Below are 132,917 nucleotides of genomic sequence, written 5' to 3'. Positions count from 1 at the left end.
CAGCAGCAAAGTTCAGGCAGAGATCAAAAATTCCAGAGGAATCCAAAAACGAGAATTGGGAAACAGGCAGAATCTATATTCAGACAAACAGAGTTTGGATACAAATACTGGAAAGGCTCAGGAAAACTCACTGGCTCAATCTGGCAACAAACAAGTGAAAACACAGGACTAAAATACACTGAGCAATAAACAGAAAGGCAAATGATAGGTGGAGCACAATGAGACACAAATGGCAGCAAAACAGGTAATAATGAGAAACAGGTGAGAGATATAGGGGCTGGAGTGGAGTGGGAGTGGGGACAGTAATACAGGGGCTGGAGTGGAGCGGGAGTGGGGAAAGGAACACATGGGGTATGAAAACAAACAAGAGGACATGGAAATACAAAACCACAGACTTACGGCTAGGGGTAAACACACAAAAAGACAGTTCAACTGGAGGTACTGACACTTTCTTGTCATACCATGGGTTCTTAACTTGGTAAGCAGCTTCACATATGGCACCTTGTCAAATGCCTTCTGGAAGTTCAAATATACAACATCCACTGTATTCCATTTATCGATCCTACTTGTAATCTCCTCAAAGAATTCCAACAGTTTCATCAGGCAGGATTTTCCCTGAAGGAAACCATGCTGACTCTGTACTATCTTGTCCTGGGTCACAAGTACTCCATCACCCCATCCTTAACAATTAACTCTAACATCTTCCCAACCACTGTGGTCAGGCCAACTGGTCTATAATTTCCTCTTTGCTGCCTTCCTCCTTTCGCAAAGAGTGGAGTATTGTTTGCAATTTTCCAGTCCTCTGGCACCATGCTAGGGTCCAATGATTTTTGAAAGATCAATTTCTAATGCCACCATAATCCCTAACGATACCTATTTTAGAACCCTAGGGTGCAGGTAATCTAGTCCGGGTGACTTCAGGTCTTTCAGCTTTTTGAGCACCTTCTGTCTTGTAATAGTAACTGCACCCACTTCTCTTCCTTCACACACTACAACATCAGGCATACTGCTAGTGTCTTCCACAGTGAAGACTGATGCAAAATACTCATTTAGTTCAGCAGCTTTCTTTACGATTTCTCCTGCCTCAATTTCTAGTGGTTCTATATCCACTCTCATTTCTCTTTTATTTTTAACATACTTGAAAAACTTAAACCATCCACTTTGATATTATTTGTTAGCTTGCTTTCATATTTCATCTTTTCCTTTCTAATGATTTTTTATTTGCTCTCTGTAGGTTTTTAAAAACTTCCCAATCCTCTATCTTCCCACTATTTTTTGTTCTGTTCTATGCCCTTTCTTTTGCTTTTACAATAGGTTTGACTTCCCTTGCCAGCCACAGTTGTACTGTTTTGCTATTTGAGTATTCTTCATTTTTGGAGTACACATGTCCTAAACCTTCCTCATTTCCCCAGAAACGCACACCATTGCTGCTCTGCTGACATCCCTGCCAGAAGCTCCTTCCAATTTACTTTGACCAACTCCTCACACATACAACTGTAATTTCCTTTACTGTACTGAAATACTGCTACATCAGACTTTACTTTCTCCCTATCAAATTTCAAGTTGAACACAATCATATTGTGATCACTGGTTCCTAAGGGTTGTTTTACCTTAAGCTCCCTAATTGCCTCCAGTTCATTACATAACACCCAATCCAGTATAGCTGATCCCCTAGTAGGCTCAATGACAAACTGCCCCAAAAAGCAACCTCTTAGGCATTCAGCAACCTCATTCTCTTGAGATCCATTACCAGTCTGATTTTCCCAATCAACCTGCATGTTAAAATCTTGAGTGGCTTTGTACCATACCAAATCTCTTGAAACTCCTAATGAAGCCATTGTCTTGCCTTCTTTATAACTGAATTAATATGTTCGGACCAGGTTAGGTCCTCAGAGATCTTAACACCCAGGAACTGAAATTGCTCACTCTCTCCACTTCTGATCCCTCTGTGAGGATTGGTATATGTTCTTTTGTTGTACCCTTCCTGAAGTCCACAATCAGCTTTTTCGTCTTACTGAAGTTGAATGTCAGGTTGTTGCTGCAGCACCACTCCAGTAGTTGGCATACCTCACTCCTGTACGCCCTGTTGTCCTCACCACCTGAGATTCTACCAACAGTGGTTGTATCGTCAGCAAATTTATGGATGGTATTGAGCTATGCCTAGCCACACAGTCATATGTATATAGAGAGTAGAGCAGTGGGCTAAGCACACACCCCTGAGGTGCATCAGTGTTGATTGTCAGCGAGGAGGAGATGTTATCACCATTCCGCACAGATTGTGGTCTTCCAGTTAGGAAGTCAAGGATCCAATTGCAGAGGGAGGTACAGAGGCCCAAGTTCTGCAACTTTTCAATCAGGATTGTGGAAATGATGGTATTAAATATTGAGCTATAGTCAATGAACAGCATCCTGACATAGGTGTTTGTGTTGTCTAGGTAGTCTAAAGCTGCGTGGAGAGCCATTGAGATTGCATCTGCTGTTGACCTATTGTGGTGACAGGCAAACTGCAATGGGTCCAGGTCCTTGTTGAGGCAGAAGTTCAGTCTAGTCAGTAGTACAGTATCCTCATTTGAAGAGAGGTTTGGGTGTGAGACCACACCCAACCCAATAAAAGGATACAACCAAGAGCTGTCAACACCTGTGAAATAAATTGAAGGAATGTCGTCAACATTTGTAAAGCTTGTCAGGTGACCTCCTCCCCATGTGCTGAAGATCATTGTGCTTTTCAGTACTTAGCATTTGTTTCACTCTGGGCATTTTTACCAGCTTCTCATTGGACATTGAGTGATATATATTACATCAGTAAGCTATCAGAGAGGCAGAAGCAGACAACTAATTGAGAGAAAAGAAAAAACAGGAAAATGTAGACTACCTAATTTTATATAATTTATGTTGAAACTACAACATGAATGGCATGGTAGTGTAGTGGTTAGCACAACACTTTACAGAATAGGTGACTTGGATTCAATTCCTGTTGCTGCCTGCAAACAGTTTGTATGTTCTCCCCATGACTGTGTGGGTTTCCTCCAGGTGCTTTGGTTCCTCCCACAGTCCAAAGATGTACCGGTACGTAGGTTGATCAGTCATTGTAAATTGTCTCATGATTAGGTTAGGGCTGAATTGGGGATTGTTGAGTGGTACAGCTTGAAGGGCCAGAAGGGGCTATTCCACAGTGACTGAGCAATTGGGCAACTTAGAGGAGGCTGTGGATTTCTGAAGTGCACATTATGTCTGACTCTACTTAATAGAATAAATTTGGACAGTTCACAACATTTCACACTAACCTGTTCGTGCATAGGGTATGTTCAGCAGCTTTCATCTGAAATAACAAGGTTCTTATTTGCTTTGGCCTTTGGTTGAAGAAGCTCTTCATTGCTTTAGCCCAATCATATCCATTTCATGGATAAACAAACTCCAAAATATCAAATATTGCATGTACTGGAAGGATAGACTGCGCCATTCGTATATGCTAACTGCAAGAGAACATATGGGAAGATACTTATCTCTGGTTAATTTACTTCATTTAGGGACTCACATGGTATACATGACCACTTTTTTGATCCACCAGTACTCCACTCAGGAGATACTGAATGTAGCAAATAATTAACATATTGACGACTACACTTTGACCAACTTATCTCTGACATCCCCCCCCATGTACCTACATCCAAGCACCTTAAAACTATGCCCCCTCATGTTAGCCATTTCAACCCTGGGAAAAAGTCTCTGGCTATCCACACGATCAATGTCCCTCATCATCTTATACAACTCTATCAGGTCACCTTTCATCCTCTGTTGCTCCAAGGAGAAAAGGCCAAGTTCTCTCAACAAAGTAGGTACAGTGGAGATATCAGGGGTAAGTTTTTTACACAGAGAGTGGTGAATGCGTGGAGTGGCTGCCGGCAACGGTGGTGGAGGCGGATACCATAGGGTCTTTTAAGAGACTCCTGGACAGGTATATGAAGCTCAGAAAAATAGAGGGCTAAGGGTAACCCTAGGTAATTTCTCAGGTAAGGACATGTTCGGCGCAGCTTTGTGGGCCAAGGGACCTGTATTGTGCTGTAGGTTTTCTGTGTTTCTATTCTCATAAGGCATCCTCTCCAATCCAGGCAACATCCTTATAAACCTCCTCTGCACTCTCTCTATAGTATCCATAGCCTTCCTGTACTGAGATAACCAGAACTGAACACAATACTCCAAGTGGGGTCTAAGTTCTTAAATAGCTGTAGCATTACCTGATGGCTCTTGAACTTATTCCCACAGTTGATGAATGCTAACACACCATACGCCTTCTTAACAACACTGTCAACCTGCGCAACAGCTTTGAGTGCCCAATGGACATGGACCCCAAATCTCACTGATTCTCCACACTGCTAAGAGTCTTACCATTATTATAATATTTGATCTACCAAAATGAACTGCCTCACACTTATCTGGGTTGAACTCCATCTGCCACTTCTCAGTCCAGTTCTGCATCCTATTGATGTTGTGCTGTAACCTCTTACTGTCTACAACATTCCCCAACTTTTGTGACATCAGCAAACTTACTAACTGACCCTTCTACTTCGTTATCCAGGTCATTTATAAAAATCACAAAGAAGAGGGGTCCCAGAATAGAGCCCTGTGGAACACCATTTGTCACCGTTCTCCATTCAGAATATGAACCACCTACAACCATACTTTGCCTTCCTGGATCCACAAAGCAAGGTCTCCTTGGATCCCATGTCACATTACTTTCTGAATGAGCCTCAGATGGGGAACCTTATCAAATGCCTTACTGAAATCCATATACACTAAATGTTAAAAGAGCATCACTGGCCACAACTGTTATCCTTCTTATCTGTTGTAGCAACTATCCCTCTATTTTGGTCATCAGCCTCTCTGACCTCTTTCTTCTCAAGGCCTAAAGCCCTGATGTCCAGAGAGTTGCTATCTCCTCTTTTAAGTCTCTATCTCTTCCTAATATGTAGACTTTAGTTTCTCCTTTGCTCGGGCCAGTATTCCCATCTCTCCTGAAATTTTGGGTAATGTTGTTGTTACATATCTGCAGGTACATTGCCGAATAGATGGAGAGACAAAGAAAAACATATTCATAGATTCTTAGATAGGTGTATGAAATTGATACACAGATCATTTGGTAGATTGATCAATCAGTCTTATTAGATAATAGAATAGAAACAGGCCTTTTCTCCAACCCAGTCTATGCTACTATTTCAAGCTCCACTCAAGCCTTTCCTCATCTAAATCTATTTATGTAAGCCTCTATTCTTTTCTCTTGCCCAATCTCCCTTCAAATACGGTTGGTTATATGGATACGGATGGTAATTTGCCTCCCAGGTGCCAGGTCCAGGATCTTTCTGATCACCTGAAGTTTCTGATATACTGAAGAGGGAAGGTGAACAGACAATGGTCATGGTACATATTGGCACTAACGACATAGGTAGGAAAAGGGAGGAGGTCCTGAAAACAGACTACAGGCAGTTGGGAAGGAAGTTGAGAAGCAAGACCTCAAAGGTAGTAATCTCAGGGTTACTGCCTGTGCCACGTGATATGAGTATAGGAATAGAATGAGGTGGAGGATATATGTATGGCTAAGGGATTGGAGCAGGGGGCAGGGATTCAGATTTCTGGATCATTGGGACCTCTTTTGGGGCAGGCGTGACCGGTACAAAAAGGGTGGGTTGCACTTGAATCCAAGGGGGACCAATATCCTGGCAGGGACGTTTGCTAAGGTAGAGTTTAAACTAGAAATTCTGGGGGGTGGGAACCGAACTGAAGAGACAGAGGAAGGGGCTGTTGGCTCACAAATAGAGAAAGCTTGCAGACAGCGTGAGAGGGAGGATAGGCAGGTGACAGAGCAGGGTCAGACCGATTGTTTAAGATGTCTATTTCAATGCAAGAAGCATCAGGAACAAAGCGGATGAACTTAGAGTGTGGATCAGTACTTGGAGCTATGATGTTGTGGCCATTACAAAGACTTGGATGGCTCAGGGGCAGGAATGGTTACATAGAGTATCAGGCTTTAGATATTTCAGAAAGGACAGGGAGGGAGGCAAAAGAGGAGGGGGCATGGCATTGCTTATCAGGGATGGTGTCATGGCTGCACAAAAGGAGGATTGTCTACTGAGTCTCTGTGGGTGGAAGTTAGAAACAGGAAGGGTCAATAACTCTACTGTGTGTTTTTTATAGACCACCCTATAGTAACAGGGACACTGAGGAGCAGATAGGGAGACAGATTCTGGAAAGGTGTAATAATAACAGTGTTGTCGTGGTGGGGGATATTAATTTCCCAAATATTGATTGGCAAGGGGTTTAGATGGGGTTCAGGAAGGTTTCCTGACACAATATGTAGAGAAACCTACAAGAGGAGAGACTGTACTTGATCTGGTATTGGGAAAATGAACCTGGTCAGGTGTCAGGTCTCTCAGTGGGAGAGCATTTTGGAAATAGTGATCGCAATTCTATCTCCTTTACCATAGCATTGGAGAGGGATAGGAACAGGCAAGTTAGGAAAGCGTTTAATTGGAGTAAGGGGAAATATGAAGCTATCAGACAGGAACTTGGAAGCATTAATTGGGAACAGATTTCTCAGGGAAATGTACGGCAGAAATGTGGCAAATGTTCAGGGGATATTTGTGTGGCGTTCTGCATAGGTACACTCTAGTGAGACAGGGAAAAGATGGTAGAGTACTGGAACCGTGGTGTGCAAAGGCTGTTGAAAATCTAGTCAAGAAGAAAAGAAAAGCTTACAAAAGGTTCACGAAACTAGGTAAGGCAGGAGGAGAAGATGGCGGTGTGCCTGCGCGTGCGCAGCCCTCCGGTGAAAATGATATCGTATCTGTTAAATAGGGGCCGTGGACATTTCCGATTTGATGGAGAATGGGCGTGAAAGCACAGAGGAACATCTGGAGAAATTTCTGAAACGCTCATTCGCTGCTGTCGTTACTGCGTGGTCGGGAATCTTTCAGAGGGTAGGCCTCAAAATCCCCGGCCTTGCCTGCATTTGGCAACCGAGAAGGAGGTCGAATCGTTCGGACAGAGATGGCACTCAGTTCTCAGAGTCGGAGAGCTGATCAGAGTTCGAAGTTTTCGGATGACTCAGAGTCGGATTGTAGGCGGCATGGCAGGGAGAGTTTTTCTTCCTTCTCCAGTCTGCGTGAGATGTGGGACATTTGAGAGACTTTGAACTATACTGTGCTCATGGACTTCTTCATCAAGTTATGGTATTGTTGCACTGTTGTAACTATATGTTATAATTACGTGGTTTTGTCAGTTTTTTCAGTCTTGGTCTGTCCTGTGTTTTGTGATATCACACCGGAGGAAATATTGTATCATTTCTTAATACATGCATTACTAAATGACAATAAAAGAGGACTTCATAATCTAATGATAGAGATCTAGAAGATTGTAAGGTGAGCAGGAAGGAGCCTAAGAATGAAATTAGGAGAGACAGAAGGGGCCATGAGAAGGCCTTGGTGAGCAGGATTATAGAAAACCCCAAGGCATTCTACAAGTATGTGAAAAGCAAGAGAATAAGACATGAGAGAACAGGACCAACCAAGTGTGACAGTGGAAAAGTGTGTATGGAACTGGAGGAGATAGCAGAGGTACTTAATGAATACTTTGCTTCAGTATTCACTACGGGAAAGGATCTTGCTGATTGTAGGGATGACTCACAACGGATTGAAAAGCTTGAGCATATAGACATTAAGAAAGTGGATGTGCTGGAACTTTTGGAAAGCATCAAGTTGGATAAGTCTCCGGGACTGGATGAGATGTACCCCAGGCTACTGTGGGAGGCGAGGGAGGAGATTGCTGAGCCTCTAGCAATGAGCTTTGCATCATCAATGGGGATGGGAGAGGTTCCGGAGGATTGGAGGGTTGCAGGTGTCGTTCCCTTATTCAAGAAAGGGAGTAGAAATAGCCCATGAAATTATAGACCAGTGAGTCTTACTTCAGTGGTTGGTAAGTTGATGGAAAAGATCCTGAGATGCAGGATTTATGAACATTTGGAGAAGCATAATATTATTAGGAATAGTCAACATGGCTTTGTCCAAAGCAGGTCGTGCCTTATGAGCCTGATTGAATTTTTTGAGGATGTGACTAAACACATTGATGAAAGTGGAGCAGTAGATGCAGTGTATATGGTTTTCAGCAAGGCATTTGATAAGGTACCCCATGCAAGGCTTATTGAAAAAGTAAGGAGGCATGGGATCCAAGGGAACCTTGCTTTGTGGATCCAGAATTGGCTTGCTCACAGAAGGCAAAGAGTGGTTGTAGACAGGTCATATTCTGCATGGAGGTCAATGACCAGTGGTCTGCCTTAGGGATCTGTTCTGGGACCCCTACTCCATTATTTTTATGAATGACCTGGATGAGGCAGTGGAGGGATTGGTTAGTAAATTTGCTGATTACACAAAGGTTGGGGGTGTTGTGGATAGTTGTGGAGGGCAGCCAGACATCAATAGGATGCAAATCTGGGCTGAGAAGTGGCAGATGCAGTTCAACCCAGATAAGTGTGAGGTGGATCATTTTTGTAGGTCAAATATTATGTCAGAATATAGTATTAATGGTAAGAGTCTGGACAGCGTAGAGGATCAGAGGGATCCTGGGGTCAGAGTCTATATGACACTCAAAGCTGCAGCGCAGGTTGACTCTGTGGTTAAAAAGGCATATGGTGCATTGGCCTTCATCAATTGCAGGATTGAGTTTAAGAGCCAAGAATTAATGTTACAGCCCTACAGGACCCTGGTCAGACCCCACTTGGAGTACTGTGCTCAGTTCTGGTCACCTCACTACAGGAAGGATGTGGAAACTATAGAAAAGGTGCAGAGGAGATTTACAAGGATGTCGCCTGGATTGGCGAAACTGCCTTATGAAAATAGGTTGAGTGAACTTGGCCTTTTCTCCTTGGAGTGGCTGTGATGAGAGGTGACCTGACTGAAGTGTATAAAATGATGAGAGGCATTGATGAGAGGACAGTCAGAGGCTTTTTCTCCAGGGCTGAAATGGCTAACACAAGAGGGCACAGTTTTAAGGTGCTTGGAAGTAGGTACAGAGGAGATGTTAGGGGTAAATTTTTCTATGCTGAGAATGGTGAGTGCGTGGAATGGTCTGCCGGTAACGGTGGCGGAGGCAGATACGATAAGGTTTTTTAAGAGACTCCTGGATAGGTAACCATATAACCATATAACAACCACAGCACAGAAACAGGCCATCTCGGCCCTTCTAGTCCATGCCGAACTCTTACTCTCACCTAGTCCCACCGACCTGCACTCAGCCCATAACCCTCCATTCCTTTTCTGTCCATATAGCTATCCAAATTGACTTTAAATGACAACATCATACCTGCCTCAACTACTTCTGCTGGAAGCTCGCTCCACATAGCCACCACTCTCTAAGTAAAGAAGTTACCCTTAAACTTTTGCCCTTTAACTCTCAACTCATGTCCTCTTGTTTGAATCTCCCCTACTCTCAATGGAAAAAGCCTATCCACGTCAACCCTACCTATCCCCCTCATAATTTTAAATACCTCTATCAAGTCCCCCTTCAACCTTCTACGCTCCAAAGAATGAAGACCCAACTTGTTCAACCTTTCTCTGTAACTTAGGTGATGAAACCCAGGTAACATTCTAGTAAATCTTCTCTGTACTCTCTCTATTTTGTTGGCATCTTTCCTATAATTGGGTGACCAGAACTGTACACAATACTCCAAATTTGGCCTCACCAATGCCTTGTACAATTTCAACATTACATCCCAACTCCTATACTCAATGCTCTGATTTATAAAGGCCAGCATACCAAAAGCTTTCTTCACCACCCTATCCACATGAGATTCCACCTTCAGGGAACTATGCACCATTATTCCTAGATCCCTCTGTTCTACTACATTCCTCAATTTTACCATGTATGTCCTCTTTTGATTAGTCCTACCAAAATGTAGCACCTCACATTTATCAGCATCAAACTCCACCTCCCATCTTTCAGCCCACTCTTCTAACTCAGGGGTCACCAACCTTTTTTGCACTGCGGACCGGTTTAATATTGACAATAGTCTTGCGGACCGGCTGACCCGGGGGTGGGGGGCGGGGTAGGGTTGACAACGGACAAGAGTAGCAGTCAAATACGTTGGGTTTACCCCAATAGACTACAATAACCATGAAGCCTTGCGCGGGCACCAGTGCGCATGCATGCACCTGCCTATTCTTTTCCACAAATCATTTTTGGCAATTCTGTTTGGGGTGGGGTTAATCTCGACCGGAATATAGGTGAAAAGTGGTTAATACACTCAATTTCATTTCTAAAAGGGTTTCTAACGAATTTAATATTAAATAATTTAATAATAAACACACAGCGCATATTTTCCTCGCATGAATATAGTGATAAGTCAATTATCAGGGGAGGACAGGGGAGCTTGAAGTAAGTGTTGAACGAACTTCCAGTAGAAGTGGTATAAGTAGGTTCGATATTATCATTTAAAGTTAAATTGAATAGGTATATGGACAGGAAAGGAATGGACGGTTATGGGCTGAGTGCAGGTCGGTGGGACGAGGTGAGAGTAGCGTTTGGCACGGACTAGGAGGGCAGAGATGGCCTGTTTCCGTGCTGTAATTGTTATATGGTTATATAAGTCAATAGCATCATAACATTTTAAGTAACGTTTGGATATTAAACACACAGCATATATTTTCCCAAATGAACATATAAAATTATTGCAACACACCAATATCGTTGAATCAGTGGAAGCCCTGGGCTTGTTTTCCTGCAACAACACGGTCCTATCGAGGGGTGATGGGAGACAGTGATACTCGAAGGGGGTTCCTTATGTCCACTCTATTCCGCATTTTATTTTCCGTTGCATTCATTGCAGAGATATGTTGGAAATGGAAGCAACGTTTTCAGTGATTTCGTGGCTATCTCAGGATATTTAGCCTTGACTTTGATCCAGAATGCCGGCAGAGATGTTATGTCAAACATACTTTTCAGCCCACTGTTATTTGCAAGCTCGAGGAGTTGACCTCCTTCCCGCTCTGACATGGATGACGCGCGGGTAATGACCTCCCGTGCGTTGAAGCTCAACAGTGTGTGACAGGAAATGAGGAAAGATACAGCTGACTCATATCGCCCAATCATATAGTTTCCTCGCGGCCCGGTAGCTCATGCTTTGCGGCCCGGTAGCTCATGCTTTGCGGCCCGGTACCGGTCCGCGGCCCAGTGGTTGGGGACCGCTGTTCTAACTGGCCTAAATCTCTCTGCAAGCTTTGAAAACCTACTTCATTATCCACAACTCCACCTATCTTAGTATCATCTGCATACTTACTGATCCAATTTTCCACCCCATCATCCAGATCATTAAGATATATGACAAACAACATTGGACCCAGTACAGATCCCTGAGGCACACCACTAGTCACCAGCTTCCAATCTGACAAACGGATATCCGTCACTACTCTCTGGCGTCTCCCATCCAGCCACTGCTGAATGGAGGTACATGGAGCTTACAAAAATAGAGGGCTATGGGTAATCCTAGGTAATTTTTAAAGTAAGTACATGTTCAGTACAGCATTGTGGGCCAAAGGTTCTGTATTGTGCTGTAGGTTTTTTTATATTTCTATGTTTCTATATCAAGAACACCCATTTCAACCATTTGTGGTAATGAGTTCTATATTATCATTGGTAATTGGGTAAAGAAGTTTCACCTGAATTCCCTTGTTGCGTTTCTTGCTAACTTTCTTATCTTTTGTATCGTCTGTCTCCCAAAGAGGAAACACTCTTTGTGTTTTTTCTATTGGAGACTTTATCTGCTTTGAAGGTCTCTATCATGTCAATTCTCAGTTTTCTTTCCACAAGAGGAAAGAGACCCCATCCAAATATGCTTTCCTGATGCATAAACTTCTACCTCTCTGTCATCATTGTTGTAAGTCTTCCCTGCATCCTCTGTCGTGTTTCCCTTTCAAAGTTGAAAGGGAATTTATTATCGAAGTACGTATATATCACCACATTCTACCTTGAAATTCATTTTCTTACAGACATTTACAGGAAAACAAAGAAATACAATAGAATTTATGAAGAAGTATAAATAATAAAGACTGACTGACCAATGTGCAAAAGAAAATGGTGCAAAAAATAAAAAAGTAAATAAGTAATGCTGAGTTGTGGAGTGCTTGAAGTGAGTCAACAGATTGTGAAATCAGTTCAGCATAGAGGTGAACGAAACTATCCAAGCTGGTTCAGAAGCCTGATGGTTTTAGGATGCTAACTGTTCCTGAACCTGTGGTATGGGCGCCAACGTTCGGTAAAAAGAGAGCATGGGCTGGACATTGAGAGCCCTTAATGTTGGAGGCTGCTTTCTTGTGGCAGCTGGTTAGGTATACAAATAAATGGATATGCAAAATTATGAGTGTAATGTCTTAGTAATGATACTGTAGAACTACTGTTACTGTATGACCCAGAAACAGATTCACACCCTGATATTCAGTCTCCCAAATTATCACTAGCTAACTTTAATGACGGAACAAATGGGAACTATACCCCATTAAGAGAGCACTGACTTGGGATTTCTCACATTGCCTGTGGATAGTCATATCTGAGCCTTTCAATGATCTGTTTAATATACAAGATGTTGCAATCAGAACACTGAGTCATTGGTCCCATTGGGAATTTTAAATGGACAAAATTATGTTTCACTTTGAAAACATTGTGTAGTTTGATTTTGTGTTAAATACCAAGTGTTAAGTAATTGTTATTTAACTTCCACAGCAGAGTGACGATGTTAGGAAAAGCATTACTATGTGTGTGGAAACATTGCATAAATGGCACTGAATGAATATTAGCAAACAATGAGTGCTTTGTAGGATATATCCACTATTAGCAAACAATGAGCCCTTTGAATATTACATCCACTTTATATTACACAAGTACCAAACTTAAAAGCTATTGACTGGTCTACTTATGATTGTCTTGCAATTGTGTTCATTCTTCATGGGTTGGAGGATAGTTAATTATTCTGATTTTATTTAATATCTACTCAGAAAAACAGGAGATGGGAAAGTGTTGAAAATAAGGCAATTATTTTCTTGCAAATTTTATAAGTCATTTGATTTTCTTTTTTTAAATTGCCATGTGCAATTCACCCCATTCCTCATGAGAAGTGGTACCATCCAATGAGATTATATGATTAGTGTAAAGCTCCCTAGTTTAACCTTAGCCATAGGGAAAAACATGGCTTCACCGATCATTTCTGCAGTCTACCATATCACATCTTTTGTATGGTATCTTCTTCTCATTTACTTGCTTCTTGACACTCAGTATGACCGTGCACCTGCAGGAGTGTTCGTATATGCTGGCCAGTGGAAGTACCTTACATTCCTAAATTTAGTAAGTGATTCTTTGGCTTTACATAGTTGTATTAAGCAAATGTTCATGAAATAAGTGGGGAAAGAATGTGGTGGTTTACAAGTTCTAAGTGTTGTGGATAAACATTCTAAAAAGCTTCATTCTGGCATGTGAATTTTTGCCTGCTAAAGCCTCCTGTTGAGAATTCAAGCATAGAAACCTGGGAGTTTATGGCTATTAAGTTTGTCATACTGAACTATGTTTTCGTAAATAATGTTTAAACTAGTTAATATTAAGATTTGGAAAGGTCAAATGCAACAGGAATGTATACAGGACCCTTGGGATAAACCAAGGGAGTTTGGGGTGAAGCTGCACAGCTTCTTGAAATTAACAACACAAGTGGATAGAGTATAAAGGCAGCAGAAAGATTGTATCTCTTCATTAGTCAAGGCATCAAGTGCAAATATCGGAAAGTTATTTTGCAGCTATATAAAAATTTTGTTCAGCCACATTGGAGTACTGTTTGCAGTAATGGTTGCCATGCCGTAGGAAGGATGTGGACACTTGCAGAAGAGGTTCAGAGCAATGTTGCTTGGATTCACATGTATTATCTATAAGAAGAGATTGAATACATTTGGATCGCTTTCTCCAAATCCAGAGGATTGACTACATTCAGATTGCTTCTCCAAATCCAGAGGATTGACTAGATTTGGATTGCTTTCTTCAGAGTATTGGAGGCTAAGGGCTGATCTGATAGAAGTATATAAAATTATGAGAGTAATAGACAAAATGGATAGTCAGAGTCTTTTCCCTAGTGTGCAAATGACAAATACAAGGGGACACAGGTCTAAGGTGAGATGGGAAAAGTTTTAAAGAGATTTGTAAAGCATAATTTTAATACAGAGGATGGTAGATGCCTAGAATATGCTGGCCAGCAAGATGTTAGAAGCATTTAGACAGGCAACTAACCATGTAGGGAATAAAGGGATACAGACCATGTGCAGGCAGTTGGGATTAGTTTAATTTGGTATCATGGGCAGGGCAGACACTGAGGGGCCAAAGGGCATGTTCTGTTCTGTACTGTTCCACGGTCTACACTTTACAAACAATGGATATCATTTATTGGAGAAACCGTATGCAGTAAATAGGTAATGACCAATATAAAATTCCAAAAATAAAACAATCTTTTGAAAATTGTGTAATATTGTTGGATCTTTTTTAACAGTAGCTCTTCACCCTCTCAGCTGGTATATTTTTGGAGATGAGTTCTGCTCTTAAAATTTGAACATAATGACTTGGGTTTTGCAGTCACCAGAGAGAAAAAAAAAATATTTACACAAGAGATTCTGCAATGTTTTCTTTAACAATATTTGCTATTTTTAATACTGGCTACTGTACATGAGTTCTTTTTCACTTCTGAGTAGAAGGCGGCCCTATTTTAAGATGGTGATTTCTTCAAGGCATTTGTGGTTTCTGTGAGACATGGCAAAGCTTCTCAACCGGTCATATTAAAGATTTCTCACTGTGTGACACACAAACTAGATGTATAAGGCAGAAATTATAAGCTACATTTAAATCATGAATGAACTGCAAATTAAAGGTAATAAAACACTAATAAGATTAAGGGTCAGAGATGATATTCAGAAAAAATACTTTTTCCCCCAGTCCCCCAAATGAAGTAACCTCCATAATTCAAATATAAATTTTCAAGGCCAAAGTCATTGTATGACTGTGATCGTCATAAATCACACACTAAAGAATGCACTTACATCTGAATACACTGGTCCTAACTTTTTCTCTGGCATCTTTAGTGAGACACAATGGGCAAAAAGAGTAACTTCATACCATTGCATTGATTTGATTGCCAAGGCTGTTAGTAAAGAATGTTGCAAAGAACATTGTGCAGAAGTATTTGGTCACTTTAGATTTTCATGTTTAACTGTACATGTACAGTTAAATGGCTTGTAGCCAGATCAGTTCATAATAATATTGAAGGTTCTCAACTGTGACATCATTTTTTTTATCACTAATTGGACAGAGACAACAGTGCAGTCCTTAATGAGTGTGGTGTTGTCTGAGAAGCTGTTTCTCTGATGAGACTTTTGATGGAGTCCTTTCAAAATGTTATGAAAACACTTTACTAGAAATTAATTCCATGTTAATGGAATTAATAGATGGAAATCGGAAGTTCCGTAGGTGCAAGTGTAAGGGTGCTATTGTAGTGTAGCAATTAGTGCCACTCTATTACAGCTTGCGGCATTGAAGTTCAGGGATCAGTTACAGTGCCCTCTGTAAGAAGTTTGTACCTCCTTCTCATGTCAGTTTGCTCTGAGCTCCGGTTTCTTCCCACAGTCCAAAGGCATACGGGTTAGTAGTTTAATTAATCATTATAAATCGTCCTGTGATTAGGCTCGGGTTAAATAATTGGATCATTGGGCTGGAGGGCTGGAAGGACCTGTTCTGCACTGTATCTCTAAATACGTTTGTAAATAAATCTGAAAAAAAGAATTGGAAATATTAGAATCACTCAGCAGATCAGGTAGCATTTAAGGGGAAGAAAAACACAGATAATGCTTCAGGCTCTGTAACCTTACAAATCACTGTGGTGGGGGATTTGTCAGGAATCAGGTAAAAAGAGACAGGAGGAAAATTGTGGGTTTATTTTCAAGAAAGCAACATAACCTTGTTTGCTGAATGCTTTATCGTGAAATATTTTACCCAAATACTGTAATGGCAGGAACAACAATGTTAAGTGTAAATTGTGAATACCTTTGGAATCATCATCTGATGTCTTGCAGTTACCCTTGTTTTTAATAATCACTTATAATATAAATAATTTCTATTGACTTAAAGAACCAGTAGAGATTATTATAGGATCTAATCAACAAACAAATCAGCTACTGCCACACATACTGCTCTGCTCATCAAACTTTTTATTCAGTCTGATTTCCTATCTTACAGCTCACTCATTTGGAGCAGAGGGAATTTGTAACATGGTGGTCATCCTAGTGGATTAGCAGTCAGTAGCCTGATCCAATTACTTGAAGTACATAAGATTGTTACAATAAAAATAAAACATCTGGTTCTACATTCTACAGAGAAGAACAGCTGCTATCCATACACGTTAGTTTATATGTCACTCCAGACCTGCTAATGTGTTGACTCTTAACTGTCTTCTCAGTCCAGAGACATATTAGTAGTGGATGGTAAGTGCTGGCATTGCCAGAAGTATTTGCATCCCATAAATAAATACATTTCAAACTAGTATGCATCAAGTAATTAGGTGAACTTCTCACTTCAGTTTACTGATGTCAGGATAGTCAGAAGGTCAGGAGTTTCCAGGAATGGCAAGAATAATGACTGCCTAATTCTGCTCATATATTTTATGGCCTTAACTAAAACAGAAATGAAACCACTGCATCCACAGTTAAGATGTGTATGGCTGCACTACTGTCATGAAGATTGAATAATTAATATTGAATAGTCCACAGGAACTGATTACTAAACTCTTGATCATAACATGCTAAATTGCGTGTCATGTGTTTTCCATTGCAAGGCATTGAAGGCTGTGACGGTTAATAACTTGTGAGGGTTCATAGATTTAAAGAACCGCATTTAAGATACCTGGGGTGTATGTTCTTATGTATGAACCAATTTTTGTGAATGTTTATTTAGACTTTATTGATATTAAATCAACAAACAGTTAACATAGTTGGAAATTTATTTTATTGCCCACCTCTTCACCTGAGTCATTCCAGACTGCTTCAAAGAGCCTTTAAGAACTAAGCACGCTAGGAGATCTAGAATCCTATTTTGACAAGATCAAATAAGGATGGCAGATTACAGACTTTAAGCAGTCTCAAGATAAAAGGGACAGGTTGTCTGACAAGGAAAGGTTAGGTAGATTGGACTTGTACTGTTGGAGTTTAGAAGAGTGAGAGAGATTTGATTGAAACATATATGATATTATGATATTGGGGGGGTCTTTACAGGGTGGATAAGAAGAGGAACTCCTGGCACTCATCCTTGCAAGCGGAACAAGTGCTACAATTGCTCCTACACTTCCTCCTCACTACCATTTAGCCCCAAACAGTCTTTCAAAATGAGGTGACACTTCAACTTTGTGTCTATTGGGGTCATATACTGTATCCGGTGTTCCCTGTGTGACCACCTGTATATCAGTGAGACCCAACATAGGCTGGGAGACCCCTTCACCAAGCATCTATACTCTGTCCGCCAGAAAAAGCGGGATCTCCCAGTGGCCATTTTAATTCAACTTCCCATTCCAGTTCCGATATGTCAATCTATGGCCTCCTCTACTGTCATGATGAGGCCACATTCAAGTTAAGGAACAACACCTTATATTCTGTCTGGGTAGCCTCCAACCTGATGGTGTGAACATAGCTTTTTGAACTTCTGGTAATGCCCACCCCCACCGCCGCCCCTCCCCTTCACCTGTCCCCATCCCCTTTTCCCTCTCTCATCTTATCTCCTTGCCTGCCCTTCCTCTGGTGCTCCTCCCTTCCCTCTTCTTTCCTCCATGGCCTTCTGTCCTCTCCTATTAGATTTCTCCCTTCTGCAGCCCTGTATCTCTTTCACAAATCAACTTCACCCCTCCCCCTGCCAGTTTCACCTATTACTTTGTTTCTCCCTCCCCTTCCCCCACTTTCTTACTCTGACCTCATCTTTTTTTCTCCTGTCCTGATGAACGGTTTCGGCCTGAAACATCGACTGTACTCTTTTCCATAAATGCTGCGTGGCCTGCTGAGTTCCTCCAGCATTCTGTATGTGTTGCTTGGATTTCCAGCATTTGCAGATTTTCTCTTGTTTGTGCAAGGAACCTAGGACCTACTGAGTGGAAAGGGAATGCAGGACCATGGTCCCAGAAGGTGGAAAGGGAGCATCGTAAACATGCTTACACAGGACTTACACAGTGGATATAGTGCAACAGGACTGGGGAATCTGGGAATACAGATCAATCATTCCTTGAAATTGGTGTCACAGGTAAATAAGGTATGAAGGAGAACTTTGGACTTCATAAATCAAAGTATTGAGTAAAGATATTGGTATGTTATGTTGAAGTTGTATAAGACATTCGTGAGGCCTAATTAGAACTATTGTGTGCAGTTCTAGTTACTCATCTACAGTAAAGATATCAATAAGATTAGAAGAGTACAGAGAAAATTTACAAGGATGTTGATGTATTTGCAGATCTGAGTTATAGGAAAAAGTTGAATAGACGAGAATTTTATTCCATGGAGCATAGTAGAATAAGGGGAGATTTGATAGAAGTACTCAAAATTATGAAGAGTATGGATAGGATAGCAGGCTTTTTCCACTGAGGTTGGATGAGAATAGAACTATATGTTATGGGTTAAGGGTGAAAGGTGAAATATTTACAGGGCACCTCAAAGGGAACTTTTTCACTCAGAAGGTGGTGTGAAATGAGCTGCCAGTGCAAGTAGAGATTTGATTTCAACATTTAATAGAAGTTTGGACAAGTACATGGATGGTAGGGATATGGAAGACTATGGTCCAGGTGCAGGTCATTGGGATTAGGCGGAATAATATTTTGGATGGGCTGAAGGGTCTATTTCTGTGCTGAAGTGCTCTATGACTCTGTGATTACTTGTTGAGAAGGATGACAAACCAGCAGAATTTCTGACGGCAGATGGTGAAGAGTTTTCTGTAGATATGGATACAGAGAGATCTTATTCTTATTCAGAGACAGCTAATCTTATTAAATGTCATAAACTTCAGGGGCCAAGTAACCTTTTCCTCTCTCTGAAATCTATTTTAAATGACTAGCAGCAGAAAGAAGGAAATGGAGTATCCTCCAATATTAACACTAGCAGTGTTCCTTGTTTGTAAAAAGTTTGTAAAACAAACTTTTAAATGGCAGCCACTACTTATTTAATTTAACTTAAAAAAAATATATATACACTTGTGCTCCTGTGGAATACAAGAGCAAGGATGTGATGCTGAGGCTTTAAGAGGCACTGGTGAGACCTCACCTTGAGTATTGTATACAGTTTTGGGGCCCTTATCTTAGAAAAGATGTGCTGGCATTGGAGAGAGTCCAGAGGAGGTTCACAAGGATGATTCCAGGAATGAAAAGGTTATCATGTGAGGAATGTTTGATGGCTCTGGGTTTGTTCTCGCTGGCATTCAGAAGGATGCGGGGGGATCTCATTGAAACCTTTCGAATGTTGATAGGTCTAGACAGAGTAGATGTGGAAAGGACGTTTCCCATGGTGGGAGAGTCTAGGACAAGAGGGCATAGCCTTAGGATAGAGGAGTGCCCTTTCAAAACAGAGATGTGGAGAAATTTCTTTAGCCAAAGGTGGTGAATTTGTGGAATTTGTCGCCACATGCAGCTGTGGAGGCATTAAAGGTTACAGGGAGAAGGCCGGGTACTGGGGTTGAGGAGGAGATAAAAAAGGATCAGCCATGATTGAATGGTAGAGTAGTCTCAATAGGCCAGAAGGCCTAATTCTGCTCCTACGTCTTATGGTCTTATGATCTTATACACTTCTTACTGTAATTCACAGTTTTTATTATTATCTATTGCAACGTACTGCTGCCGAATAACAACAGGAAACAAAACCAGTAAAATAAAAGTCATAAAGGAGTTCCCAGGAGATACAAACAATAATCTCAGAACTTGTTGTCTGAATCATTCAGTTTACGGAGTGACTAACCATCATATGTCTCTGCTGATTCAAGCAGGTTTATTTCTTCACATGATGCCTTCAGGTAACAATCATACACACTGTGATAGTACACACCAGTCAGTTGTTTTCCAAATATAGATAGTAATATCCAGGCTATCTTTATTGAGGGATCTGTGCAAAAACAGGAAACTTTTATGGGTGTGTAAGGAAAATTAAAGTAGGTTACAGTATTTATAGAAAGTCATATAAGGGGCATGTAAAAACTATTGGATGGCATTATTATGCATAAATTGTATCAGATGGAGATTCTTTGGTTACAGATTGACATTGGAATGGAGGTGGTGGAAATTGTTAAAGTTAATTGGCTTAAGGGCAGGAATTACAGTTCTATAATTTAGATAAGGCACTCCTAAGCATATAAATGGATACCAGTTTCTTTGTGAACATGATTTTTTGGGTGAAAAGTGGGCATTTATTGGGTGCGAAATCATTCAAAAGCATCAGATGAGCATAAGAACACTGAATTTAGAACAACTTTGGAAGCAAGTCAAGCCAACTGGAATATGTGTCATTGTTTAGTAGAGATGGTAGAGTGGTGGGTATTGTAGAAAGCATCATTCTTGGCATCAAGTAATGAAGCAGTGATTACTGGTTTAATTGCTGGCTGGATATTGAAAGGTGGACAGAATTCCTTCAGGAATTCAGTTTCCACCTTTGTGTGTTGGGTAAGTTCTACATATTGTTTAAATCTTCTAATATAGACAACCATTACAGAATGGATCAAGTTTAATCATGACCTCATATGTTGTGAAGGTAAAACATAACATATTTAAAATAAGATCTGTGCAGATTTCATTGCAATGGCTCAGTATTATCATGGTTTATTATGACAATTTATAAACCCTTTGAATTGAGTAATCTCATAGAACTATACTGCGTGGGAGCAAGGCAAAAAGAGAAATATGACACGGTAATGTAGCGGTCAGCATAACACTTTTACAATGCCATTTCTTCCACTGTCTGTACAGAGTTTGTATTTTCACCCTGTGATCATGTGTGTTTCCTCTGGATGCTCTAGTTTTCCCCCATGTTCTAAAGATTTATGGGTCATTAGGTTAATTGGCCACGTTGGTGTAATTGGCCACACATGGGTGGTGTGGGCTCGTTAAGCCGGATGAGCCTGATACTGTGCTGCATTTATCAGTAAAATAAAGAGGATCCTCATGTCCATGCCAGATTCCAGCAGAACAACCCCATCAGTCCACTCCCCACTATCCATATTCCCATGTTTCTCTGCACCTTGTACTCTCACATGTCCATCAGCTCCATTTTCATTCCTACTTCATTCCTGAGCACATAATCCATATCGGTATGAAATGAGACCTGCTGTTGGAGGAGGTAAACAGCAGCTAGGCCATTAAACCAAACGTCCTTCCAAATGGATACTAATAGTCCGATAGAATTCAAAAAGGGCAAATGACCTGGACCATGTTTATGGCTCAACTAGCGTCTAAATCTGTACTTTTGTTTCATTACTGTTTCTGGGACCTTGCCATGGTCAACTTAGTACTGTGATCCCTATATTACATTACAGCCATGATTTCAAATCAAAATGTCCACATTTGTTGTGAAATGCTGTTCAGAAGTTATAAAGGGTATTACATTAATGTAATATTTTCTCTGAATTTAGTCTTCCAGAAAAGGGTGAAATTTAACAGACTAGGGCATAAGTTACAGAATTCTGTAAATTCTGAAATGGGAAATGGGAGGAAGGAAGACATGGATCCAAGCTGGTATTTCCTTCTTTTTTTTTTCCAGGAGTTTCAATGGAAAATAATGAATAATGAGATATAGTATCACCTTCACATTCTCCATTCAGTGTAGCTGGAACTATATCAGAGTGAGTTCTAGTGGTTCCTTTTTATAGGCATTGTATGTAACTAGCTCCTTTATACTCTCCCAAACATCTCTGAAATCCAACCTCACTTCCAGTAAGCACTGGAGCACATAATCTGTATTGTTACTGCAAAATTAATTCTGTTTTCTCAGTTCAATTAACTGTTTGTCCTTGTCCAACCACTTCAAGCTTAACACAGAATCCGAGACACCTGCTTGCTGATTTCTCTTTTTATCCAAGATGGGAGATTTGGGGCGGGGGAGGATAAGTTTATATTTGGATAGGCTTATGCTGACCTCACTCTTACTAAACCAATCACCATCTAATTGCCATGCTGATCTTCATTCAAAATAAAAATGATTAGAGTACATACATGTCACCACATACAACCCTGAGATCCTTTTATCTGTGTGCATTCTTAACAAATGTATAGAACAGTAACTGTAAACAGGATCAATGAACAACAAACCTTGTAAATGCAGCTGTAAATAAATAGCAATAAATAATGAGAGCATGAAATAACAAAATAAAGAGTCCTAAAGGTGAGACCATCAGAAATAGAATGAGTGTAGTTAGCCTCTTTTGTTCCAGAGCATGATGATTGAGGTGTAGTAACTGTTCATGAACCTGGTGGTGCAAGTCCTGAGGCACTTGCACCTGATGGTGGCGATGAGAAAAACCTGGGTGGTGAGGATCTTTGATAATGGATATCATTATAAAATACTTCTTTTCCTCAGATTATATTGTTCTGAAAATTGCTATTACCATATTCTCCTTGAAAAGTACAGTCCTTAATTCCACAAATTACTAGCCCGTCTGAAAATTACATTTCCTATCCAGAGTGTATGAACAAGTTACTGCCTCCCAAATCGATGCCCTGTTTTACCACAACTTCATGTTCTATTTGCACCAATCAGGTTTCCAACCACAGATCACATCTTCCTCCTCATCTTCCTCCTTACATTCTTTGATATTGTATATTGAATCATATAAAGCCATTTTCCTACTGGTTACCTCAAGACTTGAGACTGTCCTTTCATCTTGACTATTGAATTATAGCCAGACTATATCCACCAGTAGTTTCTGTTTTTCTGGGATCCCCGAGGGATAATCCAGTCCTCTTCTCTTCTCCATCTAGATTAGGAGTTCCCAACCATTTTTATGCCATGGACCAAAACCATTAAGCAAGGAGTCCATGGACCTCAGTTTGGGAATCCCGGATCTAGACCCTGCCCATACAAACATATAGGACCAGTATATGTCATGTAAGACTTTCTTCACAATCCCACAATGCTGAAATGCCTAACAGAAGTTGGGCGACCTTGGTACTGGGGTCATCATAGGTATAAGGGCAAATTGGCAGAGGAGGACCAACTACCTAGCAGACCTAAATTTCTCCCACAGTCCCAGTCCAAATGTCACGTGCAGGCATTGCCCTGCCAGACACAAGACCTTGGCCTGACCTGGAGCAGTTGAAATGACCTGATAACTGGAGAGAATTATGATTTTGACAGGTAGCCACAAAAGACGAAGCAGAATGTCACCTTCAACATGCCTCCTGAAGACATCCCTCTATGTCTGTGCACCAGCTTTGTCCAAGTCTCACAGCTCATTTCACAGTTTGCACACCCTGTCAGCTATTCAACACCAACTCAACGTGCATTACACATTAATACACTTATCTCTTTCACATATAGAGGAAGGGGGATGTTACGGTAAGTGCCAGCCTCTGGAGTATAGACGCTCTGATTCTCTGGGGTATAGAATAGCAGGTGCATTCCTTTTAAAGATTCTGGCCCGCACTGCTGATTGGTGGCCATGTTTTGGTGCCAAGATTTGGATATTTAAGGAGCACCTGCGCTCAAGATCGGGCCTCACCTGTGAGCCCAACTCTGGTTTAGTCGACGATTGCATTTAGGATTTCTGCCTTGTTTGGATTCTCATCAATCATCCAATTTCAAACCCTATTCTCACCTCCCTGATTTATTTAATGTGTACAGTGAAACAATATCACAAAAAATAAGAGACATCTTGGGAATCAAAGTTGGCGGTGAAAACATCAATAATTTCAGATATGCAGATGACACTGTGTTAATTGCAAGTGCGGAGGAAGAACTACAAAACTTATTTGATATAATTGTTGAAGAAAGTGCAAAAATAGGTCTATCTATCAATTGCAAAAAGACAGAATGTATGGTGCTATCCAAAAAGAAGCAGAATCCTATCTGCAGGCTGAGAATAAACGGGGAAGACATAAAACAAGTAAAGAACTTTTGCTACTTAGGAAGCTGGATGACATCAGATGGCAGGTGCAACTTGGACGTCAAAAGAAGAATAGGGATGGCAAAAGACATCTTTACGAGAATAAAGAGAATACTGGCCAATACTAAACTCGGCATGACAACCCGCCTCAGAGTACTGTAAATGTTACGTTTATCCAGTTATATTATATGGCTCAGAATTTTGGACAATATACATAGAACATAGAACATAGAATAGTACAGCACAGTACAGGCCCTTCGGCCCACAATGTTGTGCCGACCCTCAAACCCTGCCTCCCATATAAGCCCCCACCTTAGATTCCTCCATATACCTGTCTAGTAGTCTCTTAAACTTCACTAGTGTATCTGCCTCCACCACTGACTCAGGCAGTGCATTCCACGCACCAACCACTCTCTGAGTAAAAAATCTTCCTCTAATACCCCCCTTGAACTTCCCACCCCTTACCTTAAAGCCATGTCCTCTTGTACTGAGCAGTGGTGCCCTGGGGAAGAGGCGCTGGCTATCCACTCTATCTATTCCTCTTATTATCTTGTACACCTCTATCATGTCTCCTCTCATCCTCCTTCTCTCCAAAGAGTAAAACCCTAGATCCCTTAATCTCTGATCATAATGCATACTTTCTAAACCAGGCAGCATCCTGGTAAATCTCCTTTGTACCCTTTCCAATGCTTCCACACCCTTCCTATAGTGAGGTGACCAGAACTGGACACAGTACTCCAAGTGTGTCCTAACCAGAGTTTTATAGAGCTGCATCATTATATCGCGACTCTTAAACTCTATCCCTCGACTTATGAAAGCTAACACCCCATGAGCCTTCTTATTACGCTATCCACCTGTGAGGCAAATTTCAGGGATCTATGGACATGTACCCCGAGATCCCTCTGCTCCTCCACACTACCAAGTATCCTGCCATTTACTTTGTACTCTGCTTTGGAGTTTGTCCTTCCAAAGTGTACCACCTCACACTTCTCCGGGTTGACCTCTATCTGCCACTTCTCAGCCCACTTCTGCATCCTATCAATGTCGCTCTGCAATCTTTGACAATCCTCTACACTATCTACAACACCACCAACCTTTGTGTCGTCTGCAAACTTGCCAACCCACCCTTCTACCCCCACATCCAGGTCGTTCATAAAAATCATGAAAAGTAGAGGTCCCAGAACAGATCCTTGTGGGACACCACTAGTCACAATCCTCCAATCTGAATGTACTCCCTCCACCACCACCCTCTGCCTTCTGCAGGCAAGCCAATTCTGAATCCACCTCGCCAAACTTCCCTGGATCCCATGCCTTCTAACTTTCTGAATAAGCCCACCGTGTGGAACCTTGTCAAATGCCTTACTAAAATCCATATAGATCACATCCACTGCACTACCCTCATCTATATGCCTGGTCACCTCCTCAAAGAACTCTATCAGGCTTGTTAGACATATCTGCCCTTCACAAAGCCATGCTGACTGTCCCTGATCAGACCATGATTCTCTAAATGTCTATAGATCCTATCTCTAAGAATCTTCTCCAACAGCTTTCCCACCACAGACATAAGGCTCACTGGTCTATAATTACCCGGACTATCCCTACTACCTTTTTTGAACAAGGGGACAACATTCGCCTCCCTCCAATCCTCCGGTACCATTCCCGCGGACAACGAGGACATAAAGATCCTAGCCAGAGGCTCAGCAATCTCTTCTCTCGCCTCGTGGAGCAGCCTGGGGAATATTCCGTCAGGTCCCGGGGACTTATCTGTCTTAATGTATTTTAACAACTCCAACACCTCCTCTCCCTTAATATCAACATACTCCAAAACATCAACCTCACTCATATATTCCTCACCATCATCAAGTTCCCTCTCATTGGTGAATACCGAAGAGAAGTATTCATTGAGGACCTCACTCACATTAAGATCTATATGGATTTTAGTAAGGCATTTGACAAAGTTCCACACAGTAGGCTTATTCAGAAAGTTAGAAGGCATGGGATCCAGGGAACTTTGGCTAGGTGGATTCAGAATTGGCTTGCCTGCAGATGGCAGAGGGTGGTGGTGGAGGGAGTACATTCAGATTGGAGGATTGTGACTAGTGGTGTCCCATAAGGATCTGTTCTGGGACCTCTACTTTTCGTGATTCTTATTAATGACATGGATGTGGGGATAGAAGGGTAGGTTGGCAACTTTGCAGATGACACAAAGGTTGGTGGTGTTGTGGATAGTGTAGAGCATTGTTGAAAATTGCAGAGAGACAGTGATAGGATTCAGAAGTGGGCTGAGAAGTGGCAGAAGGATTTCAACCCGGAGAAGTGTGAGGTGGTACACTTTGGAAGGACAAACTCCAAGGCAGAGTACCAAGTAAATGGCAGGATACTTGGTAGTGTGGAGGAGCAGAGGGATCTCGGGGTACATGTCCACAGATCCCTGAAAGTTGCCTCACAGGTAGATAGAGTAGTTAAGAAAGCTGATGGGGTGTTAGCTTTCATAAGTCGAGGGATAGAGTTTAAGAGTCGCGATGTAATGATGCAGCTCTATAAAACTCTGGTTAGGCCACACTTGGAGTACTGTGTCCAGTTCTGGTCACCTCACTATAGGAAGGACGTGAAATCATTGGAAAGGGTACAGAGGAGATTTACCAGGATGCTGCCTGGTTTAGAAAGTATGCATTATGATCAGTGATTAAGGGAGCTAGGGTTTTACTCTTTGGAGAGAAGGAGGATGAGAGGAGACATGATAGAGGTGTACAAGATAATAAGAGGAATAGATAGAGTGGATAGCCAGCGCCTCTTCCCCAGGGCACCACTGCTCAATACAACAGGACATGGCTTTAAGGTAAGGGGTGGGAAGTTCAAGGGGGATATTAGAGGAAGATTTTTTTACTCAGAGAGTGGTTGGTGCGTGGAATGCACTGCCTGAGTCAGTGGTGGAGGCAGATACACTAGTGAAGTTTAAGAGACTACCAGATAGGTATATGGAGGAATTTAAGGTGGGGGCTTATATGGGAGGCAGGTTTTGAGCATCAGCACAACATTGTGGGCCGAAGGGCCTGTACTGCGCTGTACTATTCTATGTACTATGTTCTATATACTTTCTACCATTGAAAAACATCAAAATTGTGAAATATTGCACCCAATTGTAAAAAAAAAGTTAAGCATTATTAGGGCTGATCTTATTAAATTGTCACTTTATTTGTCCAGATGCAAGTCTCAACCTGAAATATCGGCACCCATTTCTCTCCACAGATGTTGCATTCTCTTTCCACTTCAGATTCCATGTCTCTTGTGTCTTTAAATTGTCATTTTCTTACACAAGCCCAATGTCCCTTATTTAACCTCAATATCCAAAAATACAACAATTGTTGTCTCAAGTGCACTCTGCAACTGGGTCTCTGACCAAAGAATTTCAAAGATTTCCAATGTTCCAAGTGAAGAAATCTCATCCCTCTCCTGAATGAGCCACCCTTTGGACTATGACCTTTGGTTCCAGATATCTCAGTCAATTGAAACATTTAACCTGTCAAGTCCTATGAGGATTTTTAATTCTTTAATCATATTACTTCTCATTCTCATAAATAGGAGTATGATCTCCTTAATCATACTGTATCTGAAAAACCTCACATTTCAGAAAATTACTGTAAATATAACCTTAGGTCGAAAAAAATAGTCCAATACACTATGGTCTCAATAGGGCTGAACAAGATTACAGTAAGCTATTTTTACTCATATTATAAATCCTGTTGCAATAAAGGACAATACTCTATTCATGTTCCAAATTACTGTACCTGCCTGTTACCCTCCAGTGGTCCACTTACAAGGATACACAAACCCTCTGAACACAAACAAGTTCCAATCTTGCATCACTTAAAATACTTTATTTTTCTATGTTTTTCAACAAATGCATGTTCTTATATTTTCCTGCATAATGTTCCATCTGCTTTCCTATTTACATGAATCCCCTCTGAATTCTCTGCTCAATCACACAGGAAGCCAGTCTTGTACCATCAAGCCAACTCAGATGTTTGGGTATAATGAGCCACTCACTACTGGTTACCATTCCTCTGACCTGCTCTAATAACTGCATTTATGTGGTGGTCCATTTGAGTTTCTGCTCAGTGGTGATCCCAGGATGTTGATGGTGAGGGATTTTGTGATGGTAATATTGAATGTCAAGGCTAGATGCTTATTCTGTCTTGTTGGACATGACATATTTGTGGTGCAAACATTACCTGTCACTGCAAGTGTGCAGTATTTCTTTTACTGAGAAGTCGTGAATAGAATTGAACACTGTATCCAACAGCCATTTTTGAATATATAGTGGAAGGAGTACAAATGATAAAACATCTGAAGATGTTTAGATCTTGGATTAACCCTGGGGGACCTGCTGCAGTGATGTCCTGAGACTGGGAAGATTGATTTCTGACAAGCATATCCTTCCTTTGTCTGATTCTAATCACAAGACTGTTTTCTCCTTGGTTTCAATTGTACTAAGGCACTCTCATGCTGGCTCAGTAAAATGCTGTTTCGATGCCAAGAGCAGTAATTCTCACCTTTGGAATTAAACTTCCTGGCACCTGAAATTACAACCAATATTTCTTAGTTCTTGTCAGCATACGGTTATTCCAGTAATCATGCTGCAGAATTACTGATAATCCAGTCAGTTCACTGGTGATAATTTTAATATCTGGCCACAGTATAAAAAGTCAACTTTGCATTTACTGTCCATATAAAAACCTGGAAGCATGTACAAGTAGGCTCAGGGACAGCTTCTATCCCACTTTTGTAAGACTACTCAATGGACTTCTTGTACAGTAAGATGGACTCTTGACCTCCCAATCTACTTTTTTATGGCCTTGCACCTTGTGTGCCTTCACTGTTGTTCTCCGTAGTTATAACATGCTTTTCTACATTCTGTTATTGCTTTTCCCTTGTACTACCTCAATGAACAGATCTGATGAAATAACCTGTATAGATGACATGCAAAGCAAAGTTTTTCACTGTACTTCAGTACATTTATTTATTATCGCGGAACAGGCTCTTCAGGCTCTTCAAGTCACGCCACCCAGCAATCCCCGATGTAATCCTATCTTAATCACAGAACAATGACTAATAACCAATTAATCTACCAACCAGTATATCTTTGGACTGTGGGAGGAAATTGGAGCACTCACAGGAAACCCATGTGATCACAAGGAATACATACAAACTTCTTATAGGCATAAGCTGGAATTCAACCCGGGTTGCCTGTACTGTAAACTGTTGTGCTACCACTAATCTACCGTGCTGATTTTTTGCCAATTTGTACAGACCTCCTTGTCTTACTTATCATTGAGTTCACATAAATGAGCACTAGACAACCAATGATATATTTCCCATTTTATAAACACGAGAAATCCTGAAGATGCTGGAAATCCAAAAAAGCACACACAAAATGCTGGAGAACTCAACAGGTCATGCAGCATCATGGAAATAAATAAACAGTCTACTTTTCATAGCTGCCAGAATAAAAAGGTGGAAAGAGGGGAAGAAGGATAGTTAGAGGGTGATAGGTGAAGGCAGGTAGGTAGGAAAGGTAAAGGGCTGGAGAAGAAGGAATCAAATAGGAGAGTGGATCACAGGAGACAAGGGAGGAAGAGAGAAACTGGGGGGAATTGATAGGCAGGTGGGAAGAGGTAAGAGGCAAGAGTGGGAGATAGAAGAGGAGGGGAGGGGGTGGGAAAATTTATTCTACTGGTATTCATGCCATCAGGTTGGAAACTACCCAGACAGAATATAAGGTGTTGCTCCCCACCCTGAGGATGGCCTCATCGTGACATGTGGAACGGGAATGGAAATGGGAATTAAAGTGTCTGGCCTTTGAGAAGCTCTGCTTTTGGTCAATGAAGCAGTCTGCCAATTTACGACAGGTCTTAGCAATGTAGAGGAGGCTGCATCAGGAGCACTGAACACAATAGACAGCCCCAGCAGGTTCACAAGTGAAGTGTTGCTTCACCTGGAAGGACTGTTTGGACCCCCCAAATGGAGGTGAGGGAAGAAGTATATGGACAGGTGTAGCACTTTGGCTGCTTGCAGGGATAAGAGCTGGGAGGGAGATTAATGGGGAGGGTTGAATGGACAGGGAATCATGGAGATCCCTGCAGAAAGCGGAGAGAAGCAAAGAGGTAAAGATTTACTTTGCCAAATGTCAACACTATTCAAAATGAAGATCTTTGAGAAGCAATAAACTTGTAAGGTGTAATTGTATTGTCCAGATGACCAGAAGGAGGCACTCAAACTAGACAGCAACTAACTGATCTTCTAAGTATGAAGCAGCAGTCAGGTTTGTGCTAGAATATTCTCCATTTGTTCAAGAGCTCTACACTACCCAGGACAAACAAAAACTGTTTGATCTGCTTTCTGCATATCACCTTGTGTTCATTCATTCCCTATCTCACACTATATCTGCATGTATTCAATGGAGAATAAAATACAGCAATTGCCAATGTATTCATTAACTGCACCTCACAAATTTATAGTTCCTGTTACCTGGAGGGATAAGAAGAACAAATTCATGAATGTGGATGGTACACTTGAGTTTTTGTTTGTGATTTGGGATCACATATTTCTATAGATGTACCATGGAGAACATTCTAATGGTTACATCACCCTCTGTATGGAAGGGGGTGTGGGGGCGGCCACTACACAGGATTGAAAGAAGCTGCAGAGATTTGTAAACTCAGTCAACTCCATCATGGGCACTAGCCTCCATAGTATCTAGGACATCTTCAAGGATTAATGCCTCAAAAAGGTAGCGTGCATCATTAAGTCATCCATCACCAAGGACATGCCTTGTTATCATTGCTACCATTAGGAATGAGATACAGAAGCCTGAAGGCACACACTCACTGATTCAGGAACAGCTTCTTCCCCTCTGACATCCAATTTCTGAATGAACATGAATCACTACTTTTTTAAATTTTGATTTTTGCACTACTTATTTAATTACTTTGAGTAAAGGACAACATCAGATATTCATTCCAAAATATCTGCCGTCAAATTGTCTTCTTGTTCAAAATCAACTTGTACTCCTTGACTTTATACTTTATACTTTATACTTTATTGTCCCCAAACAATTGATGCTAGAACGTATAATCATCACAGCGATATTTGATTCTGCGCTTCTCGCTCCCTGGATTATAAATCGATAGTAAATATTAAAAATTTAAATTATAAATCATAAATAGAAAATATAAAAATGGAAAGTAAGGTAGTGCAGAAAAAAAAGAGAGGCAGGTCCGGATATTTGGAGGGTACGGCCCAGATCCGGGTCAGGATCCGTGCAGCAGTCTTATCACAGTTGGAAAGAAGCTGTTCCCAAATCTGGCCGTACGAGTCTTCAAGCTCCTGAGCCTTCTCCTGGAGGGAAGAGGGACGAAAAGTGTGTTGGCTGGGTGGGTCGTGTCCTTGATTATCCTGGCAGCACTGCTTCGACATCGTGCGGTGTAAAGTGAGTCCAAGGACGGAAGATTGGTTTGTGTGATGTGCTGCGCCGTCTTCATGATCTTCTGCAGCTTCTTTCGATCTTGGACAGGACAACTTCCATACCAGGTTGTGATGCACCCTAGAAGAATGCTTTCTACGGTGCATCTATAAAAATTAGTGAGGGTTTTAGGGGACAGGCCAAATTTCTTTAGTTTTCTCAGGAAGTAAAAGCGCTGGTGGGCCTTCTTGGCAGTGAACTCTGCTTGATTGGACCAAGTCAGGTCATTTGTGATATTGACCCCGAAGAACTTAAAGCTTAAAACTTAGAACTTAAAGAGAACTTAAACCTGTTCCACTTGCGCACCACCAATGTAAATTGGGTCGTGCGGTCCGCTACTCCTTCTGAAGTCAACAACCAATTCCTTCGTCTTGCTGACGTTGAGGGATAGGTTATTGTATTTGCACCATGCCACCAGGTTCTTAATTTCCTCTCTGTACTCAAACTCATCATTACCTGAGATACGGCCTACAATTGTTGTGTCATCAGCAAACTTATGAATTGAGTTTGATGGAAACTTGGCTACACAATCATGGGTGTACAATGATTACAGCAAGGGGCTGAGTACACAGCCTTATGGGGCACCAGTGCTCAGAGTGATTGTAGAGGAGAGCTTGTCCCCTATTTTACAGCCTGGGTCCTGTCTGTGAGGAAGTTGAAGATCCAGCTGCAGATCTGAGTGCTAAGGCCCAGGTTCTGGAGCTTAGGAATCTGTTTATTTGGAATGATGGTATTACTTTGGCACAGTTTAGTCAAATGAGCTATTGACAGTGAGGTAAAGATCTAAACATATGTTGATTCTTAATGCCGGTTGATCTTGGAGAATGGGTGTTGATTCTTATGTAAGTGGACAAGGACCTGGCAGATAGAGAACAATGTTGATAAATTCAAGGTAATCCATTTTGGAAGGAAAAATAGAAGATCAGATTATTATATAAATTGTTTGCAGTATGCTGTTGTGCAGAGGGCCTTAGGAGTGCATGTGCATGAATCGCAAAATGTTGGTTTGCTGGTGTAACAGGTTATCAAGAAGACAACTGGAATATTGGTCTTCATTGCTAGAGGGATTGAATGTCCTCCCGGCTCCTTCATTTTATACCTGGAGTAGGTGTAAATGAAGGAGCAGGGAGGTTCTGCTGCATCTGTACAGGATACTGGTGACACCAAACAGGATTACTGAGTGTAGTTCTCGACTTACCTGAGGAGAGATATACTGGCTTTGGAGTTGGTGCAGAGGAGGCTTACCAGGTTGATTCCGGAGATGAGAATGTTAGCCTTTGAGGAGAAAATGAGTCACTTGGGACTATGCTCACTGGAATTAGAAGAATGAGAAAGGATCTTCTAGAAACATAAAATTATGAAAGGGGTAGATGAGATAGAAGCAGGAAAGTTGTTTTCACTGCTGAGTGAGACTAGAACTAGGGACACAGCCTCAAGGAATATATTTAGGATAGATTTGAGGAGAAATTGCTTTTCCCAGAGAATTCTCTGCCCAGTGAAGTAGTGGAGGCAACCTCATAAAATATATGTACAACACAGATTTTGCATAGAAGGGGAATTAAGGGTTTTGGAGAAGAGGCAGATAGGTGGAGTATATTGTTGAGGGTTTCAGCAGCAATTGAGTTAGGGTGGAAATGGCTGAATGTGTAGAGACTGATATGTGACCTGAAACTCTTCTTAAGGTCAACTAGGACACAAAGATTGTGAACAAAAACAACAGGAATTCTGCAGATGCTGGAAATTCAAGCAACACACATCAAAGTTGCTGGTGAACACAGCAGGCCAGGCAGTATCTGTAGGAAGAGGTGCAGTCGACGTTTCAGGCCGAGACCCTTCGTCAGGACTAACTGAAGGAAGAGTGAGTAAGGGATTTGAAAAGTTTCAGTTAGTCCTGACGAAGGGTCTCGGCCTGAAACGTCAACTGCACCTCGTCCTACAGATGCTGCCTGGCCTGCTGCGTTCACCAGCAACTTTGAAGATTGTGAACAATTTTGTTTAGCCTCAAATGGAATGGAATTGATATAGAAGATTTGAGTTTGTTGTGGGCTTCAACCTTTGCCATGTAAAATTACGAGAATTTCCATCTATACAATGTTGGGTGTATGTCAACCAGTATCACAACATAGAGTTGAGAGAAGCATGGTGAGGATGAAACTGAGACTTGCTTATATTGGCAGCACAGTGGTGCGACTAGCAGAGCGACTGGCTCGCAGTGCTACAGACATGGTTCAATCCTGCATTCAGATTCTGTTTTGAGTTTTTATAAGTTAATTGACTGCTACAAATTGCTCTTAATGTGTCGGGTGAGCGGTAGGTCTGGGATGGAGGGTGGAAAGAAGTCTTAAAGAAATGGAGAAAACAAAATTTGGATTAATGTAAGAATAACATAAAATGAGTGGTTGATGGTTGGTGTGGAGTCAGTGAGCCAATGGGCCTGTTTCTAAAGTGTATCTCTCTATAATTCTGCAACTTTATAGACCATAAGGCATAGGAGCAAAATTAGGTCATTCAGCCAATTGAATTTGCTCCACAGAGTGTGGAAACTGATTCATTTTGTTTTGTGATAACAACAAAGATAACCTTGCACAAAACTGAGAAGGAGGAGGGAGACAAGGAGTGATATTTGCTGATTTAACAAGGTTTGAGCATTTTCTTTGAGCAGTGGGTAATGATGGTAGATTTGATGGAAGTTGCTCAGTAACTGAGAATGGACTGTTAGTCCGTTTGCTGCCTTTCACTATACTTACTCAAACATCAAAACGTATTTTCTGATGAAGCAGTGACTAAAACTATATGTTGTATACCAAGCTTCAGCTTTCATTTCTTCATAAGCTTCAGCATTTGTTATTGAAGGTCTGTTAATTGTTGCTGCCAGTCATACAGAGGTAATGGAAAACCAAAAATGTTGTCGCATCGGAATTGAAACTGCACACATATTAGGAAAATTCTGAAACCATTCTATTTTTTCACTGAAATGCTTACTGCCATATTTCAGTGCTGGCTTTGTTTGGCTGATGAGAAAGGATTAATATAAACAGATTGATACTCATCTTTGAAACTCTCAGAAATTTCTGTTTGCTGAAATGAATTTCTGTAATATAATTGTCTCAATATTGCATTGACAATCAAATAGACGAGGATGATTCAACTTATCAACAATGCCAAAACCTGAATTGAACACCATGAATACTTGTCATCTGTATTCTGCAGTTTGAAAAGTTGTAAAATCACATGATAAATCCATCTTTCCTAACGGTCCGAATGAAAGCACAAACAGAAAGATTGTTACCTTTCTAGAAATCTAAAGGAATTTCTGCACCATAATTGAAGAAAAATGTATCCTCCGTGTGTAGTGACAAAGCACAAGCTAATTTTTCAGTAGATTACCTCAGTCTTGAGGACTGAAGTCACTACAAAAAAGACCAGGTGTGTGTCTAGGATTTTAAACTTATCAGCGCTGGAAGGTATGTATACCTGTCCCTAAATTTATGGTACAAGAAATGTACATAACCTTATACCTTTGCGTTGCTCTTGGATAATTATATTTGCAAGGTGGAAGGACCTATGTCTCTCACCCTCTTGTTCCCATGTTATGCAGATCATTTCCCTTCAATCTTCTCTGCTTTTTATGCCTTTGTCCAAGTTTGGCACATATTATTACCTTGTCTTTCTGAAGTTCATATCTTCCTTCATCGCTATCCACTAAGGTGACAACATTATAAATATTTACAGCATGTACCTTCTACACCTGAATCTAGATAATTTTTGAAAACTAAAAGATGCATGAAATTGGGAAATCTCCCAGTCTGAAGACATCCATTCACAAATGTCAGCTGATGTATGTGAGGTTCTTAATGTAACCGGGTGACCATTGGGTCTTATTCAGTATCGTTAAAAGTGTACTTAGGCAGCCATCCGGATAATGCTAGAATAATTACCTGTGCCTTTAAGGGAGACGGTGATGTCATTACGCACGCGCGGGATAGTGGGGAGACCATTTTGCTTTCTGCTGAAGATGCTGGTGGGACATTGGAATCTGGTCTCTCCCAGAGTGTGCTGGGCATGGTGAGGAAATGTAAGCATTAATTGACAATATCCATGTGAATTTGTTTATGCTTGCTGTCGAATTGAGAATATCGGTAGTTTGATATGTTTTGCATGTGGATGCTTTAGATTTTCTCGAGTGAATGACTCAACACTGGATCGCGTGGCTTGGGCAAAGTTCCTCACCATCCAAGTAGGTCAGTCTTCCTGTAATTTAACTACCAGGCAATACCTTGTAAAAGTTGTGCCAAAGTGTACCTTTTGTCTAACTTTATTGTATCAGGACTGATTGTGCATGTAACCACGGAATAGAAACATAGAAACATAGAAACATAGAAAATAGGTGCAGGAGTAGGCCATTCGGCCCTTCGAGCCTGCACCGCCATTTATTATGATCATGGCTGATCATCCAACTCAGAACCCCACCCCAGCCTTCCCTCCATACCCCCTGACCCCTGTAGCCACAAGGGTCATATCTAACTCCCTCTTAAACATAGCCAATGAACTGGCCTCAACAGTTTGCTGTGGCAGAGAATTCCACAGATTCACCACTCTCTGTGTGAAGAAGTTTTTCCTAATCTCGGTCCTAAAAGGCTTCCCCTCTATCCTCAAACTGTGACCCCTCGTTCTGGACCTCCCCAACATCGGGAACAATCTTCCCGCATCTAGCCTGTCCAATCCCTTTAGGATCTTATACGTTTCAATCAGATCCCCCCTCAATCTTCTAAATTCCAATGAATACAAGCCCAGTTCATCCAGTCTTTCTTCATATGAAAGACCTGCCATCCCAGGAATCAATCTGGTACTCCCTCTATGGCAAAGATGTCTTTCCTCAGATTAGGGGACCAAAACTGCACACAATACTCCAGGTGTGGTCTCACCAAGGCCTTGTACAACTGCAGTAGTACCTCCCTGCTCCTGTACTTGAATCCTCTCGCTATAAATGCCAGCATACCGTTTGCCTTTTTCACCGCCTGCTATACCTGCATGCCCACTTTCAATGACTGGTGTATAATGACACCCAGGTCTCGTTGCACCTCCCCTTTTCCTAATCGGCCACCATTCAGATAATAATCTGTTTTCCTATTTTTGCCACTAGAGTGGATAACTTCACATTTATCCACATTAAATTGCATCTGCCATGAGTTTGCCCACTCACCCAACCTATCCAAGCCACCCTGCATCCTCTTAGCATCCTCCTCACTGCTAACACTGCCACCCAGCTTCGTGTCATCCGCAAACTTGGAGATGCTGCATTTAATTCCCTCATCCAAGTCATTAATATATATTGTAAACAACTGGGGTCCCAGCACTGAGCCTTGCGGTACCCCACTAGTCACCGCCTGCCATTCTGAAAAGGTCCCGTTTATTCCCACTCTTTGCTTCCTGTCTGCTAACCAATTCTCCACCCACACCAATACCTTACCCCCAATACCGTGTGCTTTAAGTTTGCACACTAATCTCCTGTGTGGGACCTTGTCAAAAGCCTTTTGAAAATCCAAATATACCACATCCACTGGTTCTCCCCTATCCACTCTACTAGTTACATCCTCAAAAAATTCTATGAGATTCGTCAGACATGATTTTCCTTTCACAAATCCATGCTGACTTTGTCCGATCATTTCACCACTTTCCAAATGTGCTGTTATCACATCCTTGATAACTGACTCCAGCAGTTTCCCCAACACCGACGTTAGGCTAACCGGTCTATAATTCCCCGGTTTCTCTCTCCCTCCTTTTTTAAAAAGTGGGGTTACATTAGCCACCCTCCAATCCTCAGGAACTAGTCCAGAATCTAACGAGTTTTGAAAAATTATCACTAATGCATCCACTATTTCTTGGGCTACCTCCTTAAGCACTCTAGGATGCAGACCATCTGGCCCTGGGGATTTATCTGCCTTCAATCCCTTCAATTTACCTAACACCACTTCCCTACTAACATGTATTTCGCTCAGTTCCTCCATCTCACTGGACCCTCTGTCCCTTACTATTTCTGGCAGATTATTTATGTCCTCCTTAGTGAAGACAGAACCAAAGTAATTATTCAATTGGTCTGCCATGTCCTTGCTCCCCATAATCAATTCACCTGTTTCTGTCTGCAGGGGACCTACATTTGTCTTTATCAGTCTTTTCCTTTTTACATATCTATAAAAGCTTTTACAGTCCGTTTTTATGTTCTCTGCCAGTTTTCTCTCATAATCTTTTTTCCCCTTCCTAATTAAGCCCTTTGTCCTCCTCTGCTGAACTCTGAATTTCTCCCAGTCCTCAGGTGAGCCACTTTCTCTGGCTAATTTGTATCCTACTTCTTTGGAATTGATACTATCCCTAATTTCTCTTGTCAGCCACGGGTGCACTACCTTCCTTGATTTATTCTTTTGCCAAACTGGGATGAACAATTGTTGTAGTTCATCCATGCAACCTTTAAATGCTTGCCATTGCATATCCACCGTCAATCCTTTAAGTGTCATTTGCCAGTCTATCTTAGCTAATTCACGTCTCATACCTTCAAAGTTACCCCTCTTTAAGTTCAGAACCTTTGTTTCTGAATTAACTATGTCACTCTCCATGCTAATGAAGAATTCCACCATATTATGGTCACTCTTACCCAAGGGGCCTCTCACGACAAGATCGCTAATTAACCCTTCCTCATTGCTCAAAACCCAGTCCAGAATAGCCTGCTCTCTAGTTGGTTCCTCGACATGTTGGTTCAAAAAACCATCCCGCATACATTCCAAGAAATCCTCTTCCTCAGCACCTGAATGTTGGAATGTGAATGTTTAGTCTCTGATTGGAAGTTCAGCACGTGTGTACATCTTAGATGAGATGTATTCGCTTACATTTTTCGCTGTTATGTATAAAATGCAGGGTGGGTGGGATTCTAATGTTGTTTGTATTGTGTTCCTTCAGGATTGCCACTAGCGTATTTGTACCAGATTAGTTCTGTTATTTTTATACTGCATACGCAATTCTGCCCATATACAAGGGTGTGAATCGGAAGTTAAACTGAGATTGTAACGGCAAGATCTGCTTGTAAATTTGTTCGTTTTGTTTCGCGACCCTCTACTGGCACTTAAGCATCGAAAACCGATAAAGGAATTAAAACCCGAAAAAGTCTTTGTTGTCCTGAGTGTGTACTTTTCCCCAGGCTACATTAATAAGTACTTTACATCAGTATTTACCAAGGAGGAGGAGATGATAGGGTGATCAGTACCAATTGTATTAATATGCAGAAGTCAGAATCAGAATCGGGTTTATTATCACCGGCTTGTGTCGTGAAATTTGTTAACTTAGCAGCAGTAGTTCAATGCAATACATAATATAGAAGAAAAAAACAAAATAAAATAATAATAAAAAAAATAAATAAATTACAGTGTATGTGTATTGAATAGATTAAAAATCATGCAAAGAACAGAAATAATATATTAAAAAATTGAGGTAATGTCCAAGGGTTCAATGTCCATTTAGGAATCGGATGGCAGAGGGGAAGAAGCTGTTCCTGAATCACTGAGTGTGTGCCTTCAGGCTTCAGTACCTCCTACCTGATGGTAACAGTGAAAAAAGGGCATGCCCTGGGTGCTGGATGTCCTTAATGATCAACTCCTTCTTTCTGAGTCATCACTCCTGGGTACTTTGTAGGCTAGTACCCAAGATGGAGCCGACTAAATATACAACTCTCTGCAACTCTTTTCGGTCCAGTGCAATAGCCGCCACCCACACCCCATACCAGACAGTGATGCAGTCTGTCAGAATGCTCTTCACAGTACACTATAGAAGTTTTTGAGTGTTTTTGTTAACATACCAAATCTCTTCAAACTCCTAATGAAGTATAGTTGCTGTCTTGACTTCTTTATAACTGCATTGATATGTCAGGACCAGGTTAGATCCTTAGAGATCTTGACACCCAGGAACTTGAAACTGCTCACTGTCTCCACTTCTGATCCCTCTATGAGGTTTTGTATGTGTTCCTTTGTCTTACCCTTCCTGAAGTTGAGTGCCAGGTTTGTTGCTGCGGCACCACTCCACTAGTTGGCATCTCTCACTCTTGTATCTCTTCACCACCTGAGATTCTACCAACAATGGTTGTATCATCAGCAAATTTATAGATGGTATTTGAGCTATGCCTAGCCACACAGTCATGTATATATAGAGAGTACAGCAGTGGGCTAAGCACACACCCCTGAGGTGCACCAGTGTTGATCATTAGCAAGGAGGATATGCTATCACTAATCCACATAGATTGTGGTCTTCTGGTTAGGAAGTTAAGGATCCAATTATAGAGGGAGGTACAGAGGCCCAGGTTCTGCAACTTTTCAATCAGGATTGTGGGAATGAATGTTTTAAATGCTGGGCTATAGTCGATAAACAGTATCCTGACATAGGTGGTTGTGTTGTCCAGGTAGTCGAAAGCCATGTGAGAGCCACTGAGATTGCATCTGCCGTTGACCTATTGTGGCGATAGGCAAATTGCAATGGGTCCAGGTCCTTGCTGAGGCAGGAGTTCAGTCTAGTCATGACCAACCTCTGAATGCATTTCATCACTGTAGATGTGAGTGCTACTGGGTGATAGTCATTAAGGCAGCTCACATTATTCCTCTTAGGCACTGGTGTTGATGTTAGTGTTGTCCAGGTGGTCTAAAGCCATGTGAAGAGGCATTTCAAAGGAAAGAAGGAGTTAATATTGGGTCTCTTAAAGAGCATTAAGGTGGATAAATCCCCAGGGCTTGATAGGATATAACAAAGGTTTTTGAGAGAGGCAAGAGACTGATAGGGCCTTGACCAATATCTTTGTGTTCTCTCCAGCCAGTCCTGGAAGACAGGTGATTAGCTAATGTTGTTTCATTATTCCATATGGGAACCAGCGATGGTCCTGGAAACGATAGATATGGTGGTCTCACTTCTGTGGTAGGGAAATTAGTGTAGAGAACTGGAGTGGTGGGTGCCTGAATTGTGCTGTCTGGGGTTGTAATGAAGGCAGATACATTAGGGACTTTTAAGAGAAGTTTCGATAGGCACAAATATAAAACTCACAGTGAAAAAATGATCTATGTTCATAGAATATAAAACATAGAACAGCACAGGAACAGGCCCTTTAGCCCACAGTGTTGTGCCAATTCAATTAAATTAATAATCAAGTGGCCAACTAAACTAACCTCTTCTTTCTACACAACATAGAAAGAAGAGATTAGTTTAGTTGGCCACTTGATTATTAATTTAATTGAATTGGCACAACACTGTGGGCTAAAGGGCCTGTTCCTGTGCTGTTCTATGTTTTATATTCTATGAACATAGATCATTTTTTCACTGTGAGTTTATATATTCACACTAACACTTTTCCTTTAAAGTATTCAATCCTCTTAATAAGCCTACCACACAGTATAGTTTAAATTTTCTTCCAAAAGCTAATAAGCACATTCTTTTCACCAAAGCAATTAATTAAATTGGTTCGACCTGATTAGTGTTTAACAAATTCATATTATTTGCAGATTTATATTATTTTCTCCATGATAACTGTTTCATAACTGCTGACATTTGGCTGACCAGCGTTTTGCTTCTTGGTTCATTCCTTTCCTTTTCCTTGAACGTCCTATCAATGGAGAAACCCTTTGGCATTCTCTCTGTCCAATACTTCTGCAATATTTACCTCAGCCCTTCAGATTATTACTGCTCTTTCCATGAGGAATAGCTGATTTGTAACTTCAGTAGTACTTCCCAGCAGTAAGCATTTTAACTCCGATTCCCATTCTTGTTCCAACTTGCCGATCCAGGGCCTTCTGTTGTGCCAAGATGAGGCCACCCTCAGGGTGGAGGAGCAACACCTCATATTCCACCTGGATATCCTCCAATCTGATGGCTTGAATATCGATTTCTCCTTCTGCTGAACTATTTCCACCCCCACCCCATCCTCTATTTCCTACTCTGACCTCTCACTTCTTCTCACATGCATATTATTTCTCCTATGGTCCCCTTCTCTTTCCCTTTCTCCTATAGTCCACTCTTCTCCCCTATCAGATTCCTTTTTCTTCAGTCTTTGACCTTTCCCACCCACCTGGCTTCACCTATCACCTTACAGCTAGCCTCTTCCCCTCCCCCCATCTTTTTAGGCAGGCATCTTCCGCCTTCATTTCCAGTCCTGAAGTAGGGTCTCAGCCCAAAACGTTGATTTTTCCATAAATGCTGCTGCCTGACTTGTTGAAATCCTCCAGCATTTTGTATGTGTTGCTTTGGATTTCCAGCATCTGCAGTCCTTCTTATATTGGAGTAGTATTGATCTTTTAAGTACACTGTCTTTATCAAGTAATGTTCACTACATAATTTTCTTCTCTTTTAGTACAGTCAGCGTATCATTTCCTTTCTTTATAATATCATTTGTTTATCATTCTTATCCTCTACTCCTCCCTGCTGTAACTATTCCCCAGCCTTTATCTTTCCTTCCTTCTTATTCCCTGATGCCACCTTACTTTTTGCTGCTCCCTTCACTTGTCCTCCTCTTAGTACTCAATTCCTCCTCTGAAATACCATCACTGCCTCTCTTCACTTTTTCCTTGCCATCATTCCACCTGAATTAGGTTTTAGCACCTTGAATGACACCTAAGAGCTTTGACTAAATTGGTCTTACAACCATCTTTTAAATGGTTGCAACGGTGCTGCTTATACATGGAAATTACAATATTCCTCTAATTATTTTAGTTTCTGCAGATGATCTTCAATGGGTTCTGCATCCTTGCAGACATACAGAAACGAGCAGCCTGGATCCTGTCACTAAGAGACCTTTTCTTCTCAGTCCTGGTTTTCCCTGTTAGTACTGTAAGTATAAACTATTTTCATTGTTCTAGAAATTGCCATGATCTACAAAACACTTGGAACAAGGGTTTTTATTTCTACATATTTGGAAAGAGTGTATCTGAATTAATTGTCCTGTCTCCACATTCTCTAACTCCACATGTATTTTCTTCCATTCATTAATTCTACATGTAAGTTTCCAAATCTAGTCTAGTTAATTTCTGATGTGGAATCAAAGTCATATTATTTTGGGAGTTCAAATAAATTGAGCTGACAGTTTAATCATTATTTTAGAATTCACTTTAAATTCTTCCTTTTATTTTTAGATCATCTTGTTATGCCAAAAAAAAGTCTACACATGTAGCCATGTTACTGTATACATTACCTGTCATTATCCATGAGATTTTTACTGATACATCCTGCAGGACTTTTAGGGCCAGAAAAGAGAGGAATCTTTCAGCTCTTACATCTCTAAGTTGTTGCACACTGGGGAAATAACCAACCACAGAAAACTAGACCATGTTATTCTTCTAACTGTAGACCTAGAGGCTCAATGTTCTAACTTGAAAGCTCAATTTTAATTTGGAAAGTGCACACCAGAAAATGGGTTAATGTTCTAACTCACTTTGTTATTTAGTCTGTTTCCTTGATATTTCAGATAAGTGGTGTCATATACAAAACCAAAGTTGTTTTTCTTTCACTTTCATCATTGATTTTTCTTCTCTATTATAAATGTTTTGTTTATGAGGATATACATGGAAGAATGCTCTCATTGCACTACCTCAGGTTTTGCAGTTTTATCATTGTGTAGTGTCACGATTTTGTGCTTTTTTTGCAGGTTGTTTGGAAGGTTGGCTGATTTTAGTTATTCTGCTTGATTTAGTAAGATATGAACTTGTTGCTGTATTCTCCAAGCCCTGTTAACAGTAGTTGAGTTATCTCATTCACATTTTATTGATTCAATAATGACTCAATAACCATCTCCCCTCAGATTTCTCCTTTGTGACCTTTACAATACAGCATGACAGAAATTATGAGGGCTAAAAGAACATATGAGGTTTCTCTGACAGACAAGGGATAGGAAAATCCCAAAGGTTTCTACAGATATATTAAGAGCAAAAGGATAGCAAGGGACAACATTCGTCCACTTAAACAGTGTGGTTGTCTATGCATAGAGTTGAAAGAAATGGAGGAGACCTTAAATGGATTTTTTACATCTCTATTTATTTGGGAGATGGACACAGAGTCCAAAGAATTGAGGCCAGACAGTAAAGACCATATTCAAATTACAGAAGAGGAGAAGCTTACTTTCCAAGGCAAATTAGGATGGATTAAATCCCCAGGGATTTAATGTTGTCCCCTCACACTCTGTGGGAGGCTAGTGCAGAAACTTCAGGGGCCCTGGCAGAAGTATTTAAAATGTCCATTATCAGCGAGTGAAGTGCTGGAAGACTGTCGTTTCGTTCATCAAAAAGGCTCTAGGAATAAACAGAGATTATAGGTAAGTGAGCCTAAGGTCATTAGGGGGCAAATTATTGGCAAGTATTCTAGGGGACAGGTTATATAAGTATTTGGATAGATAGAAGATGATTGGGGATAATCAATATAGCTTTGCATGGGGTAGGTCATGTCTAACCAACCTTACAGAATTTTTCAAGGAGGTTACCAGGAATGTTGATGAAGGAAAGGCAGTGGATATTGTGTACATAGACTTTAGCAAGGCCTTTGACAAATTCCTTCAAGGAAGTCTGGTCCAGAAGGTTCCGTTGCTTGGCATTCAGGATGAATTAGTATACTTGATTCAACATTGGCTTAGTGGGAAAACCCACAGAGTGGTAGCTTCTCTGACTGGAGACTAGTGATGTGCTGTAGAGATTGGTGCTGGGTCTGCTTTTGGATGATAATGTAAACTGGATTAGCAAATTTTCAGATGACAGCAAGATCAGTGGCTTAGTGAACAGGAAGGAAGGCTATCTAAGCCTGCAGTGGTATTTGGACCAGTTGGATAAATGGGCTGAAAGTTGGCCAATAGATTTCATGCAGGTAAGTGTGAGGTGTTGCACTTGGAGGACAAACCAGGGTACAACTTGCAAATTGAATGCTAGGGCAGTGAGATGCTTGGTAGAACAAAGAGATCTAGCATAATTCCTTCAAAGTGCACCACAGGTAGATAAGGTTGTAAAGAGAACTATTGGGACATTGGCTATCATACAGTGCCTTGTAAAATATTCAGCTCCCAGCCCTTTCTGCACATAAATGAGTTTACAACCAGGGATTTTGATTAATTTAACTGAGAATTTTTATTTGTGAATCGTGTACCCACTGTAGAACTGCAAAATCAAGGAAAACTGTAAAGCATAAAAACCTAAAAATTCTGAAATGTCAGCAGTTCAAAAGTATTCTCCCACCTTGTTCAGTACTTAGTTGATTCACCTCTCACAGCTATTACAGCCAGTAGTCTTTTTGAATAAGCCCCTATTAGCTTTGCACAACGTGATGGAGCGAGATTTGCCCATTCCTCCTTGCAAAATTGCTCAATCTGTGCCAGGTTAGTTGGGGAGGAGTGGTAACAGCAATCTTGAGGTCTTGCAGGAGTTGTTTGATCAGATTAAAGTCAGGACTCTGACTAGGCCACTCAAGGACATCAATTTTCTTTATTTGAAGCCACTCCATGGTTGCTCTGGCAGTGTTTTGGGCCATTGTCCTGCCGAAAGATAAAGTTTCTCCCCAGTTTATGCTTTCTGGCAGAGGCTAGCAGGTTTTTGTCCAGGATCTCTCTGTATTCATCTTCCCATCAATCCTGATCAGATTTCCTGCCCCTGCTGCTGAAAAGCATCCTCACAGCATGATGCTACCTCTACCTTACTTTACAGAAGGGATGGTATTACCTGGCTGATGCACAGTGTTAGATTTATACCACATGTACTGCTTAGTGTTGAGGCCAAAAAGTTCTACTTTAGTCTCATCTGACCACAAAATCTTCATCAGTATCTTTACACTATCTTCTAAGCGAAGCTTTGCAAAGTCTTAATGGGCAAGGATATGCTGTTTTTTTTTATATAGCCAAGGTTTTTTCCGAGCCACTCCTGCATAAATACTCTTTTTCTGCATGGCCTTAGAGGTTGTGGAGCCATGACCTTCATCTCTAGTTGCAGTCATTGACTTTTGTAGCTCACTCAGTGTCACGGTCCAGTCCGTTGACGCCTTATTTCAGTTCATTTCCTTTTCCCCGTGTTCTACCTGGCTCCTTGATTAGGGCACCTGATCCTCAACCGAACCAGCAGCATAAAAACTCCGGCTTACATCTACTCATGGCTGGACCATCACACCGCAGCCTGCGTGGCAATGCATGTTCCAGGGCCGCCGAGAATGGACTCCTCAGCCAGTGAGGCAATGCATGTTTCTGGCCACTGAGAATGGTGGATTCTAAGTGGCTCCAGTGCCTGAGGTTGCTTTGGGAATTCTGTCTCTTCGTGTTCAGCTAAGTGATTGCCAGCCATTTGCCGCTTCATGTGCTACCCCGTGTCAAGATATGAATTGTTTGTTGTTATTTGGTTTTGTTGTTCTGTGTCCAAGTCTGAGTCCAGGCTCTGAGTCCAAGTCGAGTCCAAGTCAAGTCCAGGTCCAGGCTCCGTGTCCAAGTCAAGTCTGAGTCCAGGCTCCGTGTCCAAATCCAAGTCAGGTTCCATGTCCAAGTCCAAGTCCAGGCTCCGTGTCCGAGTTCAAATTCAAGTCCAGGCTCTGTGTCAGTGTCCGAGTCCGAGTCCGAGTCCGAGTCCAAGTCCAGGCTCCATGTCAGTGTCCGAGCCCGAGTCCAAGTCCAGGCTCCGTGTCAGTGTCCGAGTCCTAGTCCAAGTCCAGGCTCCGTGTCCGAGTCCGAGTCCAAGTCCAGGCTCCGTGTCCGAGTCCGAGTCCAAGTCCAGGCTCCGTGTCAGTGTCCGAGTCCGAGTCCAAGTCCAGGCTCCATGTCAGTGTCCGAGCCCGAGTCCAAGTCCAGGCTCCGTGTCAGTGTCCGAGTCCTAGTCCAAGTCTAGGCTCCGTGTACGAGTCCAAGTCCAAGTCCAAGTCCAAGTCCAGGCTCCATGTCCGAGTCCAAGTCCAAGTTCAGGCCCCGAGACTGAGTCCAAGTCCAAGTCCAGGCTCTGTGTCTGTGCCTGAGTCCAAGTCTAGGTTCTGCGTCCAAGTCCAAGCCCAGGCTCCTCTGGTTCATTGTCCAACGTTCATGTCCAAGTAAGCACCTAATCCTCGCTCTCTGGCCTCCCTGGCAACTATTAATAAACACACTTCTGTTAATGCTACCTCCATGTCTGTGTCCTGCACTTGGATCTGCTTCCAACGCCCCATTGTAACACTCAGAGTGACTTTTGGCACCACAGTAACCTCTCTTACAAGCGCCATTCTACTCTGGCAAGTACGTTTAGAGGGGCTGCTTGATCTAGGCAGTGTGGCTGTGATTTCATATGGGGTAGCCTGATCTCGGTAGTATCACTGTGATTTCATATTTTTTCCACTTTTTCACTATCTGCTCCAAGGTATGTTCAATGCCTTTGACATGGCTTTTTACCATTCTCCAGATTTGTGTCTCTCTATTGTCATTTCACTGACTTGTTTTGAAAGCACTTTTGCCTTCGTTTTGGTTTGATCTGTGAAAATCATTACAGAGCAAAGGAGTATTTATTCTTATGAATTCATTGAAAACAGGTGATCCTCCAACTTTCTACATTTACAAATTAGATGAGCTGGTCAGGCAAAGTACAGTATTACACCTGAGGAAAGTTAGCATAGTACGTGACTACAAAGGGAATGAATGCCTTTCAAACTCACAATTTTGGATTTTAATTTTTAGTAAATTTTTGACAAGTTTTGGAATTTTTCTTTAGTTTTGACTTGATCCACAATGTTTTGCAGAACAAATCCTACTTCAATATATTTCAAAATTAGAAAGTGAGACAGTAAAATGTGAAAATAGTTGTGGGAGCTGAGTATTTTTTGAAGGCAATGGAACTCAAATCATTGAGTGCAGGAGTTTGGATGTTATATAAGACGTTGATGAGGCCAAGTTTGGAATATTACCTGCAGTTCTGGTCAGCTACCTACAAGAAAGATATCAATAAGATTGAAAGAATACAGAGAAAATTCCATTTCTCTTCCATTTCACGCACGTCTGCTCTTACCCCATCCTCCTGCCTTGCCAGGGATAAGGTTCCTCTTGTCCTTACCTACCACCCCACCAGCCTCCACATCCAGCACATAATTCTATGAAACTTCCGTCACCTCCAACCACCAAACACATCATTCCCTTGCCCCCCACTTTCTGCTACATGACTTCTTTGTCCATTCATCCCTCCCCACTGATCTCCTTTCTGGCACTTATCCTTGCAAATGGAACAAGTGCTACATTTCCTCCTTCACTACCATTCAGGGCCACAAACAGTCCTTCCAGGTAAGGCAATACCTCACCTGTGAGTCTTTTGGGGTCATATACTGTGTTCGGTACCCCTGGTGTGGCCTTTTTTTGTTTTTTAGATTATGAGGACACGCAGTCCTCTCTCATTGTCATTTAGTAATGCATGCATTAAGAAATGATACAATGTTCCTCCAGAATGATATCACAGAAACACAAGACAAACCAAGACTGAAAAACTACAAAAACAACATAACTATAACATATACAATAGGAATTCTGCAGATGCTGGAAATTCAAGCAACACACATCAAAGTTGCTGGTGAACGCAGCAGGCCAGGCAGCATCTCTAGGAAGAGGTACAGTCGATGTTTCAGGCCGAGACCCTTCATCAGTCCTGACGAAGGGTCTCGGCCTGAACCGTCACTGTACCTCTTCCTAGAGATGCTGCCTGGCCTGCTGCGTTCACCAACAACTTTGATGTGTGTAACTATAACATATAGTTACAACAGTGCAAAGCAATACCGTAATTTGATAGAGAACAGACCATGGGCATGGTTAAAAAAAAGTCTCAAAGTCTCTCGAAAGTCCCATCATCTTACGCAGATGGTAGAAGGAAGAAAAACTCTTCCTGCCATGAGCTTCCAGTGCCGCAAACTTGCCGATGCAGCACCCTGGAGGCACCCAACCACAGCTGACTCTTGAGTCCATCCAAAAACTTCGAGCCTCTGACCAGCCCTCCAACACCGAGCACCGAGCACCATTTCTGCCAAACGCTTTGACCCCGGCCCCGGCAACAAGCAATATGCAAAGCCAAGGATTTGGGGCCTTCCTCGCTGCAGATTCTCGATCACACAGTAGCAGTGGCAGCGAAGCAGGCATTTCAGAAGTTTCTCCAGATGTTCCTCTGTGCTTCTCACGTCTGTCTCCATCAAATCAGGATTGTGCACGATACCTACTTACAAAAACGATATCATTTCGGAGCGGTATATCGGTGAGACCCGACATAGATTGGGAGACTGCTTCGCTGAGCATCTATGTTCTGTCCGCAGAACAAGAGGGATCTCCCAGTGGCCGCCCATTTTAATTCCACTTCCCATTCCCATTCCAATCTGTCCATCCATGCCCTCCTCTACTATTGGGATAAGGCCACACTTAAGCTGGAGGAATAAAACCTTATATTCCATTTGGGTAGCCTTCAACCTGATGGTATGAACATCGATTTCTCAAACTTCCAGTAATGCCTTCTCCCACTTCACCATTTCCCATCCCTTTGTCCCTATCTCATGTTATCTCCATCACCTTCTCTGGTGCTCCTCCCACCCCTTTTTTTCTTTCTTCTTGGCCTTCTGTCTCTTTCACCAATCAACTTCCCAGCTCTTTGCTTCATCCCTCCCCCTCTAAGTTTCACCTGTTGTCTGGTATTTCTCTCTCCCCTCCCCCCACCTTTCAAATCTACTCCTCAGCTTTTTTTTCTTCGGCAGGAAGGGTTTTGGCCCAAAACGTTGACTCTACTTTTTTCCATAGATGTTGCCTGTCCTGCTAAGTTCCTCAAGCATTTTGTGTGTGTTGCTAGGATTTCCAGCATTTGCAGATTTTCTTTTGTCAGAGAAAATTTACAAGGATGTTGCTGGTACTTGAGGACCTAAGTTATAGGGAAAAGTTGAATAGATCAGAACTTTACTCCCTTGAGCATAGGAGAATGAGGGGTGGTTTGATAAATGCAAGCAGGCTTTTGTCACTAAGGTTGGGTCAAGACTCAAGGTCATATGTTAAGGGAGAAAGGTGAAATACTTAAGGGGAATGTGAGGAAGATTTCCATCACTCAGGGTGGCGCAAGTGTGGAATGAGTTGCCAGTGGAAGTGGTGGATGTGGGTTTGATTGCAACACTTAGGAAGAGTTTGGATAAGTATTTGGATGGGACAGGTATGGAGGGCTATGGTCCAGGGGCAGGTTGATAAAACTAAGTAGAATAACAATTTGGCATGGACTAGATATAGGGCTGTTTCTGTGCTGCTGTGCTCTTTGACTACACTGTAACCTTAATGTTTATTACAAAAAACAACAGCAGAGTTCATTTTAATATTTACCCTGGTCTTGCTTCAACATGTTTTTTTCTTCTTTTCTAATATTTAATTTATAGGCTAAAATGTCTGTGAACATTGAGTGACAAGGTTTAAATAAATGGTTTACTATTTCAAGGGGTGGCAAGGTGGAGATAGGTTTCTACCAAAGGAGGTGTAAGGTGCTCCTACACGCCGCTAGCTTACAGATCACTCTGGGGCAAGGTGTAGCACCTGCTTAGCCACCCCCCTTCCATCCGCCCCCCGCCCCCGATCAGAGTCATGCCTTGGGAGTAGGTCATATGAGAAAAAGGTGCATATCACAAGTTCTAGATATGCAACCTCTGATGCCAGGCAGACATTCTCTGAAGAATATTGACAGTGGTTGGGGTCACCTGTCTTGTAAAGACACTGCCTAGAAGAAGGCAATGGCAAATCACTTCTGTAGAAAAATTTGCCAAGATCAATCATGGTCATAAGATCACCTACGTCATACAACACAGCATATAATGATGATGATGACTATATCAAACCAATGCAATCTATCTGAATTATATCAGAAGTCTTTACAAATTCCACCCTGATATCTTAATGTTATCTTTTTCAGTTCGTTGTCACTGCCTTTTGGCTTTTATTCACATTTGACAGAGCATTGGTATATCCTGAAGACCTTGATAAGTTCATTCCTTTATGGGTAAATCATGCTGTGGTAAGTGTGAACAATCAAACATGTGATAATATCAGTAAAAATGAAAGTAAGTGCCTTAGTTACAGATCAACACTTTTAAGAAATATATTTGCAAAGTCAATGGAAGACAAAAACATTTTCAATTGCTTTCATAAAGTAAATGATGAAATGTTTGTATTTTAGGTACTTTCCTGAAGCTTCAGTTATATATATAAAACTGACAAATAAGCCATGGCACAAAATAATAGAGGGCATTTGTGGTTGGCGAATGCCCAACTCTATACGTCAAGAAGGCGATGTGTCATTTATTTTGCAGTTGTAATTAGTGTCTATAGGGTGCAGATGTGGCTATTACTGCTCCTACAATGAAATTGTATTTACATCAAGTGTGATGGATGTGGGCAGTTTGAGGATTGAGTGGAAGGGCTCTAACATGTCATGGGAAGCTCAGAAGAAAATTCAGTGCATCTGTCAAGAGCCTTTTGAATTGGATTGACATACATTGAATAGTAGTGAATCTATAAAAGGCTTACATGATGCCATTTAAACTCTTGTATTGAAAGGGCACATTCTTATTGATGCAAAATCCAAGGAGTATTTGCAATCATTGGAACCCAAAAGTGCCAAATTCTGATCGAGCTTGATCTCATTCTGAGGTATCCACCCTGAGAGAAACCAGACTTCAGCTCATTTGATTTGCCACATGTAATATCACAGTATAGCTCGCAGTGCAGGATACAGCAGAAGCTGAAGGAGCCTTAGAACAACCTACCTGTAATGTCAAAGACTTGCGCTTCCTTTGTTAAGCTATTCTAGTGTAGTCATAGAATTGGAATTTATCTAAAAATGTGGAACTCCACAAAAAGCATAAAAAGAACAATTGATTTATTACGGCTTCAGTGCTCTTTTCTCAATTATCAACAAATTGCTAAAGATTGACATTGACATTGCCTTTAATTGTCATTCATTTTTAATAACCCAATGCTTAGCTTAAGTTCAACTTTGACAATATGGCTCACGGTTTCTTGGTCCAAGAGCAGAATTCCAGAGTTGAAGATAGGTTCAATAGGAACATTTAATCTCAGAGAAATGTATAAAATATACATCCTGAAATTCTTTTTTTTTTGGAAAACATCCATGAAATCAGAGGAGTGCCCCAAAGAATGAATGACAGTTAAATGTTAGAACCCCAAAGCTTCCCCCAACTCCCCATCCCACGCATAAGCAGCAGCAAAGCAATGACCCCCCTCTCCCACCAGCAAAAATCCCTGCCCCCATCAAGCACTCATGCATGCAGTAAAGCATCAATAAATACACAGACCCCAAAGACTACTCGTTCACCTGGTAATTCGACATACCACAGGCTCCCTCTTTCCCTAATAAGGGAAAAAGAGGTGTCCCCATTTCACAGCAAAAGGTGAGACACAACAAAACAACTCACTGATTTATGGTGTTAAAAGTCTGTTGTGTTGCTTTTACCAAGCTCTGTGCCCAAGGAACTCAGGTCTCTGGACACACAGCCGGCAGTCAGCTCTCTGCTTTTGATCTTCTGTGCCTTGAATCTGTCCGCCTCCAGAGCCACAACAATCTGGCACCCTGAAGGCTCACTAGTCTCCCAGGCCGCATCCTTGGCATATCGAAAAGCAGCTGGTCATAAGGCCTTGACAGGGGTTCCATTTCCACAAAGAACTGAGGTCAGCGAAGTCAGATAGATTAACTGATTGAGATAGTGTTTGACTAGTGAGGCATCTAGAATCCCATTAAGATTGATGTTAATAGAAATTAAGAGGCATTTCAAAATTTCTTTCCAGCATTTATAATATTATTGCAGTTCCGGCTTAAGATGATGCAGGTGAAGCACAACCTCAACTTTCTGAGAGGAAAAACTACTATTAGTTTACTAATCACACCTTTTCATGAAAACTATCACTGCAATCAATAGCCGATAACTTCCTTTTAGGAGCTGAGCTTTTGAACCACCTATACAACATGGCATTTTTGCGGTGTGAAATGTAATCTTGAAGTTGCAGGATGTTTGTGGCGTGGCGTGTATGGGCCGAATCCAGGCAGCAGGGACCAGGCCCGAGAGCAGGAATTGAGCCAATATTAAGCTGCTGGAGCTGATTCGAAGCAGCAGGACAGAGGCTAGGCAGAGTCGAGGTGGTGGGGCCTGGGCTCAAGAGCAAGGAACAAGTGCAAGTTAGACCGATTTAAGCGCTGGTCTGAGTACATTGGGTACAGGCTGAATCGAGGCAGTAGGTCCTGGGCTTGAGAGCATCTCAAAGCGGCAGGGCCTTGCTCCAAGACCAAGGAATGACTTTCTATTCAGCTGATTTAAGTGCTGGGCAAGATTGAAAAGGTTAATGTGTTGACACTAGAGGCAAGGGATGGACCAGAGATCAGCTCGCTGCTCCACGAGGTTTACTTGTCTCTGCACTAAACTGAGGTTGTGCCCTGCAACTAACAGGACCCTGGACCAGCTACAGCGATGACTGGTTTTATGGCTGTGGACTCACCTTCGTGAATTTCAGTTCTGAATGTTATTTGCTTACTTCTATTATTTGCACAAATTGTTTTTTTCTGCACATTGGGTGTTTGATAGTCTTTTTTCAATGGGTTCTGTTGGATTTCTTTGTTTAACGGCTGCCTGTAAGACAGATCTCAAGGTTGTGTATTATTTACTTACTTCGATAAAAATGCACTTTGAATATTAGTGGCATTCCACAAGTACTGGTGCTCAGCCCAAGCTGTTCACAATCTACATCAATGAGGGAACAAACTTTCTGAAGGTATAAGTTGGGTAGCTGTGTCGGTTTTGAGGACAACAGGAATTCTGCAGATGCTGGAAATTCAAGCAACACACATCAAAGTTGCTGGTGAACGCAGCAGGCCAGGCAGCATCTATAGGAAGAGGCGCAGTCGACGTTTCAGGCTGAGACCCTTCGTCAGGACTAACTGAAGGAAGAGTGAGTAAGGGATTTGAAAGCTGGAGGGAGAGGGGGAGATGCAAAATGATAGGAGAAGACAGGAGGGGGAGGGATAGAGCCGAGAGCTGGACAGGTGATAGGCAAAAGGGGATACGAGAGGATCATGGGACAGGAGGTCCGGGAAGAAAGAAGGGGGGGTGGGGGTGACCCAGAGGATGGGCAAGAGGTATATTCAGAGGGACAGAGGGAGAAAAAGGAGAGTGAGAGAAAGAATGTGTGCATAAAAATGAGTAACAGCTGGGGTACGAGGGGGAGGTGGGGCCTAGCGGAAGTTAGAGAAGTCAATGTTCATGCCATCAGGTTGGAGGCTACCCAGACGGAATATAAGGTGTTGTTCCTCCAACCTGAGTGTGGCTTCATCTTGTGATATACTGCGTCCGGTGCTCCCGATGTGGCCTTTTATATATTGGTGAGACCCGACGCAGACTGGGAGACCGCTTTGCTGAACATCTACGCTCTGTCCACCAGAGAAAGCAGGATCTCCCAGTGGCCACACATTTTAATTCCACATCCCATTCCCATTCTGACATGTCTATCCACGGCCTCCTCTACTGTAAAGATGAAGCCACACTCAGGTTGGAGGAACAACACCTTATATTCCGTCTGGGTAGCCTCCAACCTGATGGCATGAACATTGACTTCTCTAACTTCCGCTAGGCCCCACCTCCCCCTCGTACCCCAGCTGTTACTCATTTTTATGCACACATTCTTTCTCTCACTCTCCTTTTTCTCCCTCTGTCCCTCTGAATATACCTCTTGCCCATCCTCTGGGTCACCCCCCCCCGTCTTTCTTCCCGGACCTCCTGTCCCATGATCCTCTCGTATCCCCTTTTGCCTATCACCTGTCCAGCTCTCAGCTCTATCCCTCCCCCTCCTGTCTTCTCCTATCATTTTGCATCTCCCCCTCCCCCTCCAGCTTTCAAATCCCTTACTCACTCTTCCTTCAGTTAGTCCTGACGAAGGGTCTCGGCCTGAAACGTCGACTGCGCCTCTTCCTATAGATGCTGCCTGGCCTGCTGCGTTCACCAGCAACTTTGATGTGTGTTGCTTGGTTTTGAGGAGTTTGCCAAGAGGCTTCAGGGGGATATGGACAGGTTTAATGAAGGGGCAAGGATATTGGCAAGGGAGAAAAATAGTTTAATTGAATATATGGGGACAGGGCAGAGAGAAAAGAAGTTGAGAAAAATCGTAACTGTTGAAAAAATATAAAAATGTAGTTTATTTTATAAATGGTGAGAAATGTAAGAGGTTAGTGTTCTAAGGGAAATATAGCAAGCAACTGGAAATGCAGAAGGATCTGAGTACAGGAATCATCCTGCTGTAAATATTTAGCACCCTCATGGGACCAAACCTGGAATATTGTCTATAGGTCTGGTCTTCCCAGCTAACAATGTCATGTGGTGGGTTGGTTTATTTGCCGGCCGAAAACTGTTTTCACAGTGTCGGTCATTGATTGGTCCATTTAAAAGTTGCAGTCGTTCTTTTCCATCAGTTGGGTTGTACACTATGGCACCGGTTTCCAGTTCCGGGTGCCTTGGAAGTGTAAGAATAGCACCTGCGGGAGGCTTGGCCTCTCTTTCCTTTGACCCCAGGCCCACTTCAGGCTGAAGTTGCGACCTGTGCCGAAGTACCACTTGGAAAGAGCGTTGGAGACACAGATGTCTCCCCTCTTCCCACCCCGCTTTTGCTTAGTTAAGTATTCATTTGTAGCATGCTTAGTTCTTCAGTCTTATAATTGAGGGAGGTTTAATGGAGTACCCATTCAATTGAAGGTAACTGAATGTCCAGTGTTGTGGTTTTGTGTAGTTTAGATTAACACTTGTTTAGCTAGATGCCCAGTTTAGTGTTTCACTGTTCATTTTAAAATAAATAGTTAATATACCCTTTTTAAATTTATGCCTTCTGTTTCACTTATTGGATCCTCCACAATACAAAGAGAGGATATACTTGTAATAGAGGGAGTATGGCAAAATTTCACCAGCTTGATTGCTGGGATGATACACTTATTTTATGAGCAAAAGTTTAGAAGGTTAGAGAGAAGATTTCATTGAAATATGTAGAATTCTTACTGGGCTTGGCAGAGTAGATTCAGGGGGAATATTTTTTGCCTGGCCAGCATGCCTGGAAGTCTCAAAATAATGGGTTTGTCATTTAGAACAGAGTTGAGAAACAACTCTTCACTGTATTTAGTCAGGAGACAGAAACAGAGTCTATAGAATTGAAGCAAACAAGTGGCAAAGTCATGGACTATATGCGAATTACAGAAGAGGAGGTACTTGCTATTCTGAGGCAAATTTGTCCCCAGACCCAGACAAAGTGTCCTCTTGCACCTTGCAGGGGCCCTGGCAGAGCTACTCAAAACATTCTTAGCCACAAGTGAGATGCCAGAGGACTAAAGGATAGCTAATGTTCTGTTGTTCAAAAGGTGTCAACCCTGTTTCAAATTGTTGGCATTATAAGTGGAGAATATTTCATCATGTCTCTAGTATGTGTGTTGTAGTTGGTGACGTTGAGTGCCAGCAACAACCTGGTGCTCAACCTCAATAAGATGAAAGAGTTGAATGTAGACCTCAAGAAGGGTAAATCGAAGGAACACATACCAACCCTCACAGAGGAATCAGAAGTGGAGAGGGTGAGCAGCTTCAAGGTCCTGGGTGTCAAGATCTCTGAGGATCTAACCTGGTCCCAACATATTGATGTAGTCATAAAGAAGGCAAGACAGCGGTTATACTTTATTAGGAGTTTGAAGTGATTTGGCATGTCAACAAATACGCTCAAGAACTTCTATAGTTGTACCATGGAGAGCATTCTGACAGGTTGCATCACTGTCTGGTATGGAGGAGCTACTGCACAGGATCGAAAGAAGCTGCAGAGGGTTGTAAATGTAGTCAGCTCCATCTTGGGCACTAGCCTACAAGGTACCCAGGACATCTTTTGGAAGTGGTATCTCAGAAAAGCAGCGTCAATTATTAAAGACCTCCAGCACCCAGGGCATGCACTTTTTTCACTGTTACCATCAGGTAAGAGATACAGAAGCTTGAAGGCACACACTCAGCAATTCAGGAACGGGTTCTTCCCCTCTGCCATCTGATTCCTAAATGGACTTTGAAGCTTTGGACACTACCTCACTTTTTTAGTATATAGTATTTCTGTTTTTGCACATTTTTGAAATAATCTATTCAATATACGTAATTGATTTACTGGTTTATTTATTATTATGTTTTATTTTATTTATTTATTTTTTCTCTCTCTGCTAGATTATGTATTGCATTGAATTGCTGCTGCTAAGTTAACAAATTTCACGTCACATGCCAGTGATAATAAACCTGATTCTGATTCTGATTCTAAAAAACCTTGTGGTATGAGTAGGTGCATTGCTGGTTATGGTATACTAGACTTTCACCTGCTCTTACAATCATTTATGTAGCCAGTTCAAGTGAGTTTCTGGTCACTGATCTTGTTGGAGGAGGCAACGATAAGACCATTGAATGTCAGGGCGTAACTGATTATACTCTCACATTCTTACCTGCATCCTTGACCCAAATGTTGTCTAAATTTGCTGCATACAAGGCATCGCCTGCTTCATTTGCTGAGAAGTAGTGAATGGAAATGAGCAATGTACAATCATCAACACACATCCCATTTCTGACCTTCTGATGGAAGAAATGTCATTAAAGAAAAAGCTGCCCGAGAGAACAGCAACCACTTTATTTCATAAAAGAATGACCCCAGTCATTGGAATGTTTTTTCCTTTGTCTGTTTTTTCACTCTAACCCTGGATGCCTTGATGCCACACCTGGCAAAGGCTTGTACTGTAAAGGACAGACAGTGTCACATTATGGTTAAAATTCAGCAGTTTAATGCGTGGGCCAATGCTGTAATGAAGGCTAGTGTTCAAATGTGAATAGATTATTGTGAGTAAGGGCCACTTGATAGCATTATTGATGAAACTTTCCATTAGTATACTGGGAGTACACGGAATAGGCAGTAAATAGCCCAATTTGACTTGCCCTACTTTTGGTGCTTAGAAAGAACATGGATAATTTGAAATAAGTATTTGAATATCCCAGATGTTTGAAAGAGAAGGTGTAAAAAGATATGCATTGCACTTTCTGCATTTCCAGTCAAGAACATCAAGGCCAAGGTAGAGAGAGAACCAATGTTCAGTTCATTACTTCATGTCAGCCAGGATCCCCCATTGAGCCCATTCTGTCGGCCTGCATTTCACCCATCTCCCTGCTGCCATTGGGCAGGTTGTGCAGAAGTCCTGGGTCCACACCACCAGGTTTGAGAGCAGTTGTTGCCTTGTAGGCAATGAGCTCCCTGATGAGCTCTCTTCAATGCTGACTGGCTCTGTGGCCATAAATTCACTTTCAGGGATTCAGGGACTCTGCAGTTCATGTTCTGTGTATTACTTGTTTATGTTTTTATTGTACGCATGAATTACTCTTCTTTCACACATTGGATGTATGACAGTCTTTGTTGTGTGGGGTTTTTTGTGGTTTCTATTGTGTTTCTTTGTTTTGTGGCTTTCTGCAAGATGAATCTCAAGGTTGTCCATGGTATACATACTTTGATAAGAATGTACTTTGAATTTTGAACTTGGAGAACCCCTGGGATTAAATACTTAGAATTGAACCCAGTTGTTGCAGAGAAAGAAGTTCCTTAAGAATGTTGAAAGAGAAGGGGAAAGTGCTTGGGGGCTTCATCATGAAAGGATAGAGGTTGAACCATTAAATATGGAAGCTGGAGATAAAGAAAATAGAATCCAGTCACTGTCCTGAGAGAGTGAGGAAGGGAAAAGAGCAGATATGGTTGAGGATCCTGGCCACACCAGTGGAGGGTACTGTAGTGAGACTGCTAGCAAGGAGAGGCAAAATTGCAGTCAATAGGATGAGTTGCAATGTAAAAGGTGGACAAAATCAAAAAGGGTGTATACAGGAATGAAGGTGTTATATTTGAATGTGTCCTGTATATGGAATAAGGTAGATGAACTTTTAGCACAGTTACAGATTGGCATGTATAATGTAGGCATCACTGAATCATGGTTAAAAGAAGATTATAATTGGGAGCTCAATATCCAAGAATATACATTATATCGAAAGGACAGGCAGGAAGGCAGAGGGAGTGGTGTTGCTCTGTTGGTAAAAAAAATGAAATCAAATCATAAGGTCAGAATGCATTGAATCATTGTGGACAGAGCTAAGGAATTGAAAGGGTAAATAGATCCTGATGGGAATTATATACAGATCCCCAAATGGTAGTAAGGATGTGGTCTACAAATTACAATGGGAGATTCAGAATGGATGCCAAAAAGGCAGTGATACAATAGTCATGGGGGATTTCAATATACAAGTAGAATGGGAAAATCAGGGTGTTTCTGGATTTCTAAAAGGGGAATTTCTACAATGCCTATGAAATGGCTTTTTAGAACAGCTTCTGGTAGAGCCCACTATATATAACCATATAAAAATTACAGCACGGAAACAGGCCATCTTGGCCCTTCTAGTCCGTGCCGAACCCTTACTCTCACCTGGTCCCACTGACCTGCACTCAACCCATAACCCTCCATTCCTTTCCTGTCCATATAGCTATCCAATTTAACTTTAAATGACAACATCGAACCTGCCTCAACCACTTCTGCTGGAAGCTCGTTCCACACAGCTACCGCTCTCTGAGTAAAGAAGTTCCCCCTCATGTTACCCCTAAACTTTTGCCCTTTAACTCTCAACTCATGTCCTCTTGTTTGAATCTCCCCTACTCTCAATGGAAAAAGTCTATCCATGTCAACTCTATCTATTCCCCCTCATAATTTTAAATACCACTATCAAGTCCCCCCTCAACCTTCTACACTCCAAAGAATAAAGACCCAACTTGTTCAACATTTCTCTGTAATTTAGGTGCTGAAACACAGGTAACATTCTAGTAGATCTTCTCCGTACTCTCAATTTTGTTGAGATCTTTCCTATAATTCGGTGACCAGAACTGTACACAATACTCCAAATTTGGCCTTACCAATGCCTTGTACAATTTCAACAATATATGATGATTATGAGGATGCACAGTCCCCTTTCATTGTGATTTATTAATGCATGCAATAAGAAATGATAAAAATGTTTTTCCAGAATGTTATCACGAAAACACATGACAAACGGACTTAAAGACGAACAAAAACCACATAATTATAACATATAGTTACAACAGTGCAAAGCAATACCATAATTTGATAAGAACAGATCACGGCACAGTAAAGAATCTAGAAACAACAGGAATTCTGCAGATACTGGAAATTCAAGCAACACACATCAAAGTTGCTGGTGAACGCAGCAGGCCAGGCAGCATCTATAGGAAGAGGTACAGTCGACGTTTCAGGCCAAGACCCTTCGTCAGGACTAACTGAAGGAAAACTTAGTAAGAGATTTGAAAGTGGGAGGGGGAGGGGGACTGAAAGAATCCGGAGCAGCAGGTAGTGCAGAGCACCCCTGTAGCCATTCCCCTGAATAATAAGTTTAACGTCCTGGATACTGTTGGCGGGGACGACCGACCAGCTGTGAGCCACGGTGGCAGGGCCTCCGGCACTGAGTCTGACCCGGTGATGCAGAAGGGTGGGACGGAGAAGAGGAGAGCTGTCGCCATTGGAGACTCTATAGTCAGGGGAGCAGACAGGAGATTTTGTGGATGTGAGAAGGATACCTGCATGGTTTGTTGCCTCCCGGGTGCCAGGGTCTGGGATGTCTCTGACCGGGTGCACGACATCCTGGTACAAGAGGGAAAGCAACCAGAAGTCCTGATACACATTGGTACCAATGACATAGGCAGGAAGAGGGATGAGGTCCTGAAGTGTGAATTTCAGGAACTGGGCAGAAGGCTGAAGAACAGGACCTTAAGGGTGGCGTTCTCAGGATTGCAGCCAGTGCTACGAGACAGTGATTGTAAGAATTGGAGGAGATGGCAGTTGAATGCGTGGCTGAGGAGTTGGTGCAGGGGGCAGGGTTTTAGATTTTTGGACCATTGGGATCTCTTCTGGGGAAGGTGGGACCTGTACAGATTGGATGGGTTGCACCTGAACTCGAGGGGGAGCAATATCCTTGCAGGTAGGTTTGCTAGCATGGTTCAGGAGGGTTTAAACCAATTTGCAAGGGGGGATGGGACCCAGAGCGATAGAGCAGTGAAAGAAGTGCACGGAGTAAAGCCGGATCTAACACATAGAGAGGCTTTGAGGAATGAGAAGCAGAATAAACGGTGTAAAGGTAGTAAGGTAGAAGGGCTGAAGTGTGTGTACCTCAATGCGAGAAGCATCAGGAACAAAGGTGATGCTTGGATACATACATGGAATTATGATGTAGTGGCCATTACAGAGACTTGGCTGGCACCAGGGCAGGAATGGATTCTCAATATTCCTGGATTTCTGTGCTTTAAAAGGGATAGAGAGGGGGGAAAAAAGGGGAGAACGGGTGGCATTACTGGTCAGGGATACTATTACAGCTACAGAAAGGGTGGGTAATGTAGCAGGATCCTCTTTTGAGTCAGTATGGGTGGAAGTCAGGAACAGGAAGGGAGCAGTTGCTCTATTGGGGGTATTCTATAGGCCCCCTGGTAGCAGCAGAGATACAGAGGAGCAGATTGGGAGGCAGATTTTGGAAAGGTGCAAAAATAACAGGGTTGTTATCATGGGTGACTTTAAATTCTCTAATATTAATTGGCACCTGATTAGTTCCAAGGGTTTAGATGGGGCAGAGTTTGTTAAGTGTGTCCAGGATGGATTCCTGGCACAGTATGTGGACAGGCCGACTAGGAGGGATGCCATACTAGATCTAGTACTAGGTAATGAACCGGATCAGGTCACAGATCTCTCAGTGGGTGAGCATCTGGGGGACAGTGACCACCGCTCCCTGGCCTTTCGCATTATCATGGAAAAGGATAGAATCAGAGAGGACAGGAAAATTTTTAATTGGGGAAGGGCAAATTATGGGGCTATAAGGCTGGAACTTGCGGGTGTGAATTGGGAAGATGTTTTTGCAGGGAAATGTACTATGGACATGTAGTCGATGTTTGGAGATCTCTTGCAGGATGTTAGGGATAAATTTGTCCCGGTGAGGAAGATAAAGAATGGTAGGGTGAAGGAACCATGGGTGACAAGTGAGGTGGAAAATCTAGTCAGGTGGAAGAAGGCAGCATACATGAGGTTTAGGAAGCAAGGATCAGATGGGTCTATTGAGGAATATAGGGAAGCAAGAAAGGAGCATAAGAGGGGGTAAGAAGAGCAAGAAGGGGGCATGAGAAGGCCTTGGTGAGTAGGGTAATGGAAAACCCCAAGGCATTCTTCAATTATGTGAAGAAAAAAAGGATGACAGGAGTGAAGGTAGGACCGATTAGAGATAAAGGTGGGAAGATGTGCCTGGAGGCTGTGGAAGTGAGAGAGGCCCTCAATGAATACTTCTCTTCTGTATTCACCAATGAGAGGCATTTGACAAGGTTCCACATGGTAGGCTTATTCAGAAAGTCAGAATGCATGGGATCCAGGGAAGTTTGGCCAGGTGGATTCAGAATTGGCTTGCCTGCAGAAGGCAGAGGGTGGTGGTGGAGGGAGTACATTCAGATTGGAGGATTGTGACTAGTGGTGTCCCACAAGGATCGGTTCTGTGACCTCTACTTTTCATGATTTTTATTAACGACCTGGATGTGGGGCTAGAAGGGTGGGTTGGCAAGTTTGCAGACGACACAAAGGTTGGTGGTGTTGTAGATAGTGTAGAGGATTGTCGAAGACTGCAGAGAGACATTGCTAGGTTGCAGAAGTGGGCTGAGAAGTGGCATATAGAGTTCAAAGCGGGGAAGTGTGAGGTGGTACACTTTGCAAGGACAAATTCCAAGGCAGAGTACAAAGTAAGTGGCAGGATACTTGGTAGTGTGGAGGAGCAGAGGGATCTGGGGGTACATGTCCACAGATCCCTGAAAGTTGCCTCACAGGTACATAGGGTAGTTAAGAAAGCTTACGGGGTGTTAGCTTTCATAAGTCGAGGGATAGAGTTTAAGAGTCGTGATGTAATGATGCAGCTCTATAAAACTCTGGTTAGGCCACACTTGGAGTACTGTGTCCAGTTCTGGTCACCTCACTATAGGAAGGATGTGGAAGCATTGGAAAGGGTACAGAGGAGATTTACCAGGGTGCTGCCTGGTTTAGAGAGTATGCATTATGATCAGAGATTAAGGGAGCTAGGGCTGTACTCTTTGGAGAGAAGGAGGATGAGAGGAGACATGATAGAGGTGTACAAGATAATAAGAGGAATAGATAGAGTGGATAGCCAGTGCCTCTTCCCCAGGGCACCACTGCTCAATACAAGAGGACATGGCTTTAAGGTAAGGGGTGGAAAGTTCAAGGGGGATATTAGAGGAAGGTATTTTACTCAAAGTGGTTGGTGCGTGGAATGCACTGCCTGAATCAGTGGTGGAGGCAGATACACTAGTGAAGTTTAAGAGATTACTAGACAGATATATGGAGGAACTTAAGGTGGGGGGTTATATGGGAGGCAGGGTCTGAGGGTCGGCGCAACATTGTGGACTGAAGGGCCTGTACTGTGCTGTACTATTCTATATGTTCTATAAAAGTCTGAGTCTCTCGAAAGTCCCATCATCTCATGCAGACGGTAAATCTCCAGCGCCGCCAATTTGCCGATGCAGCATCCCGGAAGCATCCGACCACAGACCGACTCCCAGTCCATCCAAAAAACTCCGAGCCTCCGACCACCTATTCAACATCGAGCACCAAGCACCATCTCTGCTGAGCGTTTCGACCCCAGCCCCAGCAACAGGCAATACACAAAGCCGAGGATTTGGGGCCTTCGTCTCTGGAGATTCTGAATCGCACAGTAGCAGCGGCAGCGAAGCAGGCATTTCAGAAGTTTCTCCAGATGTTCACCTGTGCTTCACGGCTGTCCCCATCAAATCCGGATTGTGCACAGCACCCCTGGTTACACATACCGATATTCATTCGAAATGGCCGCGCGCACTGCGTCGTGCCGCCATTTTCTCCTCCCTCCTTTACATTACATCCCAACTCCTATACTCTATGCTCTGATTTATAAATGCTAGCAGACCAAAAGCTTTCTTGACCAACCTATCCACATGAGATTCCACCTTTGGGGAACTATGCACCATTATTCCTGGATCCCTCTGTTCTACTGCATTCTTCAATGCTCTACCATTTACCATGTATGTCCTATTTTGATTAGTCCTCCCAAAATGTAGCTCCTCACATTTATCAACATTAAACTCTATCTGCCATCTTTCAGCCCACTCTTCTAACTGGCCTAAATCTCTCTGCAAGCTTTGAAACCGTTCTTCATTATCCACAAATCCACCTAACTTAGTATCATCTGCATACTTACTAATCTAATTTACCACCGCATCATCCAGATCATTAATATATATAACAAACAACATTGGACCCAGTACAGATCCCTGAGGCTCACCACTAGTCACCGCCCTCCAATCTGACAAACATTTATCCACCACTACTCTCTGGCATCTCCCATCCAGCCACTGCTAAATCCATTTTACTACTTCAATATTAATACCTAATGATTGAACCTTCCTAACTAAACTTCCATGTGGAACCTTGTCAAAGGCCTTACTGAAGTCCATATAGACAACATCCACTGCTTTACCCTCGTCAACTTTTCTAGTAACCTCTTCAAAAAATTCAATAAGATTTGTCAAACATGACCTTCCATGCACAAATCCATGCTGACTGTTCCTAATCAGACCCTGTCTATCCAGATAATTATATATACCATCTCTAAGAATACTTTCCATCAATTTACCCACCACTGACGTCAAACTCACAGGCTGATAATTACTAGGTTTACTCTTAGAACTCTTCTAAAACAATGGAACAACATGAGCAATATGCCAATCCTCTGGCACCATCCCCGTTTCTAGTGACATTTGAAATATTTCTGTCAGAGCCCCTGCTATTTCCACAATAACTTCTCTCAAGGTTCTAGGGAATATCCTGTCAGGACCCGGAGACTTATCCATTTTTATATTCCTTACGAGTGCCAGTACTTCCTCTTCTTTAATCATCATGTTTTCCATAACTTCCCTACCTGTTTCCCTTACCTTACACAATTCAATATCCTTCTCCTGAGTGAATACCGAAGAAAAGAAATTGTTCAGAATCTCCCCCATCTCTTTTGGCTCCACACATAGCTGTCCACTCTGATTCTCTAAGGGACCAATTTTATCCCTCACTATCCTTTAGCTATTAATATAACTGTAGAAACCCTTCGGATTTATTTTTATCTTACTTGCCAAAGCAACCTCATATCTTCTTTTAGCTTTTCTAATTTCTTTCTTAAGATTCTTTTTACATTCTTTATATTCCTTGAGCACCTCATTTACTCCATGCTGCCTATATTTATTGTAGATATCTCTCTTTTTCCGAACCAAGTTTCCAATATCCCTTGAAAACCATGGCTGTCGCAAATTTTTAACCTTTCCTTTCAACCTAACAGGAGCATAAAGATTCTGTACCCTCAAAATTTCACCTTTAAATGACCTCTATTTCTCCATTACATCCTTCCTACAAAACAAATTGTCCCAATCCACTCCTTCTAAATCCTTTTGCATCATTTCTCCAATCAAAAATCTCAACCCTGGGTCCAGACCTATCCTGCTCCATAATTATATTGAAACTAATGGCATTGTGATCACTGGACCCGAAGTGCTCCCCAATACAAATCTCCGACACCTGACCTATCTCATTCCCTAACAGGAGATCCAACACTGCCCCTTCTCTAGTTGGTACCTCTATGTATTGCTGCAAAAAATATCCTGCACACATTTTACAAACTCCAAACCATCCAGCCCTTTTACAGTATGGGCTTCCCAGTCTATGTGTGGAAAATTACAATCTCCCACAATCACAACCTTGTGCTTACTGCAAATATCTGCTATCTCCTTACAAATTTGCTCCTCCAATTCTCGCTCCCCATTTGGTGGTCTATAATACACCACTACAAGTGTTACTACACCCTCCCCATTCCTCCCTTGATGAGCCCTCTAATCTATCCTGCCAGAGCACCACTGTAGTGTTTTCTCTGACAAGCAATGCAACACCTCCCCCTCTTGTCCCACCAATCCTATCACGCCTGAAGCAATGAAATCCAGGAATATTTAGTTGCCAATCACACCCCTCCTGTAATCATGTTTCACTAATAGCTACCACATCATACTTCCAGGTATCAATCCATGCTTTAAGCTCATCCACCTTTCTTATAATGCTCCTAGCATTAAAATAAATGCATTTAAGAAATTTTCCATCTCTTTCTCTGTTTATCACTAATGGCGCAAACAACTTTACTATTTTCTTTTTCTTCCTTCTCCCCTACATCGGTTCCTGCACTCTGGTTCCCCTTCCCCCTTGTATCTAGTTTAAATCCACTGGTACCTCTCTAGCAAACCTACCTGGAAGAATATTTGTCCCCCTCCAGTTCAGATGTAAACCATTCCACCAGAACAGGTCCCACCTTCCTTAGAAAACTTCCCAATAAATCTGAAGCCCTCCCTCCTGCACCATGTCTTCAGCCATATGTTGATCTGCGCTATCTTACTATTTCTAAACCCACCTGCACGTGGCACTGGTAGCAATCCTGAGATCTTGGAGGTCCTGTCCTTTAACTTGGCGCCTAACTCCCCAAACTCACCTTTCAGGACCTCTTCACTCTTCCTACCCACATCATTGGTCCCTACATGGACCACGACATGCAGCTGCTCACCCTCCCTCGAGAATACTGAGAACTCGATACTTACTAGGGGATCAATTATTCTGGGTTGGGTGTTGTACAATAAACCGGAATAGATTAGAAAGCTTAAATTTAAAGAACCCTCAGGGGAAAGCAATCATAATACGATTGAATTCATCCTGAAATTTGAGAAGGCGATGCTGAAGTAAGATGTGGCAGTATTACAGTGGAGTAAAGGGAATTACAGAGCCATGAGAGACAAGTTGGCCAGAATTGATTGGAAAAGTACACTGGCAGGGATGATAGCAGAGCAGCAATGGCTGGAATTTTTGGAAGCAATTCAGAAGACACAGGATATATACATCCCAAAGAGGAAGAAGTATTCTAAAGGCAACCTAACACAACTGTGACTAACAAGAGAAGTCAAAGCCAACATAAAAACCAAGGGGAGGGCATATAATAGAGCAAAATTAGTGGGAAGTTAGATGATTGGGAAACTTTCAAATACCAACAGAAGTAACAAAAACATTATTAAGAAGATAAAGATAGAATACAAAAGTAAGTTAGCAAATAATATTAAAGAAAATACCAAATATTTCTTCAGATACATAAAGTGTGAAAGAGAGGCAAGAGTGGATATCAGATCACTGGAAAAGGATGGTGGAGATGGTAGATGAACTAAACAAGTATTTTGCATGTCTTCACTGTGGAAGATGTTAGCAGTAGGATGAGAGTTCCAGTTATCTGGGGTCATGAAGTGTGTGAAGTTACCATTACTAGGGAGAAGGTTCTTGGGAAACTGAAAGATCTGAAGGTAGATGTCACCTGGACCAGATGGTATACAGCCTAGGGTTCTCAAAGAAGTGGCTGAGGAGATTGTGGAGGTATTAGTAATGATCTTTCAAGAATCACTAGATTCTGGAATGGTTCCAGAAGACTGGAAAATTGCAAATGTCACTCCACTCTTCAAGAAGGGAGAGGGGTAGAAGAAAGGAAATTATGGGCCAGTTAGTCAATCTCAGTGGTTGGGACAATGTTGGAGTCGATTGTTAAGGATATGGTTTCGGGGTATTTGGAGGCACATGATAAAATATGCCATAGTCAGCATGGTTTCCTCAAAAGAAAATCTTGCTTAACAAATCTATTGGAATTCTTTGAAGAAATATAGGCAAGATAGACAATGGAGAATCAGTTGAAGTTGAGTATCTGGATATGCAGAAGGCCTTTTTTCAAAAGGGCTCACAGAATAAGCTGGAAAATTATAGGTCGGTGAGCCTGATGTCAGTAGTGGGTAAGTTATTGGAAAGCACTGTATTCTAAGGGACAGAATATATAAGTATTTAGATTGACAGGATCTGATTAGGGATAGTCATCATGGCCTTGTGCATGATAGGTCATGCACAAAGGGGGCGAGGGAGGAGATTGGGGCTGAGAGGAAAAATGGATCAGCCAAGATGAAATGGCAGAGCAGATGTGATGGGCTAAATGGCCTAATTCTGCTCCAATGTCTTATGGTACTACACAGCTGAAGAAAGGAAGGGACATTGGTTTGAAAAGCATCAAATTTCAAAGTAAAGTTATTATCAAAGTACATATATGTCACCATATACAATCTGGACATTTATTTCCTTGTGGGCATTCCCAGTAAATATAAGAAACACAATAGAATCAATGAAAGACTGCACCCAACAGGATGGATTAACAACCAATGTACAAAAGACAATAAACTGCAAATACAAAAAGAAAGGATAATAAACAAATATTAATGATAATAAATAACTAAGCAATAAGTATCATGAATATGCGATGGAGTGTCCTCATAAGTGAGTTCATAGGTTGTGAAAACAGTTCAGTAATGGGACAAATGGGATTGAGTGATTACCTTCTCTAGTTCATGATCCTGTAGTTGAGGGGTAATAACTGTTTCTAAATCTGGTGGTGTGAGTCCTGAGGCTTCTGTACCACCTTCCTGACAGCAGCAGTGAAAAGAGAGCATGGCCTGTGGTGGAAGTCCTTTTTAATAGATGCTGCTTTCCTGTGACAGTACTCTGTGTGGATGTGCTTAATAGTGGGGAGGGCTTTACCTGTGATAGGCTGGGCAGAACCCACTACTTTAGTAGGCATTTCCATTCTAGGGTATTCGTGCTTCTATATCAGGCCATGATACAACCAATCAATATACTCTCCACCTCATATCTGTAGAAGTTTGTCAAACTTTAAATGACATGCTCAATCTTCACAAACTTCTATGAAAGTAGAGATGCTGCTGTGGTTTTTTTCATAAAGGCACTTGTGTGCTGGACCCAGGACAACTCCTCTGAAATGACAGCACTGAGGAATTTAAAGGTGCTGAACTTCTCCATCTCTGATCCCCCAATGAAGACGCACTCATGGGCCTCCTGTTTCCTCATCCTGAGATCAATAATCAGCTCCTAGATCTTTCTGACACTGCGTGAGAAGTTGTTGTTGTGACACCACTCAGCCAGATTTTCAATTCACCTCCTATATGCTGATTCATCACCACTGTCATGAGAGCCGTTGCAACAGAAGCAGCGAAACAATGTTGATGAGTTAGAGCCAGCAAGGGAGGTGAGCTGCCAATGGAGTTGTATTATTTTAGCTGAGCAAGTCAATGGACACTGTGTCTATGCACAAAAAATGGAGGTGTTTAAAAACATGAAGGGAAAATTCAAAGCTCAATCACATAAAGGTGAGAGAAGACTAACAACTGGAAACAAAGCTGGTACAATTTTTTTCACTTTGGTGTGATGGTGGGAATTCTAGAATTTTCTTTATTACTATTTAAAACTACTATAAATAATTGATAAGTAAATAACCAAATCATATAAAAGAGGGATAGTTCATGGGTTTATGGACTGTTCAGAAATCTGATGGTAGAGGGGAAGCAACTGTTCCTAAAATATTGAGTGTGGTCCTTCAGACTCTTGTATCTCCTCCTTGATGACTGTAATGATGAGAGGACATGTCCTGAATGGTGAGGGTCCTTAATAATGGAACCTGTCTTCTCAGTTGCGGGGAGGGTTGTGCCCCTGCTGAACTGGATGAGTTAACAACCATCTGAAGCCTCTTTATATCCTGCTCATTGGTGCCTCCAGCGTAGATGATAATGCAACCTGTCAGAAAGTTATCCACCATACATTGTCGAAATTTACTAGAATCTCTGGTAACAGCAAATTTCCTCAAATTCCGAATGGAGTATTGCTGCTGTCATGACTTCATCATCATGGCATTAATATAGTGGCCTAGGATAGATCCTCTGAGATTTTGACACCCAAGATCTTAAAACGTCTCATCCTTTTCACTGCTGACCTCTCAATGAGGACTAATGTGTGTTCTTCCCTGAATGAAGTCCAAAATCAGTTCTTTGAAATTGGGGACATTGAGTGTAAGGCTGTTATTGCGACACCACTTGACCAGCCTATCTATTTCACTGTTGTATGCCTTGTTGTTGCCATCAAGATTCTACTAATAACATTGTTGTCATTGATGAATTTATAGATGGTGTTTGACCTTTGCCTAGCCATATAGTCATGAGAGTAGAGCAGCGGGCTAAGCGCATGTGTTGATTTTCAGTGAGAAGGGAATGTTATCACTCATCCATACAGTGGTCTCCCAATGAGGCAGTCAAGAATCCAACTGCAAGGGAGCCCAGGTTTTGAAGCTTGTTGATGCTTTCCTGAGCAGAGGTAGCTAACTGTCCATGTGCACTTGTCCAGTCACTCTCTCTTCACTCTCAAGTTGTACATAACTCACAAAATGATCCCACCAGCTGCCCTTGCAGTAATCCACCTCTTACAAAGAGGAGCAGACTAGCTTAAAACAGAAAAGGCTGGAAGCACCCAATAGGTCAGGCAGCATCTGTGGAAAGAAATTGAATCAATCAAATTGAAATTGATCTGAGATCCTACATCTTAAATAGGAAAGAGAAATAAGCAAAATTTTATGCTGCAGTGAAACTGGGGTGAAGAATGGATAAGGCACAGGGAATGTCTGTGTCTATTTTGTCTGATAAAATAGATTAATTGGGACAGTTAGAGGTTCATCATGCTTCTCTATTTGTTTAGGTGTTTCATAGTGCCAGTCATGACTAGCAAATCCAACTCAGAAACATAGATGGATGACTTATTGGAGAAATAGATAATGCTGACAGAAGAGCAAGTTATATAATGCTGGAGTTTTCAATAGAGTCTGGAAAGCTGCAATGAGCCCTTACAAAAGATGAGGAGGTTTTCCTCAAGGTTGCATAGGGCCTCATTGCAGCATAGAGATTAGATTGAAGGTGGGATGGGGAAGTAAAATAGAGTTAACAGGAAGCTCAGAATCACTCCTATGGACTGAACAGATGTTGTTTCACCAGTAGAGAGACCATATTGTGAACTTGGAATGTGGTGTTCTAAACTGGGAGAAGTGCAAGTGAATTGCTGTTTAACTGGATAGACTGAATGGGTGCCTGGATGGTGAGAAGGGAAGAGGTGAAAAACTGTTGCATTTCCTACAATTCCATGGGAAAGTGCAATAGACAGGGAGTAGCTGATGGGGTCAGAAAAGTGGACCGAGAGTCATGAAGTGAGCCATTTCCTCAAAATGCTAATAGAGGAGACAAGGATATGATGAAATCTTGTTGGAACCAGCAGGAATCTCAAAAGATGATCTATTGAAGGCAAGAGGCTGGTGAGGACCAGAGAAGCTCTGTTCTTGCTTGATCCAAGGAAAGACAGGGTGAAGGTAATTGTATCAAAATAGATGAGATGGAGGCACAATCTTTGTCCTCTATTGTCCAGGGGAAGCCATTGTGCTGAAAGAAGGAAACCACTTCAGAGACACCTGTATGGAAAGTCTCATCACCAGAGCAAGTGGAATGGAGGTAGAGGAAATGATACAATGGAATAATGTACAGTCACAGATACCCATGAGAATCCATGAGGTTTTAATGGATGATTTTGGTGAGCCTATTCTCTGAATTAAGAGAGACCGATCTAGAAAGGAGGATGAAGAGTCAGAGGTGGGCATGTGAAATTTAGAGGAAATTAGCAGGAAAAAAGTGAAATGTTTGAGTTCTGTATGGAGGCACGAAGCAGCAATAAAAACACTCATCAATGGACCCAAGTAGGACTGTTCCATGCCTTTTGTTTTCTGCAGGGCGCATCCCATAGCCCTGTAATTAATAACACATGCCACATTCACTGGAACATAAATACTTGTAATTGCCCTTTTAACCCATTTGACCTAGTCCGGTCGGTGAAGTCCATATTCTGGTTCACGGTCCGGTCCATCGACCCTTGCTCCAGGTTTTCCTGGCTACCCTGTTTCTGGCTTGTTGAGCTCTAATTGAGTCAGCTGATGCTCGTAGGGGCTGGCTGCATAAATACCTTCAGAGACCAGGGTATGGTTGCTGTTCACAAAGGTACCAGTGGATATAGGTAGGTCACTGTTTGCGGATGATGGGACCTTGTGGAAAAGAGGCAGGAACATGGACCATATAATCAGGAAACTACAAGAAGCAATTGATGAAGTGGTGGAGTGGGGTTATGATTGGGGATGTAGATTTTCAGTAGATAAAACTCAGACTGTATTTTTTACCAGGAAAAGAGCTGAGGTAGGGAAGAAGTTAAGGATGTATGGGGTTGAATTAGAATGGGTTGCATCATTTAAATTTCTGGGTGTTATATTTGATTCACGATTAACATGGGCAGACCATATCAGGAAAGTTGAGGAGAAATGTAAAAAAGTAATAAATGTGATGAGATGTTTGATTGGTAGGGAATGGGGAGCAAGTTGTTCAGCTTTGAAGAGAATGTATGTGGCTTTAGTGAGATCTGTGTTGGACTATGGAAATATAGCATATGGATCAGCAGCTAGGTCTCTTATAAGGAAACCGGATGTGATTCAGGCTCAGGCCTTGAGAGTGTGCAGTGGGGCTTTTAAAACGTCACCAGTGTCAGCCCTACAGGTAGAAATGGGAATAATGCCTTCGGAGCTAAGAAGGATGCAACTGATGGCAAACTACTGGGCTAACTTGCAGGGGCACAATGATTCTCACCCTGCTAAAGGAGTGTTGCAGGAGTGCTGGGAAAATGGGAGGTTTCAGAGGGATACCTTTAGTCGGGTAGGGAAATGATATTGTGAAAGAATGTGGAGTGTTTGATCGGAGGATAAGTCCTACAGTAGTTTATCCGGTTGTAGCTCCATGGAAGCTTGTATAGCCTGACATAGACCGGCATTTGTTAGAGGTAAAAAGGAAAGGAAGATATAAAACAGATTTGATAAATGCATTTAACTGTCATGTGATGGAAAACTATAGTGATTATACTCACATTTATATGGATGGTGTGAAGGAACCTGAAACAGGAGTGACAAGGTTTGGGGTGGCTATATCAGCAAAAGAAATTGGAATCAGCAGAAGAACATCTAATAAATTAGGGGTGTTTACAGTGGAGATGCTGGCAGTGTTGGTTGCGTTGCAATGGGTGCAGAAAGCCAGACAAGTCAAAGCATTGATATGTTCAGATTCATCCTCAGTTCTAGCAAGTTTAAGGTCTTTTCACACAAACAGCCAGCAAGATGTACTTTATTTATGTCCTTCAGTTAGTTACAAGAATTGCAAATCAGAGAGGTCAGGTAAAATTTCTATGGGTTCCAGCACATGTAGGGGTGAAGGGGAATGAGAGGGTGGATGAGTTGGCAAAGAGGGCGTTAAAGAAAGAAAATGTGGAAATGCACATTAGTATCAGTAAAGCAGAGGTTAAGTGTGTAATCTGGGAAAAAGTCAACCAGATGTGGCAAGAAAGATGGGACAGGGAGGGGAAAGGGAGGCATTTATATCAAATACAAAAGAGTGTTGCAGGTACTAGGGTAGGTAATGGAAACAGAAGAGAGGGAATTATGTGGACTAGGTTAAGGCTGGGGCATTGTGCATTAAACAAAACATTGAAAATGATAGGGAAACACCAGACAGGATTGTGTGAGGAATGTCAGGAAGAGGAGTCAGTAGAACATGTAGTTTTGTGTTGCGGGAAGTATGGGATACAGAAAGAGATGATGAGAATTAAATTAAGGGAGTTGGGGGTGCAGGAATTCACATTAAAAGGGTTGCTGGGCATGGGTGAGAGAGCACGTCTGGGTATTTTTAGAGTTTTTAAGGGGTACAGGGGTTTTTTATAGAATATGATGGATAAACAGGAATAGGGTACCAGGATGGTCAAAGATGGGAGGGTAAAGTGTAGGTTTGTGTGTGTGTGTGCGCGCGATTGGGTGAAGGGATTTGGAATGTATGTCTAGTGCACATTCCGGAGCAGAGGGTGGCGGTAATGCACCATTAAGCTGGATGCCGACCGCTGTAAAACAAGATACAGACAGACAGTATGGTTGCTGGATTGTTCTTGTCCTTGTATCCCTTCCTCTGCCTTCTGTTTCCTCGCCTGAAGCCCTGCCTTGTCGGTAACTCTCGCCTCGCCTGAAGTTCTCGTCTCGCCTTGCTTTGCCAGAAGCCAAGCCTTGCCTTGTCTTGCCGGTAACTCGCGCCTCACCTGAAGTTCTCATCTCACTTTGCATTGCCTGAAGCCTTGCCTTGTCTTGCTGGTAACTCTCGCCTGCAGTCTTGTCCTGGAGCCACCTTGTACCTAGCTCCCTTCTTGTCCTTTGCCTCCGCCCAGGTAAGCCAGGCTGTCTTGCCGTTACCTGGGGTTGGTTCTGTCCCTTGCCTCCGCCCAGGTAGGCCAGGCCGTCTTGCAGTTACCTGCGGTTGGTTCTGTCCCTTCCTGTTCCATGACTCCGTGATCCGCGCCCTGCCCAGGAGGACCCTGCCTAGCCTCTAGCCTGGAGACTCCGGCCTCCTGCCTAGCCTCTAGCCTGGAGACTCCGGCCTCCTGCCTAGCCTCTAGCCTGGAGACTCCGGCCTCCTGCCTAGCCTCTAGCCTGGAGACTCCGGCCTCCTGCCTAGCCTCTAGCCTGGAGACTCCGGCCTCCTGCCCAGCCTCGCCTCTAGTCTCTAGTCTCCTGCCTCCTGCCTCCTGCCAAGCCTCGCCTCTAGTCTCTGGCCTCCGGCCTCCTGCTTCCTGCCAAGCCTCGCCTCTAGTCTCTGGCCTCCGGCCTCCTGCCTCCTGCCAAGCCTCGCCTCTAGTCTCTAAGGCTCCAGTCCCGTCCTGCCTGCCAGCCAAGCCTCGTCCTTGCCTAGCTCGGGGGTTCGAGCCACAGGTAAGACGCAGGTACTGGGTCCTTGCCCAGTCTCTGGCTCGGAGTCCAAGCCCAGGCTCCTAGCTCTCTTGTCCAGTCCTGTTCCAGGTTCCTGGTTTTCCTGTCCATGTCCTTGCCATCGCCCTGTATCCTAGTCCTGTCCCTAGTACTTCAGTGTCTGTGTCTTGCACTTGGGTCCATTCCCAGCCACGTCCTTATGACATATTTATTATCAAAGTATATATTAATTATACAGTCTAGCAATTTGTCTCCTTACAGGCAGCCACGGGGGGTGGGAGGGGGTGCGGATAGATAGAGATAGAGAGATAGAGAGAAAAAGAAAAAAATAAAAACACAAATCATGCAAACAATAAAAGCAAGCCACAGAATTCCAAACTAAATTCACTCCATTGGCCCGGAGCAGCCAGAGTAGGCCCATAGCCCCAGTCTCAGTTCATCACACAGCATGGCAAATCGCTGCAAAATTCACAGACATGAAGCACAGAGCAGCCAGAGCAGTGTCACAGTCTCAGCACCATAGAGAGAGGAGTAAGCATCGTGGAAGAATTTTTCCTGTTTAGAAAAGTCTATGCTTTTATTCCATCAAAGTGCATGATCATACACTTCCCTCCACTCTATTCTAGCTGCCATACATATACATATACTCCTTTGATATTTGCCTTCCATTTAGCTTCTACTGACTAAGAGGAATTGCTGAAAATGATATGACATCCTTTGTATGAGTCAAAGATCACTCAAGAATAGTGATAGCAGATGGAGATGCAGTTTGTAATGCTATGGGAGCTGCAGAGCACCAGAGCAGAAGTCCTTACAAAGGACTGTGAGGATGGCCAAAAGGATCATAGAGGTCCCCCTACCATGCTTCAGGGACAGTTATCTGGAGTGCTTCACTCAGAGCCTTTAGAACAGGGTTCCCCAACCACCGGGCTGCGGACCGGTACCAGGCTGCAGAGCATGTGCTACCGGGCCACGAGGAAACGATATGAGTCAGCTGCACCTTTCCTCATTCCCTGTCACGCACTGTTGAACTTGGACATAGGGTTGCCAACTGTCCTGTATTTGCTGGGACATCCCATATATTGGGCTAAACTGGTTTGTCCCATACAGGACCGCCCTTGTCCCATATTTCCCCTGCTAAGGTAGAGTGTTCCTATGAAACCTTTCATGCCAAAATGGCGTAAAGCGAAAAAGCAATCACCATTAATATAAATGGGAAAAATTTTTGAGCATTCTCAGACCCAAAAAATAACCTACCAAATCATACCAAATAACACAAAACCTAAAATAACACGAACATATAGTAAAAGCAGGAATGACATGATAAATACACAGCCTATATAAAGTAGAAATAATGTATGTACAGTATAGTCCAGAAGATGAAGGCAAAACCAATCTGTTGGGAAAAAAATCAGCACGTACACACATGCGCACGTCACGCATGCGCACACAGGTGCCCATGCAAGGCTTCATGGTCATGGTAGTCTTTCCTGGTGTAAACACAAGTGTCCGGGGATTTGACTGCTACTTTTGTCCCTTATTTGGGAGTGAGAAAGTTGGCGACCCTAACTGTAAAAGACAGCTTAACCCTACTTGAACACCACCCCCCGCCCCTGGGTTGGCTGGTCCGCAAGAATATTGTCAATATTAAACCGGTCCGCGGTGCAAAAAAGGTTGAGGACCCATCCATCCAGCATTCTCTTTGACTTTCTACCATCAGGCAGGAGACTGATGCCTAAAACAAGGACAGTCAGGATGGGAAACAGCTTCTTCCCTCAGGCCATTAGGCTTCTGAACTCCCTGCCACATCGCACTCGAAGTGTCGCTAGATAACTTTCACTGTACCCTACAATTTAAATCCATGCACTTTGTTTACCTATGTGTAATTCATTTGTAGATTTAATTCTTACTTTCCTAAGTTAGAGTATTATGTGTCCATTGTGCCGTACACCCTGGTCCAGAGAAATTTTGTCTCATTTGGCAGGATACATGTATATAGCTAAATGACTATAAACTTGACTTGGCTTGACAGTGAAACCTCTAGATGTGGAGTCTCATCTGCTATTGATAAAGATTTCTAAGAGGATTATTATGGAGTAATCATGAATTGATCTCTACAATAAACATTGCAATGTAAATCTATGAGTGTGTGTAAGTTATAGCCAGACAAAATTTATTGCTACTTCCACTGAACTTTGAACAGTAACATGTTAACTTCACGCTCTGTTGGAATCATGATCAATACACAGGATATTAATCTCTTTGATGCTCCACTTCCTTCCCATAGGTGGTGGTGGAGGGAGGGGGAGATCCTTGAGCCCACTAAGGACCTCTCTTTGGGTGTTCACAGAGAAAGAGTTCAAAAATAGCTCTAATTAGATTGCCCTGCAGATTGGCAGCATGGATTTAATGGGCTGGCTGGTGTTCTTTGGTGTCTCCCTCTGTGCTGATAGGTCAGCTTCCACGTCTCTCTGGGGTACCTGCAGACAGCTAATGCGAGGTGTCTCACCAGATGAAAAATTGTTCCCTGCTCTACACAGTTCTCATAACACATGTATCAGTATAGAAATTAAGTCATTTCTGCATCCATCTCCTTCTCTGCACAGAACTGTTCCTCTCAGGCTGGTGGAGATACTGATCAGATAATAACTGGTGATTTTGCAATGACAATGCCAAGAAACAGAGCAATAAAAGCTATAATATGACCTTGGCATGACTTTGTGGGCATCAATGCCCTCACTTCGGAAAGTCTGATCATCAGACTGTACTTCTATTCCTTGAATATAGACAGAGACTGAAGACTGCAGCACCAGTACTGACGACCAAGAATGTATGAACAAGGGAAGCACAGGAACGATTGCAGGACTGCTTTAAATTGGTGGACTGGACTGTATTCAGGGATTCATCTTCAAATCTTCAAATCTGGATGAAGATGCTGCAGTTGTTACTGATTTCATTAATATTTGTGTGGGTGAGTGTGTACCTACGAAAACTTGCTAAACATTCCCACACCAAAAGCCATGGACGAAACAAGAGTTTTATCATCTGCTGAAGGCTAGGTCTGTGGCATTTAAGTCTGGCGACTCAGTTTGACTTGTGGAGGGTTATTTCAAAAATGAAGAGACAATTCTGAGCGAGGCGGGAGGTGGCAACAGATGCACATCAACTCGGCATTACTTCCTACAAAGCAAAACCTGATAACATGAGTGGCAGCAATGCATCACTACCAGAAGAGATCAACATCTGCCAGGCCCCCTCTGAAAGGGAGAATATAACTACAGCCATGAAGATCCCTGTTGCACCCAGTGACCCTGTGATCTGTCTCAGGCCAATGTTAGACTGTCTTTAACATAGAAACATAGAAAATCTACAACCCCACACAGGCCCTTCGGCCCACAAAGCTGTGCCGAATATGTCCTTACCTTAGAAGTTACCTAGGGTTACCTATAGCCCTCTATTTTTCTGAGCTCCATGCACCTGTCCAGGAGTCTCTTAAAAGACCCTATCGTATCCAGCTCCACCACTGTCACTGGCAGCCCATTCCAAGCAGTCACTACTCTCTGGGTAAAAAATTTACCCCTGACATCTCCTCTGTATCTACTTCCAAGCACCTTAAAACTGTGCCCTCTTCTGCTAGCCATTTCAGCCCCGGAGAAAAGCCTCTGATGAGCTACGGTATATGATCAATGCTTCTCATCATCGTATATACCTCTATCAGGTCACCTCTCCTCCGTCGTTCCAAGGAAAAAAGGCCGAGTTCACTCAACCTGTTTTCAAAAGGCATGCTCCTCAATCCAGGCAAGATCCTTGTAAATCTCCTCTGCACCCTTTCTATAGTTTCCACATTCTTCCTGTAGTGAGGAAACCAGAACTGAGCAGAGTACTCAAAGTGTGGTCTGACCAGGGTCCTATATAGCAGCAACATTACTTCTCGACTCCTAAACTCAATCCCACAATTGATGAAGGCCAATGCACCGTATGCTTTCTTAACCACAGAGTCAACCTGCATAGCAGTTTTGAGGTCCTATGGACTCAGAATCCAAGATCCCTTTGATTCTCCACACTGCCAAGAGTCTTACCATTAATAGTATGTTCTGCCATCATATTTGACCTACCAAAATGAACAATCTCATGCTTATCTGGGTTGAACTCCATCTGCCACTTCTCAGCCCAGTTTTCCATCCTATCAATGTCCCACTGTAACCTCTGACAGCTCTCCACACAGTGGAGAGCAGCCAGTGAGTGAGTGGGCCAGTGAAGGAGTGGAGCTTTGAGGTTTTGGCAGTTGAAGTGTGCAGTCAAGTCAATCAAGATTTGAATAGCTCAGACTCAGCAGAAAGCAGCTGATTGGGCAATCGAGGTCAGGTAACCAAGCAGTTTGACTGGCAATCAAAAATTGAAAAGCTCAAACAAATAAAAAGAGGGGTAGCTCAAGCAGAGTGGCCAGCCAGTGAGTGGGCCAGTGAAGGAGTGGAGCTTTGAGGCTTTGGCTTGAGAGGTTTTGGCCAGAAGAGGTGGAGTATGAGCTTGCTCCCAGAGAGGTAAGGCCGGGTAAGTTTCTTTAATTAATTTAATTAACTTAGGAGTTGGTAATGGAGGCAGTAGATAGGGCAGTCCAGTGCTCCGATTGTAGGATGTGGGAAGTCAGGGACAGCACAATTGTCTCTGATGACTACACCTGCAAAAGGTGCATCCAGCTGCAGCTCCTATCAAACCAAGTTACGGAGCTGGAGCTGGAGCAGGATAAACTTCAGATCATTCAGGAGGCAGAGAGGCAGAGGCAGTAATAGATCAGAGTTTCAGGGAGAGAGTCACCCCTAAAAGTCAGGAGTCAGGTAACTGGGTGACTGTCAGGAGTGGGAAGGGGAATAGACAAAAAGAGCAGAGTGCCCCTGTGGCCATTCCCATCAACAATAAGTATACTGTTTTGGATATTGTTGGTGGGGATGACCTACCAGGGACAAGTTGTAGTGGTCGCATCTCTGGCACTGAGACTGGACCCTCAGCTCAGAAAGGAAGGAGGGAAAAGAGGAGAGCAGTAGTGATTCAATGGTTAGGGGGACAGATGAGATGTTCTGTGGGAGAGATCGAGAATCCCGTATGGTCTGTTGCCTCCGTGGTGCCAGTGTCCACAATATCTCAGATCGAGTTCTCGGTATTCTCAGGAGAGAGGGTGAGCAGCCAGATGTCCTGGTCCACGTGGGGACCAATGACATAGAAAGGAGTAGGGATGAGTTCCTGAAGGAGGAATATAGGGAGTTAGGAAAGAAGTTAAAGAGCAGGACCTCAAGGGTGGTAATCTTGGGATTGCTGCCTGTGCCACGAGACAGAGAGAGTAGGAACAGGAAGTCATGGCAGATGAATGTGTGGCTGAAGAGTTGGTGCAGGGGACAGGAGTTCAGATTTCTGGATCATTGCGATCTCTTCTGGGGAAGGTCTGACTTTTGCAAAAAGGACGGGCTGCACCTGAACTGGAAAGGGACCAATATCCTGGAGGGCAGGATTGCTAGAGCTGTTGGGGAGGGTTTAAACTAGTTTGGCAGGGGGGTGGGAATCAGAATGTGAGTGTAGAGATTAGGGTAGAAGGACAAGGGCATGATGCTATGTGTTCTGAGTTGGTGAGCAGGGACAGGCAGGGAACAAAACATAAATGTAGCCAGTTAGAGGGGTTGAAATGTGTCTATTTCAACGCTAGGAGTATTAGGAATAAAGGGGATAAACTTAGAGCATGGATCAGTACGTCGAACTACGATGTTGTGGCCTTTACTGAAACTTGGCTGGAAGAAGGGCTGATGCAGGTGCCAGGGTTTAGGTGTTTTAAAAGGAATAAGATGGGAGGTAGAAAATGGGGGGGGGGAGGGGGCAGTAGCATTACTGGTCAGGGATAGTATCATGGCTATAGAAAGGGAGGACGCTGCAGAGGGAGTGTCCACTGAGTCGGTGTGGGTGGAAATCAGAAATAGGAAGGGATCAATCACTGTGCTGGGAGTAGTCTATAGGCCCCCAAATGGCCCTTGGGACACCAAGGAGCAGATAAGCAGGCAGATTTTAGAATGGTGCAGGAAATACAGGGTTGTGTTATGGGTGATTTCAACTTCTCTCATATCGACTGGCACATCCTGACTGCAAGGGGGATAGATGGGGCTGAATTTGTCAGGTGTGTTCAGGAAGGATTCCTGACACAGTATGCGGACCGGCCGACGAGAGGACAGGCCATACTGGATCTAGTTCTGGGTAATGAACCTGGTCAGGTGGCAGACCTCTTGATGGGGGAGTATTTTGGTGAGAGTGACCACAACTCCCTTAGCTTCAGCATAGCTATGGAGAAGGATAAAAACAGACAAAATGGGAAAGTGCTTAACTGGGGAAGGGCTAACTATGAAGGGATGAAGCAGGAACTAGTGAGTAAATTGGAAACAGATGTTGAAGGGTGAAAGCATAGAAGTAATGTGGAGGAAGTTTAGGGACCACTTGTGCTGGGTTCGGGATAGGTTTGTCCCACTGAGACAAGGAAAAAATGGTAGGAAAAGGGAACCGTGGCTGATGAAACACATGAGGCAACTTGTCAAGAGGAAGAAGGAAGCATTAGATATAAGAAGCAGGAAGCAGGAGGGGCTCATGAGAAATATAGGGTAGCCAGGAAGGAGCTTAAGAAAGGACTCAGGAGAGCTCGAAGGGAGCATCAGAAGGCCTTGGCATGTAGGATTAAGGAGAACCCCAAGGCATTCTATGCGTATGTGAAGAACAGAAGGATGACAAGAATGAAGGTGGGGCCGCTAAAGGATAAAGAAGGCAACATGTGCCTGGAGGCGGAGGAGGTTGGGGAGGTCCTAAATGAATACTTTGCTTCAGTGAAAAGGACCTTGATCAGGATGAGATCGAAACAGTGTGCTGGACAATGTGGAGATTAAGGAAGAATTTCTGGATTTTCTTAAAAACATCAAGATTGATAAGTCCCCAGGGCCAGATGTGATATACCCCAGGTTGCTGTGGGAAGTGAGAGAAGAGATCACTGGAGCAGTAGCTATGACCTTTGAATCCTCTTTGGCTTCAGGGGAGGTGCCGAAGGATTGGAGAATGGCAAATGTAGTTCCCTTGTTTAAAAAAGGTAATAGGGAGAATCCTGGGAACTATAGACTGGTGAGTCTTACGTCACTAGTCTGCAAACTATTGGGGAGGATTCTTAAGAATAGGATCTATGAGCACTTGGACAAGTACAGTCTACTCAAGGATAGTTAGCATGGCTTTGTGAAGGGAAGATCGTGCCTCACGAGCCTAATTGAGTTTTTTGAAGAGGTAACAAAAGAAATTGATGACGGTAGGGCAGTAGATGTGGTCTACATGGATTTTAGCAAAGCATTTGACAAGGTTCCCCCACGAGAGACTCATCCAGAAAGTCATGAGGAATGGATCGGTTGGCTGTTTGGATAAAAAATTGGCTTCAAGGAAGAAAGCAGAGGGTAGTAGTGGAAGGAAAGTATTCTGCCTGGAGGTCAACGACTAGTGGAGTGCCGCAAGGATCTGTCCTGGGACCCCCTGTTCTTTGTGATTTTTTTATAAATGACCTGGATGAAGAGGCAGAAGGATGGGTGAGTAAGTTTGCGGATGACACGAAGATTGGAGGAGTTGTGGATGGAGCTGTAGGTTGTCGAAGGTTACAAGAGGATATAGACAGGATGCAGAGTTGGGCAGAGAAGTGGCAGATGGAGTTCAATATGGATAAATGTGAGGTGATGCATTTTGGAAGGAAAAACCAGAAGCCTGAGTACAGGGTTAATGGTCGGTTACTTAAGAGTGTGGATGAACAGAGGGGGTTCAAATCCATACATCCCTCAAGGTTGCTGCACAGGTTGATAGGATAGTTTAGAAGGGCTATGGGATGCAAGGCTTCATTAATAGCGGGACTGAGTTCAAGAGTAGAGAGGTCATGTTGTAACTCTACAAATCTCTGGTGAGACCACACTTAGAATATTGTGTTCAATTCTGGTCACCTCATTATAGGAAGGATGTGGAAGCTATGGAGAAGGTGCAGAGGAGATATACCAGGATGTTGCCTAGATTGGAAAACAAGTCTTATGAAGCAAGGTTAGCAGAGCTGGGACTTTTCTCTCTGGAGTGTAGAAGGATGAGAGGGGACTTGATAGAGGTCTACAAGATTGAGAGGCATGGAAAGGGTGCATAGCCAGTACCTGTTTCCCAGGGCACAAACAGCGAACACAAGAGGGCATATGTACAAAGTTAAGGGAGAGAAGATTAGGGGAGACATCAGTGGTAAGTTTTTTTCCCCATATAGGATTGTGGGTGCCTGGAATGACTTGCCAGGGATGGTGGTGCAGGCTAAAACATTAGGGGTATTTAAGAGCCTCTTGGACAGGCACATGGATGAAAGAAAAATAGAGAATTACGGGGTAGTGTGGGTTTAGTATGTTTTTTTTTAAAGGAATATATGGGTTGGTACAACATTGAGGGCCAAAGGGCCTGTACGGTGCTGTAGTATTCTAGTGTCCAGTATCTAATATCCACAACACCAACAATCATTGTGTCATCAGCAAATTTACTAACCCATCCCTCCACTTCTTCATCCAGGTCATTTATAAAAAAAAAAATCACAGAGTAGGGGTCCCAGAACAGATCCCTGAGGCACACTACTGGTAACCGACCTCCATGTAGAATATGACCCGTTTACAACCACTGTTCGCCTTCTATGGGCAAGCCAGTTCTGGATCCACAATGCAATGTGCCTTTGATCCCATGCCTCCTTATTTTCTCAGTAAGCCTTGCATGGGGTACCTTGTCAAATGCCTTGCTGAAATCTTCTAGCCACAGTTTTTAAGTGGCTGGTCCACTTCAGTTAACTGTCAATGGTGATTCACAGGAGGTAGGTGACACAGTAATTAAAAAAAAAGTCATGAAAGGTAATTCTGAAAAATTGAGAAATCACAAATGGAATTGAAAGTTGTGAAATTACCTGTGAAAATCCTCACCTCATAGCATAAAGGAAAGTTCTATGATGAAGTAACTAAAGATTGTAATGCCGATAACACTGCTGAACAATTCCTACCGTGATGTCCTGGGGTTCAGATGACTGGCCTCCAATATTCTCACTAATCTTCCTTTGTGCAAAGTGAAGACACAAGAGACTACAGATGCTGAAATTTGGAGCAATGATTTGTGAAAGGAAATGATATTTAGGGTTGAGACTGAAAAATAGAGGAGAGATAGACAGTATAAAAGAGCTCTCTTGAAGGGATGAAGTAGAAGCTGGTAAGTGATATTTGGATCCAACTGAGGAGAAATGGTAGGCACATGGAGTAGGAGAGAGTGGAAATAGTGACATAGAGATTGGCAAATGATCGGTGGAGATAACAAAGGGCTTCTGATATTGGAATCTGATAGGAAAGGGATGTTGAGAATGGGATCAAGTGAGGAAGATGGTGATGGCAGATGAGAACAGTGGAGGGAGGGGGCCAGTGGATGGATTGTGTGGGTGGTGGGCAAAGGACTGGTCGAAGTGGTTGGTTAGTGGTGAACACATACTCGATAAGTCAAAGTGCTTGTTCATTCAGTACGTTTCTATGACTAACAGTGGTCACACCCCAAATGTATTGCATTCTGTAGAAGATAGTTTGGAAAATCCTGAAGTTGTGAAATACACCATATAATTGTGACCTTTGCCGTTTTCTAATTGCAGCACACTATTGTACTGCCGCTGGTTCTGCTGGAGCTGTTCATCACACCGCACCAATATCCAAAACGAAGAACTGGGCTTCTCATCCTAGGAATTGCTTCCATTTCTTACCTCCTTTGGTAAGGGGCATGTGAAGGCAGGTGAATACAAATGAACGGAGAAAAAGATTAGTTCATTTCCAGGCTGATTTTAAATTCCAATCATTCCTATCCCTGCACATATTTAACCAGTTTCATTACCAAAAGCAACATCTTCACTACGTGAAGGTACTCTGGCTGAAGGCACTCATTTCAAGTCTTAGTTTAATAAGGTTTTGTTTCTGCTATCATTGAGAGTGATTGCTTTTCATCCAGCTTGGGATAATAGGTGGACATGCTCATGAATTTTGAACTCTGTATTGCAGTGTATGGAGAACAAGAGTCAAAACTTGCTTTTGTTGGTGAGGCTATTGCACTTGGAGTACATTCATGAAATTGAAACATCATATAATTGCATGAAGGCACATTTCTGAATTTATTTTCAGTCAGTAAGAAGTCATAATGACCAAGGTATTTCTGATGATCCAACTAATCCTTTCCAAACCATTATCTCCATTTGTTTTAATTGACAATATAAATACATGTAAATATAAACATTCTTCAGCCTACCTCATTCATCTTTCATACAAACCCATAGATTAGCACTCTTTCAAGTGAGACTATAAGACAAAGGAGCAGAAGACAGCCATTTGGCCCATCGAGTCTGCTCCGCCATTTTATCATGAGCTGATCCATTTTCCCATTTAGTCCCACTCCCCCGCTTTCTCACCATAACCTTTGATGCCCTGGCTACTCAGATACCTATCAATCTCTGTCTTAAATACACCCAATGACTTGGCCTCCACTGCTGCCTGTGGCAACAAATTGCATAGATTCACCACCCTCTGACTAAAAAAATTTCTTTGCATTTCTGTTCTGAATGGGCGCCCTTCAATCCTTAAGTCATGCTCTCTCGTACTAGACTCCCCCATCATGGGAAACAACTTTGCCACATCCACTCTGTCCATGCCTTTCAACATTTGAAATGTTTCTATGAGGTCTCCCCTCATTCTTCTAAACTCCAAGGAATACAGTTCAAGAGCGGACAAACGTTCCTCATATGTTAACCTTCTCATTCTCGGAATCATTCTAGTGAATCTTCTCTGTACCCTCTCCAACGTCAGCACATCCTTTCTTAAATAAGGAGACCAAAACTGCCCACAGTACTCTAAGTGAGGTCTCACCAGCGCCTTATACAGCCTCAACATCACATCCCTGCTCCTACACTCTATTCCTTTAGAAATGAATGCCAACATTGCATTCCCCTTCTTCACTACCGACTCAACCTGGAGGTTAACCTTAAGGGTATCCTGTAAGAGGACTCCCAAGTCCCGTTGCATCTCAGAACTTTGAACTCTTTCCCCATTTAAATAATAGTCTGCCCGTTTATTTCTTCTGCCAAAGTGCATAACCATACACTTTCCAACATTGTATTTCATTTGCCACTTTTTTGCCCATTCTTCCAATCTATCCAAGTCTCTCTGCAGACTCTCCGTTTCCTCAGCACTACCGGCCCCTCCACTTATCTTCGTATCGTCAGCAAACTTAGCCACAAAGCCATCTATTTCATAATCCAAATCGTTGATGTAGAATGCAAAAAGAAGCGGCCCCAACGCAGACCCCTGTGGAACACCACTGGTAACCAGCAGCCAACCAGAATAGGATCCCTTTATTCCCACTCTCTGCTTCCTGCCAATCAGCCAATGCTCTATCCACGTATGTAACTTTCCTGTAATTCTATGGGCTCTTATCTTGTTAGGTAGCCTCATGTGTGGCACCTTGTCAAAGGCCTTCTGAAAATCCAAATATACAACATCCACTGCATCTCCCTTGTCTAGCCTACTGGTAATTTCCTCAAAAAATTGTGATCAGTTTGTCAGGCAGGATTTTCCTTTAAGGAATCCGTACTGAATACTGCTTACCTTGTCATATGCCTCCAGGTACTCTGTAACCTCATCCTTGACAATTGACTCCAACAACTTCCCAACCACCGATGTCAAGCTAACAGATCTATAATTTCCTTTTGCTTCCTTGCCCCCTTCTTAAATAGCGGAGTGACATTTGCAATCTTCCAGTCCTCCGGAACCATGCCAGAATCTATCGACTTTAGAAAGATCATCGCTAATGCCTCCGCAAACTCCACAGCTACTTCCTTCAGAACACGCGGGTGCATTCCATCTGGTCCGGGAGATTTATCTACCTTTAGACTATTCAGCTTCCTGAGTACTTCCTCTGTCGTAATTGTGACTGTGCACACTTCTCTTCCCTGCCACCCTTGAGTGTCCGGTATACTGCTGGTGTCTTCCTCAGTGAAGACTGATACAAAATACTCGTTCAGTTCCTCTGCCATCTCCTTATCTCCCATTACAATTTCTCCAGCATCATTTTCTATCGGTCCTATATCTACCCTCACCTGTCTTTTACTCTTTATGTACTTGAAAAAGCTTTTCGTGTATCCTCTTTGATATTATTTGCTAGCTTCCTTTCATAGTTAATCTTTTCCCTCTTAATGACCTTCTTAGTTTCCTTTTGTAAGCTTTTAAAAACTTCCCAATCCTGTCTTCCCACACATTTTTGCTTCCTTGTATGCCCTCTCCTTTGCTTTAACTTTGGCTTTGACTTCTCTTGTCAACCACGGTTGCATCCTTTTTTCATTCGAAAATTTCTTCTTTTTTGGAATATACCTGTCCTGCACCTTCCTCACTTCTCGCATAAACTCCAGCCACTGCTGCTCTGCCATCCTTCACGCCAGTGTCCCTTTCCAGTCAACTTTGGCCAGTTCCTCTCTCATACCACTAATTTCCTTTACTCCACTGAAATACCGACACATCAGATTTCGGCTTCTCTTTTTCAGATTTCACAGTGAACTCAGTCATGTTATGATCACTGCCTCCTAAGGGTTCCTTCACCTCAATCTCTCTAATCACTTCTGGTTCATTACTCAATACCCAATCCAGTACAGTCGATCCCTTAGTGGGCTCAACAACAAGCTGTTCTAAAAAGCCATCTCACAGACATTCTACAAATTCTCTCTCTTGAGATCCAGTGCCAACCTGATTTTCCCAATCCACTCGCATGTTAAAATCCCCCACAATTATCATAACATTGCTCTTCTGACAAGCCTTTTTTATTTTCTGTTGTAATTTGTAGTCCACATCACTGCAGCTGTTTGGAGGCCTACAAATAACTGCCATCAGGGTCCTTTTACCCCTGCGATTTCTTATCTCAACCCATAAAGGTTCTGCACCTTCCTATCCTACATCATCTCTTTCTAATGATTTAATGTTATTTCTTACCAATAAAGCCACACCTTCCTCTCTGCCTACCTTCCTATCCTTCCGATACACTGTGCATCCTTGGACGTTCAGCTCCCAGAGACATGCATCCTTTAGCCACATCTCAGTGATGGGCACAATATCATACCTGGCAATCTGTAGCTGTACGACAAGATCATCCACCTTGTTCCTTATGCTGCGTGCATTTAAGTATAACACCTTAAGACCAGTATTTGGAACTTTTCACTTTGATTTCACTGCAACTTTATTGCACTGCAACTCATCCCAATGGCTACAAATCTGCCCCATCACCTGCCTGTCTTTCCTGACATCTTTACTGCTTACTATCTTAGATTTATTTCTGTTTTCCCTTTCCTCTGCTCTGTTATTCCAGTTCCCATCCCCCTGCCAAATTAGTTTAAACCCTCCCTAACAGTGCCATTAAACTTTCCCACCAGAATATTGGTCCCCTTCGGGTTTAGGTTAAACCTGTCCTTTTTGAACAGGTCATACTTCCCCCTGAAGAGATTCCAATTATCCAAGAATCTGAAGCCCTACCCCCTGCACCAGTCTCTCAGCCCTTCAAAGTTGAAAGTGACTCCATTTAGAGTTCATTTTCCTAACCAGGTTTCATGAACTTTTAGATCTGGTAGTAGTTCCAGACTTATTTTTTTACTAGATTGTACCCTTCCTCTCTGGATACATGGATAAACTAAAATAATGATTATCCAAAATAAAGCAGTGGATTGAATGGGATTGAATCCCAATCTAAGTTTACTGCTCTATTCTAACTATTGTTTGTCACAGAGAAATTCCAACTATACATTACTCTCTGATAAATTGAATCATTAATCTGATAAGTGTTTTTACTTTAACGCAGGGTTCTGTGGATTTACTATGCTGCTGGAGCCTGGGTCTATCCCTTGCTAGGCCTTTTTAATCAAACAGGCCTGGTGTTATTTTTCTCAGTGAGTGTTTTGTTGGTCATGCTTCTGTATCTCCTGGGAGAATACCTTACCTTGTTAGTATGGGGTAAGTAAATATTCATCTACTGTGCAAAAACTCACAAACATTTAGATTTTGAGTAGTTGTATTTCATTAATAATGTGAGTACCTTCCTATTAGCGAGAAAACTAACATAAAGTGACAACTAACTTCAGCAAAGTCATACAAAGATGACCATGAACAGTATATTTATAACACAGAGGACATAGAGTGTAAACACCAGTAATTATCGAAACATAGATTTTCTCTTCTCTTTTTTAACGCTAATGATTATCTGGATCAGCAAATTTGTGGATGACACCAAGACTGGGGGTGCAATGAACAGTGAGGAAGATTTTATCATGGCTTGCAGTGGGATCTGGACCAGCTGGAAACATGGGCTTAAAAATAGCAGATGGAAATTAATGCAGACAAATGTGAGGTATTGCATTCAGTACGGTAGGTCTTACTCAGTGAGCAGTAGGGCAGTTGAACAAAAGAATCTGGGAATGCAGGTCCATAATTCATTGAAAGTGACATCACAGGTAGAGAGGGTCATACAGAAAGCTTTTGGGACATTGGCTACAATAAATGAAAGTATAGAGTACAGGAAATGGAATGTTATGTTGAGTTTTTTAAGATATTGGTGAGGCTAAATTCAGATATTGTGTGCAGTTTTGGTCATGTAACTAGAGGAAAGATGTAAATAAAGTTGAAAGAATACAGAAAATTTACAAGGATGTTGCCAGGTCTGGAGGGCCTGAACTATAAGGAAAGGTTGACTTTATTCCTTGAAACGTAAAAAAGATTGAGAGGAGATTTGATAGAAGTATGCAGAATTATGAGGGCTTTAGAAAGGGTAAATGCAAGCAGCCTTTTTCCTCTGAGGTCAGGTTGGACTACAACTAAAGGTCATGGGGTGAAAAGTTTAAGGGGAACATAAGGGGAAACTTCTTCACTCAGAGGGTTGTGAGAGTGTGGAATGAGCTGCCAGTCAGATAGTGCATGTGAGCTTTATTTCAACATTTAAGAGTGGTTTTAATAGGTACATGTGTGGTAGGGCTATGGTCCTGGTGCAGATCGATGGGAGTAGGTAGAATAAATGGTTCAACATGGACTAGATGGCTGAAGGACCTGTTTCTGTGCTGTATTTTTCTATGACTCTGTCTCAACGAGGTGAAGAAAATCAAATTGTTATAATAAGTAATCCAATTCTTAAATTAAGCCTTGTTCCATGCTGCTAATTTGGAATTCCTCAGCTGCTCCGCTTGCTACAGAGTGCCCCCTCACTGCCTCCTCTATTTTATCCCCCTTTAGAAACTCCCACTGCCCCCAAGGGGCGCAATATTATCTACTATGGGAACCTCTAATCAAAACTGATTGTCTATCTATGAACGTTAAATAGCTGATCTCTGATATGCAGCAAGTTTCTACCAAAATTGCTTGACTCTCAATTTCATTACAATCTTTTCTAAACATGGAACAAAATGCTGGATTCCATGAATTAGGTGAAAATGATTGTTCTTAATTTCAATTTGGTATTTGACCAAGTGTGGGAATTCTTGTTAAGAATGAAGTCAAGAGGAATTGAGGGAAACAGTTCAAGTCATATCCTACACAAAGGATACTGGATGGGGTCACTGGACATCAACTATATCTACCACAAGATTTTGCTGCAGGAGCTCCTCAGGGCAGTGTCCTGGCCAAACTGTATTCAACTGTTTCATCAATGACTTTCCTTTCATCATAAGGTTAGAAATAAGGATGTTTGCAAGTTTACATTCCAAAGTTGATGTATATTTTCTAAATTCGCCGCATGTAGCAAGAGCTTGACAACATTTAGGCACAGGATATAAAGTGACTAAAAACATTTCAATCACTAATTGCCAGGTAGAGACCATTTCCAACATAATATACAGAAGTATTCAGTAGTATTACCATAATTGAATTTCCAGCAACCAACCTAGGGATTACCACTGACCACAAATAGTAAAAGACCAGCACGCAAATATTTACACCAGTCAAAGGCTGGGTATTCTGTGGCAAATATCTCTTCCTGACACCTGAATGCCTGCTTGGCATCAAAGCCTAACAAGACTAGGAGTGGGATGGGTAACTCTTCATTAGCCCGGATGTGTGTAGCCCTGATAACACTCAAAGAGCTCAACACCATAAAGTAGTTTGCTTATCATTTCGTACCTCATCATTCACCATCCTGAATATCAATTTCCTCCATTTTTAGTGCAGCATTGCTGAAAATGTGTACTATCAAAAATAATTTGTTGCTACATTTATCAAGGCTTTTTCAACAGGATTTCCCAAACCTTCTTATCATCAACTCCTAGACACACAAAATAACAGACACTGGGAAAGCCACCACACTGTAAATTCCTTTCTGGGTCAGATATCATCCTGGTTTAGGAATACTCTTCGTTATCACCGGATTTTAATCCAGGAACATCCCCCACCCCCACTCCACTCAACAATGCATTGGAAGGACTTCCCAATGATGGGCTGTAATTGAAGACAATGGATTTCCAACACTTTCTCAAGAACAATTAGTGAAAGATAATAAATGCCACTGATGCCGGTGTTTTGAAAAACATGATGGAAAATAGATGGAGGTTATTTCCTCTGACAGGTTGGTCCAGAAAAAAGGAGACAAAATTAGAACCACTTAGTTCAGAAGCAAATTCAGCATCTACTTCAAGTCATCATGTTTGTTGCTCCAGATTCTAATATCTGCACTCTCTTGTCTCTCCATCTACTTGTTAATATTCAGTGTAGAAACATGGACCACTTCACCTACAAAAAGCTTTTGAATCTGGATCATTTTGATAATTTCAAATGGTTTAAAGTCTGATTGAACCATAGTGAGTAAGTAGAGCTAGAATTGCTGTTTTGATCTAATTAACTGAGAAGCAGAGATCAAATGGGGAATAGATTAACCCATTTCTTATATTCCTGTACATGTTGCAAGGATGAGGCTGAGGACAAACCCAAGTGCAGGACACAGGCGCAGAGGCAGAGTTGAGGCATTAGCATTGCCGGGAACAGGGAACCAGTATTCAGGAGAGTCTTCACACAGAGACAAAGTTTACATAGAGTATCCAGGAAATGATGTGGAGCTTAGAACTGATAGTCCCAAGGAATCAGGAAACAAGGTTTACTCACACTAGAGTCAACCAACGAACTGGGAAAGCATGGCTGTGCCACCCGAGTTTTACCCGATGTTTGCTAATGGGAATCAGGTGTGCTGTAATTAGTGGAACTGGGAATGATTGGAGAGGCTGCCTGGCCTGCTGAGTTCCTCCAGCATTTTGTGTGTTGCTTGGATTTCCAGCATCTGAAGATTTTCTCTTGTTTGTTTAAGTATTTATATCTGTTTATTTTCAGGTTTAACTGAAAAAACAAAGGAAATTTAAATGAGATGCAACCACAATGAGGAAGTCTTGTGTACCTTGGAATACCCTGGCTCCATCTTTCTCACATCCCATAAAATACTTCCATTCTAATATCCTTTGCCAAGAAACTATGATTTATGAATAGATAATCATTGAAAGAATAAAGTCTAACACTGGGAATTGTCTGCTGAAAATGTCATTCAGAAAGTGAGAAATCCCTAGTTTGAATTTAATTGAATTGACTTTATTTCTTACATCCTTTAAATACATGAGGAGTAAAAATCTTTATATTATGTCTCCATCTAAATATGCATTGTGGAATACTAGTAATTTATAATAAATAGAACAGTAAACTCAAGTCAGCATGAGTTCATCAATCTGATGGCCTGGTGGAAAAAGCTGTCCCGAAGCTTGTTGGTCCTGGCTTTTATGCTGCAGTACCACTTCCCGGATGGTAGCAGCTGGAATAGGTTGTGGTTGGGATGGCTTGGGTCCCTAATGATCCTATGAGCCCTTTTTACATACCTGTCCTTGTAAATGTCCTGAATTATGGGAAGTTCATAACTACACATGCGCTAGGCTGTCCACACCACTTTCTGCAGTCCTGAGATTAAGGGAGGTATAGTTCCCATACCAAGCAGTGACACAGCCAGTCAGGATGCTCTCAATTGTGCCCCTGTAGAAAGTTCTTAGGATTTGGGGGCCCATACCAAACTTCCTCAAATGTCTGAGGTGAAAGAGGCGCTATTGTGCCTTTTTCACCACACAGATGGTGTGTACAGATCACGTGAGGTCTTCTGTGATGTGGATGCCCAGTAAGTTGAAGCTGTTTACCTTCTCAATTTCAAATCCATTGATGTTAATAGGGGTTAGCCCATCTCCATTCCTCTTGTAATCCACAACCAGCTCTTTTGTTTTTGCGATATTGAGGGACTATAGCATTATCTGTTGATCGACTGTGTCGGTCGGAGAATTGTAGGGGGTCCATTTTGGGTGGTAGCAGGCTGCAAATGTAATCCTTGACCAGCATCCCAAAGCATTTGCTTATTATTGAAGTGAGTGTGACAGGACACCAGTCGTTCAGACATGTTACCTTGGTCTTTTTTGGTACAGGGACAATGGTAATAATTTGAAGCAGGAGGGCAACACTGGGAGAGGGAGCGATTAAAAATGTTAGTAAACTCACCTGCCAGTTCTGCTGTGCACATCCTAAGTACTCACCCTGGGGTGCCATCAGGTCCCGCAGCCTTGCAACTGTCCACTCATTGGAAACATCTGCGTACCTCAGCCTCAGAGATGACCAGGTTGCAGGTTGTAGCAGTGGCTTTCCTTGGAGGCTCAAAGTTAGTGACATCGAATCTAGAATAAAAGTGATTGTTCATCTGGGAGAGAGGCTGCAATGTTGGCGGCACCACAAGTCGCGTGTGCTATTCATTGTGAATATTGACTCAATCTTCTCTCTATCGGCGGGAGGAGAGAGAAGCAGTGCACCGCGCGTGCGCAGCCTCCGGTGAAAAATGATATTGTATCCATTAAATAGGGGCCATGGACAATTCTGATTTGATGGAGATGGACATGAAAGCACAGAGGAACATCTGGAAAAATTTCTGAAACGCTCGTTCGCTGCTGTCGTTACTGTGCGGTCGGGAATCTTTCAGAGGGAAGGCCTCAAAATCCCCGGCTTTGCCTGCCGTTGGCGACAGAGATGGAGGTTGAATTGTTCGGGTAGAGATGGCGCTCAGTACTCAGTGTCGGACAGCTGATCAGAGCTTGAAGTTTTCAGATGACTCAGAGTCGGATCATCGTCAGGGATGGCTGGGAGAGTTTTTCTTCCTTCTCCCGTCTGCGTGAGATGTGGGACATTTGAGAGACTTTGAACTTTTACTGTGCTCATGGACTTCTTCATCAAGTTATGGTATTGTTGCACTGTTGTAACTATATGTTATAATTATGTGGTTTTGTTAGTTTTTTTTCACTCTTGGTTTGTCCTGTGTTTTGTGATATCACACCGAGGAAATATTGTATCATTTCTTAATACATGCATTACTAAATGAAAATAAAAGAGGACTGCATGTCTTCATAATCTAATATTGGTGTTTTGCAGCCTTAATAGCTTTGCACAGATCATAGCTGCCTTTCTTGAGCTCCAGTTGATCTGCAGTGATGTAAGCTCAAGGTTGCGCTGTAATTGCTGCTCACACAGAACTATCGATCCAGGGTTTCTGGGTTTGAGGGGAGGTAGGAACAATTAAACACAAAGGAAATGAGAACCTCTGCTGCACACACAAAATGTTGGAGGAACTCAGCAGGCCCGGCAGCATTAGCTGCCTGGCGTACTGAGTTCCTCCAGCATTTTGTGTGTGTTCCTTGGATTTCCAGCATCTACAGATTTTCTCTTGCTTATAAGATCTCTGCTACACATGTCTGCTCTTTTATGGACTTTCTATTGCAGATCTTATGCAAAGCTCAGGGGGAAAAAGGAGAACTAACAATGGACAATAAATGCTTGCCTTCCTAGTACTGCCAACATCCAATAAATGAATTTCAAAATCATGTCTGATATGTTTAACCATTAAAAATGTTTTGTACCCCATTATGGCTGTATGTATATTCCCTTTGTATAAATAGCATGATAAAAATGCTAATTTTGCATTAAGATCAACTCTATTCATGACCCTTATGAGAAACATGGCTCTTCAATGTGTATAATGCATTTGATAGAATTTGAGAGAACATTTATGTATGCATTTCTATTCCACTTGATTTATGAATGTTATTAAAGAATTAAACTGTTGTTAAAGAATAATTCAAACAAGAAAGCTTCAGAGCACAATAATGACTTTACTCCACTGAAATAATGAAATGTACATTACAAACAGACCTGGAATTATGAGTTATTTTACACTTCATATAAGAAAGAATAAAAGTTACACTTGACATCTCACAGCAAATCTTCTGTGTTTTTGTCACTTGGATGGGAAGGAGTTTGGTTAATAGTGACGTGATAAAATTTGTGGATCTGTTAAATTCCTGCGTTATTCTGCCACACATAAGTTGATGCACAGTGTCTGCAGTAGCCTGGAACGGATGGATCGTAGACATAACTCATTGGAAAGTGGCTATAATAGAGATCTATTTAATCATATATGTTGGACTAAATTATTCTGGGGCATCATAAATAATTTATTTATGAAGATTGGTAGAGGGGCAGGTAGTGTTGAGGAAACAGGTAGACTGCAGAAGGACTTAGACAAATTAAGAGAATGGGCTAGAGAGTGGCAAATGAACTACAATGTTGGAAAATGCATGGTCATGCATTTTGACAGTAGAAATAAATGTGCAGACTATTTTCTAAATGGGGAGAAGATCCAAAAATCTGACATGCAAATGGACTAGGGAGTCCTTCTGCAGAACCTTCTGCGAAAGGTTAACTTGCAGGTAGAGTCGGTGGTGAGGAAAGCAAATGCAATGTTCACATTCAATTCAAGAGGTCTAGAATACATGAGCAGGGATGTGAAACTGAGGCTTTATAAGGCACCGGTGAGGCCTCACCTTGAGTATTGTGAACAGTTTTGGGCTCCTTATCTCAGAAAGGATGTGCTGACATTGGAGAGAGTTCAGAGGAGGTTCACAAGGATGATTCTGGGAATGAAAGGGTTATACAAGGGAAGTTTGATGGCTCTGGTTCTGTACTCCCTGGAATTTAGAAGGATGACAGGGGATCTCACTGAAACCTTTTGAATGTTGAAAGGCCTAGACAGAGTAGATGTGGAAAGGATGTTTCCCATGGTGGGGGAGTCTTGGGTAAGAGGACACAGCCTTGGGATAGAAGGAATCCATTTAAAACAGAGATTCGGAGATATTTCTTTAGCTAGAGGGTAGTGAATTCGTGGAATATAAATTACCTCAAGCATCTGTGGAAGCCAGGTCATTGGGTGTATTTAAGGCAGAACTTGATCGGTTCTTGATTGGACACGGCATCAAAGATTATGGGATGAAGGCTGGGGAGTGGGGTTGAGGAGGGGAAAAAGGATCAGCTATGGTGAATGGTGGAGCAGACTTGATGGGCCAAATGGTTTAATTCTGCTCCTATGTCTTATGGTCTTAGCTATGATTAAATATTTTTGTATCATTTGAAATATCTGTATTATGTATGCATACTGATTAACATATATGATGTTTATTATATTGAAGTACAGTATATTTAAAGGAAACTAAAGTTTATAAAAGAACCAAAAATACTCTTCAATTGAAATAATTAAATGTAACATTCCAGAAGGTTTAAACGGGTACATGGAAGGGAAAGCTGGGCGACAGTGTTAGCTGTGAGGAGGATGCTAAGAGGATGCAGGGTGACTTGAATAGGTTAGGTGAGTGGGCAAATTCATGGCAGATGCAATTTAATGTGGATAAATGTGAGGTTATCCACTTTGGTGGCAAAAACAGGAAAACAGATTATTATCTGAATGGTGGCCGATTAGGAACAGGGGAGGTGCAACGAGACCTGGGTGTCATTATACACCAGTCATTGAAGGTGGGCATGCAGGTACAGCAGGCGGTGAAAAAGGCGAATGGTATGCTGGCATTCATAGCAAGAGGATTCGAGTACAGGAGCAGGAGGTACTACTGCAGTTGTACAAGGCCTTGGTGAGACCACACCTGGAGTATTGCGTGCAGTTTTGGTCCCCTAATCTGAGGAAAGACATCCTTGCCATAGAGGGAGTACAAAGAAGGTTCACCAGATTGATTTCTGGCATGGCAGAACTTTCATATGATAAAAGATTGGATCGACTAGGCTTATACTCGTTGGAATTTAGAAGATTGAGGGGGGATCTTATTGAAATGTATAAAATCCTAAAAGGATTGGACAGGCTAGATGCAGGAAGATCGTTCCTGATGTTGGGGAAGTCCAGAATGAGGGGTCACAGTTTGAGGATAAAGGGGAAGCCTTTTAGGACCGAGATGAGGAAAAACTTCTTCACACAGAGAGTGGTGAATCTGTGGAATTCTCTGCCACAGGAAACAGTTGAGGCCAGTTCATTGGCTATATTTAAGAGGGAGTTAGATATGGCCCTTGTGGCTAAAGGGGTCAGGGGGTATGGAGGGAAGGCTGGTACAGAGTTCTGAGTTGGATGATCAGCCATGATCATACTGAATGGCAGTGCAGGCTCAAAGGGCCGAATGGCCTATTCCTGCACCTATTTTCTATGTTTCTATGACCCTGGGTTGAGCTAGAAGAAACGACTAGCTGTGGGGGATAGCCCCTCCTACCTATAAATTGAGGGCCCCCGGTGCACTACCTATAAAAGTAAGTAAAAAATCTATGTCCATTACACAGAAATGATTTCCCTGTGTATTCCTCTCATATACATATTCTCATTTAGGTGGGGAAAATGAAGTGAATGAATGAATTAAAAGAATTGAGTAATATAAAATCTACAATATAATACGTATTTCTTGAGATAGATATATCACCATCTATTTTTGCTTCCGTTTAGTTTATCAGCACTTTTTAAGTTAGCCAAACCTTATGGCCCTTCTGGAGGAGGTGAGGGCTGTCTTTGGAGAACTCAGTCTCTTTCTAATATCCTTCTCTCATCCTCCGCCCGTCCCCTACTTTCTAGGTTCTCTTACTATTTCCCAAGCAGATCGGGATAACTGCTCAGCCAGACTTCCCTTGGTTTGACCACGCTAACGGGCAGTCCTCCATTGGTCATGTCTGTACTCACCTCTTCCACTGTCTGATATAGCTGTATCTCTCCTTAGTAAAATACCCTCAGTTTAGCAGAGTACGGTGTTTGGAATTTAATCTTTACTTGCTTTAATATTCGTTTTGCTTTGGAATATTCCTTCCGTTTCTCCAGGACCGCCGGGGGGTAATCATGATCGAAGTATATTAACTTCCCGTTCCAAAACACCCTCTTCTTACCCCAGGCTCTTCGCAGAATCTCCGCCTCGCTCTTTAATCGAAGGAATCTAAGTACTATTGAGCGCTGCTTACTTTTTGTGTCTCCAGGAGGCCTCGGGACGAGCGCATGATGCGTCCTCTCAATTTCAATCTCCATAGTCTGGGGAATCTCCAGCGCTTCCCTCAGCAACTTTTCTACAAACTCCGTCATCGACAATCCCTCTGCTCCTTCGGGAACATAATGGGTAAATCCTGATATTTTTCCGTCGCGATCTTCCCTCCTGGTCAAGCAATTTACTTTCCTGTTGATTTAATATTTTTATCGTCTTACTTAATACCCATTCCACGTTTTGCACGCGATCTTCCACTTTCTCAATTCAAGTCTCTGCCACCGCTATTTTCTGATTGACGTTGGCGAGCTCTGACTTGATATCATTGAGCTGTTGTTTTATATCTTTTTGGACTTCCCTTGTCTCTTCCAAAATCCTGATCACATTTGCCGCTTCGCCCGAACGAGACCCACCATGCGCACGTGTAGGAGAGCCGCGCGTTGCACCTTTCTCTTCCATAGGCTCCACAGTGATGATTTTTTTAAATCTCCATTCTTGCCCCCCCCTTATTAATTCAGATATTTTCAGAAGATCTTATACTTGATGGATTAACGGGGCAAAATATGCGTTTTTTTCCGGAGGAGCTGTTGATTTAAGCTGCCGTTCTGGACAATGACATCACCGGAACCCAGCTATCTTAAATTTTAAGGAGTTGTGATCACTGTTACCTAAGCTGTTATCTAAAAGTCTGTGGTTCAAAATTGATGATGTATTTTAGATGAAGGACTCACTGAATTCCCCATTTTCTGCTCAGTATCCAGGAACCCAGTCTTCTCTCAGTTTAGGACAACATGGTCATTTGCTGCCCCCAGCAGGAAGAAAACTGTAACTGCAACATCTGGGCTTGTTCCTGAGCACACAGCAAAGGGACAAGCCCTTCACTCAGCTGTGACTATCTCTTCAATCTATTTACCCATGTTCAACCACATCTTCCTTGTTCTGCTCTCCGAGTACTTCATATATCTCATTGAAATCTGGCATAAACTTGTTCAGAATTGACAAGACCCAAGAAATCTTCTGCTCTTGCAGCATCTGTCAATATTCTGTTTATCACCTTCACTTTTGGAGGATCTGGTTCATACCATCTAAAGGATTAGTGACTCATGAAAGAACCTCTCTTCCTTATGAGTTTCAGTTGTTGCCTGTTCAGCTTCACTTGCTTGATCAGAGCGCTCAACTTCCAGTCAAGTTCCTCATATGGTTCCTTATAACATAGAAGGAAGCCATTTGGCCATTCATGTTTTTGCTGGCTATTAGAACAATGTTATTCCTCTACCTATTCCCCTATAAGCCTACTCTTTTACACATGCCCATGAACTTCACCCTGATTCTCCTACTACCCAATTACACAGGGGTATTAAACAGTGGGCAACAAATTAACCAATCTGTTTGTCTTTGGGATTTGGAAAGAAGCTGAAGCACTCATGGAAATCCTACTGAGTAAGAAGGATCTGTGAGACATAGGATCTATAGAGCCCCAGTTCCTACACAACTCATGATGGAAATGCCTTTTCCACTGTTACCCTGTCTCCAAAGGCCACATATCACTTGCTGTGACCAATTAATCCACATACTCTTCACCAAAATTCCCCTGGGACTGTACTCATTCAAAATGTTGTCCTTTCAAAATCACATACCAGAAACTTTCCTTTACACTGAGACTTCTTGTTCCACTCAAACATTGTCAGACTTCTTCAATTGCCTGTATAGAACAGATTTGCTTTTCTTCAAAGCTCGCTGAATGTCCCATTGGGCCTAGGCAGATTCTCAGTCTACCTTTTGATTTACAGCACACATTGCACTAAATATATAAGGGGCAGGTGTCACTGCTGGGGATGAATTCTAGATTATTAACTGTTTTTAAAATCCACAGCTGTTATAATGGAAATGTCAACTCATGCCACCAGAACTTTGATTACTGCTCTTGTAGCTTAACCACCACCATAAGCAATGGTAACCATTGGATGTCGTTGGTTGGGGACAACAGGATAAAACAGAGGAACGTTAAAGGCAGGTGCTTGGACCATCAATGCACAAATGAAGCCCCTCTCTATATGGGTTCACAAACAGCAACTTCCCTGAAGTCATCAGGTTCTTGAACCAACCTGTACAACACGAATTCTAGCTCAGCAATAGGGTACAATGGACCACCTACTGAATTACATGGATTTGTATCTGATTGTGTTTTTTTGCATTATGACTTACTTTGCACAGTCCTTTTCTGCCTGTTTTGGGTAATTTATGTATGTTATGTCTGTGTGTTTGTATTTATGTGCTTATAATATTGCTGCAAAGCAGTTTTTTAATTGAACCTGGCCATACTTGTGCACATGACAGTAAACTCAGCTTGCTGTGTCAACCTATCCCTAAATTTTGATTGTTTTACTACCAGCACATGTAGGTTGCTTCTTTCTCTGACTTTTAGCAATTTGATTCAATACATTCTTTATCAATAGTATAACACTTTACTGCTATCACTTTCCTCCCTCCCTTCTTCCTTTACTCCTCCATTCTTTCCTTTGCACATTCAGTTTTTAAAATTAGCATGCTTCACTCAGAATTCTGGCCATTCGTTTCTATGCACTAAACTGTTGCATTGATTATCATCCTGTGTGCTCAGATTCTGCTATGTGTTCCTAGCAGGTGGAAAGGACACCGGGAACTCAAATCCATAGCATTTACTTTATTCGTGTCAGTCACAGGTACGAGGCTCTGCACCATTTGTTGAATGAGTAAATCAATGTCAGATCTCTCTGGCTGAGTGAGAATGCACTGCACTAGTTGAGGTCATTGGCTTGTCCAGCCTGCTACTGAGATGCCCGAGAGCTGCCAAGGGTAGTAGCTTTCATGTGGACATCTGTCATTCTCCAACTAACGGCTGCACTCCAGGAAGGACATCTCCATGGCATGGGAATCTGACTTCCTTTGCAAGCACATACAAAGAGTATGTAACAGCATTTGTCCAAAGCAATATGTATCAGGTATATGAAAGCCTTACATATTAATCCATTATGCCTAGTCACAATTCTCAGTGATGAACTGCAGGGGAACTTGCTTCATCCTTTTCTGTTTACAAAAGTATCTGTTACAAAAATATGAATGAAAAATAGGTACCCTTTGAAAAAAGTGGACCTACATGTGAAACACTTAAAAGTAAGTGACAAATATGTTATATCGATTTTTAATTGTCCTATTACAATGTGTGAGCTAATTCCCTTTCATTCACTCTTCAATTCACATAATTTGACTGGAGTTTTAAACAGCCCATTACATTGACTGAAGTTACAGATGTGGAAAAGTACAATACAAATCAATACAAGTTAATTAATTAACATTTATTGATTAGTCATTTCTCAGAGCCCAGTGTAACCCTGTTTACAAACTACATGGATTGGAAATCTGGACGTACATTGCATTCTCTTTCTTGGAGAAATACAGATTGCCTCAAGATCACAAATTCAGATATTATAAGTGACAGCCATATGAGTCTTAGGAAAATGGAAATTAATGCAATTTAATTGTTAAAACTATAAGAAAAATACCATCAATTTATCTGGGAGGGAACAATATAATCCAATAACTTGCAACTCTTGCTCCTCATCCTAAATAAGAATCACTTAGGATACTAAAAAGCACGTCATGCCTTTAACTGGTGAAGTAGCATCACACAACTTTATTGACCGATGGTCAGGTTGCAGTCTTAATGTGACATCTTGAATTGTTTGTCCATCTGATGAATATCAAATTATGCTTTAAAGCATGATAGAGTGATTCTTTAACAATCTTAAAATATTTTATCAATTTGTCATCACTTTGAATTACTCTGAGACTTGGTAATATGGTATTTGGAGACAAAATATAAAGATGTAGAGAGCAACCAAACCAAAATTACAATGCAAAGTATGGAGAAATCCAAAACAGGAAAGGTAAAAGCCAGAAACCTATAATTCATTGGTTAGTGAAGAACAGGGTGAAATTTACAATGGGGAAAAGGCCAGTTCTGACAATGAAGTATCGATTGAAATAAAGCCTGCCCTACTCATTGGATTCTGATATAAATCAAGGAATGGAACGTGAGGCGATGTCTTTTCCAAGCATGTACCCTGAAGAAGAGTTTTCTACATCCTCCCATCCCTGCAAATTATACATTTTCACCATAACTACAACAAAAACCATGCCTGGCTACTGAAAAGAATATTTGGAGTATGTGAGGAGGGAGAGGTTGCTTTGCCTTCTGTGAGTGGGAGGGCTTGGAAGGAGCAGTGGTGTTTGACTCTGGAAAGGAGATGATGCACAGCATACCCAAAGCTAAAATCAGGAATTCTGCAGATGCTGGAAATTCAAGCAACACACATCAAAGTTGCTGATGAACGCAGCAGGCCAAGCAACATCTGTAGGAAGAGGTGCAGTCGACGTTTCAGGCCGAGACCCTTCGTCAGGTCCTGATGAAGGGTTCACCAGCAACTTTGATGTGTGTTGCCCAAAGCTAACATGTTTTTTTTTAAATTTAACATAAGAAACACAAGTTGCATTGGGGATATTTAAACTAAGATTTCTGTGGGGTGAGAAACAAACTGAAGTGATGGAGGAAAGGGAGGTTGGCTCACAAATAGAGAAAGCTTAGAGACAGTGCGAAAGGGAGTATAGGCAGGTGATAGAGAAGGGGCGCACTCAGACTGATGGTTTGAGATGTGTCTATTTTAATGTGAGGAGTATTCTGAATAAAGCAGATGAGCTTAGAGCGTGGATCAGCACTTGGAGCTATGATGTTGTGGCCATTATAGAGACTTGGATGGTGCAAGGGCAGGAATGGCTACTTCAATTGCCAGGCTTTAGATGTTTCAGAAAGGACAGGGAGGGAGGCAAAAGAGGTGGGAGCGTGGCAATGTCGATCAGAGATAGTGTCACAGCTACAGAAAAGGAGAAAGTCATGGAGGGGTTGTCTACGGAGTCTCTGTGGGTGGAAGTTAGGAATAAGAAGGGATCAAGAACTCTACTGGGTGTTTTTTATAGACCACCCAATAATAACAGGGACATCGAGGAGCAGATAGGGAGACAGATTCTGGAAAGGTGCAATAATAACAGGGTTGTTCTGGTAAGAGATTTTAATTTCCCAAATACTGATTGGCATTTCCCTAGAGTGAGGAGTTTAGAATGGGTGGAGTTAAGTGTGTTCAGGAAGGTTTCTTGACACAGTATGTAGATAAGCCTACGAGAGGAGAGGCTGTACTTGATCTGGTTTTGGGAAATGAACCTGGTCAGGTGTCAGGTCTCTCAGTGGGATAGCATTTTGGAGATAGTGATCAAAATTCTACCTCCAATTCTATTGGAGAGGGATAGGAACAGACAAGTTAGGGAATTTTTTAATTAGAGTAAGGGGAGATATGAGGCTATCAGGCAGGAACTTGGAAGCATAAATTGGAAACAGATGCTCTCAAGGAAACGTACAGAAGAAATGCGGCAAATGTTCAGGGGATATTTGCGTGGGGTTCTGCGTAGATGCATTCCAATGAGACAGGGCAAGGATGGTAGGGTACAGGAATAGTGGTGTACAAAGACTATTGTAACTCTCGTCAAGAAGAAAAGAAGAGCTTACAAAAGGTTCAAAAAACTAGGTAATGATAGAGATCTAGAAGATTATAAGGCTAGCAAGAAGGAGCTTAAAAATGAAATTAGAAGAGCCAGAAGGAGCCATGAGAAGGCCTTGGCAAGCAAGATTAAGGAAAATCCGAAGGCATTCTACAAGGATGTGAAGAGCAAGAGGATAAGTCGTGAGCGAATAGGACCAGTTAAGTGTCACAGTGGAAAAGTGTGTATGAAACCGGAGGAGATAGCAGAGGTACTTAATGAATACTTTGCTTCAGTATTCACTATGGAAAAGGATCTTGGTGATTGTGGGGATGACTTGCAGTGGACCGAAAAGCTTGAGCATGTAGATATTAAAGAAGAGGATGTGCTGGAGCTTTTAGAAAGCATCAAGTTGGATAAGTCACCAGGACCAGCTGAGATGTACCCCAGGCTACTGTGGGAAGAGAGGGAGGAGATTGCTGAGCCTCTGGCAATGATCTTTGCATCATCAATGAGGATGGGAGAGGTTCCGGAGGATTGGAGGGCTGCGAATGTTGTTCCCTTATTCAAGAAAGGGAGTAGGGATAGCCCAGGAAATTATAGACCAATGAGTCTTACTTCAATGGTTGGTAAGTTGATGGAGAAGATCCTGAGAGGCAGGATTTATGAACATTTGGAGAGGCATAATATGATTAGGAATAGTCAGCATGGTTTTGTCAAAGGCAGGTCGTGCCTTATGAGCCTGATTAAATTTTTTGAGGATGTGGCTATACGCATTGATGAAGGTAGAGCCATAAATGTAGTGTATATGAATTTTAGCAAGGCATTTGATAAGGTACCCCATGCAAGGCTTATTGAGAAAGTAAGGAGGCATGGGATCCAAGGGAACATTACCTTCTGGATCCAGAACTGGCTTGCCCACAGAAGGCAAAGAGTTGTTATAGACGGGTCATATTCTGCATGGAGGCCCGTGACCAGTAGTGTGCCTCAGGGATCTTTTCTGGGACCCCTAATCTTTGTGATTTTTGTAAGTGACCTGGATGAGGAAGTGGAGAGATGGGTTAGTAAATTTGCTGATGACACAACGGTTGGGGGTGTTGTGGATAATGTAGAGGGCTGTCAGAGGTTACGGTGGGACATTGATTAGATGCAAAACTGGGCTGAGAAGTGGCAGATGGAGTTCAACCCAGATAAGTGTGAGGTGGTTCATTTTGGTAGGTCAAATATGATGGCATTAATGGCAAGACTCTTGGTAGTATTGAAGATCAGAGAGATCTTGGGGTCCAAGTCCATAGGACATTCAAAGTTGCTACGCAGGTTGACTCTGCAGTTAAGAAGGCATACGGTGCATTGGCCTTCATCAATCGTGGGATTGAGTTTTGGAGCCCAGAGGTAATGTTGCAGCTATATAGGACCCTGTTCAGACCCCACTTGGAGTGATGGTTGTCTCTCGGGGTCCAAGGAAGGAAGACTAAACATTGTGCAGTCATCTATGGATACGCATGTGGCTTTGGAGACCGAAGGCCGAAGCACACATGCGATTGCAGGTTGGACATGGAATGGTTGTTGTTAGAACAGGTGCATACACAGCTTTGTGCCGTTGTCCTTGTGCTGCTGCAAGGCGCCGATTTTGGTCATCCTCAAAGTCAGATGCTGTCGGCTGCGGACTCCTCAAGCTGTCGAGGCTGCAGGTCTGCCCATTTGATGTATGATTTCAGATTGTCTTTGAATTTTTTTTTGGGGCGGCCCTGATTGCGACTGCCATGCTCAAGCTCACTGTAGAGCAGGAGCATGGGGATTCTTGTTTCACCCACGTGGATTACATGGCCAGTCCAGCGTAGCCTGGCCTGGAGGATCCTTGCCTCAACGCTTGTGCTGTTGGCTCTGTCAAGGACTTCCTGGTTGGTGATTTGGTCCTGCCATCGAATCCTCATGATGGACCGCAGAGAGTGCATGTGAAACTGCTCCAGCTGTTTGATGTGCCTGCGGTACAGGGCCCAGGTTTCGCAGCCGTACAGGACAGAGGTGAGAACCACAGCCTTGTACACCTTGAGCTTAGTTGAAAGCTGGATGTCCTCGTACTCCAGAGCTTTGACATGGAGTTTCCCAAGTGCCTGGCTGGCTTTCTGGATCCTTGCTATGATCTCTTTGTTAAGGGATCTGTCACTGGAGATGGTGCTTCCTAGATACTTGAAGCTCTCCACATTCTTCAGGACAGTGCCGTCGATAGTGATGCACGGCTGAGGAGGGTGACTGTTTGGTGCAGGTTGTAGGAGAACTTCTGTCTTACCGAGGCCGATTGTCAGGCCGAACAGCTTTGAGGCTGCGGAGAACTTGTCGACAATCGTCTGCGGGGGGCCTACACTTGGAGTACTGCACTCAATTCTGGTCGCCTCACTACAGGAAGGACGTGCAAACCATAGAAAGGGTGCAGAGGAGATTTACATGGATGTTGCCTGGACTGGGGAGCATGCCTTATGTGACTAGGTTGAGTGAACTTGGCTTTTCCTCCTTGGAGCAACGGAGGATGAGAGCTGACCTGATAGAGGTGTAAAAGATAATGAGAGGCATTGATCGTGTGGATAGTCAGAGGCTTTTTCCCAGGGCTGAAATGGCTAGCACAAGAGGGCATATTTTTAAGCTGCTTGGAAGTAGGTACAGAGGAGATGTCAGGGCTAAGTTTTTTTATGCAGAGAGTGGTGAGTGCGTGGAATGGACTGCCAGCGGCGGTGGTGGAAGCGGAAATGATAGGGTCTTTTAAGAGACTCCTGAACGGCTACATGGAGCTTGGAAAAATAGAGGGCTATGGATAAGCCTAGGTAGTTCTAAGGTTAGGACATGTTCGGCACAGCTTTGTGGGCCAAAGGGCCTGTATTGTGCTGTAGGTTTTCTATGTTTCTATATCTCCAAGGGAATGGTAGGGTTACTAATTACAATATAATAATTACTCATTAACTGAAATTTAATTTGGACTTTGATACTTCAACTCTCTGTATAAGTGTTTTCTGAGTTTTTTGGAAGTATGCAGTGAAAGGTGAGAGTGTTGAATTGGATTGAAGAGCTGACCAGCAAATCTATCAATGGTACTTTCTTGAAAGACTACAAAAAGCTTTCTCATACATGTTGCATTGAGAGGTTGTTTGGAAATACCCGGAGAAAACTTGTGTGACTTGATGAGGTGGGACTCAGGATGGTCACTTTGAAGTAAATATAGGGACTGAGGAAGGTCACACCTCATATACTGCCAAGAGAAAGGGAATAAATTGAGAGATATGGGCAATTTGTGTCCTGCTACATTGCACAGACAGATAAAAAGCTTCTTTGGCATTTCTGAATACTAGAATGTATTTTTATTTTCAGAAACATGATCTTCACCATGGACATCCAGAAAATGACTAGTGTCATGATTCATGTGGGTCTCAGGGTTCACAAGACACTTGAAGAAATCCTGGAGCAATAAGTTCAAGTTTTGGATCTCAGGGAAACAAGCGATAATACGAGGGGTGATTGATAAGTTTGTGGCCTAAGGTAGAAGGAGTCAACTTTAGAAAACCTAGCACATTTATTTTTCAGCATAGTCCCCTCCGACATTTACACACTTAGTTCAGCGGTCATGGAGCATACAGATCTTGGAACTTCAGCAGAGGTGATTGATAGGTTCGTGGCCTACGGTAGAAGATGAGTTATACAGCTCTCATTACATGCACATGCAGTAACTCTTTGAGTGATTATGCAAAAAGTTTGAAGTTAATAACTCATCTCCTTCTACCTTAGGCCACAAACTTATCAATCATCCCTGATGAATTATTAACTGATAAGTTATTAACTTCAAACTTTCTGCATAATCACTCAAAGAGTTGAACTGCATGTGCATGTAACAAGAGCTGTATAGCTCATCTCCATCTACCATAGGCCACAAACTTATCAATCACCCCTGCTGTGGACACTTTCTGGAGGTCCAAGATCCATATGCTCCATGACCGCTGAACTAAGTGTGTAAATGTAGGAGGGGACTTTGTTGAAAAATAAATGTGCTAGGTTTTCTAAAATTGACTCCTTCTACCTTAGGCCACGAACTTATCAATCATCCCTCCTATTTTCATTCTGGTGAAAAGCTTAGAGTTATAGCAAAATAAATCGAAAAGTATAAACTTGGCATGTGTTCTCTCACTTTGAAAGATTGTGGGATAATATGTGTTCAAAATGGATTTGATAAAGTACTCACAGTGAAGCTGTTTTCTCTGGTAAGCAAAACCTGAAGGAGGAATATGAGAAATTCTCAGTCAAAATAGTCAGTCATATTCATACTTTATTGATCCTGTGGGAAATTGGTTTTCGTTACAGTTGCACCATAAATAATAAATAGTCAAATAGTAATATGTAAATTATGCCAGTAAATTATAAGGTAAGTCCAGGACCAGCCTATCGGCTCAGGGTGTCTGACCCTCCAAGGGAGGAGTTGTAGAGTTTGTTGGCCACAGGCAGGAATGACTTCCTATGACGCTCTGTATTGCATCTCGGTGGAATGAGTCTCTGGCTGAATGTACTCCTGTGCTCACCCAGTACATTATGTAGTGGATGGGAGACATTGACCAAGATGGCATGCAACTTAGACAGCATCCTCTTTTCAGACACCACCGTGAGAGAGTCCAGTTCCATCCCCACAACATCACTGGCCTTACGAATGATTTTGTTGATTCTGTTGGTGTCTGCTACCCTCAGCCTGCTGCCCCAGCTCACAACAGCAAACATGATAGCACTGGCCACCACAGACTCGTAGAACATCCTCAGCATCGTCTGGCAGATGTTAAAGGACCTCAGTCTCCTCAGGAAATAGAGACGGCTCTGTCCCTTCTTATAGACAGCCTCAGTGTTCTTTGACCAGTCCAGTTTGTTGTCAATTTGTATCCCCAGGTATTTCTAATCATCCACCATGTCCACACTGACCCCCTGGATGGAAACAGGAGTCACCGGTACCTTAGCTCTCCTCAGGTCTACCACCAGCTCCTTAGTCTTTTTCACATTAAGCTGCAGATAATTCTGCTCACGCCATGTGACAAAGTTTCCTACCGTAGCCCTGTACTCAGCCTCATCTCCCTTGCTGATGCATCCAACTATAGCAGAGTTATCCGAAAACTTCTGAAGATGATAAGACTCTGTGCAGTAGTTGAAGATGCAAAGCTTTGTGAGCTGTAGTTAGTTTTATCAAAGAAAATAGATCACAGAATGTAATTGGCAGCTTAACATGCAGATGCCAATTGTAGCCACCATCTCCATGTGTTAGATACACGTATTCATAGAGGTTGCTGCAAGGGTGCAGTCACAGTCAGCATGTATGTAGTATTGCCATCACTACTGCAATATTGCAGTATGCATACGTGCTTCAGAAAGTGCATGGGCCTTGATGGCAGGAGCAGGCTTTACCCGAGGGAGAAGGCTTGCTCCAGAGTAGATTAAAGGTCCTTTCACTACCAGAGCTGTCAGTGAGGTCAGCCCCAATCTCCACTATGTAGAGGCTTCCTGCTTTCCTTTGGGAGAGGTGATAGAACTAGTCATTGCCCCATGTGCTCACCTGCACTGGCTTGCTGTCACCGCAGAAATGAAGATGTATCTGTTCCTTTGAAACACTTGCCTCCCTAAGTCATTACAACCTCACAGTTCCATTCGTTGTTTTACTTCTAGTGCAAATAACCACCACCTTCAAGTGAGCAGGTGCAGGGCTGCCACTAAATGCTAGTTTGCATTTCAAAGCAAAATGCAGATTAGTGGAGGAACTCAGCAGGACAAATCCTTATCCAGGGTTTCGATCTGAAATGCCAACATTTCTCCTGCCCTCCAACCCACTGCCTCTTCCAATAGATGCTGCATGACCTGTTGAGTTCCTCCAGCAGATAGTGTGTTGCTGCAAGTTCAGCATCAGCAATGTCTTGAATTTGAATATTTCTGGGCCACAACATTAAAACCGTAAGGGGTAAACTGATGAGATATATTTAAGCACAGTGTATTTGCTTCCTTATAAACAGTGGAAGTGATTTCTACTGGTATTTTTCACTCTGCATTAAATTCAATGGTAGGGTGAATCAAGTGCATGGGTAGGTTAATAAATGGATTAGCCACAATCTAACAAAGTGATAGGTGCTGGTTTCTAATGACCTTCTTCTACTCCTCTGTAGACTACACTGAGAAAACTGGTGAGGATTCATTGACAAATTAATATTGTCACATGTAATTAAACATTAATAGATGCGTAGAGGAAGCGTCTTAGGAAAGTACATCAAAGAAACAGGTCCTTCAGCATTTAAACTATCTACTAACATCAACCTGCATGGGGACTGTAGCCCTCGATACCTCTGCCATCCATGTACCTATCCAAACTTCTCTTCAATGCTGAAATTGATCTCACATGCGCCACTTATGCTGCTAACTCATTCCACGCTCTCATGATCCTCTGAGTGAAGAAGCTTCCCTTCACATTCTCCTTAAACTTCTCACCTTTCACCTTTAACTTATGACCCCTGGTTGTACTCCCACACAACCTTAGTGGAGAAAGCCTGCTTGAATATACCCCTCATAATTTTGTATACCTCTGCCAAACCTCCTCTCAGTCTTTTGCATTCTAAGGAATAAATTCCCAACCTATTCAATCTTTCCCTATAACTCAGGAGGAGGAGAAGATGGCGGTGCGACGCAGCTTGCGCGGCCACTCCGGTGAATGATATCTGTAATCTGTCAAGTAGGGTGCCGTGTACAATCCTGATTTGATGGAGACAGACATGCGAGAACGGAGGAACATCTGGAGAAACTTCTGAAATGCCTTTTTCGCTGCCGCTGTTACTATGTGATCCAGAATCTCTGGAGGGGAAGGCCCCAAATCCTTGGCTTTGCTTGTTGCTTGGCGGCCGGGACAGGGTTGAAGCGCTCGGCAGAGATGGTGCTCAGTGCTCGGTGTCGAAGAGCTGGTCGGAGGCTCGAAGTTTTCGGACGGACTCAGTCAGCTGTGGTCAGGTGCTTCCAATGTATCAAGAGTCGATCGGAACTTTGAGACTTTTTTTTAACCATTCCCATGGTCTGCTCTTTATCAAATTATGGTATTGCTTTGCACTGCTATAACTATATGTTATAATTATGTGGTCTTGTCAGTGTTAGTCTTTGGTTTGTCTTTTTTTTTGTGATCACTCTGGAGGAATATTTCTTAATGCATGCATGCATTTCTAAATGATAATAAACGAGGACTGAGTGTCCTCATAATCTAATCTAATCTAATCCAGTCCCAGCAACATCCTTGTAAATTTTCTCTGTACCTTTTCAACCTTATTTACAATTTTCCTGAATGTAAATGATTGAAATTGCACACAATGCTCCCAATTAGGCCTTACCAACATCTGATACAACTTCAACATAACATCCTATCTCCTGTACTCAATACTTTGAATTATGAAGGCCAATGTGCCAAAAGCTTTCTTTACAACCCTATCTACCTGTGATACCACTTTCAACAATTTATGGACCTGTATTCCCAGATTCCTTTGTCCTTTCACAATCCTCAGTACCCTACCATTCAGTGTGTGAGATCCACCCCTGTTGGTCCTACCGAAGTGAAATATCTCACACTTGTTGCCATTAAATTCCATCTGCTATTTTTCCAGCTGATGCAGATCCCTCTGCAAGCAATGATAGCCTTCCTCACTGTCCACTACAACCCCAAACTTGGTGTTACCCACAAATTTGTTGATCCAGTTAACCATATTGTCTCCAGATCAATGATGTAGGTGACAAACAACAATGGACCCAGCAGCAATCCCTGTGGTACATCACTAGTCACAAGCCTCCAGTCAGAGAGTCAACCATCTACTATCACTCTTTGGCTTCACTAACAGCAAATGTCTAATCCAATTTACTTCATCATCTTGAATGCCGAGCGACTGAACCTTCTTGACCAGCCTCCCATGAGATACCTTGTCAAATATCTTGCTAAAGTCCATGTAGAAAATATCCACTGCCTTGTCTTCATCCACTTTCCTGGTAATTTCCATGAAAAGCTCTATGATTGGTTAAACATGACCTACTATACACTAAGCCAGGCTGACTATCCTTAATTAGTCCATGTCTATCCAAATATCTAGTCCCTTAGAATACCTTCCAATAACTTTTCCACAAAATCATATATAATTTCCTGGTTTATGTTTAGAGTCTTTCTTAAAGAGTGGAACAACATTGGCTATCCTCCAATTCTCTGGTACCTCACCTATCGCTAAGGATGATTTAAATATTTCTGCTGGGGCACCAGGCGTTTCTGCAATTGCCTCATGTAGTGTCTGTGGGAACACCTTGTCAGACCCTGGGGATTTATCCATCCCGATTTGCCTCAGGGTAGCAAATACTTCCTTCTCTGTAATCTGTATAGGGTCCATGAAGTTGATACCTCTTTACCTCACTTCTGTGTCTGTCTCCTGAGTAAATACAAATGTAAAAAAATTTAAGATCTCCACCATTTCTTTTGGCTCCACACATGGATTACCATTCTGATCTTGCAGAGGACCAATTTTTCCCCTTGCAATCAATGTTCCCTTGAAGGTGTGTGTGTGTGTGTGTGTGTGTACGTGCACAAAGGAATTTAAACTGCATGCAAAGGATTGCCACCCTCTATCTCGTTAGCATGTGAAGTATATTTCACAATCATACGCTATTACATTTCCTTTTCTGGTTTCTGATGCGGGCAGTGTTGACTGCATGAAGTTTGTGATGATTTGTCTGCAGATTTCAGAACTGGCTTATTTATACCATTTTTATTGAAAAATTATTGATTCACAATGTCAAATTTCAAAGAAGCAAAGGGTGTGAAACATAGAAGAACTGCGAGTTCATTTAAAGTGGAACGGCATAATGAAACCCTTTACGGCAGGAGGAGAGAGAAGCAGCATGCTGCACTTGCGCAGCCCTCCAGTGAAAAATGATACAGTTTCCGTTAAATAGGGGCCATAGACAATTCTGATTTGATGAAGATGGACATGAAAGCACAGAGGAACATCTGGAAAAATTTCTGAAACGCTCGTTCGCTGCTGTCATTACTGCACGATCGGGAATCTTTCGGAGGGAAGGCCTCAAAATCCCCAGCTTTGCCTGCTGTGGTGACCGAGATGGAGATCGAATCGTTCGGATAGAGATGGTGCTCAGTACTCGGTGTCGAAGAGCTGATCAGAGCTCAAAGTTTTCGGATGACTCAGAGACAGATCGTGGTCGGGTATAGCAGGGAGAGTTTTTCTTCCTTCTCCCATCTGCGTGAGATGTGGGACATTTGAGAGACTTTGAACTTTTACTGTGCTCATGGACTTCTTCATCAAGTTATGGTATTGTTGCACCGTTGTAACTATATGTTATAATTATGTGGTTTTGTTAGTTCTTTTCAGTCTTGGTCTGTCCTGTGTTTTGTGATATCACATCGGAGGAAATACTGTATCATTTCTTAATGCATGCATTACTAAATGACAATAAATGCGTGTCTTCATAATCTAAAAAAAAAACAGTAATAACTGCTACACAGAAAGCTTGTGAGGTCAGGAATCTGCAGCTACAAAAAATATTTATGTATAATACAGAAAATGGTGTTACCTGCATGTAGCAAGCAAATGGGCAGTGTACTAAAGCTCCGGTGAGAAAATCCTTCATTATCCACTACAGACCTGCTACTTACGTTTTGTGAGAGTGCAGAAGAATAACAGCGAAAATGGTCAAACCCAGAGGAGATCAAAGTTCTTATTGAAAGTGTTTTGCGAGCTGTTAAAATTAATACCTCTATATACTGTATAAAATTCAGTGTACACATGTTGTCACTGGACAAAAAATTGCACAGCTCAAGATTTTTGCACACACCGTCATAACAAATTAAAGGGAACATTGCTTGCAACCCTTTTACTCTTAACAAATCAGTGGAGTTCCTAATTCCTTCACCTTGTCTGATAGGTCAACTTTATACCTTCTTTTAGTCTTCCTGATTTCTTTCTTAATTATTCTCTTGCATTTCTTATACTACACTAACACCTTATTTGTTCCTACCTGCCTATAACTGCTTGCATCTTTTTTTTCTTAACCAGGGCCTCAATATCTCTTGTAAACCAAGGTTCCCTACACTTGTTATCTTTATCTTTTATTCTGACAGGCACATACAAGCTTTATACTCTTAAAATTTCAGTTTTGAAGGCCTCCCACTTTCCAAGTACACCTTTGCCAGAAAATAGCCTCTTCTAGTCCATGCTTGCCAGGTCATTTCTGATACCATCAAAATTGACCTTTCTCCAATTTAGAATATCAACTAGCTGGTGTCAAATCAGAAAATTTGCAATCTGCAAACATGGTTAACAAAATGTTATGCAAGTGCCCTCCAGAATGCACTCTGGTGCAGAGCTTCCATTATAATTTCACCTCATGATGAATGGAAGGCAGTTAATGTGCTGGCACTTTACTATCATTTATTTCAACAGTATGAATCCCTCCTCGAGTCCTATGAGTGATGTTCCCATTGTTATGTAGGAGTAATATTAAATACCACATAGGTTCCTGATGTCCATATAGCTGACACTGGGAGGATTAGATTATTAGATTAGATTAGATTATGAGGACACACAGTCCTCTTTTATTGTCATTTAGTAATGCATGCATTAAAAAAATGATACAATTTGTTCCTCCAGAATGATATCACAGAAACACAAGACAAACCAAGACTAAAAAAAACTGACAAAAACCACATAATTATAACATATAGTTACAACAGTGCAAAGCAATACCGTGATTTGATGAAGAACAGACCATGGGCATGGTTAAAAAAAGTCTCAAAGTCTCTCGAAAGTCCCATCATCTCACGCAGACGGTTGAAGGGAGAAACTCTCCCTGCCATGAGCTTCCAGAGCCACAAACTTGCCGATGCAGCATCCTGGAAGCACCCGACCACAGTCCAACTCTGAGTCCGTCCGAAAACTTCGAGCCTCCGACCAGCCCTCCAACACCGAGCACCGAGCACCATCTCTGCCGAGTGCTTCGACCCCGGCCCTGGCAACAGGTAATAGGCAAAGCTGAGGATTTGGGGCCTTCCCCTCCAGAGATTCTCGATTGCACATTAGCAGCGGCAGCGAGGCAGGCATTTCAGAAGTTTCTCCAGATGTTCCTCTGTGCTTCTCACCTCTGTCTCCATCCAGTCAGGATTGTGCACAAATATTTAACAAATACGATATCAATTCGGAGCGGCCGCGCGAGCTGCATCAAGCCATCATCTTCTCTTCCCCTCCTGTGATTTATTTTGCAATAAACTGCCTGAAAAAAATCTTTTAATAAAAACAGTTGTTGTTATGAAAAAAGTTCAATGTGAGACTCTCAGATCACAGGGGAATATCTCTCCACCAAAATTAGGAATACATTTAATTCCAGCCCACCTATCTAATGTTTATATATCACATAAGGTTAAATTGTTATCCTCTTTGTATTTAGTAGAGTTAGAACTTAGATTGATAATGCCACAAAAAGATGAACTGAGACAAAGGCATTTAGAAAATAAGCTAATTAATAAAAAATGTATTATAAGCTGAGATATACAAATTACAAAAATATTTTATAACTATCATTACTCTGTTTTCTCTCTTTTTTTCCCTAATTGAACAATTGATCCTGTTTTATTTGAATTTTGCTCTTTCAATCAAAATCACATTTCTGCTGAAAGGTCTCAGCCCGAAACTTCAATTGTACTGTTTTCCACAGATGCTGTCTGGCCTACTGAGTTCCTCCAGTATTTTGTGTGTGTTGCTGACATTGCCTTCCAGGGTCTGTTCATGTCAATAGCTGAGCCTTCACCTTGTCCCAGTGGTCACCTTCTTTTGTACTGGTGTGTGCTACCTCTTTCACCGAGTTTGGTGCTGATCGAAATAAAGGGCTTACAACGACTCCTATTGGGTTCGTTGGGAGAGACTCAAAAAAAAGGAAGGTGATTTTGGCCTATTGAAACTTCTACAATTCTGAAACCTTGTTACCTCCTCATGAAAGGTCAGTGAGCTGAAGCACTGTACCAAGATTTGATGATCCAAAATCCACATCTAGAATTGTTGTCCATAGTCTTTCCTTTTCTGTGCTTAGACATCTAAGATATATAGAGCCAATCTCACAGGCTCCAGTAGTATGTTCACCATAACATCAATGAGGAAGCTCTGCCACCCATTAAAGCTGTGTGTAACATTTAATCATCCTTAATACACTTAGCATTATAGAACATTTATCATTTACTAAAACTGAAACAAAGAAATTTTAAAAATACAATATATACTTTTATAAATAAACTAATCCTTAAAACACATAAACAATTAAAAACAATAAAGCAAAGCAAAATTATGTTATAGAAAGTAACACACCCCTCCTCTTTGCCACCTGATTGGAAGACACACAATCCCCTGCCCCAGTCCAATTCATTCTGCTCGAGGTGGCAAATCATCATGGCAGTGTAGGTCACTTGACTCAACGTGGAGAGATGAAATACTGGGTATTCCCAATCTGTAAGTGCCCCCATGTCTGACAGCAAAAGCCTGGAATTCCAAGACTTATCTGACAAGCAGGAAATTCAGTAAAGCAAAATCTGCATTCTCTATTGACTCTCACTAATTTTTACTGATGCACCTTTGAAACCTCCTGAGACATTTCTATGGTGCATCTTTAAAAACTGAATGCTCTCTATCTCGCCCTTCTTGGGAGTGATAGAGACATTCTTCAGCAGGGATGAGATGAAGGAAGAAGGAAGCAAGAACATAGAATATTGAACATAGTACAGGCATCTTGGCCCACAATGTTATGCTGACCTTTTAACCTACTCTTAGATCAATCTAACCCTTCCTTCCCACATAGCCCTCGATTTTTCTAACATCTATATGCCTATCTAAAAGCTTTTTAAATGTCCCTAATGTATCTGCTTCCATCACCATCCCTGGCAGAGCAGTCCCCCACTCTATATGTAAAAAAACTTGCCTCTCACAAATCCCCTATACACATTAAAATTACGCCCCAAGGTAAAACAAAAGACACTCGAGTACTGTCAGTGGATGGATCTCAATCCTGGAACACCCACTCCAACAGTACAATGGGATCACCTTCACCAGCAGGATGGCAAAAGCTCAGGAAAGTCTCATCCATGCTGGGCCTTCACTATTCCCTCTGACATTCCCCTTTCTGAGGTAGAACGTTCGGAACTCAGTAAGGGCCTCACTGCTGTTCCTCTGCACCCACACCTCAGTAAGTTCCATGCCCACCACGATGCTGTCTTTACTTCCACCGCCTCCACCTCCGAGCCCGCTTCTTTGGCAAGGACTCTCCACTCCGCACCAATGACCCCTTCTCCTGTCTTCAACCCTCCTCCTCTTCCTAGACACCTCACCCTGGTCTTCTGCTTGCTCTGGATCTTTTTATTACCAAATGCTGATGGGACATTAACCATCTTGACTTCAACACTGCTCTCTCCAATTCCAACCTCACTCCTTCCAAACGTTCTGCTCTCCACTCCCTCCACACTACTTGTAACCTCACCATCAAACCCACAGATAAGAGTGATACTGTAGTAGTCTGGTGGACTGACCTCTAACTTGCTGAGGCCCAGCAACAACTCTCAGATACCTCCTCTTACTTACTCCTCAAACAGGACCCCATTAAGGAGCACCGGGCCATTGACTCCCACACCATCACCAACTTTATTAACTCTGGGGATGTGACGAAGACCCGTCACTGATTACGGATGGCACATGGCACACTCAGTAAAACAGTCAAAGGGTCATCCACACACATTATTCCCCTCTGTTATTGTGGTGAGTGCACGCATCACAATAAATCAACAGTCACAATTTTACACTCATTCCCAACAGTAATAGGTATGAAAAAAAGAAACACACTATGTCACAGTTTAATTATCTCAAGTCAATTTACTCATATTCATCTTTCCAATAAGTGTTTTGCCAAAGCGTCATGATAATCTGACATTTCTCTCCTCCACAGTCACTGGGTCTGAAACAGAGCTGCTGCATAGAGCTGTCTTATATAGAGGCAGCAGCAACCTCCACAGGTGTGATGATGGTGGAGGGTACCATCTTTAACTGGGTCAAGGGTTGTGTTACCTGATTACTCATCTTGTGGTAATGTTCTGGGGTTTATTTAAGTTATTTAACCGGGAAATGGTGAATCCTATAATGATGTATTTATGCTCATTGTGAGAACTGGCAGTAGAGTTTCAGATTGTGTGAAATGGAAGATAATTGAGTTAATTAGCTTTTGGTTGGTCTAGGGGGAGGGGTTTAGCAGTTATAAGCCTCGGGTTACCAAGGCTTTGGGGTTTTCGTTTGTTTTTTTTTGTTTAGTCTGAGGGTGGCTGTTAACCAGACAGGTGACAATTGCAAGCTGTATTTTTTTTCTTATTTTGATGTGGACGTCCAAGTTTTTGTTTTTCCACTATTTTTGTAAATAAAAGCACCTCAATCTATTTTTGTGACTCAAGCCATCTTGTAATTTTTCTTAGACAGTTGACCCACAGTTTTTGTGACAGGGGATCTCCCATCCACTGCCACAAACCTCATAGTTCCTGTGCCCCATCCTCCCGCCATCCTACCAGGGATAGGGTTTCTCTTGTCCTCACTTACCACCCACCAACCTCCGCGTCCAGCACATAATTCTCCATAACTTCTGCCATTTCCAATGGGATCCCATCACCAAGCACATCTTTCCCTCCACCCCACTTTCTGCTTTCAACAGGGATCACTCCCTGCACAACTCTCTTCTCCATTCATCCCTCCCCACTGATCACCCTCTTGACATTTATCCGTGTAAGCAGAACAAGTGCTACACCTGCCCCTACACCTCCTCCCTCACTACCATTCAGGACCCCAAACAGTCCTTCCAGATGAGGTGACACTCTACCTGTGAGTCTGTTGGGGTGATATACTGTGTCAGGTGCTCTCAGTGTGGCCTCCTGTATATCGCTGAGATCTGACATAGTTTAAGAGACTGCTTCACCAAGCACCTACACTCCATCCACTAGAAGAAGTGAGATCTTCCAGTGATCACCCATTTTAATTTCCTATTCCCATTACGATATGTCAATCCATGGCCTCCTCTACTATCACGATGAGGCTCCTCTCAGGTTGGAGAACAACACATTGTATTCTGTTTGGGTAGTCTCCAACCTGATGGCATGAACATCGACTTCTCCAACTCCCGGTAATGCTCCACCTCCCTTCACCAGTCCCCATCTCCTTTTCCCTCTTTCACCTTATCTCGTTACCTGCCCATTGGCTCCCTCTGGTGCTCCTCCCACTTTTTCTTTCTTCCATGGCCTTCTGTCCTCTCCTATTAGATTTCCCCTTCTCCAGTCCTGTATCTCTTTCACTAATCAACTTCACAGCTCTTTACTTCACCCCTCTCCCTCCCAGTTTCACCTATCACCTTGTGTTTCTCCTTCCCATAGCCCCACCTTTTAAACCTACTCCTCATCTTTTTTTCTCCAGTTCTGCTGATGAGTCTCATGCCAAAACATGAACAGCATTCTTTTCCATAGATGCTGCCTGGCTTGCTGAGTTCCTCCAGCATTTTATGTGCATTTCTTGAATATACTCCATAGTCCAAGATGTTTCCTGGCCTGTTGAATTCCTCCAGCATTTTGTGTGTGTTGCTCAGGAAGATGGCTCCCAATGATCTTCTCAAGGGCTGTTAGGAATTGTGACCATTCCAGAAATGCTCAAGTGCTAGAAAATGCATAAGACAAAATGAAGAAATCACATGTTGATTCGGTTTTATATATAATTTATGTTTTGACTCTTTGTGAGCAAACTGTAAAATTTACTGTTAAAACTGTAAAAACTGTAAAAACAGTTTTCAAGGCTGATGAGACCTTTAAGTCTTTTGGGAGACAGTTAAATGGCTGAGTGAGAAATTCCATTCCATAATGCTGTGATTGAATGCTTCTGGATTTCTGCTCAGGGTCCTCCCTGTGTCTGACCTGAACATTATTAAATGTTGGTTTTGGAAAACAAGTTAAGAAGGGAGTTAAAATGGAAAATGTGACAGAATGTGAAATATTTTCAGCTTTATTTTCATTCACTGCTGGAATGTAGGTCAGTGCCACTAATTACTCCTAAGGAAATACTAATGAGCTGACCTTTTTGGCCTCTTTGCAGTATTTGTGCAGATACTATCACCATTGGGTGGGAGTTCTGTAAAGTTGACTAAGTGACAAGGACATGCTTCTTCTCCAAGGTGCTGTTTGAGTTGAGGGTGAGCTTGTAGTTAGTTGATGGTTTTCCTATGAGAGTGCTGTGGTTAGGGAAGCTTTAGTGAGCATTGCATTTTGTGGAATGTACTTGTTGCACTGGTGGTGGAGGTGGGGGAATGTCCAGTGTGCAACAGACTACTAAAAGAAAAGTATGTCACTCAGATTCAAGAGATGTTGAGCTTCATGGGTGCTGTTGAAGTCACATTCATTCAGGCAAGCATTTCAACATGTTGTAATAGAGAAGATGCATCTCCCACAATGTGGATGAGATGGATAGAATGTATTCAAATTTGTTGATGATAAAATGGCAGCAAGGCAGATGTAAAGACTGCAGAGACAGACTTTCAGGATAGGTGAGTGGGCATGGAGGTGGAACATAAGATATAACGTGAGAAAATTCATTTGATTTGTTAGGAAGAATAAAGAAAAAGATAAAGAAATAGAAATAATAATGTTCCTGAAAAGATGTAGGGAAGTAGACTGTCTTCTCACTTCTGATATGGTTTTGCTGCTCATAATGTAGTCTCCTTTACACTAGAAAAACTAAATGTAGGTTTAATTTTTTAGACTCTCTTTTAACGTTCCTCAAGGCTTTCATAGCTGGGGGAGGTATTGGGGATAAGCTCCCACTACCTATTAATGCTCCCAATGGCGTGCAACTCAGATAGCCTCTGATAACCAAGTCCAGCTCCTGGCCTTCATGTGTGGCTTAGCTACTAAGCCCAGCGGAACGTTTTTACTGACAGGAGAAACAGCAAAGGTGGGTTACTGACACCATAAAAACCAGTTGCTTTGGGCAGGTGGGGCTCATCAGCTGTTGTTTGCAGCTCATCTTGGAGAAGGAAAACTCTGATCTGAAACCTCCACTCCCTTGCAGCTATACCCACTCATGGGGAAGGCTTGAGGAATACACCCTGGGGGAATGTGAGGAGGTGGAGTCCCTGCATTGAGTTCTTACTGTATATATAAATCATTTCCAAGTGCTTTAATGATGAAGGCAGATCATGAAATTCCAAAGTATGATGTCCATCAGAAGCTACTCATTCGACTGGATAATGCAGTACACAACAAAAGACAGGCTAAATGGCGGGAGGAGAGAGTGCAGCGCGCCACATGTGCACAGGTGAAAATGATATTGTATCCATTAAATAGGGGCCGTGGACAATTCTGATTTGATGGAAACAGACATGAAAACACAGAGGAACATCTGGAGAAATTTCTGAAACGCCCGTTCGCTGCTGTTGTTACTGTGCGATCAAGAATCTTCCAGAGGGAAGGCCTCAAAATCCCCTGCTGTTGGTGACTGAGATTGAGGTTGAATCGCTCGGGTACAGATGGTGCTCGGTACTCGGTGTTGGAGAGCTAATCGGATGCTCAGAGTTTTCGGACGACTCAGAGTCGGACTTTGGTCGGGCATGGCAGGGAGAGTTTTTCTTCCTTCTCCCATCTGTGTGAGATGTGGGACATTTGAGAGACTTTGAACTTTTTACTGTGCTCATGGACTGTTCTTCATCAAGTTATGGTATTGTTGCACGGTTGTAACTATATGTTATAATTATGTAGTTTTGTTAGTTTTTTCAGTCTTGGTCTGTCCTGTGTTTTGTGATATCACACGGAGGAAATATTGTATCATTTCTTAATGCATGCATTACTAAATGACAATAAAAGAGGATTGTGTGCCTTCATAATCTAAAAGGTCACTCTAAAGGCCTTGACTGCATATAATCACATAACCAGCACCATTCATAAGGAAAACAATCCTTGACTCAATACATTAAAGCATCTATTTAGCTTAAAAATTAACACTGTAAGATATAGGAGCAGAATTATTCCATTTGGCCCATCAAGTCTGCTCCAGGACTGCTACTTTTAATCAAAATTCTGGATGGAAAATTACCATTCTATTGCTGAAATATTTGGCCAGAATCAACAGGGTCATGAAAGAAGCCAGAGTAGACACAACAGAATCAACAAAACCAGGGACAGTTAAAGGAGCTTGAGTACATTCCCTGATTTTGTTGATTCTATCTTGAACATAGTCTGAAACTCATTAAAATACGCTATAAAACCTCAAGAGTTATCAGAGCCAAGTGCTATCAACCTCCATACTGAAGAATGTTGGGGAATGATTGAGTCACTCATGTCCAAAGTGTTTCATTTCATATGACTTACCTCAGAGGGGTGAAACAGTAGTGTAACGGTTAGCACAATGCTTTACAGATGGCATGGGTTCAATTCCCGCTGCAACCTGTAAGGAGTTTGCACATTCTCCTCCAAATGCTCTGGTTAACTGGTCATTATAAATTGTCCTGTAATTAGGCTAGGATTAAATTGGAGGATTGCTGGGCCGCCCCGGATCATAGAGCCGGAAGGGCCTATTCTGCACAGTATCTCAATAAATGAATGAATGAATGAATGAAATTTATTTTGGTCAGTACAAACATAACGAAAAACATCATTTTCAACAATTATTTCATAACAATGATTTCATAGGACAAAATTACAACAAAAAAACATAGGTGTTCTTTAAAACAGACCGAAAGGGTGTAGGCTGAAGCTACAGCTTATTATGCCTACCCCTCTTACTTATACAACAACATATTTGGCATCAATCATCACATCAAAACAAACAATTTCATAAAATTTTAACACAAAATCCAATTCCAAGTGTCATTTATTTACATTACTCCCATTCATTTTAAGTCATGTATTTTATATTTGTTCATTAAGTTATTTTTAAATAATTTTTTAAACTTGTTAAGTGTGGTGCATGTTTTTAAATTCTCACTGCAACTGTTCCATAGATTCACCCCGCTGACTGAAATACATTGATTTTTTACATTTGTTCTTATCCTTTGTTTTTGAGATGCACATGTTCCTCTCAAATCATGTTGACTTCCTCTCATTTTAAACAGCCTTTGGATACTTTGTGGTAGCTGTCCATTTTTTACTTCATACATAATTTGTATTATTTTAAAATCTACGAAATCTCTGAATTTTAAAGCATTTAGATGAATTAATAGTGGATTGGTTGGCTCATAAAAACTTATCTTATTTACAATTTGTATGACTTTCTTTTGGAGTAGAAAAATTGAGTTTGTATTTGTTTTGTATGTATTTCCCCATGCCTCCACACAGTAAGTCATGTATGGGACTATAAGTGAACAGTATAATGTATACAAAGATTCCTGATTTAAGAAATCTTGTGCTTTGGACAGTATTGCAATAGATGTTGACATTTTTGCTTTGACATATTTTATATGTGGTTTCCAGCTTAATTTATTATCTATTACCACTCCTAAAAATTTTGATTCAGATACCTTATCAATTTCAACATCATTTATTTTAAGTTTACGGTTTCCAAATATCATGAATTTAGTTTTACTTAGATTCAGTGATAATTGTTAGTATCAAACCATTTCTTTATAATTTTTAGTTCTTTCTCCACTGTATCCAAAAAGTAAAAAAATAAAAGAATAATAGTCTCAAATCTAGACCCCATTATATTGATCAGCCAAGAAGATCTGAACAGTATTACCAGCAAGAGGTCTGGAGGTATACTCAGTGACCACTTTATTATGTGCCTCCTGTTTGTGGCCTTCTGCTGCTATACCTCATCCACTTCGAGGTTCAACATGTTGGACATTCAGAAATGTTCTTCTGCACTCTTATCGTAACATGTGGTTATTTGAATTAATTGCCATCTTCTTATCAGCTTGAACCAGTCTGACCATTCTCCTCTGACCTCTCTCATTAACAGGATATTTTTTTCCCACAGAGCTGCCACTCACTGGATATTTTATTGTTTTTCACACAGTTCTCTATAAATTCTAGAGACTGTTGTGTGTGAAAATCTCAGGAGTTCAGCAATTTATGAGATATTCATCAGGCACCAACAATCATTTCACCATCAAAGTCACTTCAATCACACTTCTTCCCCATTTTGATGTTTGGTCTGAACAACAACTGAATCTCTTCTTCTTCTTCTTGTAAAATTTAATGGCAGTTGGCAGACCAACAGAAAGTGCATTTCCAACACCTACTGAATTGGAGTGTGTGGAGCAAAGAGACAGGAAGTATATCCACTAAATTCCCACTTCCAAAAAAACCTCAAATAATATCAAACAGTCTAATACTTTTCAGAAAATCAAATGCACAGTTATATACATTACGATGGAAGTGATATCCGAACAAAGCTTCCATGTACACCATGTCTGTCCCAAAGATTTCAGTTTTACAATTAGGTGTTTCACTTGCAGCTCATAGGAACTATATGCAAACAATATAGGCTGCACTGTTTTGTGACAAGTAGACCACCTACAGATGCCAGTATCATGCATATTAATTCTGAATAAGAAGTTATTCAACCTAGTATGTACAATGTGTAAACATATAAGTATAATGTTTCTTTGGCAGTTGAACAGGGCACGACTGCGCAAGTGCATGAAAGTCAGACCGTGAGGCAGCGGGAGAGCTTAAAAGCGAGCAGATTAATGGAGTGGGCGACGGAGTAGTGGGAGACAGAGTAGGAAGGTTTTGGCTTGAGAGGCTTCGGCGAGCAGAGGCTGAGGATGAGCTTCACTCCAAGTGAGGTAAGGCCGGGTAAGTTCCTTTAATTAATTTAATTACCTTAGGAGTAGGTAATGGAGGCAGTTGAGTGCTCCGTTTGCAGAATGTGGGAAGTCAGGGTGAGCACAATTGTCCCTGATGACCACAACTGTAAAATGTGAATCCAGCTGCAGCTCCTATCAAACCAAGATAGGGAACTGGAGTTGGAGCTGGATGAACTTCAGATCATTCGTGAGGCAGAGGCAGAAATAAACAGGAGTTACAGGGAGATGGTCACTCCAAAGAGTAAGGAGACAGGTAGCTGGGTGACTGTCAGGAGAGGGAAGGGAAACAGACAGAATGAGCAGTTCCCACCAATAATAAGTATATCATATTGGATACTGTTGTTGGGGACGACCTACCAGGGACAAGTTGCAGTGGTTGTGTCACTGGCACCGAGATGGGACCCTCAGCTCAGAAAGGAAGAAGGGAAAACAGGAGAGCAGTAGTGATAGAGGATTCGATAGTTAGGGGGACAGATAAGATGTTCTGTGGAAGAGATCGAGAATCCTGGATGGTCTGTTGCCTCCCTGGTGCCAAGGTCCGCGATATCTCAGATCGAGTTCTCAGTATTCTCAAGAGGGAGGGTGAGCAGCCAGATGTCGTGGTCCATGTAGGGACGAATGACGAGGGTATGAAGAGTGAGGAGGTCCTGAAAGGTGAGTTTAGGGAGCTCGGCACCAAGTTAAACGACAGAACCTCCAGGATAGCAATCTCAGGATTGCTACCAGTACCACGTGCAGGTGGGTTTAGAAATAGTAAGATAGCGCAGATCAACAGGTGGCTGAAGACATGGTGCTGGAGGGAGGGCTTCAGATTTATAGGTAATTGGGCAGTTTTCCAGGGAAGGCGGGATGGTTTACATCTGAACTGGAGGGGGACAAATATTCTTGCCGGTAGGTTTGTTAGAGAGGCTCCAGTGGATTTAAATTAGATACAAAGGGGGGGAGGACCAGAGTGTAGGGAAGAAGGAGGAAAAAGCAAGCAGTAAAGTTGTTTGCACCGTTAGTGATAAACAGAGAGTAAGAAGTGGAAAATTTCTTAAATGCATTTATTTTAATGCTAGGAGCATTATAAGAAAGGTGGATGAGCTTAAAGCATGGACTGATACCTGGAAGTATGATGTGGTAGCTATTAGTGAAACATGGTTGCAGGAGGGGTGTGATTGGCAACTAAATATTCTTGGATTTCATTGCTTCAGGTGTGATAGAATCGGAGAGACAAGGGGGGGGGAGGTGTTGCATTGTTTGTCAGAGAAAAATGCAGTGCTCTGGCAGGATAGATTAGAGGGCTTGTCTAGGGAGGCTATTTGGGTGGAATTGAGAAATGGGAAAAGTGTAGTAATACTTATAACGGTGTATTATAGACCATCTAATAGGGAGCAAGAATTGGAGGAACAAATTTGTAAGGAGATAGCAGATATTCATAGTAAGCACAAGGTTGTGATTGTGGGAGATTTGAATTTTCCACACATAGACTGGGAAGCCCATACTGTAAAAGGGTTGGATGGTTTGGAGTTTGTAAAATGTGTGCAAGATTTTTTTTGCAGCAATACATAGAGGTACCAACTAGAGAAGGGGCAGTGTTGGATCTCCTGATAGGGAATGAGATAGGTCAGGTGATGGAGGTATGTGTTGGGGAGCACTTTGGGTCCGGTGATCACAATGCCATCAGTTTCAAAATAATTATGAGAAGGATAGGTCTGGACTCAAGGTTGAGATTTTTGATTGCAGAAAGGCTAACTTTGAGGAAATGTGAAAGGATTTAGAAGGAGTAGATTGGGACAATTTGTTTTGTGGGAAGGACGTAACAGAGAAATGGAGGTCACTTAAAGGTGAAATTTTGAGAGTACAGATTCTTCATGTTCCTGTTAGGTTGAAAGGAAAGGTTAAAAATTTGAGACAGCCATGGTTTTCAAGGGATATTGGAAACTTGGTTCAGAAGAAGAGAGATATCTACAATAAATATAGGCAGCATGGAGTAAATGAGGTGCTCAAGGAGTATGAAGAATGTAAAAAGAATCTTAAGAAAGAAATTAGTAAAGCTAAAAGAAGATATGAGGTTGCTTTGACAAGTAAGGTAAAAATAAATCCAAAGGGTTTCTACAGTTATATTAATAGCTAAAGGATAGTGAGGGATAAAATTGGTCCCTTAGAGAATCAGAGTGGACAGCTATGTGTGGAACCAAAAGAGATGGGGGGAGATTTTGAACAATTTCTTTTTCTTCAGTATTCACTAAGGAGAAGGATAATGAATTGTGTAAGGTAAGGGAAACAGGTAGGGAATTTATGGAAACTATGATGATTAGTGCTTTTAAGGAATGTAAAAGTGGATAAGTCTCCGGGTCCTGACAGGATATTCCCTAGGACCTTGAGGGAAGTTATTATAGAAATAGCAGGGGCTCTGACAGAAATATTTCAAATGTCATTAGCAGTGGGAATGGTGCAGGAGGATTTGCATATTGCCCATGTTGTTCTATTGTTTAAAAAGGGTTCTAAGAGTAAACCTACAATTATCGGCCTGTGAGTTTGACGTCAGTGGTGGGTAAATTGATGGAAAGTATTCTTAGAGATGGTATATATAATTATCTGGATATATAGGGTCTAATTAGGAACAGTCAACATGGATTTGTGCGTGGAAGGTCATGTTTGACAAATCTTATTGAATTTTTTGAAGCGTTTACTCGGAAAATTGACAAGGGTAAGATGGTGGATGTTGTCTATATGGACTTCAGTAAGGCCTTTGACAAGGTTCCTCACAGAAGGTTAGGTTCAATGAGGAAGGTTCAATCATTAGGTATTGAAATTGAAGTAGTAAAATGGATTCAGCAGTGGCTAGATGGGAGACGCCAGAGAGTAGTGGTGGATAACTGTTTGTCAGATTGGAGGCCGGTGACTAGTGGTGTGCCTTAGGGATCTGTACTGGGTCCAATGTTGTTTGTCATATATATTAATGATCTGGATGATGGAGTGGTACATTGGATTAGTAAGTATGCAGATGATACTAAGATAGGTGGCGTTATGGATAATGAAGTGGGTTTTCAAAGCTTGCAGAGAGATTTAGGCCAGTTAGAAGAGTGGGCTGAAAGATGGCAGATGTTGATAAATGTGAGGTGCTACATTTTGGTAGGACTAATCAAAATAGGACATACATGGTAAATGGTAGAGCAGTAAAGAATGTAGTAGAACAAAGGGATCTAGGAATAATGGTGCATAGCTCCCTGAAGGTGGAATCTCATGTGGATAGGGTGGTGAAGAAAGCTTTTGGCATGCTGGCCTTTATAAATCAGAGCATTGAGTATAGGAGTTGGGATGTAATGTTAAAATTGTACAAGGCATTGGTAAGGCCAAATTTGGAGTATTGTGTACAGTTCTGGTCACCAAATTATCAGAAAGATGTCAAAAAAATAGAGAGAGTACAGAGAAGATTTACTAGAATGTTACCTGGGTTTCAGCACCTAAGTTACAGAGAAAGGTTGAACAAGTTGAGTCTTTATTCTTTGGAGTGTAGAAGGTTGAGGGGGGACTTGACAGAGATATTTAAAATTATGAGGGGGATAGAGAGAGTTGACTTGGATAGGCTTTTTTCCATTGAGAGTAGGGAAGATTCAAACAAGAGGACATGAGTTGAGAGTTAGGGGGCAAAAGTTTAGGGGCAACATGAGGGGGAACTTCTTTACTCAGAGAGTGGTAGCTGTGTGGAACGAGCTTCCAGCAGAAGTGGTTGAGGCAGGTTCGATATTGTCATTTAAAGTAAAATTGGATAACTATATGGACAGGAAAGGAATGGAGGGTTATGGGCTGCGTGCAGGTCGGTGGGACTAGGTGAGAGTAAGAGCTTGGCACGGACTAGAAGGGCCGAGATGGCCTGTTTCCGTGCAGTAATTGTTATATGGTTATATGGCATAACTTCTTCCCTCCTTTTATAACCATCGCCCAGTTGAGTTCCCACCATCCTCTGAATTTGATTTAAATGCAGCCCTTTCTTTTCCTTATACCAACTTTGTTGCCACAGTGATTGAACAGACAGTTTAATTATGGCGTTCACCTCCCCCTTATGCAAAGGCACCACTATATTTACATTCTTAATTTTAAGTGATTGCTTGTCTACAATGTCTGTCACCTCGCTTCCTTCAACCCCAGCATGGGCAGGAACCCATAAGAAATGGATACACAAGCCTCAATCCTGCAGCTTCAACTGATGTCCAATCTCAAGAAGAATGTCTGGGTCTACAATTTGAAATACCTGTGTTAATAGATGTCTAGACTGAGAGCAGTTCAGAGCACAGAAGTACATCTTCAGTATGTACTTCGTCAATCCATTCCAAGGCTAAAATGACAGCAACCAACTCAGATGTAAATACTGATATTTTATCTGATGATCTTTTCTGAATAGTCACTAGAAACTATGGAACATTATCAGAAACACCTGAACAACCAGTCACTGGATCTTTTGAACCATATGTGTAGAACCATATGTAAGAATCCATAATATCTGCCTTGTATATATCGCTGAACTTCCTGTACTGATGATATACAATCACTCCTTATCTTGATCTATTCCCGAAGGCCAGAATTAACCATTGGAAAAAAGAAAAAACATAGGGTACCAGCATCTGCAGAATTCCTGTTGTTTATAGGGTACTCTGGGTCCATATTCCACATTAAACAATCCAAGGTTTTATGCCCATTCATTTCCCATCCACCCAAAACAGAAGACCTTAAAATACAGTGCTCCCAACACTCTACTAATGTTGCCAACATTGGGCGACTAATTTTATGTCCTCTTACGTTAACTCAAAATGCCAAAATTGTTGATGATTTAATTACCTCACAACACAATCTCGATGTTTGAGCATGAAGTTTATCTAGGGCATGGGTTCCCAACCTTTTTTATACCATGGATGAATACCATTGAGCAAGGGACTGTGGACCCCAGGTTGGGAACCAGTGATCTAGGGGCTTTAAGATCACTGGTAGACTGTCCCTTAAGCAACACATCTGTAACCAAAGACAGATCAGAATCAGATTCAGGTTCATCGACATATGCCATAAAATTTGTTAACTTAGCGGCAGCAGTACAATGTAGTACATGATAAGTATAGAAAAAAAGAGAATTACAATAAGTATATCTGTATATATTAAGTAGTTAAAGTAGTGCAAATAAAGAAATAATAAAAAAGTGAGCAAGTGATCATGGGTTCAATGTCCACTTAGGAATCGGAGGGCAGAGGGGAAGACACTGTTCCTGAATTGCTGAGTGTGTGCAGCCTGTCAGAATGCTCTCCATGGTACATCTGTAGAAGTTTTTGAGTGTCTTAGGTGACAAACCAAATCTTCTCAAACTCCTGATGAAATAAAGCCACTGTCTTGCCTTCTTGGCAGCTGCATCAATATTTTGGAACCAGGTTAGATCCTCAGAGATATTAACACCTAGGAATTTGAAATTGCTCACTCGCTCCACTTCTGATCCCTCTATGAGGATTGGTATGTGTTCCCTCATCTTACCCTTTCTGAAGTCCACAATCAGCTCTTTCGTTTTACTGACATTGAGTGCCAGGTCGTTGCTACGATACCACTCAACTAGCTGATGAAAGAGAAATATATTTGTTTAAGTGACCTCCTGCTCACACACCAATCACACCCAACTGAGCACATTACTGCTTTTATGCATTGAGTTTGCTGTCATGTGATTGGTTGATCAAAGCATTAATGAGCAAATTTACGGGTGTACCTAATAAAGTGGCCACTGTGTGTAGCTTCAGACAAAAGCTTGACTGGATTTGATAGGAAGGATTTTTGTAGTTCTTGTGTAATGTAAATATTTTAGTTTCTGAACTTGTTAAATATAGAAACAAAGCTATGATTCACAATTAGGCTGTCTTGTGTAGAGCATTATGACTTAAACTTTGCTATCCAAAATTGACTACTTTTATTGTAGTTGTACAGTAATTTAAATAATTTTTCAGTTGATCATATTCGGGTTAAGGAAATTGCCCATTTCCAGAAAGTAGACTGAATGTAATTTGTAAGCAATGGCATACTATCAAAGGGACTATACATGTCTGGAATAGGCTTGGATATTTTGCTGTTTGTAATTGCTGAAAATGCAATTCTGTTCTTGCGGTAATAGCATTTTGTTACTCCCTTAGAAGCATAATATGTCACCCATGAGTTCCTTAGAAGGTCATCACATCACTGATCACTCTAACAAGCTTCTACAAATGTACAGTTGAACATATTCTACTGGTTTCATCACAGTCTGGTACAGCAATTCAGATGGGTAGAGGGTAGTTGATTTAGCCCATAACATCCCTCCCCACCAATGTAAGTATGTACTGCACGAGGTATTAAATTTCCTCAAAATGGTAACATCTATCACCATGCTATTTTCTCACAGCTGCCATCGGGCAGAAGCTACTTAAGTCTGAAGTCCCACACCACCAGCTTCAAGAACAGTTACTTCCCTTCAACTGTTCAGTTCTTGAACCAACTGCACAACCCTAATCACTACTTCAGTATATTAGCACTCTGTCCACTTCAACTACCTTACAATATAAGGAATTTTGTTTTGTTTTAGTTTTGTGTACTTACTTGTATAATTTTGTCATTTGTTTTTCTTATTAATATCGAGTCTCTAATGCCACGTGCTTGTGATGCTGCTGCAAGTAAGTTTTTCATTGCTCCTGTGCAGATGACAATAAATTCCACTTTGAACATGACATTGGCTAGCTGCTGCTCTCTGTGATCTTGAGACACATTGACACAAAAAAGAGTGTGTGAGGGTGATGTTACTGAGTGTTGCGCACCTATTAGAGTTGAATAACCTCTGCAAACAAAGGTGTCATCATGTCCTCACGCAATTAGATTGCCTATATGTGTAGCTTAATATGTGTCCTGATATTAATTGTTGGTAAATAAATAATTGACTTTAGCCATTAACTTCTAAAAGCATCTTGACTTTAATCTCTGAGAACTTGAAGGGTCTCAGCCTGAAAAATCAACTGTTCATTTCTCTTCTTAGATGTTGTCTGACCTGCTGAGTTCCTCCAGCATTTTGTATGTGTTGCTTAAGGTTTCCAGCATCCACATTTTTTTGTGTATATGGATTAAATATGTGGTTTATTGCTCTCTTCACCGCACATTAAGGTAAGGTGGAGTTTAATGTCATGTGCACAGGTGTAATGAAAAACTACTGCTGCAGCAGCGCACACATATAGCATCACTCATATAAGCTGCACTCCTAAGAAAAGCATATTAAATTATACACTATTTTATAAGAGAAAACACAATTAAAAAAACAAGCAGGTTTCCTATTTCGCTCATCGTCACCTGTGATTTATCTAACGACTGTAGTGCTGATCAATTTCCCTCTCAGCCCCAATTTTCTGCCTTCTCCCTGTATTCTTTCATGCCTGGACTAATCAAGGATCTATCAAACCTCTGCCTTAAATATGCCTAATAACTTTGCCTCCACAGCTGCCCGTGGCAATGAATTCCACAGATCCACCACTTTTTGGCTAAAGATATTCGTCTTAACCTCCATTCGAAATAGACATCTTTCTATTCTGAGGCTGTGTCGTCTGGCTTTAGACTCCCCCACCATAGGAAGCACTCTCCATATCAACTCTATCGAGGCTTTTCAACATTCAATATGTTTCAATGAGATCTCCCTCATTCTTCTGAATTCCAGTAATTACAGGCCCAAAGTCATCAAATGATGAGCCTTTCAGTCCCAGGATCATTTTCATGAACCTGATTTGAACCACCTCCATTGGCAGCACATCCTTCCTTAGACAAGGGGCGCAAAACTGCTTACAATACTCCATGTGAGGCCTCCTCACCACTAACTCAACCTGCAAATTAACATTTAGGGAATCCTGCATGAAGACTCTCGAATCCTTTTGCATCTCAGATTTTATGAATTTTCTCTTCATTTGGAAAGTAATCTACACTTTTATTTCTTCTACCAAAGTGCATGACTTCCTGACACTGTATTCCATCTGCCACTTCTTTGCCCATTCTCCTAATTTAAGTCCTTGTGTAGCCTCTCTAAATTCTCGACACCATCTGCTCCTCCACCTATTAAGATGTTTGCATAAGGTTTGCATTCAGTACTTTAGAGTAAAATTGAAGTATATACTTCTAGAGCCAATGCTGTGCATTCACTGAGAAATCAACTTTTTTCTCTTGAATGCTGAGTGATATAACAGGTGTCAAACATCTCAGGATCATGTGGGGAGTTATGCTACGATGTTTCCATAAGGTTTGCATTCAGTACTTTAGAGTAAAATTGAAATGTATTCTTCATTAAATCTTAAAGCTCTGTATGCTCCGAGAAATCAACTTTTTTGTCTTGAATAGCTGAGTGATATAACAGGTGTCAAACATCTCAGGATCATGTGG

The 132,917-nt window shown here is 42.0% G+C and overlaps 1 protein-coding gene across 1 annotated transcript; it reads left to right on the top strand.

The window, feature by feature from the left end:
* Window positions 1-13,221: 13,221 nt before the first annotated feature.
* LOC134357658 (androgen-dependent TFPI-regulating protein-like) lies at window positions 13,222-92,122 on the top strand. Its single transcript, XM_063069280.1, has 6 exons — window positions 13,222-13,377; window positions 42,422-42,538; window positions 50,590-50,691; window positions 84,303-84,418; window positions 88,532-88,683; window positions 92,032-92,122. Exons 1-6 carry the CDS (start codon window positions 13,222-13,224, stop codon window positions 92,058-92,060), a joined length of 672 nt encoding a protein of 223 aa, XP_062925350.1. The 3' UTR covers window positions 92,061-92,122.
* The last annotated feature ends 40,795 nt before the right edge of the window (window positions 92,123-132,917 follow it).

This window comes from Mobula hypostoma, chromosome 17 (genome assembly GCF_963921235.1).
Source record: "Mobula hypostoma chromosome 17, sMobHyp1.1, whole genome shotgun sequence".
In the NCBI taxonomy this organism is placed as follows: Eukaryota; Metazoa; Chordata; class Chondrichthyes; order Myliobatiformes; family Myliobatidae; genus Mobula; species Mobula hypostoma.
This window is presented reverse-complemented; position numbering and strand designations above follow the sequence as displayed.

What these genes read in the sequence shown, in the direction of transcription:
- LOC134357658 (XM_063069280.1), top strand. Translation starts at nt 13,222, where the DNA reads ATGGCTTCACCGATCATTTCTGCAGTCTACCATATCACATCTTTTGTA. An exon ending in ACCTTACATTCCTAAATTTA is followed by an intron (nt 13,378 to 42,421) that starts GTAAGTGATTCT and finishes TAATTATTTTAG; the next exon opens with TTTCTGCAGATGATCTTCAA. An exon ending in TCCATTTCTTACCTCCTTTG is followed by an intron (nt 84,419 to 88,531) that starts GTAAGGGGCATG and finishes ACTTTAACGCAG; the next exon opens with GGTTCTGTGGATTTACTATG.